Source organism: Octopus sinensis, linkage group LG15 (genome assembly GCF_006345805.1).
Source record: "Octopus sinensis linkage group LG15, ASM634580v1, whole genome shotgun sequence".
In the NCBI taxonomy this organism is placed as follows: Eukaryota; Metazoa; Mollusca; class Cephalopoda; order Octopoda; family Octopodidae; genus Octopus; species Octopus sinensis.
Genome location: NC_043011.1, coordinates 34,938,226 through 35,082,404, shown reverse-complemented (window position 1 = coordinate 35,082,404; position 144,179 = coordinate 34,938,226). Strand labels below are relative to the sequence as shown.

The window sequence follows — 144,179 nt, the reverse complement described above, 5'->3', positions numbered from 1 at the left end:
TGCGGTTGAAGCTTTGGCTGTTATTTCTAGTGGGTGAATGGCCTATTATGGCCGTTCCTTGATTGTTGATGTTGACTTAAAAATGGTCTATGACTATTTAATTTTTTCCCACTAGGCCGCTGGTGGCAAAAAGAATTCTACAAAATTTTTTTTTGCCACCCTATATTGATTAATTATGAATTTTCTGGTTAATTCCGTAATGGAATCGACGGCTTATATTTATGCTGCGATAAATTTGGCGCGAGTGCGACGATTTGAAAATTTTAGGTCAGATATTACCTTGGCAGGGTCTGAAATGCCTCGTGAAAATATCTGTTCCGACTTGGCTATTTCTTGCTGAAGAATCTGAGGGCCTATGGAAGATTGGCTTGATTAATTTAATCAGGTTAGTTTACCATTAAACAGCAGATGAAACGGTGCATCGTACAAGAAATTACAGGGTAAATGTTTTTTAAATTTTCTCCTGTTTACGGAATTAATCTTATTTGCGGTTGAAGCTTTGGCTGTTATTCTAGGGGTGAATGGCCTATTATGGCCGTTCCTTGATTGTTGATGTTGAACTTAAAAATGGTCTATGACTATTTAATTTTTTCCCACTAGGCCGCTGGTGGCAAAAAAATTCTACAAAATTTTTTTTTGCCACCCTATATTGATTAATTATGAATTTTCTGGTTAATTCCGTAATGGAATCGACGGCTTATATTTATTTGCTGCCGAAAATTTGGCGCGAGTGCGCGACGATTTGAAAATTTTAGGTCAGATATTACCTTGGCAGGGTCGGAAATGCCTCGTGAAAATATCTGTTCCGACTTGGCTATTTCTTGCTGAAGAATCTGAGGGCCTATGGAAGATTGGCTTGATTTAATTTAATCAGGTTAGTTTACCATTAAACAGCAGATGAAACGGTGCATCGTACAAGAAATTACAGGTAATGTTTTTTAAATTTTCTCCTTTTACGGAATTAATCTTATTTGCGGTTGAAGCTTTGGCTGTTATTTCTAGTGGGTGAATGGCCTATTATGGCCGTTCCTTGATTGTTGATGTTGAACTTAAAAATGGTCTATGACTATTTAATTTTTTCCCACTAGGCCGCTGGTGGCAAAAAGAATTCTACAAAATTTTTTTTGCCACCCTATATTGATTAATTATGAATTTTCTGGTTAATTCCGTAATGGAATCGACGGCTTATATTTATTTGCTGCCGATAAATTTGGCGCGAGTGCGACGATTTGAAAATTTTAGGTCAGATATTACCTTGGCAGGGTCTGAAATGCCTCGTGAAAATATCTGTTCCGACTTGGCTATTTCTTGCTGAAGAATCTGAGGGCCTATGGAAGATTGGCTTGATTTAATTTAATCAGGTTAGTTTACCATTAAACAGCAGATGAACGGTGCATCGTACAAGAAATTACAGGGTAAATGTTTTTTAAATTTTCTCCTGTTTACGGAATTAATCTTTATTTGCGTTGAAGCTTTGGCTGTTATTTCTAGTGGGTGAATGGCCTATTATGGCCGTTCCTGATTGTTGATGTTGAACTTAAAAATGGTCTATGACTATTTAATTTTTTCCCACTAGGCCGCTGGTGGCAAAAAGAATTCTACAAAATTTTTTTTTGCCACCCTATATTGATTAATTATGAATTTTCTGGTTAATTCCGTAATGGAATCGACGGCTTATATTATTTTGCTGCCGATAAATTTGGCGCGAGTGCGACGATTTGAAAATTTTAGGTCAGATATTACCTTGGCAGGGTCTGAAATGCCTCGTGAAAATATCTGTTCCGACTTGGCTATTTCTTGCTGAAGAATCTGAGGGCCTATGGAAGATTGGCTTGATTTAATTTAATCAGGTTAGTTTACCATTAAACAGCAGATGAAACGGTGCATCGTACAAGAAATTACAGGGTAATGTTTTTTAAATTTTCTCCTGTTTACGGAATTAATCTTTATTTGCGGTTGAAGCTTGGCTGTTATTTCTAGTGGGTGAATGGCCTATTATGGCCGTTCCTTGATTGTTGATATTGAACTTAAAAATGGTCTATGACTATTTAATTTTTTCCCACTAGGCCGCTGGTGGCAAAAAGAATTCTACAAAATTTTTTTTTGCCACCCTATATTGATTAATTAATATATATATATATTATATATATATATATATATATTATATATATATATATATATATATATATATATACATACATATATCTATCTATACATATATAAACGGCAGTCTGTTTGTGTCAAGATGCTGTCTATGCCTGTTGATGAATCTTCATGAAACTTTGCATACATGTTAAAGTAACATACAGTTTGTTACTAGGCTCATTGGAGTTTAATAAAAAATTTATAATTGGACGGATACGGTTAGAGTTGACAATGTAATCTGACAGCACTAAGTCTACGACAAATAAGTGTTTGTCCGTCCATTTAGTGACTCGTGTTGTATACCTCTCTGTATCGCTGCTGCCCGGCGCCATCCGATAATGCAAAGTTGTGTTGGGTTTATCAGATGTAGACACAGAGAGTGAATCAAAACGTGTATTTCACAAGTGAGCATTTTTGGGGATTGGGCTGTTTAAAACAATCGTTAAGTACGACCGTCATTAAAATGGGAAGAGTGCTTGAATGTTGATTAGTTGTTGTGACGTATGGGTAGTATCGACGTTGAATGTTTGTCCACACCATTTATGTCGCAGAGTGCCCGAAACTGTCATAGTGAATGCGTTCTATGTATCTCTGCCCTTTTCATAAGCCTCTACCAGTTAATTGGCGTAACATTGCATGCCTCCTTTCTGCTTACACACTGAATGCATTAGAAGCGCATAAGAAAATACAGATCGGTTGAAGTTACGTCCTTAAAGATGCTTGATCGCCCCTTAAGCCATTGTTGGAGTAATTATCCCTCCTAATTTTTGTAAAAAAGAAACTAAATGCTGCCCTAAGAGGAGTGTAACTTAATAGGTTTCTCTTTGTGAAATGGGCTGACTGTGTACTGTTAGTTTTAGAGTAAAAGCGGATGTAAAGCCCATTACACACGTCTGAGAGGATGATGTCTAAATCAGCTGCTTTGTGAAGCTGTACGTTACCTTTTAACAGTCTAAACAGTTACGAAGTCTCATCCTAATACTTCTTGGTAGACAATATTTTTCGTTCTACCCCGGCGTGAGTAAACGAAGAGACTTTCCTTGCTTCCCATCCGGGAAGAACCGACGTATAGCTGACCGTGTGAGAAGCATGATTCATCTAAATGCAGCCCTGCCACGAATAGTGTCTGTCCCATGTGACTTATTGATTGACATTGCAAAACATAGTCTAAGCGGGAAGTGCAGACGGTGAAAAGCAAAGGGAATATCTGCACCAGATGGAATGAGGGGGATTCTGGGGATGAAAACAGCCGGACAAAATGGTGACTTCAAGAAGGTACTGCATAGCTTTCTTAATAACCAAGCGTGTCCCATTGCAAAGCTTTGGAGAGTCTAAATTCCTCAGCAGCATGACAGGAGCTCCGACTTTAACTTCCAGTGTTTGAGGAGGCAGGCCAGGTGGGTCAAGGGAATTAAGAAACTCCACTGGATAGTTCACTGCCTGGTCGTCGCCGGGTACAGAATCGATTGACTCGTGCTTGTGCAGCCTTCCGGGAAGCGAATGCAGCAGCTTAGTGTTGAGAGCGGTTACTGTGCTGTTTTTTGGAGCCAAAATGCCTCTTTCGGAAATCCAATTCATGTCAAAGTAGTTCCTTTGTAGATTTGGAAAGACATGTGCCTCTAGTTAATCGGAATTACTGACAGTGGTGTAGAGGTGAGTTAGTGACAGTTCTCCGTCTTCATTGAGCGGAACAGTACCGTTTCCGATTGACAATATGTCAGATGCAGAAGCTGATGCCATCTGGTCACCACGAAGCTGAGCTCTCCTGTTTGTTTTCAGAGACAATGTTGTAACATTTTTCCACAGTGGGGAGGACTTTGGGTAGGCCCTGACTACATCTGCCCTGGTTCCCTTGGGTATTACAGGAAGCGTTTGTCGGAAATCGCCAGACAGGAAGAGAGTTATACCACCCATCGTAGCGGGACAGTCTCTGACGTCTTGAAGAGTGGTGTTGAGAGCTTCGAGGGATCGCTTGTGGGTCATTGTGCATTCATCACAAACTATCAGCTGGCAACTCCAGAGAAGCAAGCCCTTTTCAGACGTTTTGGTGATGTTACAGGAAGGCACTGCGGACCTTACCAAATCAAATGGTAGCTTAAAGGTTGATTGCGCTGTCGTGCCACTGAACAGTAAAGTTGCTGCAATGCCAGAGGAAGCCACAGCTACGGCTACGTCTTTAGCAAGGAGAAGCTGAATCACAAACGTTTTTCCGGTCCCTCCAGGCGTATCAAGAAAAAAAATACCCTTTTTTCGTTTCTGCATGTGTAAGCCCACTGTTGCTCAGGCAGACGTTTGGGCTCATTTTACTGGATGTTTTGATTAAGGGCTTCAGTGTTATAGGATGTTTCATGTATTAACTCTGTTGGTATTGAAGGCGTCCCGTGGCGCAATGGTTGCGGCAGCCCGTATGTAGGTAAGGTATTACCTCCCAGAGAAACAGTCTTGTTCTCTATATCAAGGTAAATGAAATCATTTTCAGCAGGCAAGCAGGTATGATGCAGTTGGAAGTCTTCTGATAGGTCGTGTCTGTACTTCAACCACAATGAATGGGCATCGTGAAGTTGGCAAATGTGCAGGAGTACAGAAAACAGAGCTCTGAGACTTTTCGGTGACTGTGAAACAGCAGCCTCCGCAAGCGTAGCATCCCACTGCGCACCGTCTTCTAACACCCCCACGTAGTAAGCAGGCCTCCCTGAACGTACCACATGTATGGCGTATGGCGTTTCACGGTCTTTAATTGGTCGAAGGACTTTGGACCCCTTACCTCGTGAAGCAGCAATCGGAGGTAGAAGCATTCTTGTTGGCCCGGGTGAACCGTATACTTTCTGCCGAGGCAATTATCAAATTTAATCTCAGAGTGACCATCAACGGTTCGGCCTGACTTCCTTCGCTGCCACTTACACTTATTCCATGTGTAGTATGACGGGACTTGAGGATAAAGCAGATCTTGTGCAAACAGGCCTACCTGGCAGAGTTTGAAGAAAGCCGTGAGTGTTGTATCTTTTGGTTGCTCAAACACTGGAGTAGCAGTGGAAGCGGTGAAGTACACATGCTGGCCGTTTTCAAGGTGCACTGCAAGCTGCTGGATTGGCGGATGCCTTTGATGCAATGGAAACCCGAAAATGCGCCAGAAGGCTTTGTTACTAATTATGAATCTGCCTACTTGGTATTGCGTTATTTCATCTCGGACTCCGTCTGGTTGCAGGCCGAACACAGCAGCATCAGGGCCTCTGTTGATGTACTTGCACACATATTTGATGGACTTTACAGAATTGCAGAGCTCGACATTTATGTAAGCATCGAATGCCTTCGACTGGATTGGGCAGTAAGGCACTATCCATCTGTTGTCTACTTCATACGGACCAACATGCGCTGTGAATCCACCGTCCTCTGGTTTCCTTCGTCTGCACAGAGGGTACCAATCGTGCCCGGATTGTGTTTCCTGGAGGAATTGTTTTGGGTATTTCTTGCTGCAAACTGACCCCTTCATGCAAGGCAATCGAAGGTTGAATCCTCGTCTGCAGGGACTTTGGATCATGTTAGCCTTCTGTCTCAAAGAGAGTCCTATCGATAGAGGGGTCAGGGAACTCGGCTGAGATTAAATTATCAATTGCATCGGATGCAATCTGTGTGGACAACCAAATTAGGATATAAGCATGAGGAAAACCCTTTTTCTGCCATTCGACGGTATACATGTCGCATCGCACGGGGTCAAATATTTGACCTTTGGTGATGAAGTTCATGAGTTTGTATAATTTCAAATGGAAGACCCGCGCAATGAGATGATGTCTGTCTTTGGCCTGCTGACCCTATTCCAATCTCCCCCCACCTAGGATTACAGGTGAAAGTGATAAATATGCCAGGACGCCCGTACATATATTCCTTACATATATTCCTCCACTTCCAGCTCCTCTCTCCCTTCCTTTACCTCTCTTTACGCTTACTCTTTCCCTCTCTCTCTTGCATATCTTACCCTTTTTCTCATCTCTCTCCCTCCCTTTCATATCCTCCTCTTTTCTCATTTCTCTTTCCTTTTCATCTCACATCTACCTCTCCTCTCGTCACCTTACCCTCTCTCTCATATACTTCTCATTTGCCCATTCTTCTCACTCCGTCTCTCCCTCTCTCTCCCATCATTCATCCTTTCCTGTCTCTCCTTCACTCTGTCTCTCTTGCTCTTGTAAACCTCTCCCTCCCTCTGTCTCTCTTTCTCTTCCCTTCCTCTCCTTCACGCTGCCTCTCTTTCTCTTCCTCTCTTCTCCTTCACCGTCTCTCTTTCTATTCCCCTCCTCTCCCTCACGTTGTCTCTCTTTCTCTCCCCTTCCTCTACCTCTTTAACACGCCACACTTGCTTTCCTCCTATCACCCTCTCTATTTCTTTCATTGCACCTCTCTCTTTCCTTCATATCTCCCTCTCTTTTTCCCTATTTCCCCCCTCAGTGTTTCTCCGTCTCTACCTCTCTCTATCTCTCATTACCTCTCTAACCTCTACTCCCCCTCTGGGCTTCAAAAACGAAGATGGCACCAAAGTGGGAAAAGAAAGAGTTAAATCTTCTGTTACAAGCATGGACGATTGCTAGTGGCGATCCGCCAAACAACATCATCACTGCTACGCTAAAGAACAATTGCTTTCATAGAACCATTGACCAGATAGAACGGAAGAAAAATGAATTTATCCGGTCTTACATGCTTATAAGACCACACATCAACACCTTGGATAACATAATTGAAAATTATTGTGGCAAGGCTAATAAGGATGAAGAGGACGAAAAAGAAAAAGAACCCGGAAGTCTCTGTAATCCAGAGGTTCCTCAAGAAAATAGATCACCTACCCCGGTGAACGACCGGGCAGAGAAGGATAGGGGAGCCAATGGAGCAGAAACTGGAAGCCCCCCTGTACCAGTGGTCCTACAAAGAAATGAGAAATTAGAAAGAACAGAAGAAAAAAAGAAGGACGGAAAACAAAAATAAAGAAGGAAAGGAAGGAAAAGGCAAAACAACCAAAGCTGAAACCCCAACCCACCACACAAACAGCAGAGAACCCCATGGAGGATCCAACGCCACCCAGTACACTTCAGGAAAGAAGACATCTGGAAGGCACCGAAGAACCTGTAAATTCTACCTGCGGGGCAAATGTTGGCATGGGGAGGACGGCAAAAACTGCCGGTTTGCTCACCCGACACCCCGCCAGAACTTCAGGGGACTCAAAGAGAAAAGCTTTACTGAGGGAAGACAAGAAATGTCTCCCAGGAAAACATTCAGAAAAGAAGTTTGCTCCTCAAATGTTCTGCGCAACGCAGCAGCTGAGCAAGAGTCTTTTTTATGCATGGCGGAAAGAATTGTTCGGCAGCTAACCTGGCTACACCAAGCACAAAAAAGGAACCTTGCCCACCACTATGCAAGACCACCACAGTCAACAGACACGGGATGGCCTCCCCCAACGCCTGCACAGCCGTCACCCCAATACTTTTACTAAACATTGGGGGCCTCTTGCGTCAAAATAAAAAAAAAATGTCTTTCCTGAGAGATCTTACTGCATGCAATCAAGCCCTATGCACAGCACTCGTGGAAACTCACCTCAGACCTGATATAGAGGACGCAGAAGTACACGTACCAAACTATGCCATACTGCGAACAGACGGAAGGGAAAGGAGCCATGATGAAGTTGCTGTATACATCCGGGATGACCTCACACCCTAGGTCATACTGACAAACTCAAATTCGGTATGTGACACTTTAATTGTATACATAAGACAACATAATATAGTCATATGCAATACATATTGCCCACCGGTAGCTCCAAACCACATAGGCAAGTTTGAAGATTGCCTCACAAGAATTAAAGAAATCCTCATGAATCTGAAACACCACATGACCATATTTCTTATGGGTGATTTCAACTTCCCCAACGTCAAATGGCCCGAAGGTCTCATACTCTCAGGAATGAATCATTGCAAGCAAGTACAGGTGGAGTCCCTGCTCAACCTCACCAATGCCTTATTCATGGAGCAAGTTGTACTCAAACCAACTAGGGCGAATAACATTCTGGATCTCTGCTTCACGAACAATATGGACATCATTCATGATGTGAAAGTGACACCGACATTGGTCTCAGATCACAACATAATAGAACTGTCTATGTTTGGGCCGAAAGTAACCAGAGACATACAGCCTAAAGAAAGCACCCGAAATCTCTCCAATCTGAACTTCCACAAAGCAGATTGGAAATCGATCCAAAAAGAGATCCTCAGAGAGGACTGGCCGAAATGTCTCTCACACTAGACATTGACATGAAACTAGAATGTTTCATGTCTTCTGTGCAAGCCGTATGCCAGAAATATGTCCCAGAGCACAAGGCCAAAACAAATAGGAGCAAGATTCCAAGAGACAGGAAGATCCTCATGAGACGACGGACGAAGGTTGCAAATCGACTCAACCAACATCCCAAAAGTAGCGAAACATCCCGCCTAAAAACAACACTGATGGAGATCGAAAAAAGGCTGCAACAATCCTATGTGAGGGAGAAAGCAGATAAAGAAGCCTGGGTTATAAAAAACATTAAATCAAACCCAAAGGCCTTCTTTCATTACGCGAAAGAAACAGTTTCAGTACACTACAAGATAGGACCCCTCCTCCAAAAGGATGGCTCCCTCACAGTCCAACTAAGATCAGTGAGATGCTGAATGACCAGTTCAAAAGTGTCTTTACCACCCCGTTAGAACACAGACAAGTGAACGAACCAGTGGACTTCTTTGCCGCCTCACCTATAACCAGCGAGGCAGTTACAATAGAATACAGTGACATTAGCGAAGAAGATGTCCAACTAGCCATAGATGAAGTGGACACAAACTCAACTGCTGCTCCTAATGGTTTCCCAGCAATCCTCCTCAAAGCGTGTAAGCATGCCCTGGCAAAACCCCTCAAGATTCTCTTCCAGAGCTTTCTTACAAATGGCAAACTGCCAAGCAAGCTGAAGGAGGGAATAATATGCCCAATACATAAAGGGGGAAGTAGAGCAGATGCCAAAAACTATAGGCCTATCTCTCTGACTTCACACATCAGCAAAGTCATGGAACGGATAGTCAGAAAGAAACTAATCGCATTCCTTGAGGAAAATAACTTGCTGAGTGATACCCAGCATGGTTTTCGACCAGGTAGGAGCTGCCTGACCCAGCTCTTACAACATTATGACTGGGTGTTTAGGCAGTTACTCAACAAATCAAATGTGGACGTAATATACCTTGATTTTGCAAAAGCTTTTGACAAGGTGGATCATGGTATGATATGCCACAAACTGCGTGACCTCAGCATAGCTGGAAAACTTGGAGTGTGGTTACATGACTTCCTGAAAGATAGGAGTCAGGCAGTAGTGGTTAATGGAGCCACCTCTATGAACACACAAATAGTGAGCGGTGTTCCACAGGGCACTCTCTTGGGACCAACGCTTTTTATAGTGGCCTTCTCAGATATGCCCTCAAATGCCCGGATAGCCACTCTGGCAAGCTATGCAGACGATACGAAAGTCTCGCAGAAAATACAGAACCCCAGCGATATTGCACACCTACAGCAGGAGTTGGACTCAATCTACAGATGAGCTGAGGATAATAATATGCAGTTTAATGCTGAAAAATCCCAGGCCCTGCGCTACCAGCATCCAAAACTGAATATTAAACTTACAGGGTACACCAGTCCACAGGGAATTTCAATCCCAGAGCCTAAGTCTGTGAGGGACCTGGGTATCGACATGAGTGATGATGCCTCTTTCCTAGTGCACATTACCAGGATGGAGACAAAGTGCAGACGACTGGCTGGATGGATCCTAAGAACATTCAGAACCAGAGATAAGGAAACCATGATGGTCCTCTGGCGGACATTCGTCCTCAGCAGCCTGGATTACTGCTCACAGCTATGGTCACCCACCAGTGTGAAATTAATACCGGACCTTGAAGCAATCCTGAGAAGATTCACAAAGAAGATCGTCTCTTTGCAACAGCTCAGCTACTGGGAAAGGTTGAAACAGCTAAGACTCTACTCCCTGGAGAGAAGACGGGAGAGGTATGCAGTAATAGATATCTGGAAGATCCTGGAAGGAATTGTGCCAAATTTTGGCATTGTAAGCTACACCAATGCTAGAACGGGACGACACTGCATAGTGCCACAGATCCCAGCAATGCCATCACGCTTCAGGACCAGCTACTGCAACAGCCTGGGTTTGAAGGGCCCACAGCTTTTTAATATTCTCCCAAAGAGTCTGAGGAACTTGCACAAAGTAGATGTAGCGGTTTTTAAATCAAAGATGGACATCTTCCTGTCGAGAGTCCCAGAGGTGCAAATGAAGGTAGCTATATCAAACTCCATTCTTCACCAAGTGCCACATATTAGAGGAGGCTCTCAGTAATAACAGTGTAGCACAAAACGGCGGTGCATCAGCATGGCCGCAGCTCTGAGCTGAAACAATATATATATATATTTGGTTTGTGTCTATGTTTTCGTTTCTCATTGAGTTCGACGTCCCTTTGGTGTCCTTCATATATGCGTGTATATGTACATGTAGAGGTAGGTACGTACATATATGTTTATATATATGCATATGTTTTATTTCATTTATTAATACATATATATATATATACATATATTTACATATATATATACATACATACATATATATATATATATATATATATACACATATTTGTGTGTGTGTGTTTGTGTGTGTATACAAATAATAATATAGAGTAAAATTAATTAATAATTAATAATTTTACGTTAAAAAACCTTTTTTAGGTGAATTATACAAAATATTCTATAATTATATACATAATTATTATCAGGGGTTAGCTAAGTGCCTCGCCACCTACTGAATTAGAAATAGACGTTAAAATCTTTTCAACTACCATGAAAATCTCCGAGACAATAACACACTTTTTTTATGTAGGTAAAAAGAAAAATGCTGAATCCACACGACTTCGGTTAATCACAGACGCGTTTCGAATTTAAAGTAAATTATATTTACCTATTATTCTCTTCGGTGTGATACTCCGAGTTATAAGTTTGCGAGTATTAGGATTAAATATTTATGCGATCAAGCGTCATCGCATAACTGATATTCAACCTCACTCCGAAAAATATACAGCCTAAAGTGATACGTATCCTTTATACCCACGTGTGTGTTAAGACCAATCCCGCAGAAGAACTGCAGTTTCGATCATGGAGGAAATTATAATTTTAATACTAATATAGGGTGAAATTAATTAACTGTGATCGCGTCCGTATTTAATCCTAACACTCGCAAACTTATAACTCGGAGTGCCACACAGACGAGAATTATAGGAACATATAATTTACTTTAAATTCGAAACGCGAAATTATAAAGTCGTGTGTGTGGTTTCATCATATTTCTTATTACCTTCATATAAAAGTATGTTATTGTTTCGGAGATTTTCATGGTAGTTGAAAAGACATTAGCGTAATTCAGTACACATATATATATATATATATATATATATATATATATATACATACATATATAAGTAATTTCGATTACGTCCGTCCTCTCTGCCCCGCCCTAAATATGGCGAGCTTTCACAGTTACCATCTACCATATTCACTCATAAATCGTAAGTAATCGCGGAGACTATAGCATCAGACATTCGCTCAAGATGCCGCGCAGCGGGACAAACTCAAATTCACGTAATTGCAAAGCTAGCTTTCTTGACCACACTGCAATGCCTGCCTGATGTTTGCAAAAATCGACAAGCGTTACATCATCTCCAAACTGAAGCAAATGTAAAAAAATATGAAGATCCAAGGGAAATAATGTAAAGAGTTGTTTCCCTTGCTGAACGGCATTATCGTAAGTTCTCTGGAGCTATGCATATTCGATTCGCTACAGTATTTTGACACCGAATAATTACTTCGCCACAACCGCTGATTAACGAACAATATTTCCAATTTAAAAGTATTGATTTTACACAGTATACCCATATAGTAAATTTAGAAAGTATTCCTCCCGTCCCACCACCATTTTCTCGCAAATTATTGTTTTTTTTTAATTTCATTTGCCAAAAACCCACGTTTTCGGATACGGAGATTCCGGAGAATTGCCAAAAATCGGAATTTTGATATTTTTTGCTCTCCCCGCTCCAATTCTTCATTTTTCACTTTTTTCCGTAAACCTAACCCTAAAACCCTAAGTAGAAAAAGTTTTGGAAACTTTTTTCAGACTCATAATCTCCGTACTTTTCCGCATATTTTGAAAAAAACAAAATTTGTGAAAAAAGTTTAAAATGAAGAATTTAGAAGGGGTGCAATTTCAAAATGCCGACGTTTGCCTTTTATTTATTTCTTTCTTTCTTTGCAGATTCGTATTCTCCGTAGCCGAAAACGGGGGTTTGTATAGAAAAAAAAATTGAATTTCAAAAAGGGGTGTTTTCGGGGTAAGGGAAGTCTTGCCGTAAATTTATTCATGCTATGTTGTCTGAGAGTAAGGAAAGGTAAAAATAAGGATTCGTAATTATTTTTAAAAGCTTCAGCGAGACAGAAACATTAATTACTATGTCCTAGAGAGAATGTACTGGGAATTCGCGGTAATTTTGAAGTGAATATAGGCGCAAGCGTGGCTGTGTGGTAAGAAGGTTGCTTCCCAACGACACGGTTCCGTGTTCAGTCCCACTGCGTGGCACCTTGGGTGGGCTGACCAAGAGAATTTGGTAGACGGAAACTGAAAGAAGCCAATCGTATATGTGTATGTGTGTGTACCCACCATCGCTTGAAATCGATGTAGGTGTGTTTGCGTCCCTGTAACGGTTCGGCAAAAGCAACCGATAGAAAAGTACCAGACTTACAAAGAATAAGTGCTGAGGTCGATTTGTTCGACTAAAAGGCGGTGCTCCAGCATGGTCGCAATCAAAATGACTGAAGCAAAGAAAAGAAAAATGTAAAAATAAATTTTAAGCTGTGCATCCCAGCTTCGTGGAAACGCCTTTGGAACGAAGCTCTAAACACGCCAGTCATTTTCTTAGCTTTAAAATAATACATCAACACTGCGTCTGTACGACAGGACCACCCAAGATAAATACCTATTTCTTTATTACCCACAAGGGGTTAAACACAGAGCGGACAAACAAGAACAGACATAGGTATTAAGTCGATTACATCGACCCCAGTGCGTAACTGGTACTTAATTTATCGACCCCGATAGGATGAAAGGCAAAGTCGACCTTGGCGGAATTTGAACTCACAACGTAACGCAGACGAAATACCGCTAAGCATTTCGCCCGGCGTGCTAACGTTTCTGCCAGCTCGAAGATAAATACCGCTGATATTTATACTACAATTTTGTTTACACTGAATTTTGAGTTTTTAAAATCGAAAGTATTTTTATTTCATTATAATAGTTAACAGTTGAAGAACTGCTTGGTCCAATGGTAGAACGTCGGCCGTGTTTTCGGGTAATCTGAGTTCGAGTCCCCAAGCAGCTTTTAACTTTCATGGGCGCAGGAATGGCTGTGTGGTAAGTAGCTTGCTTACCGACCACATGGTTCCGAGTTCAGTCCCACTGCGTGGCACCTTGGGCAAATATCTTCTACTATAGCGTCGGGCCGACCAAAACCTTGTGAGTGGATTTGGTAGATGGAAACTGAAAGAAGCCCGTCGATGTGTATATCTGTGTTTGTCCCCCGCCCAACATCGCTTGTGTGTTTACGTTCCCGTAACCTAGCGGTTCGGCAAAATAGACCGATAGAATAAGTACTAGGCTTACAAAGAATAAGTTCAGGGGTCGATTTGCTCGACTAAAGGCGGTGCTCTAGCATGGCCACAGTCAAATGACTGAAACAAATAAAAGAGTATAATCAGTTCTGCTGCCGAAGTGATGGAAAGAGACCAGATGGTCTTACCCTCTGTCCTTCATTTGAGACGCCATAATCTGCGATTCTTCTGCTCCCTCCCACATCCAGGATGCTGCAGTAAATGGGGGGGGGGGTCACTGCTTCCGTAGCCGAACGGAACAAAACCCCGAAGTACCGGGACCCGGGACCTGACAGTAAACTATCTCTTTCCAACCTGTGGCATTTGACACGTTCGGAGGAATTGGGCCACTAACCGCAAAGTTCTTCTTATCGTTCTCGCCGATGTGTGGTGATGCCCGCGGGGCGGGGGGGGAAACCTGGTTTTCCCAACGCCTTAGCCTCACCATCGCCCGTGCTAATGCTGCTTGCGTGATGACTTGCTTCAGTAGGTTCCGTTGCACTTTGTGGTGTGTGACCAATTGAAGCGTTTAGTGCCGCATTGCTTTGTTGGGTTTTTTCTTCTTTCTTTCTTTATCCTCCACAAATGGTTTCAGTAGTTTTAGCAGGAAAATTTGGAAGAATTAGAAGTTCTCCGATAATTTTCTTTCATTTTATGCAAATAAACGTTTAGGTTAATTTAAGAATTTGCCAGTAAAATCTTATAAAATGACAATGTTCTAAAAGATGTACGTGTTTATGTTATATAAGAAAATAAAATTTTTAAATCATAACATTTTAAAACCCTGCCTGTATTTTGCAGATGTCCAAGATTCAGATGCCAAAACTTGCGTTCGGGAAAAATTCTTAAAATCTTCCAGAATTTCAACTTAAATCATTTAAAAAATTGATACACAGAAAAAATAAAATAAAAAAGTCCTTCCCAAGCCCCAGTCTCAGAAGGCCATTTTCCGGATTATCTGGCATACGTATTCTCCCATGAATGGGTTACCGAGCCTGACGCAACATTTCTCATTTTTGCAAGCCTGGAGCAACATAAAATGAAGTGTTGTGATCGAGAGCATACCACATTGCTCGAGCCAAGAATCGAAACTACACTCTTGCGATCATTCGTCTCTAGTAGACCTTTCCGTCGATTACCGTAAAAAAAATATTTTTTTTACATATGGGCTTGCGGGAACTTTTGAAGTAATATACATACATATACACATACACCGAGTAAAAAATTTCAGTTATCTCTTTCTTTCACACATTACTCTGTCTCTTCACACACACTAACAGAAGCACTTCACTTACACAACATACTGTCTGTCTCCCACACCCCATCAAACACACACACACATGTACATCAATGCTTCACATGCACGGTAACTTCAAAAGAACTTCCCACGTCATACAATAGCTTACTCTTAGTCTCTTTCGCTCTCATTACTTCAAAAGTTCCCGCAAGCCCATATGTAAAAAGAAAAGAATTTTTTTTACGGAAATCGACGGAAAGGTCTACTAGAGACGAAACATTGCCCCACACCATAACCACAAAACACGCCTCTACAGACACACATGGGAGTTACTGAGTATCGTGGTGATTGTTGCCTTGTATAACACTACAAATATAGCAGTTGTGGACGTTATCATTCCTTCGGCGCCAATATGGATTAAATTACAGATTCGAATACAAGGGAACTAACTCTTCAACCGTACTGACAACGAATGTTTTTTTTTTTTTTTTAATTTCATGCTTTAATCTTTTAATGAAATAAAGATATTTACTGGATTTAGTTTCAAACTTATCGACTGCTCTATCGAATAAGGAAACCATTTAGATCTAGAGACTGCATAACTTTTGTAAAGAAACACCTGGCGTACGACCGGCCGCACTTGCAAAATCAGTGAAACGGAACCTCAGGTGTACAACCTTTAAAGATCTTTTGTCATTTGTTGAAAAATACATTTAATTTCATCCTATAATTTATTTTTCTTTCTCTCTCTCTCTCTCTCTCTTTAATGTAGAGAACTCCAGCATAGTTTTGAACGAATGGGGAATGTATAAAAATATAGTTGCCTTGAAAAACCGAAACGAAATATTGTTTACTTTAGGAAGATTAAAAAAGTTAAGATACTCCAGTTTTTAAAAAGTACATATTACAAGAGAAATAAAAGAAAAAGCAATAAACGCATACCCATTATATATATCTTTATATATAAAAGTAAGGTTGTGTCTGTCTCCTACGATTTAGATTCCTAACTACTCCCACATTTTGCGGTGCAGTTTAACCAAAACCGGGTATCTTATAGTCGTGATTCATATCGAGCCCTTCTGGGTATTAGCGCGCGTCTACGATGAGTCTACGATTTAAAAAATAATTTAGCATAATTTTTTTTCCATTTTAATGCATTTTTCGCTATTATATAAGGGAAGTAACTCTCTAAAAGTGTCTACGATGAGTCAACGATTTAAAAAAAAAATTTACCATCATTTTTTTTCCATTTTTAATGCATTTTTTGGCTATAACTCTCTAAAAATGCTTTATAGTTATTTCCCTTACAAACCCGAGCAACGACGGGCGATACTGCTAGTATATATATATATATATGTAATATGAAGTGTGTTATAGAAAGTATGGGCTCTTTACAGAGTGCTCATAGAGCCAATGCGCAAAAATACATAACAGAGGAAATTGAAAATAAAAATCATAGGCAGTCAAACAGATTCCCGAACGCATAGAAGATATTCAATCAATGAGTTTGAATCATATATTTATACACATTAACATAAATTATGCATGTACAGGTGTAAAGATTCTCCAAGAGTATATAATGCAGAATACAGAATATAAAAACATACGATTCAATTACATTGATTGAATATCTTCATTTATACGTTTCACCACCTATGATTTGCGTTTTCAATTTCCTCTACTCTGTATTTTTATAGATATAGATATATCACCGTGATCGACCAGGCTATCTGATGTTGCTACACATCGCTGGACACAATGCGCTTCGCATTGTTTTAGCCTTCAAATGACGCCACCCCACTGGCTAAGCGAGCAGGCCAACAGAAGAAAGAGTGAGAGAAATTTGTGGTGAAAGAGTACAGTAGGGATCGCCACCACCCACTGCCAGAGCCTCATGGAGCTTTAGGTGTTTTCGCTCAATAAACACTCACACCCGGTCTAGGAATTGAAACTGCAATCCTACGACCACGAGTCTGTTGCCCTTACCGCTGGGCCATTGTGCCTCCACATATATAGATATATAACGAGGTATATATAAAAATATATATATACTTAAACATTGTTTACTATAGCAGAAATAAATGTAGGCAGATTATAAAGAGTCTGCAGAAGTTATAGCTTCCTGAATTTATAACTGCTACAGTAAACTAGATTTTGTTTCCATGGTTCAAGTAAACAATATTCCTGTATATACTTCACTCCATTGAAACTACACTGCAATTTCTTCACTTTTATCAGTTTCTATGTTTAGACTCTTTGAATTAAAGATTTCTTTTCTACTCTAGGTGCAAGGAACGAAATTTTGGGGGCGATGGCAGCCAGTCGATTAGATAGACACCAGTATGCAACTGGTACTTAATTTATCGATCATACTGGAGCCTGATGCAGCCATCTGGTTCGCCAGTCCTCAGTCAAATCGTCCAACCCATACTAGCATGGAAAGCGGACGTTAAACGATGATGATGAAAGGCAAAGTTGACTTCAGCAGAATTTGAGCGCCAGAACATAAAGACATTTTGCCCAGCGTGCTAATATTTCTGCCAGTTCGCCACCTTGAATAGAAGATTTATTGAATAATTAAAAGTGCTGCCTAATTCTCATACATTCTACTGGTTTTATTCGTTGGACTACAGCCATGCTGAGACACCTTGAAGGGTTTAGGCACGCTCTTTTGCTCAACCAGTAAGTTATTGTGATGTAAACAAACCAACACCAATTGTCAAGTGGTACAGAGAAAACAAACGAAAAATATATAGACACAGGAGTGGCTGTGTGTTAAGTAACTTGCTTACCAACCACATGGTTCCAGGTTCAGTCCCGCTGCGTGGCACCTTGGGCAAGTGTCTTCTACTATAGCCTCGGGCTGACCAAAGCCCTGAGTGGATCTGGTAGACGAAAACTGAAAGCCCGTCGTATATATATGTGTGTGTGTGTGTGTGTGTATTTGTGTCTGTGTTTGCCCCCCACACATCGCTTGACAACCGATGCTGGTGTTCTTACGTCCCCGTAACTTAGCGGTTCGGCAAAAGAGACTTATAGAATAAGTACTAGGCTTACAAAGAATAAGTCCTGGAGTCGACTTGCTCGACTAAAGGCGGTGCTCCAGCATGGCCGCAGTCAAACGACTGAAACAAGTCAAAGAGTAAAAATAAAAGATAGGTATTAAGGAAGGATACAAAAATATTAGGTTTATAAGCCCTAAAATTCACTATGTTGCCCACAGGATTATCAGATAATGGTTAAGAGCGCAGGCTACTAACCACAAGACTGCGAGTTCAACTCCAGGCAGTGCCTTAAATAAATAATACTAGCATCAGCAAAAAATACCTTAGGAACAAGAACCTAGGGTTAGGTTCAAAATTTCCACCAGGACACCTGATGAAGGCTGGAGAGTAAATCAGCTGAAACATTAAAGATGAGGACACATATCCATCCAATGTAAATTATATATTTCACACAATTTCCATCCATCAAATTCACTAACACGTTCGTTGACTCGGGACAATAGTAGAAGGGACTTGGCCATGGTATCACACAGTGGAACTCAGAAACACATTGTTGCAAAACAAGCTTCCTAACAGCAGGTCACACTGAGCCAACACTAAAACCTGAAGGTTCAAACTCTCTTCGTTTTAGAATTTATTTTAATCTTCATAGAGGTCAAATGATCTTTTTTTTTTTACTTCATGTAGACAGCATTTACATATTTATTTACCAAATGCAACCATCAGTGATAATGTAATCAGGTGTTAATCAGCAGTACTCTTGTTGTACATATAAATTCAAAGAGTAAATAGACAAGCTAAATAGACAAGATTCTTCAAGCATCCCTACCATTTTTTGTCTATGGACCCTTTTGATTCTTATTTTATTCCACTGGATCCCCACAACCATTCAAAGTTCTAAAAAAAACCATTGTTTATATAATTAGTATCAGGGTTTATTAAAAAAAAAAAGATTATTTTGTAAAGCTTATGTGGACCCTGGATAAGAACCACTGTCTACATAATCTCAACATCATCACCTGTCACTTCTTTAACCCTTTAGTGCTCACATTATTCTGCCAAAATTAATACTTCTTTATCCACATTGTTTTGAACTAATCATGCATTATCTTGTAGCTTTGAGATTTTAATGTGGTAGCTGTTAATTTTTAAAACGATATTGTAGGGTTGGTGTGAGAGACCAGATCTGGCCAGCTTGAACATAAAACAGGCAGAATACTTTTGGCCGGATATGGCCGGTTTAAATGCTAAAGGGTTAACCTTTTACCAGCATCTCACACCTACCCTGCAATGTCATTCTAAAAATAAACAATTACATCTTTGAAATCTTGAAGCTACAATACCAGATTAATTTCTTTTTAAATGTGAATAAATAAGAGTTACTTTTTTATATCACCTCAACACAAAAGGAATAAAGCTTATTACTTGCAATAGAACACAAGACATTTTTGGCACTGCTTTATTAGGATCGCCAACTCAGTTAACATCAGATGCCTTAGCATCTCATACTCCTCTCCCTTTATCTGTGAACATATTTCTATGTCCATGAGAATAGTAAACGAGGTTCAATAAATAGGTTGTAACATCCTGCCTCTTTTTATCCATATGTGTATATATTTGCATGTGCATGTAGGCCAGCCTTCAGCACTAAGAAAAGGCCACATGTCCAGTAAGTCTTGCCAAATTGTCAGCACTTAAACGATTCATTCTGCCTGTCACAGAATGCCATCCAGCTAACAATGCAGGAGTCAGCATCTGACTCCTGCATTAGAAGACACACTACAGCTGCAAAAGAACGCTACCAACAGTAATCAAGGAATCATCTTGAACAGGAGTGTCCATGTGGTAAGTAGCTCACTTCCCTGCACATGCATGTTGTCTGTTCACACTACTGATTGAAGTTGTCATGCTGGCTTGCAGACAACGAAATGCAGTAATTATTTGTGTGCAAGCAAGAGGTCCTCACTGGATTCTAAACTCTAGTCTGCCTACAGTAGAGTGTATAGTTTTTCTCACTTGTGAGAATTATTGTTTGGGGGCATATCCCTGCTTCCAAAATTTGCTCATTTTGAGTGAATAGTGTTTTTCTCACTTAATTTTGAGAATAGTTGGGGCATAATTCACTTGCAAAATGTGTTCACTTTTGGTGAATAGTGTTTTAGAATAGATGCAACAACTGTGAAAAGTTGTATTCCAAGTAGTGGCGTTACAGTTTCAAATTGAAGGTCTGGAGTATCAAGTGCCCAGAAGATTTTTGCCGTTTCATTTTTAACTGTTGTTCTCTTTTCTTCTATTATTTATAACTTTCTTCATTGAGCTGTTTATTTATTTTTTTCTTCCTTCCTTTTTGTTGAGATTTTATTTTTGATTTCTTTTTCTTCCTTTATTCTTGGAATTTTATTGTCAACTGCTTTTTGGACTTTTAATTTAAAAGAAAAAAATATGGCAAAGAACATGGACAATAATGTGGTGTGGGAAATAGTACCACCCAAACAACAGTTAATGGACTTCCAAGATGGTGATGTTGAGGACATACTCCAAGTCGCTCAACACCATCACCATATTTGAAAAAAACTATGATTGAAAAAGAGTTGGCAGAGTATCTGCCAACTATTAAATACATCTCTAAGAGGGTCAAGTACGCAACGGTGTGATTGCTATTTGACACCCCCCGAGGAGGCTTGCAAATTTGCGAGCCAGCTCTTGGAGGGCAGAGAAGTTTTGTTCCTTCCCACTTATTGTGAAAGTTGACGAGGGCTTGGGTCTGTGGTTTGCCACCCAGAATAGAACCCGAGTGGATAGAGGATACTATCCGCTCGGGTTTGGGTAGCAGCAGAGCCAAGCTGCTCAATGTGAAAATCTTGCCTGTGGGTGATTGGGAGGGGTCAAAAGCGGTTTTGATCCTATAGACCCAATCATCCAAAAATCTGGTATTTCGAGATTCTTTGAGAATGGTTGGTTCTAGGTATCCAGTGATGCTTGAGGGACGTCTCCACCAAAGTGTCACCTGTGCCTAGAACCAAACCACATTAAAAAGAACTGTCTCCAGGACCAAGGTTATGGTACTGGAGCAGTTAATAAAAATACCACTCCCTGCTCCCTCATCAGAGGGAGAGAAAGAGGCAGTCATGGAGGACTCCACCTCCTCAAAAAAAGTTAAAAAAGAGAAAGGTGGGCAACAATGGTTGCCCACCAAACACTACAAGAGGGAGGGAAGATCTTCCGGACAAAACGGAAGAACTCCACCCTCCCGTGGCTCAAGGTAAAAAAAAAAAAAAAAGGACAGAAAAACGGGACATTGCCAGCAGTTTGTGACACGCTACTGGTATGCTCCAAAGCACTTTCGGTGGGAGTTGTGCCAACAATGGTAGAAACTGTAGGCCTTTCCCATGCTATGAATGAGGAGTTTGTGATCCTCTTTCATAAGGGAGGGTCATTGGAAAGCTTCGATAAGAAGTTTAAAAAGAAAGGCCAGAGGGAAGGGATTCTATCCTGCACTGAGGTCCCTGACTGGCCTTCGCAGGTGACTGCAGAGGTCATATGGGAGACCAATTTGTGCAGGGTGAACTCCTTCCCCAAGGATACTCTTAGATTTATGTTAAAGTGGCCCGACTTGGCACCATCCAAGTGCTTGAATGAGGCAAGGAACCTGGTCGGGCATGAAAGTTTGTAACTGAAAATAAAAGTAAGAGGCTTAGTACCTCATTTTGTTTTTTGAATTGTGAACAATGTAAGAGGTTTGTTGCCTCGTGAATGTAATATAAAAGATCAATGTTCTCGGGTAAGCAGCGATCAGCGGGCATTGCTTGTTGCCCTCATTTATCATCATTTTCATTTGTAATTTCCCTTTTATGGCCAATATAATGAAAAGCTTGCTTCCCAACCACATGGTTCCAAGTTCAGTCCCATCATTTGGCACTTTGAGCAAGTATCTTCTACTATAGCCTTGGCACAACCAAAGCCTTGTGAGTGATTGGGTAGATGGAAACTGGAAGAAGCCCATCATGTTTGTACCCCCCCCAATCGTTTGACAACCAATGTTGGTGTGTTTACATCCTCAGCAAAAGAGACCAGTAGAATAAGTGTAAGGCTTGCAAAGAATAAGTCCCGGGGTCGATTTGTTCGACTAAGGGTGGTGATCCAGCATAGCCGTAGTCAATAAAAGAATAGATGCATAGGAACAATACTAGGACAACACACCTTCTGATCCCCCAATAATCATCTCTTTACAGCCACAACCATTTAAACGTTTTTTCAATGGCCTCTTCACTGTTCTTCATGGAATTTTTTCTTCTCATTCTTGTAACATCCATAGACTTATCTATGCATGCTTGATGCTATACACCAACTTCCTTACTCAATAACAAACCTGTGACAAACCACTTTTCTCCCGAATGCTCTCATCCTCAGAAGAATCATAACATTTTCTTGTCTTGTCAGTGGATTTTTTTTTTGTCCTTTCAATATTCTCTGCTGGGTAAGTTAATTTAAAGATAAATAATCAAACAACTGAATTTAAAAAAAAAAAAAAAAAAAGAGGGACAGAGGAAAAGAAACTGTGAAACCTCTAGAAGGTACCAAAACTTTTAAAGATACTAACACAACAAAAACCGTAAAAGAAACATTTAGAATCTTACAACAATCATTACTACTAACAACAAATGAAAATGATGCATTCTACTGTAGACCCAATGCCAGTAATTCCAAGGGGCAGGGTAAGTTAATTATATTGCTCCGGGTGTTTAAGTTGGTATTCATTTTACCAATCTCGAAAAGGATGGGGAAGTGAAATTCATCGCAATAGATTTTGCATTCAGAATCAAACAAGCAGGAAACGCTAAGGATTTTGTCCGACGTGCCATCTAGGCTGCCAGTTTGTTAAACCCCACTCACCTACCCACTTGATGATATTGCCACTAAATTGCCAAACGACAGTTCATTGCAACCAGTTACAAAAAAAAAAAATTTCGTTTATACAAATGCTTAAGAAAACTCCGCAAAAAGAACCATCAGTTAGGGCCAATCACAAAAATCCTACACATCTAGCATTGCCCAGTCTTGTACACTGAGAGCACTCTTACCAACCCCTCAACCAATAGCAAAGGCACACGGCCAGAAATCTGGGAGGGGTCAATGATTAAAACCAACCCAGTACTTTGACCAGTAAGTTTCTTCATCACTAAGGACTGAAAGGCAAATTTGACTACAGAAGGGATTTGAACTGAAAAAGTAAAAGAATCCCAAAGATATTCTATAAAGGATTTTGTTGCATGCTTTCATGATTCTGCTAATCCAAACAGCCTGACAATGATGATGTTTCCACATCACTCACAGGGAACTAAATGGAACAGAAAATGGGGAGTGGAGTTCGGGAGGTGGGATTAATCAAATTGATCTGAATACTTGACTGCTATTTCCTTTCATTAAACCACTCCACACCAAAAAAATAAATAAATAAAATGAAAAGCAAAGCTCACTGCAGCAGGATTTGAGCTAAGAAAGTAAAAATACATCACTAAATATAAATGCTCTCATTTTTCCAATCCATCACCACAAAGATTGTGGATAATAATATTTTTTTTTAAATAAAAAGGAAAAGGAGGGTGCAAAGTGGATTGCAGAAATGAAATATTCCTAAAACACATGGAATGCATGTAGCTAATAAAATGTGAAACAAAACTAACTACAAACTAGTAAAGACAGCCATGCCACAACTAACAAAAGCTCCAGGCTGCTTTTGACTAATCATATATATATAATATATTATATAGGGTATACAATATATGGTATACATATACTTCTGTGGTTAATATGAAGCCAAAAAATTCAAGATAAACAACTATCAGCAATAGGATTTGTTTTATTTCCAGTTAGCAGTGCTGTAGCTCAATAATGTAACACTTAGTGCTCAGGTTTTGAGATCTGCTTACCTGAAAATGACAAGCACGCAAATCTAAAAAAAAGTTAACTTTACACCCGATTCTCTAAACCCTGTTTGAGCCCCAACAGATAAAAATTTAAGCCCCACCAATTTTTTTTTTTATTTGTTAGTTTCTTTTTTTATTTCCCCTTCCCCCACCCACCAATACATGGAGCATATCAGCACTCTCACTTGGGCTTTCCTAGAAAGCAACCAATTAAAGAACTTACCAGTTTGGAATCACTCATCTCGTGACGAGTAACATCACATACACAGCTTAAAAACCCTATTTCAAATAAAACATTTAAAATAATCTTACACGATATATAGAGATAGATAGATAGATAGATATATATATATATATACATACACATTTTTTTTTCTCCTTCGCAACTCAAGAACTACTCCATAATCATAAGAAACCTTCAAAGATTTAAATAATCTCCATAATATCTGAGAATCAACCAGGTACAAAAATAAGTTAAAAAGTTTGGGCAAAAAAAGTCGCTAAATAATAACCTAAATACAACACCTAAGTTACAATCAACTTATAATTGACCTTTTTTTTTTTTTCCATTAACGGTTATAATTATTTTTTTTCTACTCTAACTTTTCTTTAACAAATTTTACAAAACACCTGAACTACTTCAATTTACAAATGATCGACTGGACTTTTTTTTTTTAAATTTTCCTTTAAAAAACTTAAATTTAAAAATATATAATTATCTCTTTTTTCTGATATCAGCTAAACTCACTTTGCAAAATATATATATATATTTATATAAAAAAAAAAAGACTATCAAATGTTACAAACCACTTCCTCCTTGCCAATGAGAAGGTCACAGCTCTTCATACCAAAAAATAACCCCTGAAAATCTCAAGCAAGCTGAAAATTAAATCAATACATTCAAAGACTACAACTGCTTTCCCCCTCTCCTCACTTTTTTTTTTTTTTTTTTTTTTTTTTTAGTTTAAATCTGTTCAACTTGATTCAATCTTGCATGTTTCTTTTTTTTTTGGTTTAGTAACTTTTATGCTTGGTCTTTCCTGAGAAATATGTAACCCAAATATTTGAAGAAAAATATGAAAAACTAGAAGACTACACCTGAAAGGAAAAAAAATGGAAACATGGAAACAGAAAGAGAGACAGCAAAACACACTCGTAAAACATGCAACACAGAAAGCAATCCAATAGAGCTGGAATTATATATATATATTTTTTTTTTTCCATTTTATATAATTTCATTTTTTTTTTTAAATCATTTTAAAACTGAATTTTTTTTTTTTTTTTGGAAACATTTTTTTTCTCCTTGCTTTCTTTCACACACACAGATAGCAATAAAACTCAATCAGCTAGAATACGAGACTGGTTTTTAATAACAAGACCAACCACCACATACATAAATGCCATTTAAGTGGTTATCACACCACAAGTTTACTTCAAAACATTGCAAAAAAGTGGCAGATGGCCTTTTCAAGGAAAACCACCTCATCATTACCATTATTATCAACAACTTCAATTGTCTTCATATATAACATTTTTTTTTTCTTTTCCTCTCTCTCTCTCCCATTATTTTTTTTTCATCTCGTTTTAATTTTTTCTTATGTTTTTTTTTTAATTTTTTTTTTTTTTAGTGTACTGTCTTTAACATGCCACTGGAGAGGCTTGAGAGGAGGGGGGAAAAAACCGGTGCAGTCTTTCAAGACGAGCCAACAACTCCCTCGAGTCAGTTTTAGTGACAGGCGAGCCGTTTATTAGCATCTACCACACGTACAATCAAGTAGGTAACACATACCTGGTGCTGCTGTCCAATTGAACAGCAGCACGTGTCCAGAGTCCAATGGCGCCGTGTTCTTGATTGTCCACCCAGTGCTTCACAAGTTGAAAATCAGAAACAGCTTGACATTTTTGCTAATATGTTACCTACCTTTTTTTTTTTTTTTTAGTATTTTGCTATTATATATATATATCATTATATAATATATATATATAGATATATAAAAGATTTTTTTTTTTATTTGTTTTACATTTTCTTTTTCCATTTTAAAAATCAAACTTTGAGGATGAGGCAGATAGAAGACAAAAGAAAGAATAAATGAATTGATCAGGTATCTACAATGGGATGGGATGGGAGCGAGGTGGAGAGGAGAAACAGAAATGACAAAAAGAGAGACCTGCATGGAAAAGGGAAGAAGGTGGGGACAGTGCTTCAATAAACCTTTCTCTCGCATTTCATTTTATTTTTACTTTATATACCCTAACTCTCAATTATTACGATTTAAGAGAAAACTTCTTTTTTTTTTTTTTTTTTTCCTTTCAAGAAAAAAAGATTTGTGGTGCATGTTGAAGAATATTAATGAACAGGAAAATAAGGCAAACAGAGATATGGAAGAATGAATGGATGAATTGAAAAGAGAAGAAAAAAAAAAAAAATTCAATTAAAGCAAACCAGCATCTACAGATATTTGTTTAAAAATTTTTCAAGAGTTTAACGTCAACCAATGCATGTGAAAGCCTGCAAAGAGAGAACTTTACATGCTTGTACAAAATTACATGTTCTTTATATTTAAAACTATACTGTTGCCAAAAAAAAAAAAAAACGGCCGGTAAAATGTGAACATACACACAACATGCATGTACATTATATATATATATTATATATATATATTATATATATATATTATATATATATATATAATAACCTAAATACATTATACATATATATATATATATATATAGTACACATGCACACACATTCACTCAAACAAATACGCACTAGACAGTCACACACACAAGCATGTTTGTGTATTCCAATGCATATATGTATATATATATACACTTATGACAATTTGTGATGGACTATGCAAGTGTATGTATGTATGGATGAATGAATGAATAAATGAATGAATGAATGAATGAATGAATGAATGAATGAATGAATGAATGCAAGTGTGTGAAAGAGGTCAATGTAAGGATGCTACCAAAATTTTAAAAAAAATAATAATAATCATCATCTGACTGGCAACTAAAAATACATTTACATCATGGCTTATATGTGTGTGTTTTGTGTTAGCAAACCTATTCTGTCTTAGCAGGAAATGAAATAATGTACACCACTTATTTTCAACACATCTTATTGCAATACCTGAAAAAAATATATTCTTGTCTGTATGTTTATTTAATTTTTTTAAGTTTTTTTTTTTTTTCTCTCTAAATTGTTGTAATTTCCATCATTAATTTCATCCTCCATCAACTTTTGAGTATTTTTTTTTTTCTTTCTCTTTTATAAACTTCTGAAACTGTGTGGATATGCGGAATGGGGGAGAGGGGGTAATATCTTAAGCCTTTTTTTTTTTTTTATTACATTTTCCCTTTCTTTTTTTTTTCCCCTGATGTAAAAATTATAAAATCTGAAAATTTTCTCATAGCCACACCTATGATACCAAATATGTATGAGTGCATGTATGTATTATATATTTGAAAATAAAAGACATCTTAAGTAAAAGAAAATTTCATAAGATGAAATAAAAAGGAGGATCAAGTCTAAAGTCTGATTCACTAACAAGCATTATTCCTCCATATATTAGGAGATATTATATAATTGAGAATAGTCAGATGTTTCTTGTTCATTCTCTTTCATTTTAATCTTCCCTCATCCCAGCATCAACGCACCTGATGACCTTTCTAAAAATACAACTATATCATACACTGATTTTTTCTTTTTTATAAAAAACCCACAACATTAATAAATTAAACTTAAAATAACGAATACTTATAAAGACTATTATCAAGATGCTTACGTTCACCATGCATGAGCAAGCAAGTTTACATGTACGTGTGCATATATGTGCATGTGTACCAACACATACACCAACACATGCGTGCATGAACATACATGCACGCACACACACACACACAAGCATATGTACATATACACACACAGACATAGCTGCATATGTAACTCAAACACCTCACACACATACATGCATGCATGCACACTGAAGAGAATGTTTGAGAGAGAGAGAGAGAGTCAACAGAAAGAGATTGTGAGAGTGTTTGCGTGAGAGAGAGAGAGAGAGAGAGGGTTGAGAGATGAGGAAAAAGTAAACTAAGTGCAATAGTAGTAGTGGTAGAAATTATTCTTGTAGATGATGATGGTGGTGGTGATGATGGTGATGATTATTATTATTATTATTATATATCATTATTATAATTATTATTATTATTCTTCATCATTTTCATCACAAGCTGTTGTCTGTTCTTCACTCTGTAATGGTGATTCCTCACCGGTTGGATACTCAGGTTCCTCTGCCTTTGTCATTTCTGAAACCTCATCCTCCACTGAAGGGAACTCATCTGCCTCGTTCATAGGCTCCTCTGGAGAGCAGTTTTTCATAGGGGTAAATTCCTCTGTTTGAGGAGGGATAAAATTTTCTGTTGAAGAGAATTCCTCCTCTAGGGCAGGAGGAGGAGAGCTTTCAGCGAAGCTAGGAGTTTCATTTTCAGACGGCAAAGCCATGTTATTACTAATATCAATATCATCATCATCATCATCATTGATGTTATTAATATTATCATCATCATTATTGTTGTTGTTGCTGTTGTTGTTGTTGCTATCAACAACATCATCATCATCATTAAAGTAATTGTTGTTGTTATCATCATTGTTATTATCATCATCATCATCATCCCCGTGCTGCAGAGGAAAATTCTCAGGGGTTGGAGCATCAAAATTTTCCACAGGTGCATCAGACTCCATTGGAGTAAAATCCACTGCAGGGGGAGAGCTATCAGTGGGGATGAAACTGTCAACCGGGGCTTCTTCAGGGGGTGAGCCAGACAATGGCGGCTGGTCGTCAGGTGTTTCTTCAGCCGGATGGTATTTTTCTGTGAGAGAAAATTCCTCTGAAGGAACGAAGTCTGCAACGGGAGTGGCTGGAAACTCCTCATTTGCCGTATAATTCTCTGGTTGGCTGCTGTTTACAGCATCTTCTAATTCCTCACAGGTTGGAGTAACATCACCAGGAGCATCAGAAATCTCCATGGCAACCGACTCCTCAGCATTATCAGTGTCTGGCAATGCATTAGCATTTTCAGGAATTGTGTCAAATGCCTTAATAGTTTCTAACGAAGGAGCTTCCATCGAAGGAGTCTCCACAGCCTTATCATCAACATCGCTCCAGCGGGACTTTCTGGGACGATCTTCACGGTTTCTAGGTCTAATTCCTTCTGGACCTTCTCTTCCATTATCACCAAACCTAAATCGATCTCTAACTTCGTAACGTAACCTATTTCTATCGTCATCATGCCGGGTTCGCTCCCTCTCATCGGGACGCCTGAGTCGGTCACGTTCATCCACGTGTCGCAACCGATCCCTCTCGTCGTCTCGTCTTGAGCGATCTCTGTCATCGCCATGACGAGCATGTTCGTCTTCATGTAGAGAGCGATCGTCCTCGTAATGGTGAGGAGGACGCTCACCTTCGTGATCTTCCTCCCCATCAAACCTGGACATTCGTCTCCCTCCTGCATTGCGATCAGGATCTCTATTATCAAGAACATAGCGAGATCGGTCAAAGAACTCATCCCTCTGGTCAAAATCCCTTCGGAACCGCATCCCAGGACCAGTTTCTCTGGGTGCCCATCTATCTCTCCCCATCCACCTATCATTAGCTGGCCGGTCAGGTCTAGGACCAATAGGACCAAATGGACGTATGGCACGTTCAAAACCAGCTCTGTCAAACGTACCATTATTAGTAAATGTGTTGGCAGGAAACCTGCCATCTGCATCTGGACGTGGTGGTCGTAGCATAGTTCCCATAGGACCCTGGAATCTGGGAGGTGGGCCCCCTGGAAATACAGGAGGAAACCGGGGAGTAAATCGTGGTCCTCCAGGCAAGCCCATCCGGCCAGCTGGAAAGCCTGGCGGAGGGCCATCTACACTTATGGCCCGAGGACCAATGGCAATACCAGCAGGCATACCTGGTATACCGATAGCAGTGGCTCGGTTAGGTGGACCTGTTAAAAGAGGTCCGCTTGGTCCACCGAGACGAAGTTCAGTAGGCGGGCCATTGATACCGGGACGTGGTGCCATTCCAGGTGGTAGAGGGGGACGCATCCCTACTCCTGGATTTGGAGGTGGACGCTGGGCAAGCATCTGTTGTAATGTTGCAGATATAGCTGGCATTGTTCCTGTGGGTGTTTGTAACACTTCAGAAGTTGGTTCAATAGTTTGAGTGGTGATACCTTCATGTTTCGTTTCAGACTCTGCATCATCACCGGCTGGTTCTGTGCTTCGCTTCAGCCAATCATCCTGCTGACTAGATTCACTAATGTTTTCTTTGGATTCTTGAGCAGTCAGAGTAGCATTTGTGTCAAGGGGAGGTCTAACATTAGCAATAGCCCTAGCACCCTCCGGAGCAGGTGCTGGAACTTGCAAGCGAAACGTTGGACCTCCAGGAAATGGCTGAGGTGGGAATGGCCTAGGCTGTTGTCGAAGTTGCGCTGCGAAATTAGGTGGGGGTGGTCTAGGAGGAACTGATATGCCGCCTGTAGCAAGAATGGAACTGCTTAAATTATTCTGAAGAGACTGTGGAAGCTGCACTAAACCTGGTGGCGGTAATGAAGGCATGGCAGGATTGTTTGATGCCACTGTAGTCAATACAACAGTTGGAGCCATCTGGAAAGAGAAGAAAGTTTTTAATAACAGTTAAAATATAGGTTTAAAACAAAAAAAAGTGAGGAGAAAGAGAGAGAGCGGGGAACAGAGAGAAAGAGAGGGAGACAGAGAGAGGGAGAGACAGGGAGAAAGAAAGAGAGAGGGAGGGAGAAAGAGAGAGGGGGGAGAGAAAGTATGACAGAGAGAGAGAGAGAGAGTATGAAACAGAGACAGAGAGAGAAAGTATGTGACAGAGAGAGAGAGAGAGAAAGTATGTGACAGAGAGAGAGAGAAAGTATGTGACAGAGAGAGAGAGAAAGTATGTGACAGAGAGAGAGAGAGAGAGAGAAAGTATGTGATAGAGAGAGAGAGAGAGAGAAAGCATGAGAGTTACCGTTGGCAAAGATATAGACACTCCAGCAGCAGTTGGAACCGGAGGCACTGGTCGAGGAGCAAGAACTGCTGAGGCTGTCGATGCTGGTGCCATTCCTAATGGAGGTGGAGGTACACCTGTGGTTGGTGGGCGAGGCATTCCCGGAGCAATTGGCATCATCATCGGAGGCATCATGCCAGTTGGAGGTGGGATTTGCATTAGCATTCCTGAAACAACAAATGTCATACAGGTTTAAAAAGAAACAAGTTATTTACAGCAGATTAGTTAGACGCATAGAATATAATATAATAGAGGAAAATGAACAAATACGTACAGGAATGGGTTAAGTGTGTTGGCATGACATCATTGTTTAATGTCTTGTGATTCTGCGTTAAGCTTTGCAGGGGTTTAGCATTCAGATGGTGGAGGCGCAATGGCCCAGTGGTTAGGGCAGCGGACTCGCGGTCATAGGATCGCGGTTTCGATTCCCAGACCGGGCGTTGTGAGTGTTTATTGAGCGAAAACACCTAAAGCTCCACGAGGCTCCGGCAGGGGATGGTGGTGATCCCTACTGTACTCTTTCACCACAACTTTCTCTCACTCTTACTTCCTGTTTCTGTTGTACCTGTATTTCAAAGGGCCGGCCTTGTCACTCTCTGTGTCACGCTGAATACCCCCGAGAACTACGTTAAGGGTACACGTGTCTGTGGAGTGCTCAGCCACTTACACGTTAATTTCACGAGCAGGCTGTTCCGTTGATTCGGATCAACCGGAACCCTCGTTGTCGTAACCGACGAGTGCTTCCATCCAGCATTCAGATTACTCAGCCAAATGTAATGCTTATTTACATTATTTTGTATTAAGCCCATAGCTTCAATATTTCTATGATGTCTTTTACCCGTTTCAGTCATTTGACTGCGGCCATGCTAGAGCACCACCTTTTAGTCAGACAAATCGACCCCAGGACTCATTCTTTGTAAGGCTAATACCTATTCCATCAGTCTCTTTTGCCGAACTGCTAAGTTATGGGGACGTAAACACACCAACATCGGTTGTCAAGCGATGGTGGGGGGGGGGGACAAACACAGACACAAACATATACGACAGTCACTTTCAGTTTCTGTCTACCGAATCCACTCTCAAGGCTTTGGTCAGCCCAAGGCTATAGTAGAAGACACTTGCCCAAGGTGCCACACAGTGGGACTGAACCTGGAACCATGTGGTTGGTAAGCAAGCTACTTACCACAGCCACTCCTGAGCCTATGATAATTGTTTACTTTTTATAATGACATTGTAAGGTGGATGTAAGAGGCAGAATCTAGATGGTTTGACTATAAAACTGGTAGAATATTTGCGATAAATATGGTTGGTTTAAGGTCTAAAAAGATTAGAATTGTTAAGTATGCCCCACTTGTTTTTCTTCAGTGATGTCCCTACATTCTGGCTTACAGAAGTTGAGATACATTTAGTTTGTGGCAAATTGCACCCCTTTCATTCCTAGTTTACTATACTGAACCGACAGAGCCATTTATATTTTTATGAGTAAATATCAGGAATTGTATAAAAATATTTGTTGAAATATTTTGTGTATTGAAGAAGTGTAATCTATTGCACATAATTTTTAACAAAATGGACTTCCAAGGGTCATACGGACTCCCGAAGGCCATATGGACTCCCGAGGGCCATATGGACTCCCGAGGGCCATATAGACTCCCGAGGGGCATATAGACTCCCGAGGGCCATATCGACTCCCGAGGGCCATATCGACTCCCGAGGGCCATATCGACTCCCGAGGGCCATATGGACTCTGGTAGAGAAACAGTCTTTGATGCACTATGAGGAAAAAAAGGAATGAGATCATCACAACTGGAGTGTCTTTGATCATAGATTTAATCAGTTATGGTCGACTGAAGCTAAACATCAATTTTGAGTAAGTAAATCTTACTTACTTGGCATAGGTTGTCCTTGCAGTTGAGGCTGTTGTGGAGGTATTGCTGTTGGAGGAGGGACTGCTATTGGAGGGTTTGTTATATTCACTTCATTCATCTTAAAATTCTGTTGAGGTTCTTCTATGTTGTTTGTTCCAGTTGGTTCTGTTTTCTCAAGTTGCAAACCAGCTGCAAAGAATGCATAAATTTATTTTAATTCACGAAGACAGAGAAAGACAACCAGAGAGACAAGGAAGGCAAACTACTAAACTATTTCATATAAAAAAAATACAACCTAAATATCCACGCAGTGCCAAAAGAAACCTAAACAGCCATTGCACCCATTTTCCACCACTATACTTCTTTAAAAAAAGAATTTGTGTATCTTCTTCAACTCTATAATGTTTGTATTTACGTGGTCTTAAGGTTTCCCCAACCCATGCCAGCATGGGTTGGACAGTTTGGCAGAAGCTGTACCAGACTTCAATTGACTGTTTTGGCAGGATTTCTACGGCTGGTTGCCATTCCTAATGCCAACTACTTTACAGAGTGTATTGGGCGCTTTTTCTACTTGTTACCAGCATAGGTGCTTTATACATGACACTAGCATGGGTGCTTTCTATGTGGAACCAAAAAAATACCAAGGAAGATGTAAGGTCAGATTTCAAAAGCACAAGATTGCAGTTATTTTGGGTGGAATTGCACTACTAAGGTTTTACAACTAGGTTGTCTGGAGTGCTATGAGACGCTTAAACTATCTTCCTACAACTCTGAAAAGACCAATGGGATCCTAAAAGAAAAAAATTTTAATGTATGTTCACTTCACATCTAGGTTCAGTCTTAAACAAAGGCCTAACATAGCCTGGAAGGATGAAAGACAAATTGACCTCAGCAGAATTTGAACTCGGATCATAAAGACAGATAAAATGCCGTAGAGCATATTGTCCAGCAGTCTAATGATTCTGCCAGCTTACCAGCTTGTAATATTGTATTGCTTCTTATATCAACATATAAACTTCTACACTGTGGTAACATACAATATTCAGAAGCGAAACAGCTATACTGCATAAAATTCAAGTCTCTCCACAAGCAATGAAGTAGTACTATTAACTGAAGTTTTGATCACATGATAACTCATAGGAGCTAAAGAAAGTGTCAGATTTCTTGATCCTGAATACTTCCAGTTAATTCCAAGATCTGCTTAGTATTATGTTCCTGCTTATAGAACTATTTTATTGGTGCCAGCATGGATAATTGACATGAAATGATGAAGATGATGGTTTAATTTAATTGCTTTGGAAATTTCTTACACTGACTAATCATAAAACATTCTGCAATTATTAATAGTAACTGTTGATATGCAATTTTAATTTTTAAAATAATAATAATTCGAAAGATTTTTTTTTCTTTCATTTATTCAACAGTAAATGCTGAAGATAAATTTTCAGGTTTTTCTCTCTCAATCTACTGAGAGAAAATGTTTCAATTTTAGTATAGATCATACAGACAGTGTTTCTGATTTTAAAAGTGAAGTTGAAGAGGAAAAAATTTACAGAACCAAACAAAGCCATCAATACCATGTCATAATGAGTTCCAAGGACCCTACACAAAAATTAGGAAGAGGATACACAAAAAAAATGTAAATATATGTAAATTTTAATATACTTTTTCCCAGCAGTATTCCCAATGATGAAAACAGGCAATGTTGTTCAGAAGCAAGTTACACGTTAAACATATATACCTTGTACCACACAGAATATCGTAACGAGAGAAACACTTACCTTTGAGGTGTTCAGGAATAGTGTCTTCATCTATCATGCCACCTTCCATTAGGTGAGTCAAATCTTGTGGCAATTTTTCCCAAGGAATGTAAGTTACACCCAATTCAGCATCCCACATATCTTTGTATTCTGCATCCTTTACACCTATCCCAGGAGCCCAAGCAACCTAAAAGAAAAGCAGGCAGAAAAGAAAAAGACAAAACAGACGTTATTAGCTATTCCATGAAATAACTGCTACCACTAATGACAGAAGTAACGAAGATAGAGGAGGAAAAAGAAACAAATAAATAAATAAATAAATCTTACTTTTAACTGGTTAGAATGTATTTTCACTCCCTTCAATTTTTCCACAGCTTTAGGAGCATCTTTTCTCCTTGCCATACATACAAAAGCACATCCTCGGGGAGGAATCATCTGGAAAAGAAACAACATTAACCTATTAGCATTCAGATTACTTTGCCACATGTGAGTGGCAATCCGTAACTTACAAAGACAAGTGTACAAGTTGATCTGAACAACGAAACAGCCTGCACATGAAATTAAGGTGCAAGTGGCTGAGAACTCCACAGACACACGTACCCCTAACATATTTCTCAAAGAGATTCAACACAACACAGAATGTAACATGGCTGGCCCTTTCAAATACAGGTACAACTCATTTTTGCCAGCTGAAATAAACTGTCTTATTCAAGGACACAACATGCCACTAGGTATCGAACTTACAACCTTATGATCGTGAGTCGAATACCCTAACTACAAAGCCACGTGACTTCATTCTGCCACCTGAGATGCATTTTTATTCACATGGGGTTAGTTATCTTCAAGAGTTCAATGATGGTAAAGTTTATTTTTTGAATGACACTGTAGGGTAGTTGTGAGAGGCTGGATCTGGCTGGTTAGAACAAAACAAAATATTTCGGCCAGAGATGGTCACTTTAAAAGCTGAAGATTTAAAACTCCAAGCATTCGATAAGCAAAGATTGTTATTAAAAAACAAAACAAAACAAAAAACAATAGGTTATCTTCCTCACAGCTCTTGAATTGAGGTTCAGAGATCCTGCCCTAGACCTACATTTGAGAATAACCAGCCAAATGAAGATGGGCCAACCAAAGTTAGATTTCATTTTTCTATAGATTACAGTGACATCAAGCAGGTCATTTGTGGATCATTAATTGATTAGTCGATACAATGGCCTTAATGAGAACTGTCTAGAGTTAATCATCAAGAGCTAATGAGTAACATATAAACCAATGAAAGATTAATTACTAAACCATTTATCATTCATGTTTGGAGAGTAAAAAGGAAAAAAAGTTAACCCTTTTTGAAACCAACATGTCTGAGGTGGCCCTTGATACTCTTCCTTTATACAAACTTGCCCTTTTATAATGATTTAAATTAAGACCTTCCATCAAAAGTGCAGGTTAATTTTTGATCCAAACACCAGCTTATTAATGAAAAGGTGTATTTATTGAATTCTTTATTTTCAAACTTAATAGAAACAAAAGTAATGAATTTCAACAGAAATGTGGTAACAAAAGGGTTAAATGAAAGAAGTAACAATCTGTTAGCTTAACAATGGTGATATAGTATACCATCAGTCAGCTACAAAGAGGGAAAGATAGAGTTAAGAAAGAAAGCAGCATGTTTTTTTTATTTCTTTACTGCCCAAAAGGGGCTACACACAGAGGGGACAAACAAGGACAGACAAACGGATTAAGTCGATTATATCGACCCCAGTGCGTAACTGGTACTTATTTAATCTACCCTGAAAGATGAAAGGCAAAGTCAACCGTAGCGGAATTTGAACCCAGAACGTAGCAGTAGGCAAAATACCTATTTCTTTACTACCCACAGGGGGCTAAATACAGAGAGGACAAACAAGGACAGACAAACAGATTAAGTCGATTATATTGAGACCAGTGCATAACTGGTACTTATTTAATCTACCCCGAAAGGATGAAAGGCAAAGTCGACCTCAGCTGAATTCGAACTCATAACGTAACAGCAGATGAAATACTGCTAAGCATTTCGCCCAGCGTACTAACGTTTCTGTCAGCTTGCCGCCTTCAAATAGAAAGCAGCATGTTTTTATGTGGAACTGTTCCTGTCCTCACACTAGCTGACAGCAGAACAGATAAAAGCCAAAAGCAACTTCGTGGTGGAAGTGTCAATCTGAATGAAAAATTACGTATGCTCGGGGATTCTCCGCCCATCACCTTTATTGTAGTGCTGAGATCAGATTTTTTCTCAGGCTGTAATTAATAAGCTCACTTTACAATCATATGATCTGGAGTTCAGTCTAACTGCATGGCATTTTGTTTTCTCCAACAACCAATGCCTTGAGTGATGGAAACTGTGCAGAAACCTGTTTTGTGTGTGTGTCTTTGTGCTTGTCTCCCACCATTACTGCTTGATGGTGGTAGTTTGTTTACATCTCTGTATTTTAGCAATTTGACAAAAGACACCAACACACTAGGTACCTGATCTCAAGGACAATGGGGACCCTGCATAGGGCCACTGTCCAATGACTGAAGCAAATGAAGAGCAAATGGCTGTTAAATACCAGGAGGTGATATTTAACATACAACAACCCCCACGGGTCTTCACATATAATAATCCTTTTCTCTACAGGAACAAGGCCTGAAATTTGGGGGAGGGGGATAATCAATTACATCGACCCCCACCCGATACTCAGCTGGTATTTATTTTATCAACCCCAATAGGATGAAAGACAAAGACAACCTCAGCAGAATTTGAACTCAGAATGTGAAGATGGTCAAAATACCACCAAATATTTCACCCAGCATGCTAACAATTCTGCCAGCTCGATGCCTTAATAATAGTAATCCTTTCTGTTATAGGCACAAAGCCTGAAATAATTTGGGGAGGGTGTCGATTAGATCGACCCCAGTATGCAACAGGTACTTAATTTATCGACTATGAAAGGATGAAAGGCAAAGTCGACCTCAGTGGAATTTGAACTCAGAACATAAAGACAGGTGAAATGCCGCTGAGCACTTTGTACAGCATGTTAACAATTCTGTCAGCTCGCCTTATTATTATTATTAATAATAACAATAATGTAGTCTACTTACATTTATGCTTTCCACAGCACCATACTTTTCTATTTCTAATCGCAGTTCATCTTCAGAAGTAACTTTGGCTATATGACCCAGCCATATAGTTCTTGTACACACTACAACAGAAATGCATCAGATTTAAACAAAGTGTTGTCTTCTTTTATTGTAAAAGCAAAGGTAGAAGGAAAATTTAAAAAATAAAGATAGTTTCTGAATAAAATAAAGACAAAATGTAAACAGAATGTTGGTCCATGCCATGCTTACCACTAAGGTGTCTCTCTTTAATGGATGGAAGCCCCTTTCTTCTGCGTTCCCGTTCTTTTTCTCGCTGGCGCTCCCTTTCTCTTTCCCGTGATCTGAAAAACAAAAAATTGCGAGTTATGCTAATAAATTACTGGTACTTTCTTCAATTTTGAAAAAAAATCAATGAGGTATTATACAAAAGCAAAGTATAAATTTTGGTAAGTTTTTACACTAAGTAACAAACACGAACACTTTCCATTTTATTATCATCATTACTGTCAGGCTGAGTCTGCCACAAGGTAACATGCCATGGTTTACCATCAAATTATATTTTATGTATTAGATCTAATAGTCTTCTTTTATCCCCTTCTACCTTATGTAAACATGTCAGACAACATCTCTAAGCATTTCCTCACCTACATTAAGTATCCACACCAGCACAGTTATCTCCCTTGGTTTTTTTTTTTTTTTTTTTGCTTACATATTCCTCAAATTCATACTTCACATCCATCCAATAGATCAAATTTAGCCTTACAGGGTGATATCAAATGTTCCTGAACTAGTTTATGTCTAATAAAAAATAACTTATTTACGTAAGTTTTAATATCATCTCCTTCGAAATGGCCACCTTGTGCAACAATACACCAGCCTCATAAAAGTCACTGCAAGCTCTCACTGAGCACAAAAACCATGTGTTGCCACCTGTCGGCCTGCTACAGAACTAGTCTGGAAACTTTTTGAAATCACTTTATACATGCATATGTTTTTATGTATCCTCTCAAGTTACTGCCTAATTCTCAACACAGCAATCCCCTATGTGTTACAGGAAAGTTGCATTCTTGAAAGCTTTGTCCTAATGATCAAATTTCGTTATACAAAATCTAATTTCCTATTCAGTACCAAGTTATGAATGGCAAATCAGTTCCATGAAACTTTTCTTTTAATATAATTCTGTAACCATAACCAGAGTTTCAATAATGCTGGGAATCTTTCTATCATGAAACAAAGGAGAAAGTCTTTACAAAAAAACTAACTTCACAATCTAAAATAAAATATTTATTATTAATTTCAATAGCAAATATATTGAGACCCCCTTCGGTCATGACTGACCCTGGGATTGCACCTAGAAAGTTACCCTCCCAGGCACAAATCCGGGCAGGGTTGTTTATGGAAGACCAGCAGTCGCACATGTATACCGGCCTCTCCTCTCCACATCACCAGTGGCACCTGTGACATCGCAACTCATTTCTACAGCTGAGTGAACTGGAGCAACATGAAATAATGTGTCCAATAGCAAATAACTATCATAGTATAGAAATTAATTTACTGTATTTGATGACATTAAAGATGCAGAGGTATACTAGATGCAGTCCAATTCAGGAAAAAGCAAGCATCAGGGACAAACTTATTTGAGAGGCCAACTTTGCATATAGGGCTTGGGGAAATTTTTTTGAGACATTTTCTTCTTTTTTTGTAGGTGAGTGCATTCCATCATATGCCATCAAAACCAGTAGCAAGAAGAAAAGAGTGATACAAAAACCACAAATGAAGTGATATAGAAGTCACAGATGTAGAAAATGTACTGTGTTGGCAAGCATACTGGATATAGTCATCAACAGTCCTGAAGTTGGTATGTCAACATGGCTATACAGACCAATAACTGAAACCAATAAAAAGAAAAGATAAAACAACAACAATTACCTTGAACGCTTGCGCCGATCTCTGTCTCTTTCTCTGTCACTTCGATCCCTGTCTCGGTCACGATCTCGAGAACGAGATCGTCTCCGCCTCTCCCGAGATCTTGACCTAGATCTCTTCTTGCGTCGAGGTGATCTAACAAAAGGAAAAGAAACGATATATGTATACTGCTAACTACTAACAACTGACACAATGTTTAAGTCCATATCTTTGACAAATGTCTCTTATCAAGAACATTTCAGAGACTCTTAGCATTAACATCACATACAAACATAGTCTGCCACAATATAGCTGACACGGTTCTGAGCCCAGTAAGCATAACTTTACTTCATTTCCCATTCTTAATGCTCTGATGCTCATTTCATTCTCTCTTTTTGTGAAATATGAACAAAATAAATTTAAGCCACCATATTTTTAAGGAAAGGAAGAAACACTCAAATTTTGTAGTGAAGATAAGACATAGCCGAGTGGTTTCAAAGCTTGCTTCCCAAATGTTTGACATCTTTGGCAAGTGTCTTCTACCTGAGGCACGGGCTGACCAGTGTCGTCATACAAGTGGTATCCATTTCCTATCTTTCATTAAAAGCATTTGGTCATGGGGAGATATTGCCTTGCTTCAAAATAGGTATGGATTGGCAACTGGAAGGGCAGCCAACAGTAGAAAATTTGCCTCAATTGAATTACATCTGACTTATACACGCATGGAAAAGAGAGCTTTAAAATGAAGACGATTAAAAATTGAAGATAGAGGCACTTGAAACAATTTCATGGCCAAAACCATAACAGCACTCAGTCAACTAAGCTAAGATGACTGGGCAGTTAACAAACACCAGCAAATTCTGATTACCGTAAATCCTTGAGTATAGTCCGCCCTTGAGTATAATACGCAGGGGATTTTTAGGAGGCTGTACCTCTAAAAAACCTAAACCTTGTGTATAATATGCACCCTTTCTCTAACTTGAGTCAAGGAGGTCTATATAAAAATGTATACAGTAACATCCTTTATTATTATTGTATATATAACATAATGCAAACGTGTAGCTTTTTTGTGCATTTTGTTTGCAGAAAATAAAGAAATAACAGTAATAACATTTAATAAATGTTGCTTACTGCAAGTTACGGACGATTCTTTTATGAATTCATTGCTTTCAGGCTTAGCTTAAGGTATTTTCACGCCCGACATCACAAAATGTGTCTGAATAAACAGTGCCGGATAGCAAATAGAGACTCGGACATTGCTTAGAAAATAATTTTCATTTTTAACCTCGTATATAGTACACACTAGGTATTTTGGCCTTTAAGTTTTGGGGAAAAAATGCAGATTATACTCGAGGATTTACAGTACTTGGCTTCATCATCATCGTTTAACGTCTGCTTTCCATGCTAGCATGGGTTGGACAATTTGACTGAGGACTGGCAAACCAGATGGCTGCACCAGACTCCAACCTTCATCTGGCAGAGTTTCTACAGCTGGATGCTCTTCCTAAAACGAACCACTCTGAGAGTGTAGTGGGTGCTTTTACATGCCACCGGCACGAGGGCCAGTCAGGCGGTACTAGCAAAGGCCATGCTCAAATGGTGTTTTTTACGTGCCACCTGCACAGGAGCCAGTCCAGTGGCACTGGCAATGACCTCACTCAAATGTTTCTTCACTGGTAACGATCACGCTCGAATGGTGCTTTTAATGTGCCACTGGCACGGAAGCCAGTTAGCTGCTCTGGCAACAATCATGCTCAGATGGTGCTCTTAGCACTCCACTAGCACGGATGCCAGTCATCAAATTTGATTTTGATTTCACTTGCCTCAACAGGTCTTTGCAAGCAGAGTTTAGTGTCCAATGAAGGAAAAGTACGCATAAGTGGGCTGGTTACACCCCTGGCATAGGCCACGAGGTTATGGTCTCACTTGGCTTGCCAGGTCTTCTCAAGCACAGCATATTTCCAAAAGTCTCGGTCACTGGTCATTGCTTCAGTGAGGCCTAATATTCGAAGGCTGTGCTTCACCACTTCATCCCAGGTCTTCCTGGGTCTACCTCTTCCACAGGTTCCCTTAACCGCTAGGGTGTGTTAGGATATTGGATAATTAACCTTCAACAGTTCTCCATAATGAACCAGAAGAATATTTATATATGATTAATTCACCCTGGTCTTTTGGGTTTGACCAAGACAAACAACTAATCAATAACAAAGATGAGTTTTGTCCCCCACCACTTCAAAGTTGAATGGTTGCCGATAGAAAGCTCATCAAACTGTAAACATAATTACTCAAACAAACTCCACCAACTCAAGCTAGCATAGAAAAGAAAAAATATGAATGTAAAATAACTACGACCAAAGAATCTCTACACAGTCACTCAACCCACTAGAACTAACAACCAATTCACCCTTAATTGATAATGTCTGTCTTAAAATACAATAGACAATGTCATTAAAAGCCCCCTAAATGAGATAGGCCAGTCATAGTCGGAACTATTTGTGCAGATGTCTCAAATTAAAGAAACATCCGACCTACACTCATACAACAAAACACATATATCTGAATAAAAGGTAGCATGGTCCCAGGTGGAACAATATTAGATCTGCTGAATCAGGGTAGATCTAGGAGCCAATTAACAAGGCCAACAAAAAAAAAGATAGAGAGAGAGAGAGAGAGAATTAAGGGGATCAAATATGAAGTACACAGAAGAGTTAAGTTGTTGTGACAATCAAATTGAAAGTACTCTGAAAGAAGTACTGACATAGAAAGCAATGTGAAAAAGGAAAGGAAACTATTGGTATACAAACCTGGACCTTGATCGATCCCTGTTGCGAGAGGTTTTATGGATATCAGGCTGATCATCAATAACTATCACCTCGGCATTAGGCACATCGCCATAGTGACGGTCATGTCGGTTGTCCAATTCCATACGCTCTGAGAGATCATTCTGATTTGGTGGTGCTGGATATGGAGGTTCAGAAACATAGTAAGGCATTTGTGGATGCATTGGAGGGGGTTGGTTTTGGATTATTTGCGACGGCGGGGGTGGCTGAGGTGGCATCTGCGGTGCCACAGGGATATGATGTTGAATTTGTGGAGGTGGCTCCTGAAAACATGAAGACAGAAGGAAGTTATACTTTACAGCAAGTCAAAATATAAATAATCATCATCATCATTTAATGTTTGCAGTCCATGCTGGCATGGGTTGGACGGCTTGACCAGGGCAGGTAAGCTATGGGGCTGCACCAGACTCCAGTCTAATTTGACATGGTTTCTTACAGCTGGATCCCCTTTTTAACACCTACCACTCCAAGCGTAATGGGTACTTTTATGTTCCATCGGCATGGGTGTTAGTTGTGTGACACCAGTATTTGACACAACTAAGATTTCACTTGGCTTGATGGATCATCTTAAGTACAGCATATTGCCAAAGGTCTTGGTCATTTGTCATTACCTCTCTGAGGCCCTACACTCGAAAGGTGCTTTTTATATGCCAGCAGCAGGATTTGTTAACTCACATTAGTTAACTCACCTGGCTGGTAAATGATGATGATAAACACATTTATACAATTCACAAGGTAGAGATCTGGTTATATTATCTATTGACTACTTCCTTGCATAAAAGTCAATCTCCAACAATTTGCAAATGTCTCGATCTACAGAAACAATCTACAACCCCTCTAAGCTAACAAAGAAATACATGATGTGTCTGAGTAAAAGACACATGAAGGTCACAGTTGGAAAATCTGATCATATGTCTACAGGAGTAGAATTTACTCATGGCTAAACAACACAAACATTAACAAAAAAAAAAAGGAAAAAGAAAGACACCACAGTCAATGGTGTTATTTTCATTCATCCATAAGCAATTAAAAGAAATCAATGTGACTCACTTGACTTATCTGTTGATTAAACTCTTTCTCCTGCTGCTTCAGAAGTTGCTGCCGTATCTGTTCCTGCATGTTGAGTTCATTCTTTAGTTGTTCCGTCTTCTTGATGGTTTGAGACATTTGGTGGATCTGCTGCATAATTGTTGGATCATTCAAAATATTCTGGACATTCCTGAAAAAGCAATATATAATAAATGCAATTATTCAAAATAATCCAAAAAAAAAAAAAAGGTCAGCAGCTACATTTCCTTAACAAATATTTGGTGTTTAAGGTGTTTACTTTCCAACCACATGCTTTTTGGGGGACCCAGTCCCACTGCACAGCTCCGCTAATCTAGCTCTGGGCAGACCAAAGCTACATAACTGGATTTGGTAGATGGAAACTGAAAGAAGCCTGTCATGGCTATTGGTGTGGCCACACTTGGAATTTGCATCACCAGTATGGAACCCCTATCTTGCTCAGGAAATTGACCTCCTGGAAACTGTTCAGAGATGTGCAACCAAGCAAATACCCTCCATCAGGCATCTACCATACTCAGCACCTTGCTTTCCTGGGCATAGATGCATTGAAGCTCCAATGCCTGGCAACTGACTTAGAAAACCCTCACAAAATTATTAACCATTGTGCGAACAACCAACTTGAGCACCATGTGTCTAACACACGTGGGCACGCCCACAAAGTCAGAAATCAACATAGCTCCCATGACTTTTAGAAACATTTTTTCACACTCAATGTTGCTGAAGCATGGAACAAACTACCTGCACCAGTTGTTAGTTGCCGAGACATTACATCCGTTAAAATTTGGCACAAGGCCAGCAATTTCGTGGGAGGAGATATGTCAATTATATCGACCCCGTTGCACAACTGGTACTTATTTTATCAACGCCACAAGGATGAAAAGCAAAGTCATCTACAGTAGAATTTGAACTCAGAACGTAAAGACGGATGAAATGCCACTAAGTATTTTGCCCAGGGTGCTAATGACTCAGCAAGCTCACCACTTTGCTAATAGTGGCAACTGTCTTCATTTTGCATGTAAGAAAGAGGGCACAGGGAGTTGTGACATTCCTCTATCAAAAAGTGAAAAGAGACCTCTACAGCAGAGAAAGGGAATTACTGAGGTATTACTGATACAAAAATTTCAAAGAGTGAACCAAAAGGAAGGGGAAGAGAAATTCTTTCATAATATCAAGGATTTGGGGGTAACGTTGTGAAATGAAAAGTAGTGGAAATAGATTTTGATTTGAAGAACTAAAGGAGAGTGAGAAGTGAAATAATGAGGTGAGTGAAAATAATGTAAAAAGCAGGAAGGAGTGAGAACATAAGAAGGAAATCAAACACCAACTTTACAAATAAATATACAACAACAGATAATTGCAAGTCAAAAAAGCTAGGTTCTTGGTTTTAGAGGAATTGTTTAACTTCAAACTGCAGAAAGATGAAGATTATCGCACACAACAAAAGCCAAAGATTAACATAAAAGGAGAGAAGTGCTACTACACAAGATAAAACAGAGGCAAGGATTAATGAAAAAAAAAAAAGAAGAAGTGAAAAATGATAAAATAAAACAAGAAAATGTAGCAAAGCTCCAAGATGAAGGATTAAGAATTTCTGAAAAAAGCTAGAAATAAACTACCATTTCTGAAAAGCACTACACTAAAATAAAAGAAAAGAAAGAACTTACCCAGGGATGCCATCAGAGTTATCTTCATGCTTGTCTTCCTCATCATCACTTTCCCCATAATCAAAGTCCAGCAACTTCTGAAGGGAATTTACAACATCAATTTAATAAACTATCAAAATATATATACATCAGTTAAACAAAAATAAAAGATTTCCTGCCATAACACATAGTTCACTAAGAAGCCACACATTTCATACAATTCTCATAGTATTCTATTTAAAAACAGACTTCGTTATGTAGAATCATCATCATCATCATTATTATTATTTAACGTCCATTTTCCATGCTGGCATGGGTTGGACCGTAGCAGAATAAGTCTCTATTTCATTTTCCTCATCACATAATGCCAGTTTCCCATGCTGGCATGGGTTGGATGGTTTGACAAGAGCTGACAAGCCCGAGAACTGTGCCAGACTCTAATATCTGATTTGGCATGGTTCCTATGGCCAGATACCTTTCCTAATGCCAACCATTTTACAGAGTGTACTGGGTGCCTTTTACATGGCATCAACACTAACAAGGTTATCAAGCAACTTGCACAACAAGACCTCTCACATGAGGAGAGAGTAGTGTACAGGGAGGTAGCTTTTGTCAGATGGTGGTAAAAGTACAACAGAGGAATAGAAACAGGTGTCTTGCTGGAGAGGAGATTCAATGGCTGCCACAATTGAAAAAAAAAAACAGACAGAACCTGGTGTATGTGTTTTTATTGAGCAGAATTGGATCCAGAGTGGTATATTTAGTAGCCATAAATGAATTGAATTTCATCAATAATTTTGACAACACCAGCTTCACCAGGATCAGTAAACCCTGCTAGGATTTCACCTCAAACCTGGCACAGACTAAAGAATGTCCAGTTATTTCTAATGCAATACTGTATTGGCTATTTCCACTAACCTCTCCAAGTAAGGTTTTCTTTATTTAGGATTAACACTAATCCATTAGCATTCAGATTACTCTGTCAAGCATAATGCTTATTCATTCACATCATTTTGAATTGTTCATGCATTATCTCGTACCTTCAACATTTTAATGAATTGGGTGTTTATTTTAGAATGACATTGTAGGGGTGGTGTGAGTGGCCAAATCTGGCCAGACTGACCAGTAGAATATTTTGGGCCGTTATGGCCAGCTTAAATAGACACATGCTCATAAACTTTGGATGAGGAGATAATTACATAAAACTCCTGAACTTAACTAGTACTTTTTTTTTTATCAACCAGAGAAAAACCATGATTTGAATTCAGAACATAAAGGGATCTTCGTCTTCACATCACCGAGGGCTCTAGCTCTATCAAAGAGATAAGACATGGGGAAATTTGTCTGAGGAAGAGTAACCACACCAGCTAACCCTCCAGGAATTTTTGCAGCTACCAGTTTCAGAATATGTCTATATATGATCAGCTACAGCATATTCACTCAGCCATGTTTGCAGCAAATAGACCGCCTGAACAATGGAATATATCAATAACCATAAGAAATGGAAAAGAAGGTCCAATCTGGTCAGACAAAAATAAATAACAAAAGTGATGCAAGTACATGACACCTCCAGAAACCTTTCAGAGATAGCTTCCTCTTTGCCCATTTAACTCTTTCAAGGTGGGTGGTACAAATAAAGTACCACTTATTTGCATCAGTTTAGTGAGCGTTGGTACAATTCTTTTCACTGCATGGTCAGCAGCTCTGAAAACGTACCACTTCATCTATGAGCCAATCAGAAGCTACACTTAGATCTGGCAACAATTTCTGCAACACAAACGGAATATTTTTTCAGTTGAATCCATTTTGTGCCAAAGGTCAGTCAACGAAAAAACACGAGTACAAATTTTCGTTATAAATTTTGATCCCTCTGGAGTCTTTTTCTTTTGACCTATCTCACCCCTGAAAGACTTAAAGATGAGACTGGCTACCCAACTAGCATCCTCGTCCCAGTCCCTATCTACCTGTAGGTCTGTACCAAACAATTTTAACCAATCTGTTACTCAGCATCCAACAATACTGGTTGGCAGCATGAATTTTCCAAAGCTACAAATCCACTAACTTCTCAAAGGTTTCTTTCTTTTTTTTTTCTTTTTTGCTGCTCCTGTGATCATCTTGTATACCCTTAGAATGGTGTCAACCACCTCAACTCCTGTAGTCACCAACACTATTACATAAGAGTTCTGCATGTACCAATATGACTTTACCATGTAGTTTGAACAGGTTGTCCCTCAAAACATTCAGTATTCAAAGCAGTAACTCCCGAATAAATATGTCCAGTAATAATGAAGCCGAATGTGCTTGATGCATTGTATATGATTCAAAACTTTTCTATATTAAAACAATTTAGCCTCTAGAAATGGAGAACAATTCCAGCAGCTTTAATGACAGCTACCAAGTAATATGGTTGGCAAACTGAAGGCTTTCAATTAATCCAAACTGATAAGAACTCCACCAAAGCCAGAAATGCTACTCGCTCTCTAGAAAAACATATTGTACAAGCTGGAGGTGGTAACAGACAAGTCTGCTAGGACTGCGAAGGACTGTGCTTTCCTGATCACACAACTAACAATAAAAGACCATTTTCTTAACACCTTAGACAAACTCTTAAGCCCTGCATTCAGCAAAGTTATGAGCTGCTTCCTTCCTCAGTAGTGCTACCACATCCCAGCTCAAAGAATTGAAAATTTTTCCATTCTACTGCCATTGGATGACAAACAAGTCTGGTATGTATTTATAAAGTTTGTCGAAGAGGTCATTCAAACCGCAACTATTTACTGCCAACATATCTCAGTAGTTGTTAGCCTTAAACAGTACTCAGTGTCCTCTGCTCAGAGCCACAGTAGACAGTCGAGGTTGGTACTAAAATCTACTGTCTGTAGTCCACCAGCTACTGCAAACACTTAGGCAATGTCATATTAGAAAGCAACACAAACCTGGGACTTAATTAGCATACACAAACCTCAATCCTTAAAAGTTGAAATTTTAACTATCATGTATTACGTCAACTATCCAGGTCAATTAAATGGTCTTTAGTACCTCATATCTAACTGCAGACACTTAAAGAACATAAGTTTCAGGTTTCACATTTAAGATATAGCTGAAAGCTGTTCTCAATGCTAGCGTAACAGTTGTGATGTTTTCACAAACTGACTTATTTAATTTACTTACTGGCTCCAAACCTATTCTCTTTCTGTTTCAATTGATGGAGTCAATTGTCAACAAGTGGTACTGGAGTTCTCTGAAGAGGGCAACTCAGCAACATCAGTAGCATTCACTGAATAAACCTGTTTATTTAGTAAATGCTATCAATGTTGTTCAATTGCTCTCTTCAGAGAACTCCTTGTTTTTTTATTAACAATTGACCCCATCAATTGAAACCCAACTAATCCACCTATCTAGTTGCCGTAAGCTTTGCTTACAAAGAAAATGTTCAGATTGTTCATGTGCCCTATCTAGACTTGTTTAGACTCCAATTTACAGTCGATATAGCTGACTGCTTGAAAGTTTGGACATCCTACACTATCAACTCACTGACCTAAATATTCTAGATATAATCTGAATGATCTAATGCCATTGGACTATGTCCCCTATTGTTTATTTTGGAAATTCCATTTGTTCCTATCTGAGAGAATTGTTTGAAATTTTTATACATACTTCACTTGTATCTACAAAAACCCAGTGTGCATTTAAAATGCCATTTTAGTCTCCTTCCTCAAGGACTAAAGAGCAGATTATACTCAAGAACACTTCTAGACATCTAAAGGGATCCAGCCACCCTTCCCCATTTAAAGTTTAAAAAAAAAAAAAAACCCACAAGTTCTTGGTTCTCCTATTCACATCCAATTCCACTAACTTACTGTAAAAGTTCAAGAAGTGCATCCATATCCCAAAATCCAAATTTTTCTCAATCAACTCTGCCACCCTGAACTGAATCCAAGTTGATCAATGCATTTAATATACCTCATTTGACAAAGGTGGATTTAAATACACGCCTTCCACAAATCCTGGTCTCATTAATATCTACCATGTTTATGTCCAATAACCTGAGGCTGCTGAGCAGTTGACTACTTTTAAGCTGGCCCAAGGTCACATACATTTATACATCTAAGTACAGCCGTGTCAGTCACAAAAAGAAAAGAGAGGTCTCAAGTTTAAAGGACAAATAATCTAGTGTTAGAAATTGGGTGTGAAAGGTCCAATCACAAAAACTTTTAGCTCACTTTATTTCACGATATTCCCTTTACCATCACTGAGTTTTCTGATACTTTATAGACAAACTCTCCAAAGCTCTCCCCATTCCCATTTTCCCCCCTATGCCATACACTATGCTCCAATTGCAGCAGTGAATGTGATGGTGAATGGGTTTTTGCATGTTTACCTGCTGCTTCTAGTGTTTCTTTTAGTGTTTTTGCAGTGGCCCTTACACTGTTCCTTTTTTTTTTTTTTTTTAATATTTTTGCTGTTAAGAGTGATTGGACTGTGTGGTTGGCTGATAGGCTTTCTGCTGCGACATCAAATCTTACAACTTTCAACTTGGGAGCAATTGCATTCTTTGTTCTTTTTTACTTTCTGAATGCATTAAATTGCAAAGACATAAACCTCCTCATATGACAAAGAATATAGAACAGAAGAAGAGGTAAATTTTTTTACATGTGTATATTTTGCTGGAGGTGAGATAGGCTTCCTTTGGCTGCAGTGGAAGGTTCTGTTTCAGGATAACCTGCTGCCACCAATGTTTTATGCACAATTGATGCTCCTTCTGTTGTTAGTGATTTTGTAGTTGTAAAGGTGGTTTTTGTGTTGTCAGCCGCAGGAAATATCTTTTTCTTGGGGACAGAAAATCCTGATATTTGACGTTACTGTATGAGTAACCTTCCACTTTATTATTACTCATCTGATCTCAAGTCAATGTTCTTATGGTGAACAATGCGAATGCAGTTAGAATCTATTAAGAAGCCCAGCAATTGTGCCAGCACACCAACTTCATAACAATAAATCTTATAACAATAAAATCTACTTCAAGGTTGCAGAATAACCTCCCAGAATATTACACAAGAATCATGAAAAGGAGAATGGTAAAGGACGCAAAATAAGTATTACAGTGATTAAATCAACACAAATGTATTATTGGAATATATTTCATCAACCACGAGAATAATAGGTAAAATGCTCGTTCACATTGCATTTTCTTTATTTTTTTTTTTTTTTTTTTTATTTTACAAAATAATTTAATATTTACAGAATAATAAATATGGGTGTGGCTGTGTGGTTAAAAAGTTTGCTTCTCCACCAGGTTTTAGGGTTCAGTCCCACTGTGTAACACCTTTGGCAAGTGTCTTCTACTACAATGTCAGGCCAAGCTGAGACTTGTGAGTGGGTTTGTTCATTTTAGGCTTCTATAACTCAAACACAAAAGTTATGGCAATTTCACCAGAAGAGAGAACCAACAGAAAAGAGCCTTACATGTCCATGTGGCCTGCTAAATATAGCAGCAAACTCTCTAATCTACCAGCATAAAAAAGAACATATTGGATAATGTCCTAGATATACTAAATTTGCAGAAATGAAGCTGCAGTATGAAAGGGAAGTTCTCTTGATAATTTGAGCTTAAAACAATAAAGATGGCATATATCAAAATATACCATATTTACATGTAAATTACACCTACTTGATTTTAACTTAAAGAAATAAAATAGAGTGTGACACACAAGGGCAAGTTAAAGCTAAAAGGGGAAAATTTTGTACAAAGATTTAACACTAAATTAGGGGTGTGCCTATACATGTTTTATTTATTTTTTTATTTCTAACTCGGTTACATCATGGTACATCAATGGAAACACAAGGGGGAGACAAATCTAAGTTCAACACGAAATTTAATAAGAATAGATACAAACTAAAAAAGGGAAGGGAATTAACTCTTTAATGCTAAGTTGCTGGACACATTCAAAAAGATCTTTCGCTGAAAGGGTCAAACTTGCATGCAATTATTGCAATTACCAATAACATATTCCATACAAAAATATTATGAAGAAACAACTCTTTCTATTGCTTGTAATGATTGTCATTTAGTTTATGTAGATTACCAAAATCTGAGAGATTCTGTGAGTGAGGTAGTTAGGTTTACTGTGGAATGTTTACAAAGAGTTTTGACATTTAAGACATTTGTTCCTGACAGAAATATCATTGCTAGGTAAATTCTTGAAAAAAATTATGTCTCAGCAACCTTCAACACCATTCAGGGAGTTAAAATTTCCTTCAGTATCAGCCACATAACCACAAAATCCCATCTGCTCTTGGACCTGAGTCATTTGTAATACTAACAGTCTTTTAGAAAGAATGATTTTGAAAGCATGAAAGGCATATGTAAGCTTTTTGAAAGTTGTCATGTTGGAAAACACTCTTCTCAGAACATTACACAATTCTTTATTCCTATTTCTCCATGAATATTCCTAAAACTTTTCATTATGCAAAACAACACATAGCTTTACAAATCAGACCATGTTATATTGATGTGAAATCAGAGTTTGTGTGTGGGTTTTGGGGGGTTTTTTTTGTAGTTGTTGTTGAGGGACAGGTCCAGTGTTGTCCTTTGCTGAGTATGGAAGAGACTGAAATCCACCTTGGGGAGATAGGTTTTGTATCATAAGGCAGAGATGGCTATTAAACTAATGGCTTTAGGTTCAGCCCCCATTATGCAGCACTTTGGTTAGTTGTCTTCCACTACAGCCTCAAAGCCAAACATTGCCTTATGAGAGCATTTCATACACAGAAACTGAAAGGAGCCATAAGCACACCTGTGTATGCACAAAGGTATGTTTGTGAATGTTTGAAAAACTACAAGCCTATGGACTGTGATGACACCATTTGTAGCTCAGCTACAACAGAACACATTTGTTGACTGTCAACAAATCATCTGCTAACTCTACAATTTCAAATTCCTTTGGAGGGGGGGGAATCCTTATCTGGAAAACAGGTAAGGATTGGTAACAGGAAGTGCAACTGGTCAGAAAACCCCTGCCTCAATAGTCTTCCAACTAAGCCATGCTAGCATGGCAACAAACATCAAAAGAATCCAGCAACGAAATGTTGAAGACATGCAATTTGTGTTTACTTGCAAATCATTTTTCAGCATTCAACTCACTAGCCATCAACATGAAACGGGGCCCACAAATGCACTGTATTTTCTTAATGATGTTTAATATACAAAGGCACATTCATAATTCAACAGAAAAACAAAGGGATTTCAAAGTCTCATATAGTTATAAATTTTAGAAAAAATGAGAGGTAGGGGATCCTGAAAACATAATTTAATAATTATAAATAAAATGACATTAAAAAGACTAAGGAGAAAATGTGATTGAGGAACTAGGTTCAGAAATGTTTCCAATGTTATAAAATATTTTGGTTTAACACTTTAACATTTAAACAGCCTTAAACATTCTGTTTTAGGTTCAAATCAGCCAAATCCGGACTCTAGCACCAACCCCACAATGTCATTCTAAAAATAAGTAGTTATCTCAGCTAAATCTCAAAGCTACAAGATAATGCATTTTTGTTCAAAACAATGTGAAATAAATAAAGATTAAATTTGACAGAATAATCTGAATACCAAAGGGTGGAAACATTGAAAGGATTCCACTGCAAAAATAATCAGAAATATTTTTTTTTTTTTTTTTTAAATATATTCATATACAAAAAAGAAAATGAGAGAAAGAGGGGAAAAAAAGAGAAAAGAGATGATAAAAAAATACAGAGAGGGAGAGAGAAACAAAAGAATTACAGAATGAAGAAAAGGAAAAGGATCAAAGGAAGAGAGGATCGAAAATTTTTAAATAAAAGCTATCAAAATGGTGGGGGGGTCAGAGGTTGGTGGAGAAAGGAATTTTTTTTAAAAAATAGATGAAAAAATAAAAGGGATAATAGAAAGCAAATGAATATAAATAGTATGAAATTGAAGGGATCAAAAGATTGAAAGAAGGAACTGACAGAAAGAAAGGATCAGTAAAAAAAAATAATGGGAAAAATAGTGGAGTTAAAATGTGACCTTATTGAATCCAGGCTCAGGAGGTTTAGAGTGTAATGTCTTGATTTGATTGTTGAGCAACTGATTTGTCAAAGTCTGGATCTGTGACAAAAGGTTACTATCAATAATTGCTGCTGCCTGCTGCTGTTGGGCCGGCTGCTGCATCAGCTCGGTCTGCTGTAGTAACTGCTGCTGGAGTAGTTGCAGTTGTTGAAGCTGTTGTTGCTGAGCGCTCAGACTTGTTGGCTGCTGATGGAAGAGTTGAAAAAAGATTTGAGGAACAAATAGAATATAGCTCATAGAAAAAAAGAAAAAAAAACACAGCACAGACATGCATACAAACAAAAGTTTGTTCAAACGAAGTTCTTTTGTTTCCAGTTCAGCACATAACTATGTACACACTTCTTTGTTTGATAGACCAGAGGCTTATTATATTCATAAACAAGTGAGAGTTGTCAATGGGAAAAGCAAATCCCCATCTGATCATGCAGGCATGGAAAGGTAGACATTAAAACAATGTTTTCTTCAACTATTTTCTCCCTAACTCTCTCACTAAAAATCCTTGTCTAAACAAAAACATTTTATGGAAGTGTCATTTGTTTAAGTTACAGTCCAAACACCAGCTTAATCCTTTTTATTATAGGCAGAAGGCCTGAAACTTCTGGGGAAGGTGGCTAGTCGATTACTTCAACCCCAGTGCTTAACAGGTATCTATTTCATCAACTCCAAAAGGATGAAGGGCAAAGGTGACTTTGGCAACATTTAAGCTCAAAACATAGACAGACAAAATGCCACTAAGCATTTTGTTCAGCATGCTAACAATTCTGCCAGCTTACCACCTTACTAATGAAAAAAGCTGGTTGTTTTACTAAACCTTTCATTTTTCAACAGAGCACCACCAGTCAGTTGCTATAGTTGGTTAAGTGCCAACTTCAGCAACTAACTAGTGGTAAAAACAGAAATATGCAATTAAACAACAACTCGGTCACAGTTTTGATTCATTCAGAATTAATGTCACTTAAATGGTTGAATCTTGAAAAATAATCTAACCTATCCCATCTCAAAAATTATTATGCATATGCAAAGAGTACCTGGTACTTGTTGAAGGCTGTGTAGTAACCAGCTGCTTAAGCTTTCATTTCCAGTGAAATAACAGAATTAACCAGATTTGATTTCAAATGCTCATTCATTAACAGGTCCCCAATATTTTTTATTCACTGATCAATAATATCTGAAGGTATTTAACCCTTTAGTATTTAAACCGGCCATATCCGGCCAAAATAGTTAATCTGTTTTATGTTCAAACTGACCAGATCCAGGCTCTCGCACCTACCCTACAATGTTATTCTACATTAAGTAATTACACCATCAAGATCTTGAAGATATGAGATAATGCATGATTAATTCAAATCAATGGGAATCAATAAGCATTATGTTTGATAGAATAATCTGAACACTAAAGGGTTAAACATTAGCCTCCATGAATGTAACCCCCTTCCTCTTAATCAGCCAATCTACAGGGATAAAATAGACAAGTGGAGATAATAGGGTCATTCATATTTCACTGTAAGCATCTCACTGCATTTGGGCAGCAGGTAAGAGAGTACTAAACGAGAGAGGGACGCAGTCTCTCAGTCCGCAATACATTGCAGTTCTGAATCGGACACGGTAAACTGAGGCAAATAAGTATGGTGAGCAGACATAATTCCAAGACTTAGATATGAACTCCTAGCCCAACAGCCAATTCACCACTAATACCTTATTCATTCAGCTTTTCAAATCTGTAAATCAGACATGAATGAATTAACTATGCATGAAATCACAATCTCTCTTATATCAACTAAGATTCTATCTGGGTTACATGAACAGATTACATCTGCCTTAATGTATGGCACACATCAACTAAGACGGGCAATCTGCCATGCATCAACTAACACAGACAATCTATAACGTCAACTAAGATTTATATATATATATACTCATCATTTAACATCTGTTTTCCATGCTGGCATGTGTTGGATAGTTTAGTAGGAGTTGGCAAGCCAGAGAGCAGAACTAATTTCTAATTGTCTGTTTTGGCAAGGCTTCTATGGTCGGTTGCTTTACCTAACACCAACCACTTCACAGAGTGTACTGTGTGCTTTTTACGTGACACCAGCACTGGTGCTTTCTATGAGGCATCAGCACCACTCAGGTCACCAAATAGCTTGAAAGACAATAAGCACAGTTCCAAAAAGACAAAAACTGAAAAAATTAAACTTTACCAATTCAAAACTATTGAATAGACAATATCTCAAAACTGCTCTACTTTAGCACTGCTTTGTAGCATTATTCCAGCAGCAGGTTCTACAACTTTCCACACAAAAGATACAAGTATATCAGCCTCAAACATAAGTTATTCTGAAAACTAATACAGCAATAGAGCCTTGTCTCAATTCCTAAGTCAAATTTCAACTACATATTCAAATACTACAACATAGACTCTCTCTCTTTACTCTTTTACATGTTTCAGTCATTTGACTGCGGCCATGCTGGAGCACCGCCTTTAGTCGATCTAATCGACCCCGGGACTTATTCTTTGTAAGCCCAGTACTTATTCTATCAGTCTCTTTTGCCGAACCGCTAAGTGACGGGGACGTAAACACACCAGCATCGGTTGTCAAGCAATGCTAGGGGGACAAACATATATATATATATATATATATATATATATATATATATATATATATATATATATATATATATATATATATATATATACATTTATTGAGTACCTTATTTACTGTGGTTAACCCCGAATCAACCCGGGACCTACATATATATATATACATATATACGACAGTCTTCTTTCAGTTTCCGTCTACCAAATCCACTCACAAGGCATTGGTCGGCCCGAGGCTATAGCAGAAGACACTTGCCCAAGATGCCACGCAGTGGGACTGAACCCGCAGCCATGTGGTTGGTTAGCAAGCTACTTACCACACAGCCACTCCTGCGCCTGGTTGCCTTTTTAACTTTTACTTGTTTCTGTCATTGGAGCATGGCCATGCTGGAGCACCAACCGGAGGGTTTAGTTGAACAAATCAACACTAGCACTTACTTTCAAAGCCTGGTAATTATTCTTTCAGTCTCTTTTGCCAAACTGCTAAGTTAAGGGGGCGGAAAACAAACCAACACCAGTTGTCAAACAGCAGTGGGGGACAAACACAAATACATACATACATGTACACACTGGGCTTCTACATAGTTTCCATCTACTTAATTCACTCACAAAGATTTGGTCAGCCCAAGGCTAAGGTAGAAAACACTTGCCCAAGGTGCCACACAGTGGGATTGGACCCAGAACCATGTGGTTGGGAAGCAAACTTTTATCACACAGCCATGCCTACACCTATTTATGGCCACTTTTGCAAAACCTAAAAGGACAAAACTAAAGTTTATAACTTACTAGCAGAGGCACTTGGCATTGCCAGGAAGGAAATTGTTCCTTATACAGAGTTGGCCAGAAGTCAACCAATAGTAAATCAAAATTCCATAAATACTATCTCTAATTCTGTATTGACTCAAATGGAAAAATGTGTCGCTCAAGAAGGACTTCAGTTTGAACAATTTTCATGATGTTCATATTAAGATGCTTTTTATCAAATTCATTCAGTTGCTAAACATAAATAAATCTTGGAATTAAATGGGTTTGATTTACTGTCAGGTGACTCTTGGCCAACCCTGTATATTGGAAGAAAAAGCAAAATATGTTGTACAGAAATTTGTTATTCTAAATTCCATTTATTCTTCAATTGGGAAATCAATTCGGAATTCATAATACAAAAATAATAAACGACAATACAAAATTTACCACTTTTATGAAGGAAGATAAATTGCTACGTCAATACCAGAAGTTGACAGAGAAATCTTTTTAAACAACTGAATCATATATACTCTTTTACTTGTTTCAGTCATTTGGCTGTGGCTATGTTGGAGCACTGCCTTCAGTCGAGCAAATCGCCCCCAGGACTTATTCTTTGTAAACCTAGTACTTATTCTATCAGTCGCTTTTGCCAAACTGCTTAGTTACAGGGACGTAAACACACCAGCATCGGTTGTCAAGCTATGTTGGGAGGACACACACACACACACATATATATATATATACGACGGGCTTCTTTCAGTTTCTGTCTACCAAATCCACTCACAAGGTTTTGGTCGGCCCGAGGCTATAGTAGAAGACACTTGCCAAGTTGCCATGCAGTGGGACTGAACCTGGAACCATATGGTTTGGAAGCAAGCTACTTACCACACAGCCACTCCTACGCCTATATATAAAGCAGTTTTATTTATTTTTAATACAAAAATTAAACTGAAGACCCTATTATGCAGCCGAGGTCAAATTATTCATGCATCTCAAGTACGGAAGCAATTCGAACAGCCGTTTTTTGCATGAAAAGCAAACACACACACACACACGGAGGTCTATTTTGTATAAGACATATTTAAAGCTCAGCTTTGCGAACTCCCTGCTATCAAAACAACTATTTCTAAAATCAAGAAACACACAAATAAGATAAGATAATAAACATAGAAGAATGCTAACCTTTTGTGTTTGCTGAAGTAATTGCTTCACGGTGTCTAGCATGTCATTCTGCGCTTCCAGAAGAGAGCTTGCTGATGGTAACTCCTTCTCATGCCGAACCTGTCCAGCAGCTTCATGTGAATGGTGTTCTCCAGAAAACTGGTTGGTAGCATTTCCAGACTTTTGACTTACAGCCACAAGGCCATCAACTGCTCGCTGAGCTGAAGAATAAATGCAACAAAAAAATTTTATTTTTTTTTATAATATATATATATATATATATATATATATATATATATATATAAATAGATGTGTGTATTTTTCCCTTGTAAACAATTAACAGGAAAAAAATAAGATAAATAGTTCCAGCTTCAAAATAAGCACATGCGCATGCACACACACACACACACTTCCCCTGTACAGACAAAGGAACGCAATACCCATGTAAGTTCATTCTTTCATTCAAAGGTTTTACCACAAGTTTCTATAGGCTACCTCTGATGTTATATCCTATAATGTTTTTTTGAAATAATATTAATAGCGTTCAGTTAACCACTATACATATCCATCATTTTCTGTTAAGGTGTCTTATTGACAAATTTCATTTCTTCACTTCCCTGAAGAGAAGATTACATTGTTTTACACCATTTTATTCCTTTGGAATAATACCTATGATATCTTCGAAACATATGTCAGAAGTAAAAGAATTTGAATAACACCTGCATTTAACTATATTTATATATATCATCATCATCATCGTTTAACGTCCGCTTTCCATGCTAGCATGGGTTGGACGGTTATATATATATATATATATATATATATATATATATATATATTCTTTTACTTGTTCTAGTCATTTGACTGTGGCAATGCTGAAGCACCACCTTTTAGTTGAAGAAATTGACCCCAGGACCTATTCTTTGTAAGCCTGGTAATTATTCTGTTGGTCTCTTTTGCTGGACTGCTAAGTTACCTGGACATAAACACATTAACATCGGTTATCAAGCAATGGCGGGGAGACAGACACACACACACACACACACACAAATACATAAACATATATGACGGGCTTCTTTTAGTTCCCACCTACCAAATCCACACACAAGGCCTTGGTTGACCCGAGGCTATAGTAGAAGACACGTGCCTAAGGTGCCATGCACAAAACTCTTGGACCTTTCTCATATTCTGAGTTGTAATTTTCCTGTTTGCATCAACATAATTTTATTTATATATATATATATATATACCATCATCATTTAACATCTATCTTCCATGCTGGCATGGGTTAGACAGTTTGATAGGAGCCAGCCAGGTAGAAGACTATACCAGGCTACTGTGATTGTTCTGGCATGGCTTTTATGGCTGGATGAGCTTCCTAACACCAATCTCACACACACACACACACACACACACACACACAAATACATAAACATATATGACGGGCTTCTTTTAGTTCCCACCTACCAAATCCACACACAAGGCCTTGGTTGACCCGAGGCTATAGTAGAAGACACGTGCCTAAGGTGCCATGCACAAAACTCTTGGACCTTTCTCATATTCTGAGTTGTAATTTTCCTGTTTGCATCAACATAATTTTATTTATATATATATATATATATACCATCATCATTTAACATCTATCTTCCATGCTGGCATGGGTTAGACAGTTTGATAGGAGCCAGCCAGGTAGAAGACTATACCAGGCTACTGTGATTGTTCTGGCATGGCTTTTATGGCTGGATGAGCTTCCTAACACCAATCTCACACACACACACACACACACACACACACACATGCATGCAATTGTGTGTTCATAGGTTCCTAAGTGTTCTTTATCACTTCTCATGGAGCAATGAACTTTGGAGGATGCAATAGCATTTAGAAACTTGAGTTAAAACCTTTGAATAAAAGAATGAACTTTCATGGGTATCGGGTTCATTTGTCCCTTGTCTATACAGGGGAAGTGTGTGAATGTGTGTGTGCATGTGCACATGCATATTTTGAAGCTGGAACTTCACAGATTTCAATATTTCCTACCTCCTTGAAATTCAGCAGCTCTGATATTTTATATAGGAGATAGCAAAACACTCCGATCGTTCCCATCTTCTATTAACTTTAAAAAAAAAATTGGTTGGTAATATTTTTGCTACATCTCTAGCTATCTTTGTGAAGAAGCTTCTTTAACCTTTTTATTTTGATATTTCTCTTGAAATACATTGCTTTTGGTTCCATTACTTTTGAACATAAAAAATTTTATCTCTTACTTGCTTCAGCCATTAGACTGTGGCCATGCTGGGGCAATGCCTTGAAGAATCTTTTAGTCAAATGAATCAACCCCAGTACTTATTTTTTTAATCCTGGTACTTATTCTATTGATCACTTTTGTCAAACCACTAAGCTACAGGAATGTAAACACATCAATCGTCAAGTGGTGGGGGGGAACAAACACAAAGACACACATATAAATGTATACATACTGACAGGCTTCTTTCAGTTTCCACCTACCAAATCCACTAACAAGGCTTTGGTCAACCTAAGGTTATAGTAGAAGGCACTTGCCCAAGGTGCTACACAGTGGGACTGAACCTGGAACCATGTGCTTCCTACCACACAGCCACACCTTAACTATTTTTTTTCCCTTTTCAAAAAGTTTTTGAAGTAACTTTTTGTTTGGGACAAAATATTAAGATGAAATTTTGATGGAAGGTTTTAACATGTTATTGTAAAACAAAGATTTTGGACAGTCTCAGTAGGCTGGTATCAAAGGTGTTAAAAATCAGTTGCTCCATTAAATGAGGAAAATGCATAACAATCTATTTTTCCCAAAGCTTTAATAAAGGTCACTATAAAACTGGAGGCTGTAATTGCACAGAGGTGATTCATCATCATTTAGCACATTTTCAATGCTAGCATGGGTTGGACAGTTTGACAGGAGCTGGCGAGACAGAGAGCTGCACCAAACTCCAATTGTATGTTTTGACAAGGTTTCTATAGCTGGATGTCTTTCCTAATGACAACCAATTTACAGAAAGTACTGAAAGATTTTTACATGGCACTTGAACAGGTGATTCTAACATGGCACCAGCACAATTGACAAGTATTTTTCCAAGTATTTATTGAGGTAAGACATGGGATGCAGCAAACAACAAATCTGCTGAAAGATAACATTTTAAGAAAAACTCAGAAGTAAAATGAAATTCCTACCTGAAGCTATTAACTCTGGATTGGTAGGTTCCCCAGCTAGATCCAACAAGGGCTGAATGACCTCAACAGGGAAAACAGCATTTTTCTGCCACAAATTCAATACACGAACAACTTTGCTCTGATAAAGAAAAATGCAAAAAAATATTTAGTTTCCAGTGCACAAAACAGACAAAAAGAACACAGTTCCAATAACAGACAGAGTCAACATCCACTGACAAGGTTGCAAAAGCAACAAAATTTTTGGAAAAGAAAAATTATAAATAATGAGTGGAAATTGAACCAGTGAGTGTGTTAGATATTAAGGTAAGTATGAATTTCCCCAGACAACAAAGCTTTTTTTTAGTTTTTTAATTTGAGAAATTTTTTTTCAATTCGAGGCATAAGAACAGGACCACAGGCCCTATAATTATGAGTTGCACTTTTATTAGAACAGCCAAGCCACAAATGTGGTGGTGTACTTGTTAAATCAAGAACTAATCTCTAAAACAGGCCAAAGAAGACCTCTAACAATGACAAAGTTTAACTAAACCCCAAAGAGCTTGTGTTTTAATCATTATCATTTCAGTCTCTTTTCAAGCTGACATGGGTTGGATGGTTCAACAGGATCCAACAAGCCACAAGGCTATGTCAGGTCCCAATATCAGCTTTCACATCATTTCTATAAGTGGAGCCCTTCCTAACACCAATCACTTTCCAGCATGTACTGGGTGCTTTTTGTTCTTGACACCGGTACTAGTAAGGTTGCCAAGTAACTTACAAGACAAAGCAAAGAAAAAGGAAGGAAGGAAAAAGTCCCCTCCACTGAGTAGGAGTATATCTGAAAGAGGGAGTTGTAGCGTTATGCCTGGTGTTGAGCAGTGACAATATGAGAGACAAGCATAAGCATCTTGATACTTAGGGAGATACATGGCTACCCTACAATACACAACGATGAGAGAAAGTAGCTTGAAGGGAGATAAAGATAGTGATGAAAGCATACTCTCAATGAACAAGAAGTTGAGTATAAGAGAGGCTATGGACAGTGGATCAAGAGGGGCAAGAAAAAGGTAGATAATTTCACAAGTTTGTGGGAGGAGAGTGACATATGGTTAGAGAAAAAGCTTGGGGTGAATGTAATGAAGGATGAAAAAGGGTGGTGGCGTGGTTGATGGTAAATATCCATAGGGAAGGGGAAGAGGGAGAGACAGCTTTCTGAAGGAGTCACCACTTGCATCAAGACATTAACTGTAATGCCTATCTCTAGTATGGGTTATAATATAAAGCATAGCAAACAACCTTTAACATAGATAGACAAATTGATGCCCTAAACCAAGAGGGGCAGACTTTTGTGAGAGTGTGCACCCAAAATGCTGGTAATATTTATCTTTGAGTCAGCCAGGGTACTGCTGAGAAAAGATTAAGCAAACAGTGATTCCAATACGTACTTTTGAAATTTGGCACTTATTCTATTAGTCACTTTTGCTAAACCACTAAGTTACGAGGATATAAACAAACCAACACCAGATATAAAGTGGGGGAGGGGGACAAAAACCAAGGCACACACACAATGGGTTTCTTTCAGTTTCTGTCTACCAAATCCACTCACAAGGTTTTGGTCACTGCAGGGTTATAGTCAGACACCCTTGCCCAAGGTTCCACACAGCAGGACTGAACTTGGAACCATGTGATTGGGAAGCAAACTTCTTACCACACACCCATGCCCGCACTTATCCCTTTTTCCTTTCTTTTTTTTTATGCCAATTAGCGTAAAGTACTTATATTCATGTGAATTCACAATCTGTTACACTTCCATGGAATCAAGCAGCTGACACACTGTAGTTGTCGGGTGGCCACCTCAGTTCAATGGTGTTCCAGTCACTGAGTCAGCTGTTGGAAACAGCATGCAGTTTCAATAAAACCCTGAATTTGTACTACTATTTTATCATTTTAAAGTAATCTGTTACTTTATTAAATATGTTCACCAAATACCTGTTTACTTGTACAATTATTATTATTGTTATGTACAATTATTATTATTGTTGTCATTAGAAGAGCTGTTCTACTGGCTGACATCAATGTGGGAAAAGCTCACATTTTGTACTTTCTATGTATGTCAAACCCTAGTTTTGGACAGATTTTTTTCGAACTTGAAAAAAAAAAAAAAAGAAAACTAGTATGCCATAATGCTGTATGCATTAATTTGCAATAGATAGGTAGTGCACAGATGACTAGACAGACATTCAGCGAGCAGACATTGGATGAATAGAAAGTTTACAGATAGCAAACAGATAGTGCGTAAATGTTGAACACACTGTGTGTAACTGTTGATTAACAGCAAGTGTCATTCACAAGTGAGCTTATATAATAGAACTGAAACCTACTGAAAACTAGAGAAGATCTTAGTAAACAAATTAGACACTGAGAAGATTACAATGGTGCCTCAACAATCCAATTTTTGGTGCTACTTTGGCGTATGATCGACAACTTAGACAGCAATTATTTTAGATTATTTTTTAGCTTACTTTTCAATTTTCAAAAACCCTTAGGATGTTGGCTGAAGATTTTTACAATGAGACCAGCTACAAGATAAAGGTAGTTGCATTTTTACTAAAAAATGGCCTTTTAGATGTAGATGAAGTATGACATCATTGTGGTGGAGAAATGAAGGAAGCTTAAAGAAAAGGGGACAACAGTGAAATTTTGCCAACTTTATGTTGCAAAACTCACAGCTGCCAAACTTGTGTGATCTATGCACTTTATTATATTATTCTTGTTTTCTTATAATTGTTTTCTAAGACATAAATGAAACATGGTTTTACTATTATTAAAATAGTAAGAATTTTGAAAAAATACATTTAAAAGAAATCATAAAGTAACCTAAAGTAATAGCCCTTTAAGTTGTAGATCATACGCCAAAGTAGCACCCAATTTTCTTTGAAAAAAAAAAAAATTACTAGAAAGAAAAGATTAAACCTCAACACACATTGGTTAAATTCATTATATTACTGCTGTTATAATACAAATACTGATAATACTAACCTTTTCATCAGGAGGACATTTGAAGAGATTTTGAAATGTCAGCACTACATTTTTGGTAAATCTTGGTGCAAATACATCTTTCTCAGCACCAAACTGGTGTCGGGACTGCCGCACAATGGAGTCAATCACATATAATCCTGGAACTTTGTATTCGGATTTACACTGCAATATCAGAGAAGAAGGACATTACTTTTGAAATCCAATAACAAAAAATAAAATCTTTTTAAATGCGCCACGCTCTAACCCATCTGATACCAACCCACCGAAGAATATGGCAGTTTCTTTAAACCCTTTTTAACATTTAAACCAGCCACCACATCCGGACCAAATTTTATACTGGTTCAATAATGTTCAAACTGTCCAGATCCAAGTTCCCACAACTGTCATACAATGTCATTCTAAAACTAAATCATATCATTGAAATCTGGAAGCTACAAGATAAAGCATGATTAATTCATAAAGTGAATAAATGAGCTTTATAGTTGGCTGAGTAATTTGAGTGCAAAGAGTTTAAGAATATTTTGAGTTATGTTTAAAGAAAAACTTAATGCAAAAGTTAGTTATTTTACTAAATCCCAACAAATTTCTGATTATTTCCATGATAGCATAGGTCGGATGGTTTAACAGGAGCCAATGAACCCAGTTCCAATATCTACTTTAGTATGGTTTCTACACAAAATGCCCTTCCTAATACCAACCATTTCAATAGTTTAAAAAAAAAAAACACTTTTAAAGTTTCTTTATGCAAAAGTTACCCGACTTTAATTTCTAAACTATCTTCTCTTGCACTAACTAATGTATAATATACATTTAAGTGATTCTTCTATAACTACTTCAAGTACACCAGAGGTTTTATGATTGGCTGATGAGGTCTGAATAATACTAAAACATGTCTGCTATTGACACTTCCATGCAGGAGGCATGAAAATCAGACTAATACTGTTTTCCCACACTGCCTATTTATTTCTGGCCAAAATAATGCATGAAAAATTATAAAGCTCACACTAACTTTCCTAAAAATTCAATTACTTGTAGATTAAACTTTAATAAAACATTAATTTGTAAACAAACAAATAAAAACATTCTGCTTTTATTATGAAAGCATTATCTGTGTACTCAAGCATCCACAGTAGGTGGTCAATAAAGATTTTCCACACAACCTATCATTACGAATTGATATCCACTTTTCCATGCTTGCATGGAATTTATCATCATAAATTTTCTACAACCAAATGTCCTCTCTGTCACCAACCCTCCTCAACTGTTTCCAAACAAGGTAATATTTCCTCAAGGTCACATTTTACACACAAGACTGGAAACAAACAACCTTGTATGACAATGATGCTAATTTACAATTATCATCTGAGGTCTAGATCAGTGCTTCACAACCCTTTTTTCACTTATGGTACACTTATATTCTTTTCAAAATTCAGCAATACACCTGAGCTAAAAAATATAACTAAAAGTGTAGGGAAAAAATTACATTCAGGTTACACTGTGGCACACCTAGCATCATCATCTGGCACACCAGTGTGACACAGCATACAGGTCAACGAGCACTGGTCTAGATAAGGGTGTATAGACACACACAATAGGTTTCTTTCAGTTACCATGTACCAAATCCACTCACAAGGCTTTGGTTGGCCTAAGCCTATAGAAGAAGAAATTTGCCCAAAGTACTGCTCAGCCAGATTGAACCCAAAATTGCATGGTTGGGAAGCTAGCTTTTTAACCAGACAACCACATTTATAAGTAAGTTCACAGATGAAAATAAGCTGAATGAAAAATTGCACCCAAAACAAACCACTGACACCACTATTGAGCTATACTCACTAAGTATTTTGTTAAACAATTCATACTTGAAATCAACCCTCAAAACCCACCCACCAATCCACTGAGACAGTGTCAGTGTGTCTGCAACAGAATGAAAATCAATGTCTGAAACGAAATTAATCAGTAACATATTAAATTCCATCTGAATTCCCTTGTAAACCTTTTTCCCCTTACAAGAGTGGCAAAATTAATACAGGACAAATATCCTAGTCCAACATACGTAGAACTGGTTTGGGAAATACCCCCAACAATGGCCACAGTCAATGACTGAAACCAACAATAAAATAAACATTAAATACAAGCTTTTTATCCCCCCCCCCCCGCATTCAATGTTTTACAAAGGAAATAAGGTTGTTGCTCAATGACACTATGCAATAACCTTTTGTTACATTTGGGTGTCTTTATTTTATGTGTATTCATGATAAACTAGCAAGACCAGTGATAACCCAATGTTTTGTAATTTTATATTTTTGATGCATAGTTCATACATCTTCATAACATTGTTTCATTACACAATACTTTCATTACACAATACTTTTATTACACAAACTAAACATTGCTGTTTCTTGCTTCAAAGAACTATCAAGAGCAAGATGAGGTTGTTTCCCTTAGAAGCATAAGCCTTCCAACACACGTAATGGCAAGCACGCTTTAATAAAATATTGTAATATTTCTGTGAGATCTCTGGTTCGACTTAACTACAAAGACATCTATTGTAAGTTTTCAACCTCAAAACACCTCTATTTCTCCATATTCAGGACCAATACTCTGTAGAAGTGGGGAATCTGCAGCCTTCAAAAAGTACATTTCAGTGCTTGAATATTTTTGTTAGTTAAATTATATTTAAAGCCTTCCTTTTCAACTAACTGCAACTTTTAGAAACACCTTTGTTTCTTTACCCACACTTGTAATCACTATGTGTTTAAAAACACTAATTCAAAGAAATTTTCAGGTGGGAGAGTTATTAGAAAGTCCACAACTTTTAATTAGGTTAGAGTTTTAATGAATAATTACACTTTATTTCATGTTGCTCCAGTCCAATCAGCTGGCAAAAATGAGTAATCCTTCAACAGACTGGTATCCTGTCCAGGGAGGGAAAATATACTCTACAGGATCTGGGAAACCAGTCTTATGAGCCTATGGATCAGGAAAGGCCTTTAACCCTTTATATAATACATCTCACTAAGTATGCCCTTCCAACATACATTTTCAGTCTCATAGCTTGTTTGCTTCTTCTGATAAGCAGTAACTAACCAAATGGAAAATAAAAATTTATACCACTACACAGATTTTAAATGCTGAGAGCTTTATATATTTTACAGAATAAGAACTTTGATTTCCAATTTTGAATTTTAGTTGAGAACTGATTAGCTACTCATTTAAGATTTGATTGATAATTGTGAAGAATAAAGAGAAAAATTAAACAATTTTACCTTTTGAATGAATTTCTCAACACTTTGAACAACATGTTTATAAAACTTGATGGCTTTAATGGCACATTTAGTCAGCTGGGCCATTTTTGCCCTAGACACGGGCGGCTTGGCTTCATAAAGACCAGATAACTGCAATAGAAAATAATGGATACATATTAGATCTTAGCAAGCCAACACACACAAATATAGAAACATCAAGGATTTGAACTTTCTATGACAATATTAACAGAGGTGAGCAATAAAAACATGTAAATAAATCTCATCTTTTGTTTTTCAGTCATTGGATTACAATCATGCTGGGATGCTTCCTTGAGGAGTTATAGACGAACAAATCAACAGTACTTTTTTACCCAAGTACTTATTCTATTAGTTTAATTTGCTGAACCACTAGGTTATGAGGACAAACAAACCAACACTGGTTGTCAAGCAGTGGCATGGGACAAGACAAACAAACAAACAAACACACACACACACACACACACACACACACACACACACACACAGTGGACTTTCAGTTTCCATCTACAAAATCCATTCACAAGGCTTCAGTTGGCCCAAAGTTAAAATAGACACTTGCACAAGGTGTCATGCAGTGGGACCCTAGAACCATGTGGTTGAGAAGCAAATTTCTTACCACACAGCCATGCCCATGTCTAACATATATACATCATCATTTAGCATTTGCTTTCCTTGCTACACACACACACACACACACACACAAATGAGCTTTCCATCTCCCAGATTCACCCAAAAATTTTGGTCAGTCCAGGACTATAATAGAAGACACTGGCCCAAGGTGCTGCACAGTGGAACAGAACCCAAGACCACATGGTTGGGAAGCAAGTCCTTTACCACAAGGCTATCTCTGCACCTAAATATGTTTAGAGTAATTACCCATACTTGCTGGAATCAAAATAATTTTAGTCATTCATTAATATCGTCTTTTCTTCACCATATAGTCTTTTTTTAAAATACTTTTTACAAACTGACTACCGTTTCTCATACAGATGGCCCCCTTTTCTAATAGTGTCACCATCCTCTAAAATATACCAATATTGTTAACTGACATTATTATCTCCTCAAAACTAATACTATGATAAAGATGTATTAGATACGTGAACTTGAATATATCAGGTTATTAACCAGCAGAGTAGGCCTTATCTTAGTGAAAGCTTTGTACAAATCCAATTCCATAACACCAATGAAATCATGTACCTAGCAATAACCACTGCTGAACTACCATCTTATTGTTATCCAGAATCAATTGTATTTTTGTTTTATCTTCAACTTTGCAGGCCCTCCTTAACTGATGAGATTGATGTCATCCATATCCTACACAAATATCTGCATATAAACGTTTGGAAGGAAAAAAAATGTTTGCAGCAAGAGGAACTCTGTTAAAAGTACCCAGGGACCACATGGCAAAAATAAACAAAAAAAAAACTATAGTTTAGCCTCCCTCAGGTCAGCTCTGATGAAGATCTATGATCAAACCTATTCCAACCATGACCAACACATCAATGAGTTCTTCAGCAACAGAAAAGTATCTTATGAAACTACCATTTTTACATCTCAAATTGGCACAGGCATGATGAGGCTAATGAACTTCCCAGCCATGTGGTTTCAGGTTTAATCCCAGGGTGGCACCTTGAGCCAAGTGCCTTCTACTACGGCCTGGGTCTGACCAAAGCCTTGAGTTTCTTTCAGTTTCCACCGACTGAAATTCAGTGTGTGTGTGTGTGTGTGTGTGTACATCCACGCTTGTCCTGACATTGCCTGATAGTTGCAAATGAATGCCATTCATTTCCAATATTCTGCATTATTAAGCTTTGTTTGAAATACAACTCGAGATAGCATGTTTCAATTTAAATACAAACACTTTAGCACTCAGCATTCAGATTACCCTATCAACTGTTATGATACGGCACTTAAAATAGAGGTATCTACAGATAATCATTCAAGCATGAAGAAGAAATATTTGTAGAAAATTATAGAAAGATGAACGTAGTGGGGGGGAGGGGCGATTGGGAAATTTGTTTCATATGAGATATAGAGAGCTGAAAAATGACAAAAGTTTGAGAAAGAAAGCAAAGGAGAGATAGAAAGAGAGACAAGGCGAGAGCTTGGAGGTTCAGTACCACAACCTTCAATCAACCAATGCCTCAAGAGTGGAATTAACAGGTAGAAACTACAAGGAAGCCCTTCATATGTATGGGAGAGAAAGAGAGAGCTGGTGAGCATGTCAATTCAGTACATTATTATGTCAACTGAGCAAGAAACGGTGTCATTGTTTACTTTCTGCAGTGAACTGCTCCATAGTTGGAAACTGCAAGGAAGCCCTTCATATGTGTGAGAGAGAAATAGACAGCAGGTGGGTGTAGATGTCAGTTCAGTATATTACTATACCGATTGAGCAACAAATGGCATTATTGCTTTCTGCAGCAAACAACTGCTCCATAGTTCAATTGACATAGGACCAATGGAATGACAGCTTAGTAGAAACACTACTTAGCAACTGGAAGAGCATCCATCTGAAGAAAAATCTGCCTAAAAACTTTGTCTAATCTACAACATGGAAAAAAAAAGCAGGCATAAAAATAGTAATATTGTACTGTGATACAAAGGGAAAACTATATTGACAGATATTAAAATTATTTTCTAAAAGTGGGATTCCTTTTGCAATTAAGGTTAGTGCTTAGTCAAACACACAATATATCCACTAATAAGAAATAGCTTCACAACCTACGAGTACGTCACCCATTTAACTTTCAGTCTACTCAGCCATGAGAATGAAGAATTTTCATCTTGTATTTATTTTTACAAAAATTCATTAGCTATCCACAGTTATTTATATTATGAGGGAGAGGGGTTTGGAGGGTGGGTTAGAAAAGCAACCATGCTCTGAACTTTGACTTGCAAGAGATGAAACACTTAAGTCACAAAACATTTGCAACTAGAAGTAGTCAAAAACATCTACAAGATCTACCAACATTTAAAACATGCAACTCTGTGACACTCCCTGTGGTGAGTTATCAAGCCTGTACATAACATTAAACTATAGCAAATGGAGCCTCCATTAGTTCCTTTGAAAAATATTCCAGTTGTTTGATCAACTGAACTGAATACTCATAATGTTATAGTTTAGGCGGTTGAGTACCCAACAAACACCTGTACTCTTAAGATAATCCTCAAACAAATCACCAGCACAGTGTAACAAGACTGGTTCTTTAAATTGCAACAAGTACAGCCTGTTTGATGTGCTTCCACTCAATTTCTGCCAACCCACTTTTGCTCACCTGGCTTAGAGGACCAAGATGTGGTGCATTGTTGTAATCAAGAAGACGCACTCACCACAACAGAATTGAGATCCTAAAACCAAGGTACCACATAAAAAGCATTGGTGTAGGTGCTGGTGACAGTGCCACGTAAAAAGCACTGGTGAATGTGCCACATAAAAAGCACAGGTGATGGTGCCATGTAAAAAGCACAGGTGATGGTGCCATGTAAAAAGCACCAGTACATGCAACCCATGCCAGTAAGGAAAATAAACATTACTGTGCAATGAGACTAAACCTCAGACCTTATATGACAGTGAAGTAAACTCCTCAAATATTCAACCAAGTGTGCGCATGCACACACACATAGGTCAACAGATCCCAGTTGAAAATCTAAGTAAGTGTAAAAAAGAAACAAACTAAAGCAGTGCCACAGTTTAACTAACCGATTCTCATGAATGTGTCTGTACTTTTAAAAATAGAATCCACAATTGGCAATAACTCAGGTTTAATTAAATAGTTCTGTGTACTTTTACACAGTATCAGAATCGCGTTCAGACAAACTGCCAATTCTTGACAGAAATTTATATTCAATTGCTCTCATTCTGGAATATGACAGTGACTATAGGCACAGACATGTGGCCAGGAAGCTCGTTTTGGATTCAATCCCACTGGGCAAACACCTTGGGCAAGTGTCCTTCACTATACCCCAGGGCTGAACACCATCATGTGAATGAATTTGGTAGATGGAAACTGTTTTCTCTCTACCACTACTTGATAACTGGTGCTGGTTTGTTTATGTCCCCACAACTAAGTAATTCAGCTAAGAGACCAATAGAATATGTATCAGACTTAAAAACCAGTACTTGGAGTCAATTCATTCCACTAAACCATTCAAAGCAGTGCCCCTGCATGGCTACAGTCCAATAACTGAAACAAGTTGAAGATAAAAGATATATTTTATCAAACCCTGAGAGATAAAAAGTCAGCACCAGCTGGATTTGAACCAGACACTAAAATAAATGGAAACTGGTATTCTATTCTTTATTTTTCTAATGATTTCAGTATTTGGATTGTGGTCATGCTGAGGAACCACGTTCAAGAGCATCATCAATTATAGCATCTCCAGTACTCATGAAAGACAGAAGGCAACATCAGGCATTTACAACATCCGTCAATTTTTCATAAGTTGAACGATGAAAGCTTTGTGGGGGAAACAACTTGTATATGTGAAATTCTATTTCAAATATACAAAAACTTATAGAAACTTTTCTAATGTTGTAACAAGTCTATGCAGGTGAATAAATCATATACAATAACATGAGTGGTACCAGCATTTAAAACCAGATAGAACCACCAAAGATGATCTCGAGACTACCAAGTACTCACAAGATAAGACCGAGCCCCCCTCAGTATTGAAGGATGAGAATAGTATATCACATCCTTCAAGAGTTTCCTCCATATGATCAAAAATAATGAGTTTTGAGCCATTTTACAGAAGAAGTATGGACAAACAAAACCTGGACGCTACACCACTACAATGCACAGAGCTCACACAGCCTATCAGTGACAGCAAAGAACATGACATATTTGGTCTCCCAAATGCTATACATCCAGGATTTAGCCTCTGATGATGCTTTCTGTTCTCATATTTGAGATTTACATGGAAAAATTGTCTATTTCTGCTAGTTTGTGTAATATAAATTAAGGCATCTTTTCAGTACAAATAGAGCTTCATTGTCTAATGTGTCCTTTACCAATTTGCTAATGTATAATGGCTGGGTGGGATTTTAAAGAAATTTGGTTGCTATATATAAAGGTCAAGTTATGGTTTGAATTTTTAAAAAATAAAAAAAAACAGGGTATAAGTCACTTAAGGAGGGGTGAGGTAGAAGTAGAAGGGCCTAGCAATATTCCAGATGTGTGTGTGTGTGCGTGCGTGCGTGCGTGCGTGTGTGTTACATAATATTGAATGCTTTTCACAAGTGGAGTTGCTGTTCCATAACAAAAGTAATTTTATTTATTGTAAATGATAGTAAATTGATTAGGATAGGCATCCAGCCATAGAAACCATGCCAAAGCAGACACTGTGGAACACAGATTCCATCAGATCCTATCCAAACCATCCAACACATATACATGCCAGCATTGAACACGGACATGAAATAATGTTTCAATGGCAATTTTAGACAAATGGATATTGTGGGCCAAATGCACCACCACTATCATCACCATTACTATCAACATTCACTAATTGAAAAATCCGTTATTTTCTGACATGATGGAACCTCAATAAAGTTGCTAAATCAGTCATATCTCCCAATAATATCCTATTGTGAACACTGGTGAAAAAAAAATCTTAAATCAAGCAGATACAATGACGCCCTCCCATCTTAAAACAAAGCTAACATGACAAGAACAGCTCCTTTGACAAATAAATAACAGGATTCAACAGAAATATGAATATTTGTATATGTAACATTCAGATTTGGTATTTTAATGTCAACAGGAAGTGGATAGGTTTACTGATGGAGACAAGAAATGAAGGTAAAGGTTCAAGAGACACTGGAAAAAAAAAAGGACTACAAAACTTATATGAAAGAAAATATATTAGAATTGGTTTACAATTTTACTATTCACTGTAGACTGGAAATTCTGCTGGAAAAAAGGTTATATAGATTTCTCAATCACATAGTTCCAGACTCAGTACCACTGTGTGACACCTTGGGCAAGTGTCTTCCACTACAGCCCTGGGCTGACCAAAGCCTTGTGAGTAGATTTGATTGGTGGGAACTGAAAGAAGCTTATCGTGTGCATGTGTGTTTTGTCACTCACCACCACTTAACATGTGATGGTTTGTTTATGGCCCTGTGACTTAGCAGTTCCGCAAAAGAGAATGATAGAACAAGTAATAGGTTATAAAAAAGAGAAACAAAGTACTTGGGACAATTTGTTCAACTAAAGAGACACACATTTCTATATTTTTAACCCTTCTGATACCAACACCATTGACACCACCCATGACTATGATACCAACTTCCTGTTCAAAGTGATCTACATTAAAACCTACCATTAAAATTTCATGTTGATTTATATTCAAACACCAGCTTAATAATAACAAAATTAATTTCCTAAAATTATTCAGCATTCTTAAAATTAACTAAAAGTCAGAAGCTGACAGAAATAGGATAACAAAAGGGTTAACCAAGGCAACCTATGTACAACTGATAAGCTGTATATTACATGTGTTTGAGACAGGAAGCAAGAGAGCTCTAACATTTAGCCAATCTAGGAAATATAGATCTACTCTCCACTATATATAGCTCACAATCTGAATCAATGGTCCAATCACATATTCTCTTTGACATTCATTTTGGCAACTTTAAAGAAAACTTAAACCACAAAGATTTCTCCCAGAAAACGCCATCAGCCTGTTACCAATACATTAATTACATTATTTATTAATACGCAGACATAATCATATATACACGTAGCATTTGCAAGCTACAACATTATTTAACAAAAGTCAATTCAAACACTATAACATATAGAAAGTGACACTATATTACGTTATAGTGTGTGTGCGTGTGTGTGTGTGTGTATATATATATATATATATATATACAACCTTGATTACAAGTTTATCTCAAACTAAACTGCAAAATATCATACATAAAAAGAAACCCACATGCATTATTTGTGCTCAAGCTAGAAATCATTTACTATAGTTGGCAGCAAGCAAATTTATTTTCCCCGGTGTTTTAAACATCATATTCTTGCAAGTTTCCTAAACAGAATTTGTAAATATGAAATAACAGTGACACCTCAGCAACACACCAGCACTGTTTATAGTGTTGCCAGGGGAATTTCTTTTACTACGCTTAACATAACAAGGCAAAAGAATATAAACATATTCAGCACTCCTATTATTTTATTGCCTACTTACTTCCACATCTACTTCAGACAAATACAACCAGGGTTGTAGATCTGTTAGAAATAGCAAAGCCTCCATCAAAACACATTTAATAATTCGTTTTTGCATTTGATTTACAAGATATTTAATGCAAACTTGTGTGTTGAAGCGAATTTTGCTACATCTCATGAGAGTCATTATGCCAATGATACAAACACACTGGTTTCACTTCTTTTGTTGTTATTGTTCAACTAGTTAACCATTTCGCCAATTAATTAAACAATTGTTTGATTAATTGTTTGGTCAATCAATCAATCAGCTAGATTAGTCAGAGTATTTTTTGACACCATTCGCAACCACATCAATGGCATGCCTTCTCTATTTCAGATCTGTGAATGGTGACGAAAGGACTGAGTAATCTGATTGAGTGATTGACTGATCAAATGATTATCAAACAATGGATTACTTTATTGGTTAAATGATCAACTAGTTTAATTGTAAAAGGAAAATAGGACCAGTGAGTTTACTAATGGCATATTGACCCTCTCGAGATACATCACAAAATAATGTATTTTGCGACGTATCTCAGATTACATTATGTCTAAAAATAAAACAGATGGTAATAAGTGCAATCTGTGATCATAGATTTGCCCAGTCAGCAGAGACAGAAGGCTAAAAAGAAAAAAGTCAGCACAATGAGGAAACTTCAAGCAAGCAGTAGGTCAATCAATCTACTAGAAATAACATACTGGCTGCCGTCATGAGTAAAATATAGATATGAGAAATAGCCAGGCTACTAAAAAACAGTAGAAGAGCAATTTACTAAAATAATCAAGCTACTTAACAGTCACACTTATACTATGAGAGAGAGAGAGAGAGAAAGAGATCATTAGCAAACTATCAGCAACACAGATGAAACCACAATAAATTTTAAAAAAAAAAAAGAAAGAGATTGCTCTAATTCATTGTGTTAAAGCACAATGAATTGGAAACATAATGGTTCCTGATAAGATCAATGACGTTAAGCAGTGAGAAATCAAGACTGACCAGTGATGGTTATTGACCATTTGGCATGATACCAATTTGGGTGATTGGCAACACACACACACACACACACACACATACACACACTACAACAAACTAACCTACTTTAAAATGGATGATCAAAAAACAATCAAGGAATCTGTATCAACACAGCTTTAGGCTTCTTCCATATTACTTTCAATTAAACCTCAACCAATACAGAAAAATGTTTTATTCTTTTAGCTTTTACTTGCTCGAGTCATTGGGCTGCGGCCATGTTGGGGCACTGCCCTGGAGTGCTTTAGTTGAGCGAATCAACCCCAGTGCTTATTTTATCTGAAGCCTGATACTTGTTCTATCAGTCGATTTAGCTGAATTGCTAAGTTACAGGGACATAAACAAACTAACACTGGTTGTCAAGCAGTGGTAGGGAAGAAACAAAGACACACACACACACATACGCACACAAGGAGCTTCTTTCAGTTTCTGCCTACCAAATCCACTCTCATAGCCTGGAGCTATAGTAGAAGACGCATACCCAAAGTGCTATGCCTGGGCATTGAACCTGGAACTATGTGGTTAAGAAGCAAACATTACTACATGGCCACAGGATAATATATTTTAGATATTTCGTAAAACAATAACTTAGTAGTTCACGGCATTTACAATGGTGACAAGGATGTATGTATGTATGTATGACTGTTGAAAGAAATACCACAAGGTATTTTTGTTCAAGAGCTCTAGTTAATGCTTCCTTGATGTAAGCACACAATATCACACACACACACAACCACACCTGTATATATATGCACATGGTGACCTGCCACTTGTAGACAGGTGTGGCCATCACTGACAAAATATCTCAACCTAGATATTAAAGACAATGGCTGCCAGCAATGCCTGAGCTGAAATTTAACGCTTTAGTATTCAAACTACTCTATCAAATGTAATGTTAATTTAATCACACTGTTTTCAATTAACTATACATTATCTCGTAGCTTTGAGATTTCAATGAGGTGACTATAAAATTAGAATGACAAAGGATAGGTGGGAGAAGCAAGATCTGGCCAGTTTGAACATAGAATAGGTTGACTATTTGGGCTGGTCATAGCCGGCTTAAATACTGAAGGGTTAAAGCCAAGACAGCCGGTACAAAACTACTAAGACTCTCAGCTACCATCATAAATAGTCCAGAAAGAAGAGTAAGATCCCTGGCTTTCCAATGAGGCAAATAATTCAGAATTTCCTTCTAGAGAAATGTCCAAACAAAGACTAAGGTTCTCTTAGCTTCCAGCTGTTCACTCTGACTTCATCCATCCTTTGACAGATTTTGCTTTTTATCCTGCAGGGTATCCAATGAAAACCACTCTCCAAGACAAGCAAGTTTGCTACAGTTGCCAGTTTAATTGCTCCAGCCTGACCATGCAACAAGTTGCATTGAGTTACATGTTAGCAGAAGCAAATATCTACACATGAGGTTCTGCAGTTTGTCAAATTTTACGTACAAGATGTTGGGTCACCTCAACATTATGGAAGGAGACACTTGCCCCCAAAGTGCTGCACTGTGGGACCTCATTCCTAACCACATAATTTGTAAGTTAGCTTCTAAAACCACACAACCAGCATACATTCAGAATAAAAATTTCACTGCAATTTAGAAGATCAAACTGTTGGTAATTGCTTCTATTTAAGTGTTCATCTCTTAGAGATGGCAGAGAAGTGGAAGGGTTAGGGTTCAGAACTAGTTAGAGTCAAGAATCTAATTGAATTCCTCCATAAAGAAAAACACAGCTTCCTATAAATTATCAAACAGATAATCTATGAAAACTGGAAGATCCTTCAACATACATAGAAATTCAAAGATAAGTCAATTCCAATATGGATACTGTATTTTGGATGTATACAAAACATCTTGCATGCACGCGCACACATCATCTGATTTTTAATAATCAATCATATACAACAGTTTAAAAGATCAATAAGATCTTTCCTGGGCGCAAGATGTTTTATACAAAATAGAAAATCTAGCAGATTGAACAGAGAAACTAATAACTTATTTTATCATCTATCCCAAGAGAGATGAAGAAAAAGACCAGCCAAAGCAAGCTTACAAGTTAAAGGAATGGCGCCACAAGATGCTTATTAAGTATGTAGTTGATTGCTCTCTATCATGGTTGTTAACTATTGTCCTAATTAAGTCAGCATTGTTTTAACGTCTACTTTTCCATGCTTGCATGGGTCAGTGTTTTCTACATACGACCAGGTCCCCAACCGCCACCATCTCCTGAGACATCAACTCCTGACTATTTCCAAGCCAATCAAACAACAAATAATCTGGACATGTTTATGAAGAGAACTGGAAACAAACATCATATGAATGAGCATTTTCTTTACAAAGATAACGCAACATGTCAAGAAGCCCAGGAACGCTTTCACCGCCATCGCCAAGGAGTATTTACAACCAGTAAACACACACACAAAGATGAAGGAAACATGAACACATCCAAACACACATATATACAAGGGGGTGCTGGAAAGTTTCTGACTTTGGGTGAAAGTACAGGAGGGTCAATTATGATTTTATTCAACATATTCCTCTCTCAGATTCACACACTTATTGCAGTGATCCTTAAGTTTTTCTAAACCCTGGAAAAGGACTCGGAAGGTTAGGCCTCCAACCAAGCTTTTCACAATACCCTTCAAGCCAGAAACTTTTCAACATCCCCCTCATACGCATGCACACGTGCGTGCATGTATATATATTTTGTTGGTTTCTTTCAATTTCTGTCTATTAAATCTATTCACAAAGCTTTGACTGGCCCAGGGACATAACAGAAGAAACTTATCCCAGGTACCTCACAGTGGAACTGAAACTCAAATCAAAAAGTAGGGAAGCAAACTAACCACACAGCCACAATAAAGTCAGTAACTTGAATTAACTGGAAAACGTTTCAATGCAACGTTTTAGGATCCAACACAACCCTTAATTCTACAGGCAAATTAGCAATAGGCTTGTAACTTTAGCATTTAAACCAACCATATCCAGTTCAAACATTCTAAGTTTTACATTCAAACTGGCCATATCTAGTCTTTCACACCTATCCTGCAATGTCATTTTAAAAATATCATCAAAACCTGAAAGCAAAAAGATAATGAATGATTAATTCAAAAAAACTTGAATAAAAAAAGCATTATATTTAACATAGTAATCTGAATGCTAAAGGGTTAAATGCTTTTAAACTATTCAGTAAAACAGAACATATGTTAGAAACTGCCATATTTAACCCTTCAGTATTCAGATTACTGTCAGATGTAATGTTTATTTATTCACGTTGTTTTGAATTAATCAAGCATTATCTCACAGCTTCAAGACTTGGATAATATGACTGTTTATTTTTAGTGACATTGCAGGGTAGGCGTGAGACCAGATCAGACCAGATTGAACATAAAAACAAGTTGAATATTTAGGCTGGGTAGTATCGCTGGTTTAAATACTTAAGGGTTAAGCTACAAGAAACCTACCAGCCAATGAAACCGCTAAGCAGTCAACAGACAAGAAATAGCAGCTAAATGTCTCAAATCACATGCTACCATCTTTAAAAAGCGGGGATACAATGGACAGAATAACTTCATTTTTGATATCAAAATGGTTAAAAAAATGTCACTGATCAAAGACTTACTCATCAGAACTGACCTTGGTAAAACATCAGTTGTTAAGCAATGTTGGGAGGACAAACACAGACACACAAACACACACATATATATATACATATATACGACGGGCTTCTTTCAGTTTCCATCTACCAAATCCACTCACAAGGCTTTGGTCAGCCCGAGGCTATAGTAGAAGACACTTTGCCCAAGGTGCCATGCAGTGGGACTGAACCCAGAACCATGGTTGGTAAGCAAGCTACTTACCACACAGCCACTCCTGCACCTATTGGTAACAAAAGAGTTAAAAACCTTACCAAAAAATTTTCCCAAGCCTAATATATGCAGTCTGGTACCTTGGAAGCAAAGACAGTCTGAAGGGGACTTATATCCCTCAAGTTATCGATAGGTGGTTGACTACTTTATGCAAGTAGAAGGAGGGGAAAAATCTCATCTCAAGTCTAACAAAATACACGAAAATTCACCATAAACCAAATGGGTTAAGTCTCCTTCAGAACATTTTACAGCTGGCACTGTCACAATAGAGTAATGTTGAAATAACATTAAATAACTGTCGGTTGAAAAGGTAATTAATGAAAAGACATTCCTAATCTAACGGTGGTGGTGGTGGTGGTGAGGAGACATCCAGAACAACTCGACATTAAAATGGCAGCTGAAGTTTAATAAATAAAGACGAGACTGCAGAATAACATGTCTTCATTAGTTCCTTCTCTCACATATATTCCAATGTAACCTCACCACCCAACTTTCAAATTATATTAAGTACAGATTTCTTTCATGTACTTCAATATTATTTTCTAATATCAAATTCCACTATTAGATTACTTGGTGTGCTAGAAAGAGCCCAATCTCCTTAAAAAAAGGAGTAAAAGATGAAAGGTACCTTGGGAAAAAAATGTAGGTCATGTTATAAGAGAAAAAAGGTTGATTGAGGATTAACCTTTTTTACCATATTTCAACTGAAATGCAATACCTTTGTTACAATGTATTTTAAAAACAATGAAGAATTTAGTAAAATAACAATCCTTAATAAGCTGGAATTTGGAACAAATTTACATGATAGAAAATTTTAATTTGGATCATTTTAAAACAGTTTGCATCATAAAACCAAAGGTGGACTCTGCCTTTATTACTGCTACTACCGTCACCAATGCTTCTCAAAGTTTGTGTTCTTGTATCACCTTCACTCGAGCCCACAAGACCCATTCTGTCTTCCTATTTGTTACTCATATCATATTCCACCCTCCAAATCCTGCAATCACTATAATTCCCTATTCCTTCTTTAGAAATTATCCTTTTGTCCAAATTTTTTCCTGCAGCCATCAATTGGCAGCTGTTCAAAGATTCATTAACTTCATCAATGACACTGATATTGGAGGGTCTGTTTAGGCTGTGGATGCACCCTCTTCCTCCAAACAAAACACCAAAGAAGAAATTCTAAGACTTATTTGAGATTGAAAAAGAAACTCATTGATAAAACGTATTTCAAAATTTCCCTCCTTCACCATACTCTATGCATGCCTACGTGTGTGTGTGTGTGTAATGTAGGGGGTCTAGTGTGTGGTGTGCAGGAGGTATGTGATACACGTCATGTCACCATCTCTCAAGTTTTATCAACTTTATGATCTAAAATGTTTCAATTTCAAGCCTGCTTTACGGAATTTTTCAATCACCAAATATTGGTTGAGATGTGTTTAATGTATCACTTAAACATTAACAAACTGAGCCAATAATTTATCCACATTGTAGGCATTAATTATCAAATACATCGACTGAAAGTGTGATACGTAGTGTATTAGACAGATATTAATAACCTGTCCTACCTATGCTAAATTAATTATCAGTGGAACAGGTGAAATGATTGTAGACACTGAAAAATTCAATTACACTCACATCATCGTGTAACTGGCCAAGTGCCTATGCTACAAACGGTGATGTAAATTGAACAGTGATTATTATGTCTGGTGTAATTGGCTGAGCAGTTGCTAAAATCAGCAGGTACTTGATTAGAGTCCCATCAGTAGGTTTGCTGGACCTTTTCAGTTCCAAACTAACAATGAGCTCCTTTCATATGGGCTCATAAGAGATGCCCTGCATCTTTGATACAAAACTCCTCATTATATCAAATTAAAAAACCTCTGAAATTCTATGCAAGAAACATTTAGTTAAATTATGTTCAAAATACCACTAAATGGAAGTAATTCTGCTAAACTCTTCTAAAAAATTTCTGAGATTATTTTCAAAAGCGTTAGTACAGGTATGGCTATGTGATTAAGAAGCTTGCTTCCTGACCATGTATGTTTTCTACTAAGCCTCAGGCCAACCAAAGCCTTGTGGGTGGATTTGGTAGACGGAAATTGAAAGAAGCCTATCGTGTGTATACATGTATGTGTTTGTATCCCCACCATCGCTTGACAACCAATGTTGGTGTGTTTACGTCCCCGTCACTTAGAAGTTCAGCAAAAAGAGACCAATAGAATAAGTACTAGGCTTACAAAGAATAAGTCCTGGGGTTGATTTATTTGACTAAAGGTGGTGCTCCAGCATGGCTGCAGTCAAATGACAAACAAGTAAAAGAGTATATATATACATACACTCACTTCTTTATGTGAGTGCAACCTTGTCTAGGCATATGGTTGTAAACAAACACCATTATAATACAAGTGAGGAAAGATATTTCAAATTTTATGTGAAAAATGTCTAGCTATGAGGAAATATTACCTTGCTTGAAAAAAAAAAATCGAATGTTGGTGACAGGAAGGGCAACAAAGAGTAGAAAATCACCCTCAACAAATTTTATCTGATCCATGCAAGCACGGAAAAGTGGATGTTAAATGACAATGACCATCAACCATGTATTTCATTAAAAATGAACCCAAAAGAATCGCCTTAAATATTTTAGTTTTAATTTATTATAAATTACACACACACACACACACACATACACAAGACCATCTGCATTAAGGTGGAAACCTTAATATCAATTCATAGCATTGCTGATAGAAACCTTAACTTGGAACAGTAGCACAGCTAAACTACTTCAAGCGCTACCAATTTGTGTCGGCATTCAATAAATTCTTCTAACTACATCCTTTTTTTTTTTTTTTTTTTTTTAAATCAATTTTTCTAATGGTGTATTTTGCAATAAATTGTCTAGTCCAAGTTTTTAAATCTACTCCAATATAATTAAGAGCTCTGCTTGTCAAAGTGTCAATGTCCTAATTATCTTGTTCAAAATGAATTAATCGTGTACAGAAATGACACTTAGTACACCATCAGGTCATCCACATTTCCACATGTCTCTCTCTCTCTCCTATACAGACAATGAGCTGGATTTGTGTTCCAATATAACGTCTTGCCACTTGTCATGGTCCTCTGCCCAACAACACAAAATCAAACCTCACCAATTCTTCCCACACCATCTTCAGTATTGCTCTTGCACCGTTCAACACTTCCATCATTCTTCATACACTTCAAATATCTGTATCTGTGCAGTCTTCTCTCTTGCACACTGCAACCATTAATTCTCAAGCCAGTTTTTCTCTCAGCACACCAGTGTTCTGTCGTTACATATCAAGTAGGGCAAAGCCTGCCTCATTTCTTTCTGCCTTTCCATATCATAAACACTTTAGTGTCTATTTTTCCAAGCTGGCATAGGTTGGACAGAGTATACTGAGGTAGATACTCATCCTGCCAGTAACACTCACCTGTTTCCAAGCAAGGTAATATTTCCCCATGGCCACATATGTCCTCAAAGAGTACTGAAAATAAATGACACTGCTCAATGCGACAGTGACACTCATTTACAATTATCATGTAATGTCAAGACAAGGGGAAACAAATATACACATACATACATCAGGCTTCTTTAGGTTTCCATTTACTAAATCCACTCACAATAATCTGGTCAACCTGGGGTTATACAAGAGGACACTTACCCAAAGCGCTACACAGTGAGACTGAACCCAAAAGCATGTGGGTTGTACTTATCTATACAGCCATGCTTGTACTACATTTATCAACCATTGTCAACCAAGTCTGACAACCACGCAGTATTGCAACTCATACGCAAGCAGCACCCCAACCTGCCCTTCGCAAGCAGCACCCCCAACCTGCCCTTCACTGAGAGAGAGAGGGGGGGAGAGAGAAAGAGATAGCAAGAAGCCCCTGTTTACCAACAGAGTTCATAGTTCCCTAAACTTTTACCACCCTGTCTTTATTCTAGCTGCTATATGTTTACAACAGCCGCCACCAATACTGGTTAGGTCAGCCCAACATTCACTGCCACTGCTGTAACAAAGTATTTAACAATAGTTTAAAATAAAAACACTAATATGAAAAACTGATTATATATTTTCAAAAGCTGATTTAAACAATAATTCATTACAAAAAAATTATATAATATTGTAAACTAAGGGGATCATAAAGGAATGTTTGAAGATTTGTTTTTGTTGTCTTTAATATTTTGTTTTACAAACATTTTGGATATTATCGCTATGCAAATCTATAAAATTCTGCTATAAATTCCATTTTAGGAAAATGGTTTTCAATAGCAAACTCACATCCTTTCGTTGCTGTTAAGTTAGATTAGCAACAACCATCATTACGATTTCTATATGGGGTATGTGTGTAGATATATTATAGATTCGTAGTTATCTAATGCATCAGAATTTTCATTTTGGTTTTATTAAATAAGATTTAGAGAAAAGCACAAACTTTATTACTTTTCTCTTTGGATTTACTGCTTTCGCTCTACACAGAAAACAGGATTACTTGTGATGCTAATACTAATGGGTCTGTATATTCAGTCAAGCATAATAATTTCAATTATTGATTTCTTTCATAGCACAACAAAGAGAAGGAATATTTAGTTGAACCAATCCCACATTAGTAACCTCCTATACAGGTAGTGCAGCCAATAAATGCCAAAGCGTAAAGGAATTTCACTTAGTTCAAACTGAATACATGAAAAGGACTTAACCAAAACCAATGGTTGTACAGTGAGCAAAAGACAAAGCCTCTATGTTCTCGCTAAGTCTGTTAGAAATAAGAGCCTAAGTTCCACAAAAATCAAACATTTCTTAAAAACAAGACGTCTTAGAGATATTATGTCTTAACTTTTTTGTTGTATTTCCATTGAAATACAATGTTTTGTTTTTTTTCAGTTAATTTTGAAAACCATGAATTTAGAAAAACCATAATTATTTGAAACATTATTAACATGAAGTTTATATCATAGAATCTGGAGCAATCACAAGCAATCTGTTACAAAAAAGATTAAACAAGAATGGGACGATTGCAGCTTTAACGCCTTTGCTCATGGCTTTATTAAATCGTAGTTAACCGGAGTTAATAATGACAAGATTTTGGCAGTTAAAGGTTTCATAAAAATTCTTTTAGAAGAGAATATTATTCCATCCAAGCAACTGCTTTTGTTTTTTAAAGAAATTATGGAATAGGAGTGAAAGCTGCATAGTGTTTTTATTAAATAAGTCCACAGCTCAGTTTTGATTTCAAAGTTATTCAACCTACATTGTTAATAATGCCCTCAAGTAAAAAAAAAAAAAAATACAATATCCATATAGTAGCATTAAAATCTCAAATATTCATGCCTACACAAATTCCACTAAGACAGACATGTAATCCTGAAAATGGAGAAGTCTCTCTCTCTCTCTCTCTCAGCTGTCATGTACAAATATCACAGAATTTTAGAACTGAATAACTGCAAAACATGAGTAATGAAGAAATAAACTTTGTAAAATTGACAGACATGGATATGATGCCATATATACAAAAACAAACAAGAAAAAAAAAAAAGAGAAACAAAATGTACAAGTTTAGAAAACTGATAATCAAAGATATCATATGCTGATCTCTAAGGAGAATTTTATGAGAAAGAAAAACAAAAAAAAAATGCAACAGAAATGCAAGCTGAAAACAAAATGCAGCTAGAGGAATTGTAAATTCTAGGAAAAGCTTTTGAGTTGGTTTTAGAGCATTGCAGTAAGCAAAAGAATAGTAGGCCAAATCTGCCATTTGGTTTAATGCCATTTTATGCAGAGACCATTGATGCAAGCTTTTGGACTAAATGGCATGGGAATAATTCCATAGTCTGATGCACTGCTTTTTACTACTGCAGCAACTCAGGAGTTGTGGTTTTCTCCTTCCCTTTCTCTCTACCAGGCAGCTAAGAGGCCCTGCAAAAAGAGTGAGCCCAACCTTTTTTCCTCAGACTAAGCCATAGCCTAGGGCACTAGGCCAACCAATGCCTTAAGAGTGAATGTGGTAGTCAAAAACTCTCTCTCTCTCTCTGAGTGTGGGTGGGGGGGCAGTCTGTCATCTGCCATTGTTTGACAACCTCCATAACTAGGTGATTCATAAAAAAGATTGTCAAAGTACCAAACTTTAAAAAAAATAGTGCTGGGCTTGATTTGATCGACTAAAACCCTTCAAGGTGGTGCCCCAACAAGGGCTACATACTTGGCCACCACTTTGTTTCAGCCGCTGGACTGAAACAAAAAAGAAAAGAGCAAACTAACCCTTTAGCACTCAGATTATTGTTAAATGTAATGCTTATTTATTTAGTTTTGAATTTACCATACATTTTCTCACAACTTTGAGATTTTAATGATGTGATTATTTTTAGATTGACATTGTAGAGTAAATGTGAGAGGCCTGATCTGTCCAGTTTGAACATAACATAAAAGTAGAATATTTGGGGCCCAATATGGCAGTTTAAATGCTAAAGGTTTAAAAGGAAAAAAATACTATTGAGGCAGGATAATTCTATGAAGAATAAACTTTTAGCTGTTTACAAGGCTGGACTAATTGTGCTAAGCTGAAAAGCTACCTTCATTTTTCAGGTAAAGCTAAATAAGCCATATCCACTAATAGTGGAAACACATGGGTCAGTGGTCATACTGAATAGAACAGTTGAGTTGCGAGAGACAAACAAACATAACCGAAATTTGTGAATGGAAGTTAGACACTGTATAAATAAACAGCTTTCCAATTTAAAGCACACTTAGAATTAGTTTTAATTAAATTACTCTCCACACCAGAATAAAATCTACATTTTCAACAGATTCGGTTGGCTGCAGACTTGTGTCAATTAGTTCGTCCTTTACAAATGTTAGGGAAAATAAAAAAAAAGATTACAGACCGATCAATAAAACAAGTAATTCTAGTTAAAAATATATTAAGAAAAAACAAAAAACAGAAAACCATACCAGGGTCATCTCAAACATCAGCTTTTGGACCAAATGGTCTGCCCAATCATATAACTAATTGAATTATGAATCATTGTAATAATTCAATCTCCATAATGTTTATATGGGGCTTAATTGCTTTCAGTGACAAAAAAGCATCAAGAGAGACAAAGGTGAAGAAAATGTCAATGGCTAACACACACACACACAGAGGAATGGTTAACATACAGGAATTACGTAAAGTTCATCTATAAACATTTCATCTTTTTGAATAAAACAACCACAATTAGATAATTTTGCTTACGAACCACATGGTTCCGGGTTCAGTCCCACTGCATTGTGAGTGGATTTGGTAGACGGAAACTGAAAGAAGCCCGTCGTATATATGTATATATATATATATATGTATGTGCGTGTATATGTTTGTGTGTCTGTGTTTGTCCCCCCAACATCGCTTGACAACCGATGATGGTGTGTTTACATCCCCGTAACTTAGCGGTTCAGCAAAAGAGACCGATAGAATAAGTACTAGGCTTACAAAGAATAAGTCCTGGGGTCGATTTGCTTGATTAAAGGTGGTGCTCCAGCATGGCCACAGTCAAATGACTGAAACAAGTAAGAGAGTAAAAGAGTAGTATTAAGAAACAAAACTTGGAGTCACTGAATGCATACATGCAAAAGGACCAGATAAACGATGTGAAACTAAATTATAGAGCCATGACTGCAGGACAAGGCCTCAAACAGAGTCTGTAGTTGTAATGTTAATGTATGTCTGGTTAAAATTCATTCTTTAGCACTTCATTAGGGCTTATTTCATATCAAGTCTGGAAAGAGAAGTTGGTCACAGCAAGATGAAAACTTGGCCTGGCTCTCCATCAGTTACCATGACAAGTTTTCTAGATGATATGATCAACTGACCAGTCAGGTCATGAAGTTAACATGCAAGTGGCTGAGCACTCCATAGACATGCATACCCCTTAACATGGTTCTCAAAGAGAATCAGTGTAACAAGGCTTTTCAATATTTTACCACAGTACAATAGAGCTGGTAAAACTTTAACAAAGCCTAAATTTTTAGTTTCATATCAGACAAGTGCATAAGACTTGACTAAAACTGGATTCAAGTCCCAGTCAGTTAAGTACAGCAACTGCCACACTGAACTGACAATACTAAATATATATATATATAATATATATATATATATATATATTAGACTTAAAATATTTATAAGTCAATTGTCTTACAAATAATAATAATGTAATATAAATGTATCTATAATTGATGGTCTTTGTTTTATACTTCATCAGTATGGAGATAAAACTGAAGACAAAAACAGTAAATTTTGTCTTCATAGTGAAAGTAATGCATGTGTAGACCCTTAGAAAGCTTAACAGATTGTTATATTAAAAAAGTCTTGTTTGGCAATAACAAATTTCTGCTGTGGATACAGCATAAAAATCTCAAATCAGAAACCTTAACCCTTTAGTGTTTAAACCGGCCAAAGCCGGCCCAATATATTCTACATGTTTTATATTCAAACTGGCGATATCTAGCCTCTCACTCCTAACCTACATTGACATTCTAAAAATAAACAACCACATCATTGAAACCTCAAAGCTATAAGATAATGCATGATTAATTCAAAACAATTTGAGTGAAAAAGTATTACATTTAACAGAGTAATCTGAACACTAAAGGGTTAAGAGTAAGATATCAAGAACTGCAAAGTATGCAAAGTAGCAAACCAAAGAGGTTTGGCTGAAAAATCACTTCTATAAATAAGTAGATGTAACAAAGTTAAGAGCTTGTCTATTTACAAACTAATGAGGGAGCATCTATGTGGTTGTTCAACTTGTCAGAAAATAGAAAGAGCAGCCAAATTTTTCAAATTGCATTACTTAAAAATAAAAACAAAAAAAAAAAGACCCTTTTGATCGTAGCCCCACTCAATACTAAAAATCAGCAAGCAACAGCATCATCATCATCGTTTAACGTCCGTTTTCCGTGCTAGCACGGGTTGGACGGTTCAACCGGGATCTGGGAAGCCAGGGGCTGCACCAGGCTCCAGTCTGATCTGGCAGTGTTTCTACAGCTGGATGCCCTTCCTAACGCCAACCTCCATATGACACGTGCATGCACAGAAAGGGAAAATGAATGTTAAATTATATCTGTCTACACTTTTCATTTGTATATACATAGATTTGCCAACAGAAACAAGTGTTGGGAAAATTCATCATACAGTAAAAGATGACAGAAATCAATAGAGACTAGAAACTAAACCAGGGTTATTAAGAGGTACAAGATCAAGTTGTGAGGCTCTGATTTCAAATAGCTGGTTATTGACCATGTTAAAGAGCATGGAAGTTACACTGCTGAGAGGAGGGTTTTGAACTGCAGTAAAATGAGCGAGGGACAAGCAGAAACAAAAAGAAACAAAATGCCAGAACAAACTACTTTGAATTATTTACCCCGAATGGAAAACTACAGAAAGATTTATCTACCCAGGTATTTATTTATACACAAACAGCCGCAAGGATGACTGTAGGGTCAAGAAGTACTCTTTGCAACCATGTGGCTTTGGGTTCAGTCCTATTGTGCAGCACCTAGGGAAATTATTTTTTTATGATGGAATCAAGCCAACCAATGTCTTCAGAGTGAATTTAGCGGATGGAAACTGCAGAAACCCATCATGTCTGAGGGAGCGTGCGAGAGTGAGAGTGAATAAGAGTGCAAGCGAATGAGTGAGGGAGTGCGAGTGAATGAGTGAGAGCAAATGAGTGCGAGCGAGAGACTGAGTGAGTGGAAGTGGGCGAGAGACTGCGAGTGAGTGTGAGTGGGCGAGAGACTGCGAGTGAGTGTGAGTGGGCGAGAGACTGCGAGTGAGTGTGAGTTGGCGAGAGACTGCGAGTGAGTGTGAGTGGGCGAGAGACTGCGAGTGAGTGTGAGTGGGCGAGAGACTGCGAGTGAGTGTGAGTGCATATGTATGCGAGTGCGTATTCAAGTATGAGACAGAGAGAGAGAGAAAGCATGCACGCATTTGACCACCACCACCCCCATAACAGTTCGGCAAAAGACTTACAAAACAGAAAATTACTGGAATCGATTTGTTTGACTAAAAACCCTTCGGGTCAGTGCCCCAGTTATGGCTACAGTTCAAAGACAAACAAATAAAAGATAAAACAGAAATGGATTTGCTTTTTTACTCACAAGGTCATTAGTACAAAAGCTAACAGATTAGCTAAGAACTGTATCAATAACTGTAATAAGCTACCCATGGAAACATGTAATTGTAACATTACTGAAGTGTTCCCATTTTCTGCTGAGGAACAGTGGGAGGGCTGGAAATGAGCATTATCAATGAATTAGCATTAAGCATTATTACATCAGTAAAGCAGTTACCATGACTGACTCATGAAAGCAATGTGTGGAGGAGATCAGAAATCCAATTTGAATAAAACTCATTGAAATCAATCCCCATGCATTGCAACAGTCTGGAATGAATACATACATACATACATATATGTATATATATATACACACATACATACATACACAGAGACACACAGGCATAAGCACACACACATGCAGACACACACATACATACATACATACATACACACACACAGACATACAGATGTACATCCACAGAGACGTACACAGATATACATACACACATATAGATAAAAGTAAAAGAATGTGTGTGTGTATGTATTTCCTCCCTTGGACACAAAGACCGGTTGAGGCAAGCGAAGTCGATATAGAACCTCATCCGACGACAGACACCCATCCCAACCCCCCATGCTTGCGAAGACATGTTGGGGCAAGCGAAATCGAAACCGAAATCGAAACCGAATTGAACCAGCCAGGATCCCTGGCCTGGTGGTACGTAAAAAGCACTATCCAACTCGGGGCCGTGGCACGTAAAATACTCCAATCCAACCGTACGACAGGCACCCATGCCAACCCCCTTTGCTTGTGAAGACATGTTGGGGCAAGCGAAATCGAAATCGAATTGAACCAGCCAGGATCCCTGGTCTGGTGGTACGTAAAAAGCACTATCCGACTCGTGGCCGTGGCACGTAAAATACTCCAATGCGACCGTACGACAGGCACCCTTGCCAACCCCCTTTGCTTGTGAAGACATGTTGGGGCAATCGAAATCGAATTGAACCAGCCAGGATCCCTGGTCTGGTGGTACGTAAAAAGCACTATCCGACTCGTGGCCGATGCCAGCACCGCCTCGACTGGCTTCCGTGCCGGTGGCACATAAAATACACCAATCTGACCGTGGACGTTGCCAGCCCCGCCTGGCACCTGTGCAGGTGGCACGTAAAAAGCACCCACTACACTCACGGAGTGGTTGGCGTTAGGAAGGGCATCCAGCTGTAGAAACATTGCCAAATTAGACTGGAGCCTGGTGCAGCCTTCTGGCTTCCCAGAACCCCGGTCGAACCGTCCAACCCATGCTAGCATGGAGAACGGACGTTAAACGACGATGATATATATATATATATATAGACATAACACATGCACAAGCACACACATATATACCCCTAGATACACATATGCCACATGTGAAAAATAACATCAGTATTCTCATTATGCACACACAAATTATACACACAAGGATTTGCTCAGCCAAGAACTACAGCCAAAGACAGTAGTTTGAGGTGCCACGCAGTGGGACAGAACATACAACCATGTGGCTGGAAACCAAACTTCAACAGTCACACCTGTGTCTCATACAACACATGCACACACACACACACACATCTACACACACTCCTATGCCACATGTGCAAAATGAACGTCCGTATTCTCATTCACCTGGCAATATAAATTGCTGCATGTATGGTTAGCCTGTGAGCAGCAGCAATTTAATAGCTGCAGGTTAATTTGTTCCGAGCCACAGATCACAGGAACTCCTTACTATGATAACAACTATGGTTCCAGGATTTTGCTAGATTATGTCGGCAGTAATTGGAATTATTTCAGCAAAACTGTGCTTCCTTCTTTTTCCTTTTCTTTTTTCAAAGTTGCAAACGTCATCATCAACGTTTAATGTCTGTTTTCCATACTGGCATGGGTTGGACGGTTTAACTGGGGACTGGCAAGCCAGGAGACTGCACCAGGCTCCAGTCTGATCTGGCAATGTTTCTACAGCTAGATGCCCTCCCTAACGCCAACCACTCTGAGAGTGTAGTGGGTGGTCTTTATGTGTCACCGGCATAGGAGCCAGTCAGGCGGCACTGGCATCGGCCACTTTCATATGGTGCTTTTTATGTGCCACCGGCACAGGAGCTGGTCGGGGCAAGGGGCTGACATCAACCACATTCGGACAGTGCTTTTTACGTTCCACCAGCACAGGATCCAGTCGGGGTAGAAGGACTGGCATCAACCACGTTCGGATGGTGCTTTTTATGTGCCACCAGCATGGGGAGCCAGTCAGGCGGTTCTGGTAGTGACCCACGCATAAATGGTGCTTATTGCATACCACCAGCACTGGTATCACATTTGATTGTGATTTGATTTTGATTTGCTTGACCCAATAGGTATTCACAGCATATATATATATATATATATATATATATATATATATATATATATATATATAAGCAAAACCATGTATGACTTGGGTTCAGGCCAAAGACTGAAACCAAAACATTATAACCGAAGTGTAAATTAAACACTGCAATTTATAGACAAATAAATATGGAATATTATTTTCTACTCCAGGCACAAAGCCTAAAATTTGGGGGCAGGGGGCCAGTCAATTGGATTGACCCCCAATACGCAACTGGTACTTAATTTATCGATCCCGAAAGGATGAAAGGCAAAGTCAACCTCGGCGGAATTTGAACTCAGAACATAAAGACAGACGAAATACCGCTAAGCATTTCACCTGGCATAATATTCTTTTCTACTCTAGGCACCTTATAAATATGGAACATTAAAGCCTTGCTACATTTCAAAAATATACCCCAACTCGAGATTGTATCAATCAACGTCAAACTAAATATAGTACATAATTATTCCTTCCTACTTTAGGCACAAGGCCTGAAATTTTAGGGGAGGGGGCTAGTTGATTCCATTGACCCCCGGCACTTGATTGGTATTTATTTTATTGACCCTAAAAGGATAAAAGGCAAAGTCAACCTCAGCTGAATTTGAACTCAGAACATAAAGACAGTCGAAATGCCACTAAGCATTTCGCCTGGTCTGCTATCGATTCTGGTATCTTACTACCTTAAATACAGTCCATAATTAGTGATGGGCAGAAAATAAAATTGAAAACAATGAAACAGTTCTTTGTTTTCATCTACACAAAAATTTGTATTATAAATAAATGCTGTCTACAGACATATAGTATATGTCCTAGAAATAACTAGCAAAAGCACCGGATTGAGTGGTTTAAAGCATTTTACCACTCTCTGAAGATTTAAAATTGTGTATTCAAATTTATTAAGATTGTGACTAAAAAAAACAAATGTTTTCAAAAAGTAAAAAGTTGTCTCACTCAACAAACTGAGTAGCGAGAATTGAAACTTCTTCAAGTAGACCATCACTTCCAAAAGTTGATTTCTTCATCACTGTGAAGTAATCTGCTTAGTACCCACAATATATTTCAACTCCACAAATAACCCTTAGTGTTCAAGCCAGCCATATCTGGCCCTAGTATTTAACCTGTTTTATGTTAAAACTGGCCAGATCTGGCCTCTCCTCTGAACCCTAAAAATATCATTCTAAAACTAAATCATCAAAATCTCTAAATTACAAGATAATGCACAATTAATTCAAAACAATACAACTAAACAAAATTTGATAAAATAATTTGAATACCAAAAGGTTAAAGAAAGTAGGACTAAGAACAGAGCTACAGGTGAATGTGTGCAATAATTAACCAACTTTAACCCTGTCGATACCAACCTGCCTGAAACCGCCTCTGGCTCTGAGTACAAATGTCTTGTTTTCAATAAGTTTTGAATTAAAACCTTCCACCAAACCTTAGTCACAATTTATGTTTCTAACACCAGCTGAATGATAACTAAAATCAGTGATTCCATATATTATATATAAATCATTTTTGATGTTCCAGTTTTCCAGTAGATGCATAGGTCAAAGAGAACAAAAAAAAAAAATATATATATATATATATATATATTTCTTTACTACCCACAAGGGGCTAAACACAGAGGGGACAAACAAGGACAGACAAAGGGATTAAGTCGACTACATCGACCCCAGTGCGTAACTGGTACTTAATTTATCGACCCCGAAAGGATGAAAGACAAAGTCGACCTCGGCGGAATTTGAACTCGGAACGTAACGACAGACGAAATACGGCTACGAATTTCGCCCGGCGTGCTAACGTTTCTACCAGCTCGCCGCCCTATATATATATATATATATATATATACCCTCCTCTGTTAGGAGGCACAAGAACATTCACATACACAACAGGAACTTACACCTACCAAATTCAATCACAAGGCTTCAATTAGGTCAAGGCTACAGCAGAAGACATTTGCCATGGTGTACTAAATCAGAGCTGAAAGGGGCTGGACAACAACAACTGTGTTTCCAACCAATATGGAATCCTTTTAACAGCGAATCTTAAATTTTCCCCCGTGGTTTACCACCCCACTACACCATTGCAAAAATATATCCTATACAATCACAAGATGTCCATAGCCTCTATCGTTAACACAGTGTTAGGGCTTTATATATATTCATGCACCTACACACAAAAGCAATTTATTTACCTTATCAGATTTAATCAGCAATATTTTGCTCTTAAATGTTACATGATATCATAGCATTTAGGAACAAATAATCAATCAGCATTGACTCCAGGTTAGGCCTGATTGAACAAGAATATGATCAAAGGGATTCCAACCACAATTTCATTATTTTCAGCTTATAGTACATCTATAACTGCCTTATCAAAAATACCTTTTTTGTATTTTGTTTAAAGAGGGAGCCTTAATAGATCTCTTGGCCTGTTAAATTTCCCTTCAAATCATACCTTATACACTTTGAAAATCAAAACCTATTAGATAAAGTATCCCAAGAGATAGGCATGAAAATGAAATTGTCATGAGTGGAATTCAGGGCCAAACAACTACTACTACTACAATAACCAAAGTGGTAGGTGAGCAGAAAACATTACAGCTTCAGACAAAATATAGTATTTAGCTAGAGCTCAGAGTTCCAATCCAACAGAGGTCAACTTAGTAGTTCATTTTTTCAGGGTTAATAAAATAAGCAGCTAGTCGTTGCTGGCAGAATCATTCATGCACTGGACAAAAATGCTTAAACATTCCTTCTGGGGCTTTACTTTCTGAGTTCAAATCTCAACGAGGTCACCTTGTCCTTTCATCTTTCTGGGGGTCAATAGAATAAAGTACTGGTTAAATATTACTGTCAGTGTAATCAACTAACTCTCTGCCTCTGGAATTGCTGGCCCAGTGGCAAAATTTGAAACCATTGTTAATTATTATCATCATCATCATCATCATCAATATTGTTAGAATGCTGATGCTTAACACAATAGTAAGGCTAGCTGTCATGGTTTTACAGTAAGTAAAATGCAAAGCCTTGAAGTTTCAAGTTCGAAATTTGCTAAATTCTTTTACATCAATACTTCAAAAGTTATAGATACATATGTGTCGTATACCTCGGCAATCACCAACATCATACTCGTGTACATTCAATTTTTTTCCTTCTTAGGAAGAGTCAGACATAGCTATGTGGTTAAGAAGCTAACTTGGCAACCATGTAGTTCCAGGTTTAGTCTTCTACTATAGGCAAGTGTCTTCTACTATAGACTCAGGCCCTTGTTAGTGAATATGGTAGACCACCCATGGGGGTCCATACAAGATTAGTTGTTTAAAAAAATGTGCAATAGATTGATTATACCTCTGCTATACAAAAAATATTGACATTTTTTTTTTTATACAATTCCTATTATTTAATTATAAAAGTATAATAGGGTTCTTAAATATCAAATAGCCATCAGGGTCCACCGAGTAAAATGGGAACCAACGGGGTTCAAAGACAAAAAATAGTAGAGAATCAGTGGTAGACGGGAGATTTGTCAAAAAATCCGTGATGTGTGTATACTTAGAGAAAGAGAGAGAGAAAGAGATGCGTATATGTCCGACAATCCCGTAGCTTGACAACTGATGTTGGTTTGTTTACGTCCCCGTAACCGAGCAATAGAAAGAGACCGATAGACACTGATAAAATAAACTGTAAAAATATGTACTAGGGTCGATTTGTTCGATTAACAAAAAAAAACCTTCAACGTGGTGCCCCAGCATGGCCGCATTCCAATGACTGAAATAACGAAAAGATAAGATACAAAGCTTTTGTGCTAAATAAGCTGTAATTAGCAGTAATCGTTCGTTACAACAAGTATCATTATAACTACCACTGCTGTTACTGTCACTTGTTTCTTACAGACACAACGCCTCAAGATACACAGGTAGTAATTAGGGAGTCTGTGACATTCATGCTTTTCCACATAAGCAAATATAATGTGCTAAGTTCACTAGTGCGTGTGTGTGTGGGCGGAGATTTACAAAGAAAAACTGGCAATTAAAACGAAAATAAATTGCTAAGTAGATAAACAGGATATGAGAGAGAGAGCTGACAAGGAGACCTAAATCTGCTTAACAGATTGCATGGTGGGTCATTAAAACTAAAAAAATATAAGCGAAGCGGCCAAAGCAAATACTTCCGGTTTTCTTTCTAAAAAACCACGTGGTTCGTCAATGGACTACACTCTGAAATGTAGTCGTCCTCATCTCTTTAAGATAGTTGGGTGTGATTTGAGGGAAATGTCGTTGCTACTTCTAGCAGGTCTAAGCAGCAACGGAGCCCCTATTCGAACGACCTGCCAGATGTAGGAGAAACTGCTTAGCAATAGATAATATAATTTAAGAAGGTAAGAAAATATATTTGCAATGGCGATGTGAACGACACACACTTCCATAATAGAGACAAGCTACTTCAAGTCTGAATACGGTGTGAATGGAGGAAGAGGTAAACATTATAACGATTATTACTATTATTACTACTACTACTACTACTACAACTGAATCGATCCACATATCTAACGACCTATTTCTTTCATCGGCGTGTAGAAAGTAAAAGCTAAAGTCGTAAAACAACAAAATGCGACATAAAATAAACCAGGCCTTTTTTCTTTTTCCTTGGACCTATTTTCTGCACTCTCTAATTATGCTATAACACAGCTTATAGTATCTAAGCCGCATGATGGAATTTCTACGCAGTTGTACTGTCACTTGCAGATGTACACTTGTTTAACCACAGGTCAAAACTAATCATACGTTTAAAAGCAGTTTTAAGCCATAGCAAGTCTTTTTTTTTTCGGCCTGTATATAACTAGTAACTGTTTCGAAGATCTCAGTTCATTCAACTATTTTATAAGTTCATCTCCACAGATTTTTCTATAGAATTCGGAGCCAGCACAGTGCTAGCTCTAAATTTTAGAGAAAATCTGTGGAGATAAACTTTGAAATGAAAACATCGCTCTGCTAACATTAAAGTAAGGCACACTACTGACTTTTAAACCTTTAATTTACTTGGTAGTACATTATGGTTGCAAAACGAAATACCTATTTCTTTATTACCCACAAGGGGCTAAACACAGAGGGGACAAACAAGGACAGACATAGGTATTAAGTCGATTACATCGACCCCAGTGCGTAACTGGTACTTAATTTATCGACCCCGAAAGGATGAAAGGCAAAGTCGACCTCGGCGGAATTTGAACTCAGAACGTAACGACAGGCGAAATACCGCTAAGCCTTTCGCCCAAGGTGCTAACGTCTCTGCCAACTCGCCGCCTGCAAAACGAAATACCGAGTCCATGCTAACAATATCAACAAACTGTATGACACGTGAGACTGTCATATGCAGAGCCGCTCCCCAGGGAGCGCTTCCTATCGACCATAAACAGCCAACACCTGATAGCAACTTAATCACCTGTATTTGTGCTTAAGTTTTACTTCACTGGTATTTCCATTCAAAAAATTCTGCTTCATAAATGCATCGGGGGGGGAGTCTCCACGACTTGACCCAAATTCGTCCTGGATTGCATAAGCTGGCGGACATGAACAGCAATAATGAAAATAAATTCTTTTATTGGTTTCAGCCATTTGACTGCGGCCATGCTGGAGCACTGCCTTTAGTCGACCCCAGGGCATTTTTTGTAAGCCTAGTACTTATTCTATCGGCCTCTTGCCGAACCGCTAAGTTGTCAAGCGATGGAGAGAGGAGACAAACACACATACAAACATATGATGAGCTTATTTCAGTTTCCGTCTACCAAATCCACTCACAAGGCTTTGGTCGGCTGGAGACTATAGTAGAAGGTGCCACGCAGTGGGACTGAACCCGAAACAATGTGGTTGAGAAGCACGCTTCTTACCACACAAGTCACGCCTGGACCTAGTAGCGAAAGAGAAATAGCTGAGGAGGAGTATAAAAAGGTTTAAAGGATTTCTATATCCGAAACAGTAATTGTTGGTTGTGTGATTAAGAAGCTCGCTTGGCAACCATGTGATTTCGGGTTCGGTCCCACTACGCAACACCTATTTTAGCCATGGGTCGCCCAATGCCTGGAGAGTAAACTTCGTAGATGGAAACTGAATGGAAACCCTATATATATATATATATATATAAATGTGACCTCGTGTTTACCGTTGGCGATTTTTTTTCCTCTGTCTTCCCTTCTATGTTTCCGACGAAGAGCTCCGCTCGAAACGTTAAACGTCCAATAATACTATATTTGTTCCACGTCCTCGCGTTGTTGTGTTTTTTGTGCTTTCTTGTTTGGATTAACTATATATATATATATATATACAAACAAACACACCTGTGCTGTTTCTCCCACGGATATAATCTAAATGACACTGAAAACAGAAACCTGCTTCCCGATCGACTGGCAAGACATTATTCGATTCCATCACAGTCTACTAACGTGCTGTCTGCTTATCTATTAAAGTCATCTGATGAGCATACATGCAATGTATCCCGGTAAATTCAATATCCGTCTCACTGTATCCACACCACGGACTGTGCCGGATCAATGAACCCATCCTTCCTTCCCTCGTCAGAACACGAATTCACTGAAAGTTTGGGCAAACTGCGGTCCGCGAAACTTTCTGAATGATACGCCAAACGGAAAATTGCGCTGAAGGCAATGTTTCGTCTCTAGTAGACCTTTCCGTCGATTTCCGTAAAAAAATTTTTTTTTTTTTTTTACATATGGGCTTGCGGGAACTTTTGAAGTAATGAGAGCGAAAGAGACTAAGAGAAAGCGATTGTATGACGAGGGAAGTTCTTTTGAAGTTACCGTCCAGGGGAAGCATTGATGTACATGTGTGTGTGTGTGTGTTTGATGGGGTGTGGGAGACAGTATGTTGTGTAAGTGAAGTGCTTCTGTTAGTGTGTGTGAAGAGACAGAGAGAGTAATGTGTGAAAGAAAGAGATAACTGAAATTTTTTACTCGGTGTATGTGTATATGTATGTATATTACTTCAAAAGTTACCGCAAGCCCATATGTAAAAAAAAAAAAAAATTTTTACGGAAATCGACGGAAAGGTCTACTAGAGACGAAAGATCGCCCCAAGCTAATAACAATTCTTATAAAAAATGAACATTCGATAAGTATCTGAAAGGGGTTAAGGAAAATCGAAGATGAAACCTCAAAGTTTGTGAGTGGTGCCATTCGCTCGATTTCAGTGTTTGGATTGCAGCCATACGGAATACTTTCTTCCAGAGGATTAATCAATCATATCGACCCCCAATATATCTAGCTCAAGTGCTTACATAGTAGATCTAGTTGCCTAGTGATATTAGGATGTCGAGCTTACAATAATAAGGTCGCACACATTCGATCCGTGGGACCGAGTGGTGCGTTATCTCCTGTGGTGCAAGGTACCACGATGAGCCAAGACTTATTCAACTGGAAAAAAATAATGGTAAAAGTACCAGGTGTGCCAGGTGATGGTGTAACTGACACATTACATGACGAAAAAAAATCGCGCTGACAAAGGGGGGGGCTCGGAAAATTCCCACGATCAACCGTACTCGATCCGGGCCCGGGATCACATATGCGATATTCAACTACGTTAAGCAGTTTGGAAAGCTGGTAAGGTGTCTACGCCTGTCCGCGATTATAAAGACACCTAAAGTGATTAACGAAAGTAAGGCACATGTAATCAGGCTCACACACACTTGCTTGCAACGTTTTTTTTTTTTAATTTAATTTTAATCGTTTACGGTAGTAAGCTTAATGGCTAAATTTTCCTTACTTGGAAGGGAGATAACTCGACATCTAAATAAAAAAAAGTATTTTGTCCCACCCACCGATTTGCACATGCACTATAAAGTACACTTGACACGAGACGGTTAAATACAGCAGTTTATAATTAGAAAGAGTCAGACAAACACGAGTGTACTTATAAAGTTACATATTACACGTGTGTGTCGAGTGGAACAAGAAAAAAAACTGCTGACTTGCTTAACATGAGGTTAAATTTTCTACGACCACCGCATCATCGATTAACTAAAATTTCAAATAACACCGACAAAGTTTCGTGTGCCTTATTTGCATTACGTAAGAATTCAGTTAGGTTTAATAATAAAAAACGGATCTCCGTCGGCTTCGACGATGAACATTCCATTCGTTCCTAACGGAATAGCTAATCGTCAAATAAACATCATATTAGTGGCTGTGTATTCCACAGACACATTTACTGCTAATGCACTTCCTAAATTCTCAGGTTGAATCACCGGTGATACCATGTGACAAAGGTTGGGCCTTTAGACTACACAAATACGATAATGCATCCATCCGAAGGGCCTCCACACAGCTCCTGTCAACCCGATTTCGCCCACAAGCCCGTTCTGCTCAACCCGGGAGACATGACTGCGAAGCGAATATTATAAACCATTTGGTCATGCCTGCACTCAATATACAACTGACACGCCATAACTACATATAAACAAAATAGAAATTTAAGCCCGACAGTGAGCTCTCATCCTAACTGCAGGAACTGCAATTTCTTGAAACAGCCAAACACTTGAACCTAAGTAGTTTGCAAAACAACCATCACAGTGCATGCACCTCGAGGCGAGATTACACTAAGGTGTACTGAATAAGAGTATAAGACGGGGGTGTTCATAGCTGGAATACCGTTTTGGCGAAGTTATGCCACCGTTTTTCATCAGAGTCAAATCACAGTTGATTTGTAGGATAAACAACATTCACCACCAAAACAAGTCGCGTGCAGACAAGCTGACAAGCTAGCTTCTAAGTGGTCTGTCGATCCGCTAGAAATAGCAACAAAATCCCCATCAATTAAGACAATAGAGTGATTATTGTGGCGTATGGGGGAATAAAAGGTAATTCTTGGTAGAATACATAACTAGATAACACTCAACAAACACTATCTTTCTTCGCCATGTCTGCCGGATAATGCAGTCCTAGAACGCTTTAATTCATATAGATCTCTTTTTAATCGACAATGATCCGGACTCAAATATTAACTACTCGGCAAATATTTCTAGACCTCACAATTATTACAAATAAACGCGAGAGCATATACGTACGTATGTACGTACGTACTCAGATTCAAAGGAAACATACGCTATGCTTCATTGGATAAAGTAGATTCTGCAAGAAAACCCACATGGAGGGGAATAATTCCCTAATCCGCTCGCACAGCGAGAAACCTCCCTAACGTAACACTTTTTTCAGGTGAGATCAGCTATGTTGATCACATGTTTTACTAATTTCATCAACCTTTAAAAAAAAAAAAAAAAAGAATCGAAGCGAAAAATGATTTCCAAAAAATAATCTTGCAAGCATGAAAACCAGAGGTTTATATTTTCCAGAGGTTTATATTTTCCAGTTAAATGGCGGTTGTTGCAAAATAGTGTTCAACTCCCGGTCAATTTATATTGAGTAGACCAGACCTATTGATGGTGTTCAAAGGCGTTCTAGACTCTTTACACGACTGCATTAAATATGCTAACGTTATTAACCGAACTACATACACATCAAACGTGTCTTCTTTCCTATTAAGACAGTAATGGAGGGAAATTTGGCTGCTCTTTCTTACAGGTTGTCGAGTGATAACATATTGGAAAGTATAACGTTCATCTTTATCCATAAAAAGGAAGAAAAAAAATCCTATTCAGTTTTTGCCTTTTTTTTTAATGTAGAAATAAATCGTAGCTGATTAGGTTCGGTGAACTTGTTTATAGCAGTTTTATGTTTTGTTGCTAAGTGGACGGTTTACAGCCTAGAAACCAGTAATACAAAACGAACACATATATACTACACACACAGAGTTTGAACGGTAAATAACAAGCATAAAAATTTAAATAACAACAGATATGAAGTAACATTTAGGATTGTTGTAGGGTCGTGTTAATTAGCCCCTAAAGCAAAGCCTATGATTGTGAGCGTTTTTACAGGCACAAATATATGTAGGATTATCTTATGCAATGTGTGTGATTTCAACGAGATTTGACTGCTATTTATAGCAATAGTTGTTGGTTAAACCCAGGTCAAACCCAATTAAACAGAAATACAATTATACCGGCTTTTATTATTTTTTTTTTTTTCGCGGGCAAAATGCATTTAGCATTAAATTATCTAATGTGTCCTTCCTTTAACAAGAGCATAGAAGTTTAATTTGAAGGCGACTTGGCTGCTATTCCTAGCTGAAAGAGATCAAGTAGTTTGCAATAGTAGAGAGAGAGAGAGGGGGGAGTTAAGATTTGAGAAAGAGAGGAGAATTAAAATAAAGCTTAAAAGTATTCGGCAAGAGACTAATAAAGCCGGTTACAATCCTATCACCCCACTTCCTCTCAAACTAGGACTTTGGTCCCTAATTGAGGGTCCAAAATATATTACAAGTACAGTCACACATACACACGTGCTTGGGCAAGCTCCGCAGAATAGATAACTTATCAGCAAACAGACATCGTGACCTGGTTTCGATTCCACATTGAAAACATCAGTTTTATGCCTGTCCCTGTGAAATACACCTTCGACAAAAATGACGTCAATAACAAAAGCATACAAAAAGCAAAAAAATCTTCCTATTTTCATTATTTAATAAATAGGAGAGAATTCACAAAAAAATATATATCTGAGAGACCTTGCACCTTGTGGAAACATTGAGTATAAAGGCAGCACTAATGATTCACCCGACTTGAAAAGCATGTGTGCATATGTGAGTGTGTGTAGTGAAGAGCAAAATTTATCATAAATACACACACAACACACTTATAAACTATATTGCATGTATGTATTGTGTGAACATTTAATTATTTTTTTACGGTGTGGTAGTACACTACAGATATCTATACAGTATATTGTGTGTATATAAATACAAACTTGTTTATATATATATATATATAACAAGTTTGTATTTATATACACACAATATACTGTATAGATATCTGTAGTGTACTACCACACCGTAAAAAAAATATATAGTGTAATATAATTTATACATGTGTGTATATATATATATATATATATATTACACATACACATGTATAAATTATATTACACTATATATACACACCTATACAAATCACTTTCTCTCTCTCTAAATATATATATATATGAGAGAGAAAGGCGTAATAAAAAAATTTTACAATTTAAAGATTTTGTTTTCTTAGTAAAAGAAAAAACAAAACTGAATTTTTTTTTCCACGATTTGGATCTTGGGGGCTTCAAGAAGATCTCGCCAAGCCAGAAATCATTTTCCCCTCAAAGGCGTGAGACCTTAAAACGTCACTTTCCGACAGTCGTAAAACATGCAAGATGTCGTAAACACGCAAAATTAAAGGAATAAATTCGTTGGAGAGTAGGCTTTCCACTTTTTGGTGGTTTTACTAATAAACACACCGCAGAAACAGCATTTTCCCCATTTATATATTATATATATATATATATATATATATATATATATATATACACACACACAAACTGCTACTATCATAATCACCATCAGCATTATTAAAGATTAGAGAATAAGACAGAGGAATAGAACGCCAGGTTGAAGATATCTCTTTCTTTTATCATTTGCTTATTTCAGTCACTAGCATCAGCTTGAAGGGCTTTAGTCGAGCAAATCGACCCCAAAATTTATTCTGCCACTTTTGCTGAACTGCTAGGTTATAGGAACGTTGACCAACTAACACCGGTTGTCGAGTGGTTGGGTGAGGACACACACACACGACGGGCTCCTTTCAGTTTCCGTCCACCACGCTCACGAAGCTTTCGTCGACTTGGTGCCATAAGTAGTAGAAGACGCTTCTCCCCAAGGTGCCACACAATGGGACTGAACCTACCCGGAACCATGTGGTCTGGAAACAAACTTCTTACCACACAGCCACGCCTGTCCTAATTCCCCTACCCTGACCCCCCCCCCCACTAACACCACCACCTCCATCCTAAGTTTCAAAGTTCAAACGCTTGCCAGAGATCGAATTTGCATTTCACCCTTCCGAGGTCGACGAAATTATAAAAGTAGCAAGTTACTCAATGTGATCGATTCGTTCTCGACCATATCGCCTTTCTCTTCTTTCCTTTTGAAATTAGATGCTTGAAAGAAAAAAAAAAAGAAAGAGGAGGAAGTTTGATGAAATAGCATTAATCAATAACGAATACCATATTTCTAAACTATTTATCAATCACTTAGTGGTCGATATTTCCAGTCAGATCGTCACAAACTTCGATTTAATGTAGCGGGAAGAGTAATCAACAAAATTACTGAAATTATTATTAAAAGGTGACGAACTGGCAGAACCGTTAGCGCGTCGGACAAAATGCCCGGCGACATATCATCGAGCTTCACGTTTCGAGTTCAAATTCCTTCGAGCTCGACTTTGCCTTTCGTCATTTCAGGGTCGATAAATTAAGAACCAGTTGAGCCCTAGGGTCGATGTAATCGACTTAATCCCCCTCCGTCGAAATCGCTGGCCTTGTGCAAAAATCTGTAACCATTATTATTAAGGACGGCAGAATCGTCAGAGCGTTGGGGGGAAAAATGCGAGATATTTCTTCCGGCACTTTTGCCTTTCATCCTTTCGGGATCGATAAAAAATTTTTTTTTTAAATACCGATCAAGTACTATAATAGAAGGCGGTGTAACCGACTGCCTGCCTCCTCCCAAAAACTACTGGTTTTGTTTCTTAATTAGAAACCCAATAGATTATTACAATCGTTAGAGCGTCGAACAGGAAGGCATCACGATATTTGTTATGGCTCTTTCCAAGTTCAAATCCCACCGCAGCCAACTTTGTGATTTATAATCAATCATCACCGGTGTCAATAAAATAAAGTAGTCGATACTAATCACATCCTCCTATTTTCAGGCCTTTTGCATCTGTGCCACAAACGGTTTACATGGAAGACGTGATTCATTCTATAATAGGAAGTAAAGAAAGTGAAAGAATACGGGGAAATGAAATGGCCTACGACCTGGAATCGAAACCGGGTCACGGAGGTTTTGTGACACTATGGCGCCGCTAAATAGCAACGGTGGATTTTATACAGATGCGATATACACGCACGACTGCTAATAGATAAATAATAAACGATGATGATGATAATGATGGCACGTTACATGAGCTATGGCAAAAATATTTTTACATACAAACGTACATTATGTGAGGAAAGCACACACACACATATGTATATACACACACACAAACACACACATTACATTTATGCACACATGTATATATATATATATATATATATATATATATATATACACACACACACACACACGTTATGCACACGATTCAATGTAGTTTCACTTATATTCTAACAACCATACCGGTTGCTACACCTTTGATATCATACACGCCGTATTAAGGGGACTCACATTTTAAACTACAGGGGATTTTCTGTTGTGACACAATAAACATCGTTACTATTTCTAACAATAGTCGATAGCGTATACATACACTTTACACACATACATCTATTATATATATATAGGTGTATATATATATATATATATATATAATATATATATATATTATATATATATATATATATATATGTATATATATATATATAATATATATATATATATATAATTCATTATTACCTCATTTCAAATGAGACAGACTCCCTTACTATAAACTATATAGGAATTCAAATACATAAAAACAGCACAATGTTGTGACCAACAATAATAATAATATTATATTATTATATATAGATATAGATATATATAGATATATATAAAAAACACGCCTTACCTCATTGTTGAACGCCCTCACGGCTTCCATAATGAAGAGAAAAAAACGAGGGGGGTTTGTTTATCCTAATTATTTCGTCAGAGTTAGAATTCCTTTTGTCGATGTATCTTATTTTTCTCCTTCAAACGCTTATATATCGATGTTGTTGTTTTTTGGGTTTTTTTTTTCTGGTTCGTTACTTTTATAATTTGAGAAATCGAATTAGGTTTCCGCAGAAATCGGTGCAAAGCACACGATAGGCCCCATCATCATGAGGGAATAAATAGCGTGTTTTGCAATATGGCGAAAAGAAAGCCAACCCATAATACTAAAATGTAGAGAAAGGGGGAGGAGAGGGGGAGAGAGAGAGAAAATGAGAAACAATGTGAAATGAGTAAAGTTATAAAGAGAGTGACTGACCGAGAAAAAACAGAAAGAGTTACATAAAAGACAGAGCGAGAATTAGCGAAGCGATATACAGAGTAACTAAAAGAAAAATGAGGGAGTGAGTTCAAAGAGGAAAAGTGTGAGACTTAAGTTAGATTTGTATAGAGTAAGTAAGTAAAAGACTGAAAATATACAGAGAGTGAGTAATATTAGAGAGATAAGAGGTAAATAGAGGGTAACTAAAGTACTAAAGAGAAAGCGAGAGAGACATGAGAATATGCCGCCACTTTGTAAAATGCTTTCTGATTAGTTGAGTTCTGATAAGAACAACCAATCGCAGAAAGTGATATTTATAAATTTCTCAGATGAGTGTGAGTTAGGAGAGTAGAGAGTAAGAGCGAGAATACGCGAGAGAAGGAAATATATTCCATGTAGGTGATTGACCCCTTCATATCGCCAGGGTGGATGGCGATATTTATATTTTCCGATAATTAAATGTGCTTGCTTGTTTATAATTTATTTTTTTAAAAAAGTACTTCGATCAGCCGGTTGAGATGTAAAAATTATATTTTCTTATTTTTTTTATTCATACGAAAATAACACACACACGTAATTATTTTTACTGTTTACCTATATATATATATATATACATACACTTAGGAAAAATACATGTAGTTCTTGAAATATGTACTTTTACGTTGCCTCTGTTAATCATCGTTCTGTAGAGTAAACACACGGGAGTGTGTGCGTGTATGTACGAGTATATAGATTTTTTCCTACTTAGCGTTTTATATTATATATTATATATACACTTTAGATGAGTTGTAGTGCACCTGAGCACTGTACACAATTATTATTATTATTATTATATACTGAGCATTAAGTACATATATATGTGTGTGGAGAGACAGAGAGATCAACTTTGCTATTCATCTTCTCGGTGTCGATAAATAAAGCAGCTGCTTCTAATATTACTATCTAACATACTGCGATGTGAACTTCTCCAACTCTTCAAACAATGTTGTCAAGGCTGTAACTTTCTGCAACAGTTCGAGTGTGTCCAAGTAATCACCATTTACGAACAATGGTGTTACTGGCAGCACTGGAAATTAACGAGGAATTCCTCTCCTCTCAATTACAGGAAATATTGTTCAAGCGATTGTAAAAATGTCCAAGCGAATTCTCCCTAAAAGTCTGAGTGGATTTTATGTCTAGGTACACACGCGACACTACTTCCACCCTGCGATACATCTAGACGGTTATCGAACCGTCAGTCCCACTTTTTCTTGTATTCATCGACCTTACGGAGGTTTTCTACTGTGAAGGGTTAAGAGGACTTCTGAACCTTTCTCAAAAATATGAGTGTCCTGACAGATTAGTGGAGATACTCAGACATTTCTACTATCTGTCTTAGGAGCAACTACTCGGCCTCTTTCCTAGCCATCCATGGAGAAAAGCACTCGCTCCAACACTAGTTGCGTTTTTAGGGGTTCCATGATTGAAAACATGGTGAGTTCCTAGATGAAGTATATAGCCGCAACAGATTGGATGGAGTCTATCTAGACCAGTGGGTCTACATGGATCCCCCTGAGAGTCCATATAAGGTTTTGGGGGTTCCACACCACAAAATAGTAAATTGGGGATCCACAAAAGAATTTTAAGAGCCCCTGAAAAAAGATTTTGCTTTAGATGTATGTATTGGTATGAATTGCAAGAAATAGCTAAGTTTCTTTCTCCTAGTTATATTGTTCAATGTGTGAAAAACAAAATAGCCATTTTGAAAGAAGTTTCTATAAAACTAGTTTTTAAACATCAAATGGTCATGGGGGTGCACTTGAATAAAATAGTAATTAAAGGGGTCGATTAATAAAATATGGTTGAGAACCCCTGATCTAAACTAAGATTCACAGGGACCTATTGTGATATGTGGATTCGCTAACTTCTCTTTGCTGATGACTCAGCTCTAGTGAGTCATTCCTTGGAAGATATTCAGAAAACAAAGTACCGTTTTGAATATGCAGCGATGGCCTTCAGACTATCAATATATTTAGCAACATTTAAAGTAGAGAAGTTCTCATATGAGTAGTAACGTTTCTGATGGCATCTACCTGGGTACGGTGGTGAAACGTACGTAGGAACTAGTACTACTACTACAACAATATATGCACACACACACACAGAGGATGCGAAGGGTATTTGAGGACAATTATCTTCAAACCAATTAAAGTTTATTGTATTTTTTTAAGATTCCCCATGATAGATAAAATGCTAACACAAGAAATGAAAGGATATGCAGTCATTTTCGTCTTGTGCGCGGAACACAGCAATTTGGAAATTGCCAGTTTTCTAAATGTTGCAAGATCTTTTGTACACCAAGTTCGAATGGAATTAGAAGCATCTGGCAGGAAGATTTCAACTCTCTCAAAACGGAGAGAAAAAAATCAGAACAAAGAAAAACTTTCTAAAAAGTTGAGACACTGCAATTCATCCATCAAGTTCAAAACATTATCGTTAATGATCTCAGAAAATCAATGTGGATCATCACCAAAGAAGTTCAGGTGTAGGAGTGGACTATCATAAATATGATGCACAAGACATTCAATACAACTTGTGCATACCAAAGAAAGGTTAATTCTTATCTAATCGTTTGATCTGCCCCATGTGATTACTCAACAAGGTTAAAACGTTTTATGAACATGACATGGTTTAGCTCTTCTCTGATGAGAAAACCTTCGATTAAGACCAAAAGTCTAACAAGAAAATATCAGATGGTTATTCGCAGATTCTGAGGTCCCCAGAGTGATGCACACTAAGTTTCCAGCATTTGTGATGGTTTTTGGAGTAGTGAGTAACAAAGGTCACATGATACCACCTCACATTTCCCCCACGAGGTTTTGGAATTAATACTGCTGAATATGTTGAGGTGCCAGGGACAGTTAAGCTGTGGATGGATTAAATATACATAGTGGATGACCATACGTGTTTCTACCTTCTCACAATGCCTACATTATACAGGTATGAATGCCAAGCAATCTTATGCGATCAAGTAGCACCAAACTTGTAGCCTCAAAATTTGCATCATTTAAATCTCATGAACTTCTACACTTTGAGCGTTCTTGAGACAGAGGCCAATGGACATCTTCACAATGCCATAGCTTCACTGGAGGTCACTATTGTCCAGGTGACTGCTGAAATGAATAAGGACTATTCAGTACAGGCATGTCTGGTTCTGGTTTCGCATAGAAGCAGTCATTGAAGCTGAGGATGGATTCGTAGGATAATCCTATAAGAAAACATATCGAGAACATGCACTCATTTTTTTTTTAATGCATTTAGATTTTATCAGATTGGAATTGTTTAACAAATTACTGAATATGTCTTTAAATACTTCTCACTCCCTGTGTGTGTGGGTGTGTATGCACACATACATAAAAACATACATACATACACAGAAAGACCAACGAAAATTTTTGATTTGTCACTTTTCTGTTTTTCTAATTAGATAGGTTTTCTCTTCCTGAATATAACAGTCTTGATGACAAGCAGTATAGCTTCTTAACCACTCATGTAGTGTCAGCGCATAGTCATGGTTGATTTAAATTACACAGCAATATTATTGAAGATTTTCTTTTTAATTAGTGAAAGTTTGTGTTGAGGTAGACCTGAAAGTTATAAAGAATTAAAAACCTCTGTAGAATAGATTACTATTTCTTGCTAATCTATAGCAGTATCTATTGATTTGTTGGTACGACTATTTCATGGAGGCGCCTACAACAACTGTCAATTGATCCTCACATTTTTGTATGAACGTGCCTCTTTTGCACAAACCACTTGTATGTCAGTTAAGTTAATAATGCTGCAAGCTATGAAACACCTTTGATCTTTGGTGGCTCATGTACAGCACCCCCTATTTCCACTCGATATTATCAATAACATTCAATATAATGAGTCCTTTTTTCTTTAATTCTTTCTTTATACATGTACATTATTTAATCCTTAAGCTTAATGTCAGTAGCCATCCCCTAGTTTAAGAAAAAATACAAAAATCCTTGTATAGAACTGTGCGCTTCACAGTTCCAGCAACACAGTGTTTAGCTGTTGTGCGCATACTCACATGTCCAATATAGGAAGCTGCATGCTAGGGAGAGAGAGCACTGTGGTTCATGCAGTGCTGAATCTGGTGTGCTGGAGAAAGGTAGTGGTTCTTTTTGACTCCGCATGAGTTGTCCTTAAAAACGTGTTTATATTCTTGAATGTAATAAAGTATAGAATTAGATTATTATCCTGCTTCCAGCTAGTGTTGCTACCAGCATTTGAAATATAGGGCAGATTTTCCTCCCTTATTTTGTGATTTAGGGGGTATTTTTGAAAAACAAGGGGGAATTCACGACAGTATTCAGTGAACAAATTAAACACACTACCTGGCAGTAGCTAAAACATGAATCAATCAAGTTTATGTATAAATTTTCTTTTTATATGTTTGTTTCTTTTTACACAATATTAAAACAACAGTTAAAAATTTTCTGAAGCAGCACCCCCACTAATTTTATCTACAAGCTGCCACTACTTTTGATATAATATTTGTCTGTTGTCTGAACCACTGCGAATGGACAAACTATAATTATTGTGCCGTAGTTGTCAGAAGAAAGCCTTTGCTCTCCATGTTATAACAAAATTTGGGGCCCAATGACCAGACAGCTAATTTCCAAAATGATGGACTTTCATGTTTGTAGACATTCTTAAGATTTTAACTTTGATCCAAAATGATGTTGATTTAGAGGAAAGGTGGATATCACCAGCTTTTATTCATTTGGATATCACTGGCAAGGTCTAATGTAAGTCTCTTGACAACATCACGGCTAAAACTTCTATTTTGAGACCTGTTGTCACATAAGTCTTTTCATACCCTACTCAAAACACCCCAGAGCTCTCTTGATTTCCATAGTACATTCATCTCTGACAAAAATTTGGAATCTCTTAAGAACCTTCCTGGTTCTCAAATTCTTAGTAATGTCACAGACAGTTACACCATTTGTAACTTTGAAGACGGATGGGTACTCTTCACAGACAAGATGTCCATCCAGAATTGATGCTCGAAATATTTCTGGAAGTTCTTCAGTGCCATCCACATGGTCCATAACCTAGTAATTCATCGCATCCCACAGCCTCCAGAAGAAACAGAGCCAGACAAGATTTCAATCCCTGAAGACATTACCGAAGTCACTGAGTAGTCGAAAAGTGGGAAGTGTTCAAAAGTTGATGCAATCTCCCCAGAAATTTGGAAGAACGAAGGTCTATTGTCATAAACCAAACTTCATGAATTATTTATCTACTGCTGGAAGCAAGGCAAACAACTGCTAAACCTCAGTGGTGTAGCATTCATCACTCTATACAAAAACAAGGGGAATAAATTCGATTAGTCCTTATACTGTGGAATAAGTTAACCTTTCTTCACAGGAAAAAGTCCTTACCATGAATACTTCCCGAAGTCTAGCAGCCATCATCAGAACAACACTTCCAAAAGAGTAATTGTGGACTAAGAAACAACAGAGCGACGAGCTGGCAGAAACGTTAGCACACCGGGCAAAATGCTTAGCGGTATTTCGTCTGTCTTTATGTTCTGAGGTCGACCTTGCCTTTCATCCTCTCAGGGTCGATTAAATAAGTACCAGTTACGCACTGGGATTGATGTAATTGACTTAATCCGTTTGTCTGTCCTTGTTTGTCCCCTCTATGTTTAGCCCCTTGTGGGCAATAAAGAAATAAGAAACAACAGGAGTACTATTGACAGGACACTTATTCCCATGCTGCTACAAGTGGACTGTAGGGAAAAGAACAAGAGATTATACGTGACATTTATTGATATTAACAAAGCATTCAACACTATAATTAATGATGAAATGACCAATATTCCCCCTTCTTGATTCCTAAAATGGTAATTCAGCTACATGAGGGTCAGTGTGGTCAAATCAGTTGCAGCAATGAACCTTCCAAACCCCTCTCAGTAAAGAATGATGTAAGGCAGAGCTACGTCCCCACACTGATTCTTTTCTTCATCTTCAGTATGTTGCTCATAAGGGTCACAGGAGACTTTGATAAGTGCTATTCGGCCTAAGGCATTTACATTTCCAAACCAAGACATTTAAGCAACAGATCGGGAAGCTACAATTCGCCAACATTGCTGCTCACACAGAATTGACCCTGCAGCATATGACATCTTGTTTTGCAGAGACTGCTGAGGTCTTTGGACAGGAAGTCACTTTGAAGATAAAAGTTCTCCAACAGCCCATATCACAACAAAATTACAATCCAAACTATGGGTTAAATAAGGATGTAAACACATTCTTTCTGTGCCACTAATGAGTGGAATAAAGAGGGGAGAGTTTCTTGATTGACCATTTCGCATTTTGTTTACTGCTCTTCACAGAACACATACTCACAGTGAGATTTTGATATGTTTAGATATATTTCAGCTCTCAGTTCTTTTGATTTACAATGTATATATACGAGGGGAAGTCAAAAATTATTTACGCTTTCGCCTGTGGTCACATGATCAAAGTTTGAGCCTGATTGCACCATTTTACTTTCTGGCTTTACTGTGTAAGCATGGCCACTCCACTAGCAATGTTCACCAAAGAAGAACAAAGAGCAATGATTCGATTTACTCTGGAAAAGGATGTGTACGATCAACAGTGCAAGATACCGTACTTTGCTGGCCAACAAACTGAAGCCAGCAATTCACACCAAACGCCGAAGCCTATTGTTGAAGAAAGTTTTGTTGTTGCATGACAATGCATGCCCACCCATCGCTAACAAAGTGACAAGACTTTTTTAAGTTAAAACAGTTCCCAGTGTTTGTAAATATGTGGTTGAGTTGGTGTGCTGGTAGAACTGTCAATGCACACACCCAAGTCTGTGTGTCTAGTTACCTAAAGAATCTCAGATGGAGAACCTTTGCAATGTCTTACAAATCTTCACTATACCTCTAACAGATTGGGTTTGGAGAATCGTGCAAGTTTCTTTTTCTCTTTCTTTGAAAATCCTAATATTTCTAGGTTTTTGTGTAAATTTGTTGGTAACTAATCTAATGCACCTGTGGTGCATATGACTAAAGGTAAAAACGAGAATTTATAGTCAGAATACAAGAGCTGTAAGTTCAACATTAATTCACTTTTGATTGTACATTCACATTTGCTGGTCAGCTGACTTCTTATAAAAGTGTCTGACTTTTGTTCCCTGTCCCACAGAATAATATCAGATCTGTTATGTTTGCACCAAATTTTTGTTTCTATTGATGGGTCCCACCAGTATTTCTTGTTTTTATAGGTGTGAATACATATATATTAGTCCCTTGTTCTTTTACTTGTTTCAGTCATTAGACTGCAGCCATGTTGGGCACTGCTGAGAAGGATTTAGTCAAATAAATGAACCCCAGATCTTACTTTCCTATTTACTTTCCTGGTACTTATTCTGTCAGTTTCTTTTGGTCTATCATTAAGTCATAGGGACCTAAACAAACCAACACCAGTCGTCAAGAGGTGGTAGGGGACAACACACACACACACACACACACACACAGATATGTGTATATATGTTTGTGTATCTATCTTATATATTAAAAGGCAAGTTGTCTGTCTGTGTGTTGTGTGAACCAGTTCTACTACAATTTTCAGCTGAATTTCACCAAACTAGATATGTGTGCTCTCTTTGACTTAGGATGCATTTTCTTATAATTTTTTTCCTTGAAACTCTGTGCCCCCCAACATTGTCTAGGATTCATCTAGGATTTGAACCCACCACGTCTATGCAACAATATGCATTTGATCTTATATATTAAAAGACAAGTTGTCTGTTTGTCTGTCTATCTGTCTGTCTGTGTGTTGTGTGAACCACTTCTACTCCTACAATTTTCAACTGAATTTCACCAAATTTGACATGTGTGCCCCAACATAAATAGACTACATAATTAGACAACATAAATAGACAACATAAATTCACCTAGGATTTAGCTTGAGCCAGCGAAAAAACATGATACACACCCAGCTGGAAAAAATCAATACTTTACTTTGTCAGCTGTAGTGAGCTCTTATCAACTGCTTGCACAGTACTGCCAGCAGTACCCATTTGCGAGTTACAATTTGCCTTTGTTTTCATGTGTTTTCATATAATTATTCCAACTTAAACTAGCAATTTCAAAACTCTTACCCAAAATTTAAAATCCTTAATTCGGTCTGTTTTTGTCAACTACATTTTACTATTTTTTGGGTGCTACACATTCACCGCTTTTTCCTTAAGACTTTTTCTATTGCATAAACTGATAATTTTCCACCATGCCTTGACGCAAAAGATCCATTATAGATCAACAAACAAATGCTGCAAAGGAAAGTATGTATGTGTACAAATGAATCTGCTGAGGATGCCATCAGGAGTAACTCTCTTAATGCACTTAGAATGGCTTCAGTGTGGAGAAGGGAAAGTGAAGAGCAGTGTTGTGATCGGTTAGCACATATTGCTGCACAACGAGCAACATTCAGCACGCTGAGCAAGAAATGCTTCCTCTACTGCTGCTGCACAAGATTGAGAGACTGCAGCACAATGTGCAGATTGACTTACAAGAGATGCTGCAGAGACTGCAGCACAACGCACAGTTCAACTTATAAGAGATGCTTCCTCAACTGCTGCTGTGCATGCTACGGAGACTACAGGGAAAGACAACAGCAACTGGAGGCTACCACTCAGCGAAGGGCTGCACAACGTTCCTACTCAAGGCCTTGTTCCTCGCAATGGTCAATGACAGCATTCAACTATGATCCTACAATTGACTACAGTAATCACCGTGACGTTCAAATAGGCTGCATATCCACAATCTGCCAATTTTGCAGAGCTAAAAAGTGGCCTGGAAAAACTCCCAGCATGTGCTGCTCTAATGGTAAGATCACAGTACTGCTTCTACAAGATCCTCCACCCCTTTTGACTGATCTTTTGACAGGGGCATCTCCTTATTCTCATGACTTTCTCAAGCAGATATGTACCTATGACTGTGCACTCCAAATGACTTCCTTCAGTGCCAACATCATACGAGATGGGCATTTTATGCTTTCCTTTAAAGTGTAGGGGCAGATTTACCATAGAATTGGTTCCCTGCAGCCACATGACACTGCCTCATCTCAGTTTCTTCAGCTCTATTTGGTGGGAGATTATGCTGACCAGGCATACTTAACAAACAGTCCAGGGCAACGCCGGGTACACCTGCTAGCATATATAAAACTGAGAATGTGTGTGTGTGTCTGTCTGTGTGTATATGTGTATCACTGAAACTTGAGAACTACCCAACCGATTTCATTCAGATTTTCCACATGCCTTATTTAGGCTCCATGGCCAAAAAAAAAAAATGTTCAACTTCTTGACTAATGCAAGCTCAGAGAAATCTCTTACACTGTTTCAGTATGACATGTCAAATGTGAAACAATAACATCTCTATTGTAATGTGATGTAATAGTTTCACTATTATATGGTTTCACTTTTAATGCTTTCATTTTTATTAGTTTCACTATGTATATATAGATATATATATGTATATATGTGTGTGTGTATCATCATCATCATCATCATCATCATTTAGCGTCCATATATATATATATATCATCATCATCATCATTTAGCATCCATATATATATATATAGCGTCTATATATATATAGATAGATAGATAGATATATAGGTAGATAGATAGATAGATAGATAGATAGATAGATAGATAGATAGATAGATAGATAGATAGATAGATAGATATATTTATGTGTGTGTATTTGTGTCTGTGTTTGTTGCACCCACCCCCACCCCCTACTATTACTTGACAACCGATGTTGATGTGTTTACGTCTCTGCAACTTAGCGGTTCGGCAGAAGATATTGATAGAATAAGCATCAGGCTTACAAAGAATAGATCCAGGGATCAATTTCTTCAACTAAAATGCAGTGCTTCAGCATGGCCACACTCAAATGACTGAAACAAGAAAAAGTGTAATAAATAAATAAATATATATATGTGTGTGTGTGTTTGTGGCTGTTTGGTAAGCCTTGTATATATATATATATGTATATATATATATATATATATATATTATATATATATATATATTATATATATATATATATATATATATATATATATATATATATATATATATATAAAGATGAGAATGTGTGTGTTTCTGTCTGTCTGTGTATCTATGTGAATCCCTAAAACTTGAGAACTACACAATCATTTTCATTCAAATTTTACAGATACCTTACTTAGGGTCCATGTAGTGTCATAGGCCAAAAATTTTTTAACTTCTTGCCTAGTGCGGACCCACCAGTATCACGTATCAAAACTGAAACAATAACATCACTGTATTGTAATGTCAGATACTTTCACTTTAATAGTTTCACTTTAATACTGAAACTATTAAAATGAAACTATTATTTCACATGTATACAGGCATACATATCTACATACATGCATACATACATACATACATACATACATACATACATACTTAAATACATACATGCATGCATACATACATATCTACATACATACATACATACATACATACATACATTCATACATACATACATACATGCATGCATGCATACATACATATATATATATTATGTACATATATATATATATACATATATATATATATTGCCAGATCTGACTGGCCTGGTGCAGCCTTCGGGCTCCCCAGACCCCAGTTGAACCGTCCAACCCATGCTAGCATGGAAAACGGATGCTAAAAAATGATGATGATGATGATGATGATGATGATGATATATATATATATATGTATGTATACATCTGCATAAATGTATATATATACATGTATATATATACAGATGTATATATATATGAACAATTAAGGAACGGCCATAATAGGCCATTCACCCACTATATGTATACATATATGTGTATAAATGTATTTCTATAGATATAGATGTATATGTATACATATATATGTGCAGATGTATATATATATATATATATATATATATATATATATATATGTATAAGTACATGTAATATGTACACATATATACATGCATACATATATACACCCATATACACACATACACACACACACACACACACACACACACACATATACATAGGTGCAGGTGTGGCTGTGTGGTAACAAACTTGGTTCCAAAACACATGGTCCTGGGTTCAGTCACACTGTGTGGTGACTTGGCATGTGTCTTCTGCTATAGCCTCAGACCAACCAAAGCCTTGTCAGTAGATTTTGTAGACAGAAACTGAAAGAAATCAATCGTATATATATGTATGTATATATGTAAGTCTATGTGTGTCTTTGTCTCTGTGTTTCTCCCTCATCACTGCTTCACAACTGCTGTTTGTTTACTTACATCCCCATAACTTACTGGTTTCACAAAAACAAACAGATAGAATAAGTACCAGGCTTATCAAAATACAAAAAAAGCACTAGGCAGTGTCTCATATTTTTATTTGCCCACTCAGTTGTATCTATCAATTTATCTTTGTGTGTGTGTGTAAGTATGTATGTATATAATATATATATATGGAAATTGCAGCTGTGATACCAGTGCCGGTGGCACATAAGGGAACAATCTGAACGTGGCTGTTGCCAGCGCCGCCCCGACGGGCCTCCGTGCCGGTGGCACGTAAAAAGCACCCACTACACTCACGGAGTGGTTGGTGTTAGGAAGGGCATCCAGTCGTAGAAGCATTGCCAGATAAGACTGGGCCTGGTGCAGCCTTCTGGCTTCCCAGACCCCAGTTGAACCATCCAACCCATGCAAGCATATGATGATGATGATGATATAATACACACACATACACATATACATGTATGTATATGTGCATATTCATATCTATTATATCAAAGTCAATGTCTTTATGTGTGTTCGTGCGTTACTTATACATTCGAAAACTGCTGCCCGATCCTAATGAAATTTGGAACACAAAATCCAAGCCTAGGGTGAAGGGTAATGCTGTGTGTTTCATACAATTTCATGAACCAAAATTACTGAATGGATCCTTATGATATTTGGAGCTTAGATTCAATGCATAAGGGCAGGTGTAATGCAATATGTTTGGTTTCAATTTCAGATGGCTTAAAGTGGGCTGAACCTCCATGGAAATTCATAAAGTTTTGATGTTGATGAAATTTCAACCATGAGTAATTGACACACCTCAAGCAGTATTCTAAAATTTCCACTTCTCATGAGGATTCTAAGACACCCTAATGGGGGCCTTAACTCCCAAATTTTAGTAATTTCTTTTAGGATCCAAAACTAGATCAAAAGTACTGAATGGATCTTTATGAAATTTGGAAATTATATTCTATGCATAAGGGCCATAACCTCCATGACAATTCATATATTTTTGCTGTTGATGAAATTTTAACCATAGATATTAGACACAAATGAAGTAATATTTATAAAATTTCATCTTCTTACCAGTTAGAAAGACCCCTTCACGGGGACTTAACACCCACAATTTAGTCATTTTATCTAAGCAAAGATGAATACAGTTGTACTCTTGGACGCTGTAAGATCACCTGAGCATAAAAGATGAGCATTATTTGTAATTCAATGGTACAACAGTGTAAGAGTTTGCTTTGAGATATACTTAGACTGTGATTTCTGCAATGTGGTGCATAAATTGTCAAGTAAATGAGAGGCATCTTTGCCTCCACTGATTCAGTTGCAAAGTGTTGGGTAAAGTTATTTAGTTGCAGACCTCCTTTCAGTCTTTTTATCATCACTGGGTCACAGATAGTCCCCAGATGAGTGACTGGTTATTCAAAGACATTTATAGATTGTAAATTTATTCTGACCAGTTACGTATCAGTATAGTGGTCATTTGCTAACTCCATAGGTGACACTTTCATTTCTCCTTTGCCCTCATGTCACACAGTTGTTAATGTTTATTTCAGTTGGGTCATGCCCTTCCAATTGCTATAGATCCATAATGCATCTTACAGCTGTGCCTGTCACCTGTATGGTGAGGAATCCTACATTAGGAGTGGTAATGACTAGGGTACAGTAGCTGACTGCTTATTGTGATCATTCGTCTTTTGGTTTCCTGTAGCTTTGCTCTCTTTTACAAACCCAATGAACATACATATATTTCCTATTTCAAAGAAATTCAAACAATATATATAAAACCCAAGTTAAAAAGATTCTCAACAATTCAACTTGTCTGGTTGACATTAAGACACCCACCCCCAATAGGGGCCTTAACTCCCACATTTTAGAGCTCCATGACCTCCAATTTTCAGGTTCTATAAGAAATATAGAATATAGCACAGGAGTGGCTGTGTGATAAGTAGTTTGTTTACCAACCACATGTTTCTGGGTTCAGTCCCACTGTGTGGCACCTAAGGAAAGTGTCTCCTACTATCATGCCAACACACTGGTACCTATATATGCAATATATTATATAAAAGCTATAAGACGGCGAACTGGCAGAAACGTTAGCACACCGGGTGAAATGCTTAGCAGTATTTCGTCTGTCTTTACATTCTGAGTTCAAATTCCGCCAAAGTCAACTTTGCCTTTCATCCTTTCGGGATCGATAAATTAAGTACCAGTTGTGTACTGAGGTCAATCTAATCGACTGCCCCCCCTCTCCCAAAATTTTGGGCCTTGTGCCTAGAGTTGAAAAGATCATATGGAAGCTATATATATTATTTAGTATTTTATACACATGTGAAGGCGCATGGCTCAGTGGTTAGAGCATCGATCTTATGATCATGAGGTTGTGAGTTTGAACCCAGACCAGGCTGCATGTTGTGTTCTTGAGCAAGACACTTTATTTCACATTGCTCCAGTTCACTCAGCTGAAGAAATGAGTTGTGACGTCACTGATGCCAAGCTATATTGGCCTTTCTCTTTCCCTTGGATAACATTAGTGGCATGGAGAGAGGAGGCTGGTATACATGGGCATCTGCTGGTCTTCCATAAACAACCTTGCCTGGACTTGTGTCTTGGAGGGTAACTTTCTAGGTGCAATCCCATGGTCATTCGTGACCAAAGGGGTCTCTGTAATACACATGTATAAGGCGGTGAGCTGGTAGAATTGTTAGAACGCCGGGTGAAATGTTTAGTGGTATTTCGTCTGCCGCTATGATCTGAGTTCAAATTCTGCCAAGGTCGACTTTGCCTTTCATCCTTTCGGGGTCAATAAATTACGTACCAGTTGAGTACTTGGGTCAATGTAATAGACTATCCCCCACCCTCCAAAATTTCAGGCCTCGTGCCTATAGTAGAATGGATCTTATGCAAATATATTGTATATAGATTATTACTGTGTGTCAACTCTGTGTATTCACACATAGAAGTTAGCTATTTTATTGTTGATATTAGAGAGAGAGAGAGACGTTTATACAACTTCACATTATTGCCACATTACTTGTACTTTTTTGGGGGGGGGTTCATTTTGTTTTTACAAATCACACATGTTAAATACCAGCCTTGGCTTTAATTTTGACTAATTAATGATTGTCATTCATGCGTGTCTGCCCATCTTGCCAGTTGTTTGCCGCCTGTCATAAAAAGCCACTCTCTTTCAAGTTCACCGAGAAATTCCACTTTGCTTAATTAGCTACATCACTTGACATCTTGAACATCCACATACATTTCAATTCACGCTAATTATGACAACCATGTTACCACATAATTGCATACATATTAATTAGTATAACGTTCTCTCTTCACACACAGTGAAGTTGCATGGTCTAGAGGTTAGGATATCACACTGATAATCACAAGATTGTAGTTTCAATTCCCAGCCCTGGCAATGCATTGTGTTCTGGAGCAAAACACTTTATTTCAAGTTGCTCCAGTTCACTCAGTTATGGAAGTGCATGTCTTAGTGGTTTGGGAATTGAACTCATGATCGTAAGATTGTGGTTTCAATTCCTGGACTGGGTGAAGCATTGTCTATTGTGTCTGGGGAGAGTCATTTTTGTTTTGTGCCTTATAATTTAACACACTCACCAGTAAAATTTCCATTTATTTTATATTTTTATTTTCCTAAAATTTTCGTTGTGTCTTGCAACCTTTTCAATAGTCTTGACTCTGTCCGTTATTTACACTGCGTTTCCTTTTGTTTGTTTGTGCGCATGTGTGTGGGTCAGTGTGTGTGTGTCTGTGCCTATGCATGCATGCATGTATGTGTGTATGTATGTATGTATGTATGTGTGCATGTATACATGTATGTGTATGCACATGTATATATGTATGTATGTGTGTGCATCTGTCTGTATGTATTCTGCATATTCATGTGCTTGCATGTCTGTGTTTGTGTATTTTTTATGTATATGTGTGTGTGAGCATATGTTTGTATATGTATGCACCTCTGTCTCCTTGTGTGCACATGTCTGTGTGTGTTTTGCAACTATGTACCATGTTTGTATGTATGGATGTGCATCTCTATATGTGTGGATACGTGTTTCCATATGTGTCCTTGTGTGGGGTAAAGTGTGTGTGAAGCATTGCGTTTTTGAGAAAAACACTTCATTTCACATTACTCTAGTTCACTCAGTTGTAGAAGAGTGTGGCATAGTGGTTAGGATGTTGGACTCATGATAAGAAGATTGTGGTTTCAATTCCTGGACCAGGTGATGCATTGTTTCTTGAGCAAAACACTTAATTTCATGTTGTTCCAGTTCACTCAGCTGGGAAAAATGAGTAACGCTGCGATGGATCAGCACACCATTCAGGAGGAGAATATATAAGCCATAGCAACAGGGAAACTGGCCCTTATGACTTTGCATGACTCAAGACAGAAACTTCCCCTTTGACCCTTTTGTTACCGTATTTATTTTGAGATACTTTGGCACGTAAAAAGCACCATCCGAATCATGGCCGAAGCCAGTGCCGCCTCGACTGGCTTCCTGTGCAGGTGGCACGTAAAATGCACCAATCCAACCGTGGCCGATGCCAGCCTCGCCTGGCACCAGTGCAGGTGGCACGTAAAAAGCACCCACTACACTCACGGAGTGGTTGGCGTTAGGAAGGGCATCCAACTGTAGAAACATTGCCAGATAAGACCGGAGCCTGGTGCAGCCTTCTGGCTTCCCAGATCCCCGGTCGAACCGTCCAACCCATGCTAGCATGGAGAACGGACGTTAAACGATGATGATGATGATGATGATGATACTTTGAGTTTCTTTTAATTACTTTGAAATACAACAAAGAATTTAGTAAAATAACTTAGTTATCATTAAGCTAGTGTTAGAAACATAAATTGTAACTAAGGTTTGGTGGAAGATTTTAATTCAAAACTTATGTAAACAAGACATTTGTAGTACAGAGCCAGAGGTGGTTTCAGCCAGGTTGGTATCGAAAGGGTTAACTTTAATTCACTCAGATGCAAACAACTAACCCTGTAATGGACTGGCACCTTGTTGAGGGGAATGTTGTGATATTAGTCATTTATACACTGTGGGAAGTGGGTAGGCAGTCTTGTGAATTCTAGGGTGCAACATAATTTTTTTTTTTTAAATAGGTGACACATAAAAGGAACTCATGCTGGTGACACATACAGTACAATTCTGTAGAGTGGTTGGCATTAGAAAGGGCATCCAGCTGTAGAAACGAAACCAAAACAGTATGGAACCTGGTGCAACTCTCCTGCTTACCAGCCACAATCAAACTACCACATTGGAAAAAGGGACATTGAATGGTGTTGATGATGATGATGATGATGATGAAGTTCTAAGCTAATATATTTCTTGTTCTGTTCATGAGGATCACTAGGAGCAATAATAATTCCCTGTTTCCATAGAGATCAACAGATGAGGGAGGCATATCTTAAAACCTCTTGGGATGAAACTGTGGGGCTAATATGCATATGTGAAGGTGCATGGTCTCATAGTTAGGGTGCTCTGCTCCATGTTTGCAAGATCATAGTTTAAGTTCCTAAACCAGGTGGTACATTGTGTTCTTGAGTAAAACACTTTATTTCTCACTACCCCAGTCCACCCAACTGTAAATGAGTAACACTGTGATGGACTGGCGTCCCATGCAGGGGATAACGTTGCCATCTCAGTCACTTACACATCATGGTAACCAGGGAAGCCACCTTAGGAGTCTCAGGACTCAGGACAGTGAACCTTGTTTTACTCCATGCACAGTCTAAGATAGTAAAGTAAACATTCACACAGAAATCATTTATCCTTTGTTTGTTTCACTGTGGCCATACTGGGGCATCATCTTGAAGAATTTTAGCTGAATGAACCATCAACCCCAGGACTCATATTTCTGAAGCCTGGTATTTATTCTGTTGGTTTCTTTTGCCAGACCACTAAGTCACAGAGACATAGGCATAGGAATGGCTGTGTGGTAAGTAGCTTGCTTACGAATCACATGGTTCAGTCCCACTGTGTGGTACCTTGGGCAAGTGTCTTCTACTATAGCCTCAGGCTGACCAAAGCCTTGTGAGTGGATTTGGTAGACAGAAACTGAAAGAAGCTCATCGTATATATGTATATATATATATGTATGTGTATGTGTGTGTATATGTTTGTCCCCCCAACATCGCTTGACAACCGATGCTCGTGTGTTTGCGTCCCCATAACTTAGTGGTTCGGCAAAAGACACTGATAGAATAAGTACTAGGCTTACAAAGAATAAGTCCTGGAAGTCGATTTGCTCGACTAAAGGTGGTGCTCCAGCATGGCCACAGTCAAATGACTGAAACAAGTAAAAGAGTATAAGCATACCAACAATGATCAACTGGTGGTAGGAGACAAAACAGACATAAAAACACACATGAATGCACATGCACACATACACACACACAAACACACACATGCACACACACACACATCCGTTTAGTTTAGTTTGGGCAGAAACCTTGCAATGCACTCTTAAAAAGCCCCAGTGCTTCTGGCTGTTGGCTACCATCTGTTAATTTCATCTCCCAGGATAACCCAATGGTATGGCAACATACGTTGAACTAATTTCAAACAATAATAACATACAGATGGAAATTCATGGGCTTTATCAATGCACCACAACATTTGTAGAAACATATGTTGTGATGCATCATATATATTGTGTGTGTGTATATGTGTGTGTGTATATACATACATATATATATATATATTATATATATATATATATATATATATATATATATATATATATATGCATATACATATATTATATATATATATATATAATATATATATATATATACATACATATACAAACATATATATATATATATATATATATATATAAATACATATACAAACACACACACACAGAGTACTATCTATATTAGAAGACACAACATATGAAAAGGCTCAACACTACAGTCAGCAGAAAATAATGAGAGACCTAAAATCCATGTTAAACCTATACAGGGAAGGGCTCTCTGTCAAAGAATAGCACTATATGACCAATTTCAAAAGTAAAACCGGTCATTTCTACGGTAGTTCCAAGATACACAATAGTGAGAAAATATGTAACACATGTAGGAAAGCCAAAGACATGATAATCAAAGTCCCTACTCCTAATGACCTCAAATTGAGACCTTTAATAATAGGACCCACATGCGAAGCCCACCGCCTCAGTAACTTTTTAGATACCCTCTTAAAACCATTCTTCAAGCATGTCAAAAGCTACATAAGGGTCGACCTGGATATGCTCAATCACCTTCCTGAAACAATAAACAAAAACACCCAACTAGTATCCTTCGATGTAGTCAACCTCTATTCCAATATCCCCCACAACCTAGAAATAGAGGCAATTCAATTCTGGCTAGAGAGTTACACCAATGAACTCCCACATCGCATCAAAAAAGAATTTGTGATAGAAGGGCTAAAATTTATCTTGGAGAATATCTACTTCATCTTCAAAGACAACTTCTATTGACAAAAATCAGGGACTGCGATGGGTACGAAAATGGCCCCTCTTATGCTAACCTGGTCATGGGATATCTAGAAATTAATCTTTATCATAAGGTACTAGAAAAATAGGGCAACCCATTCTCCCTCTACATAGAAAATAACTGGAAGAGATACTTGGATGACTGTTTCATTCTTTGGCATGTAAATATTCAATTTACGATGGAATATAGCCATCAAAAATGTCCTTTCCTTGGAACTTTCCAAGATGTTTTCGACCAATTTTCCAGGAAGTAGGAAAATTCATTGGAACTTTCCGTGAAGTTTTCGACCACTTTTCCGGATGTTGGGAAATCCTCGGAACATTCCATGAAACGCCCGGAACTTTCCAGGAAGTTTTCGACCAATTTTCCAGGAAGTTAGCTGTAGGAAGTAAGAATTATCAATTCATTCATAATTAATTATTAACTTTCAACTCTATTTTCTTTTCTTCTATTAATTGCATGCTGATTATATATATATGTACGTATGTGTGTGTGTGGACCACTGAAGTCTACAAGTATTTTTCATTCTCTCTCTGTTTATTTTTTCTTATTCCTTTCTGTTGAAGAGCATAGGTTCGAAACATAAACTTCTTCATTTTCCTGAGTGTCAAACTAATACATTTGCTTGATGTTAATGCACTTGCCTTTGTCTTTTGCTTTTCTATAAATTTCAACTATACACACACGCACACACATGACAGGCTTCGTTCACTTTCCATCTATCAAATCTACTCACAAGGATTTTGTTGGGCTGAGGCTATAATAGAAAACACTTGCCCTAGGTGCCATGCAGCAGGACTGAACCCAGAACCACATAGTTGTGAAGCAAACTAATCACCACACGACCATGGATGCCTTGGTCGGCCCAAGGCTTTAGTAGAAGACACTTACCCAAAGTGCCATACCGTGGGACTGAACTTGGAACTATAAGGTTCTTCTGACCACACAGCTACGGCTGTGCCTGCTGAATATGACTCAGAATATATGAAATAAATGAAGAGTTTTATATTCATTTATTTAAAACTGGGCACAACAATCACGTTAGCTGATAAGATATTCTCAAATATCCTCAAATACATTTGCGAATACGTACGCATGTGCGGGACACATTGTATATTCTTTTCTACTCTTGGCACAAGGCCCGAAATTTTTGGGGTCGGGGCCAGTCGATTAGATCAACCCAGTACGCAACTGATGCTTAAATTTATCGATCCTGAGAGGAGGAAAGGCAAAGTCGACCTCGGCAGAATTTGAACTCAGAAATACCGCTCAGCATTTCGCCCGGCATGCTAATGTTTCTGCTAGCTTGCCGCCTTGGGGGAACACACTGAATATTATAATCTCAGATGTACTAAGTCTGAATTCAAAAAGTAAGAAACGACAGCCGGAACACTTTTGATCAAATAACTCCACAAGATCGGAGCCAACTTGTGGCAAAAAAATATCTCAAGTTCGTACAAAGAGCAAACGTACACACATACGGGCGTACGAACATATATACATGCACACATACACATGCATATATATACATATACACATACATGCATACGTATTCATGCACACATACATTCATACATACACGTGCGCACGTGTGTGTGTGTGTGGGGGGGGTATGTGTGTGTGTTTCAATCTCGACTGAAAAAGAACAAAAAACAGACATGTCAAAAATCACAAGGCATAAGATAGAATCTCTTTGAGTTCGTGACTATCCTTAAATGTGTTCATATGACGTAGCGTGCCTTTATGCTCTGATTTCAAATCCGGTTGAAGACGGTACTGTATGTACAGGTATGCGCTGGTCTATCCAACAGGCTATTCATCCCACTTCCCCAACGCAAAGTTCTTGTCCTAGTTAGCAGAATAAAAATATTTAAATAGATAAGTTTGATAACGTTTTGCTCTAACTAGAATTATATGAGAAGTCTAGCTTTTGTTCTGCGTTGGAAAGAATGTGACCCTCTCTCAAGTAAGATTTTTGGAGAGAAAACTGATAACTCAATAAAACTGAAGAATTGCGGAAATAATATATCGTACAGATGACAAAGGAACGATCATTAGAAGATCTAAATTAGAACTTTCATTTTCATTATAGTCCTCTTCTTTCTCTAATACTTTTAGCTATCGAATAACTGACTGGCTTTTAGGTTTGTGTTTGCATGTCAAAATATAAAAAGTATGACGTATAAAATACAGGGTGGTCCAACAGTAGATTTACTATTATTCAGTTATCTCTTTCGCTTGCATATATTAACAGTTTAGATTTTAATTATAAAAAAGATATGAAACCTTTATTCTAGTTAATTTTGTCAAGCTTCCTTTTCAGTTTGTAAGATAGAAATTTAAATATAACGAAATGTTTTAGAAGAAGCTTAAAGTGCCTACGTGATAACTGTAAACCTACTTTTGGACCACCCTTGTATAATTATAAATCTTAATTTTTCTGTACGCTTATATTTGTTACCATCTACTGCGTATACGATTCTAACACACATACACACAAGACATAATTTCACTGAATCATCCTTTTGCCTTATCACCGTTTCTGTCTAGTTTTCTTTAAAATCTGCGCCTATTGTTATTAGGGATCTAACAAATAAGCGGAATACAAATCTTATATATTACTTTATTCTCCGTAGTACTTCTTTTTTTTTTTGTTTTTTGTTTATAATATAAGAGCTAAATGCAGTATTAAGAAGATTAATGATTTCAATAGATTCGTTTAATCTCCAGTATAGTCTACATCTATTAGCGAACACAATTTTGACTGCATGAGTATTTCCCCTTGAGCAAACAATGAGGCCTGCAAATTTCTATGTTCGGATTAACTGTCTTCATGTGTGTGTATTGTATGTACTTTGTCTTCTGATTATAACTCCTGGTACTACTGGCGAACAGTGGTCCCGGTGCGCGCACTCGAGTAGTCGCGCACCCGCGCTAGCTAGCCGTGACTAGTCGATCCTACAACGACTACGTAGCAAAGTAAATAAAACACAAAATAATTTTTTTACACAAAGTAAATAATTTTTGTTAAACAAAGTAAATAAAACTCAAAAACACAAAGTAAATAATTTTTTAAACAAAGTAAACAACACACAAAAACACAAAGTAAGGATCGACTAGTCACGACTAGCTAGCGCGGATTGGCGTGTACTCGAGTGCGCGCACCGGGACCACTGTTCGCTAGTAGTACCTAACTCCTTCTTACATCTACATAGCAATGTGTCTTTATCGAGATGTATATATGAGTGTGTCTTTGTGTTTGTTCCTCCACTAGCTGACAACAGGTGTTGGTTTGTTTATGTCCACGGGATCTTGTTAAAATCTTTCTACCCACTTGAAAATTTTTTAAAAGTGTAATTTTTCATGCCGTTGACAAAAAATCGCTTTAATTCTTTTTCTAGAAATCGTTAATTAAACAATTACAAGTATCTAGAAATTAGGTAGTTTTAGCCAGTCGAAGCCTCGATTGCCGAATATATTAGAAGTCGTGATTGTCTGTCCCCATGGGAACAGAACACAAAATCTTTACGTCAGGCCTGGCCAACACGAATTACTTTGCAGGCCACTTTAATCATAGAAAGTTTTTTGAGGGCCGCTTGTGTAACAGAGTTGAATGCGTTTCGCTTTCTCATGCTATTATTACAATAACGAATGATGATCGTTCATTCAACATGAAATATTATCGTTGTAAAAACAGTGGTATCTTTCTTTTTTTACTTTTCATTACAATTTTTGGCAATCTTTCGTCTCTAGTAGACCTTTCCGTCGATTTCCGTAAAAAATTTTTTTTTTTTTACATATGGGCTTGCGGTAACTTTTGAAGTAATATACATACGTATACACATACACCGAGTAAAAAATTTCAGTTATCTCTCTCTTTCACACATTACTCTCTCTGTCTCTTCACACACACTAACAGAAGCACTTCACTTACACAACATACTGTCTGTTTCCCACACCCCATCAAACACACACACACACACATGTACATCAATGCTTCCCCTGGACGGTAACTTCAAAAGAACTTCCCTCGTCATACAATCGCTTTCTCTTAGTCTCTTTCGCTCTCATTACTTCAAAAGTTCCCGCAAGCCCATATGTAAAAAAAAAAAAAAAAAAATTTTTTTTACGGAAATCGACGGAAAGGTCTACTAGAGACGAAAGATTGCCCAATTTTTAATTTTTGATAAAATCTTAAAAATGTTTGTTTAAATAAACCCATTTCAATAAAGTATTAAGCGAGCTGCAAGATAAAAGCCTGCGTGCCAGCCCTGCTTTACGTCGTCTTTCGACCTTCTAGGAGTAACAACCAAATCTTCCTTAAATTAACCATTAAAAAAAAAAATAGATAACACATTGTGTCATATCTAAATTAAAGTATATCTCCGCAGACATTAATCGTTAATTCAGGACCCCTTAAACCAGGGGTCTCCAAAGTGGGATCAACCGTTAACAAAAAAAAAAAAAAAACCCAGCCTGCTGGGTGCTAACAACTGTGTAGAAAACAAATATGACAAAAAAAATTTGCGCAGACGAACCTGGAGGGGTGGGAGAGAACTTTCGGAAAATTCACAAGATCCGATTTTTCCGTCATAACTTTCGGGAAAATGGATATATATTGATTTTTTTTACGGAATCCCACGTTTTTGGTTATGCAGGAACTGATTCTGAAAAAAAAAAAAAAAAAGAAAATTCAAAATTTCAATCCCCCACTTAATTTTTCACTTTTTTCCGGAATTTCTTTTTTTTTTTTTTACGAAATACGTAGAAAAATACGATTACAATTCTGAAAAAATTTAGTAAAATTTCAATTTTTTAACAAATATATATATTAAACAGCCGAAATTTGCAATGATGAATCGGTTTCTGACTGAAGAATGAAGGCTTTGAATGACCCGTCTGTTTTTTATGTTCGTCCCTTCGTGTATTTCACGTTATTTATATTTATATATGTAAAGTTTTATTATATATATATATATATATATATATATACACCCACAACTCCCTCCCCTCCCAATTCTACGGCCTTGGTCTTCAAGCAGGCTATCGACATTCTAGAAATAACAGCTAAATCTCACAGTCGAAATTTTGAAAACGGGATTTTTGAAAAATTCTTTTCAGAATCGGATCCTTCATAACCAAAAACGAAGGATTCCGTAAAAAAAATCAATATATAAGTTATGACGGAAAAATCGGATCTTGTGAATTTTCCGAAACTCCTCACCGCACTCCCCGCCCCCCGATTCGTTTGCGCAATTTTTTTTTTTTGTCACATTCGTTTTCTACACAGTTCTTAACACCCAGCAGGCTGTCTTTTTTTGTTTTTGTTAACGGGTGAAGATCTTTATATTAACCTGAAAGTGATCCATATCGACCCCCTGGGACTATTTAAGAGGTCGCTAAATGCATATCTACTTAATTATTATTATTATTTATTTATTTTCTTGTACACGCCTGGGGATCGATGAGGGGGTCAAGGATTCCATGAAGGGGTCGATGGTCTAAAAAGTTTGGGGACCCCTGCTTTAAACACTTAGTGTACCCCCACACATCGATAGTAAATGTACTTCCTCTTTTCTTGTGATAAAAGTGTGAACAAAGTTTAAAAGTAAAAGTTGGCGAGGGTGGTTATTTATTTTTCCTAAAATTTTACTGGTGAATGTGTTAAATAATAAGGCACTAAAAGAGAATGACTCTCTCCAGACACAACATAATATAATTTTATTAAATTTGATGGTGAAAGCAAGAACACAATTGATTAAAAAAATGTAAATCAGGTAGAAAATGGTAAATAAAGAAAATTATTTACTAAATAAACAGGTAGAAAAGTCGTTCACTTTTGAATATATACATTGTGCTAAAAGATACTGGTGCCCTCTAAAAATTTTTGAGATAATCCAAAGCATAGCATCACAGTGGGTTATCGTAAGGACGAGGTGCCAGAACAGCCAAACACCCTCATAAGTGTTACCTGATATTCTGGGGTAACTGGATGCTAACAAAGCAAAAGAATTCCTTGTTGACTTTTCAGGTCCTCTGTACGTCTCAGCAGGCACAGATTGAAAAATGTAATTTATAGATAGATTATGGTGTTTTAATGTTTAGCTATGAATGCAGTAACCCTCACCTTCACCACAGCATGGTATTAAGTCTGTGTGGTGGAACAGAAGACTTGTTAGCAATTCTTTCAACCATAGACACAAGGCCTGACATTTTGTGGTGTGAGGGAGCTTAGTGAATTATACTGAATGCAGCACTCAACTGGTACTTGTTTTATAGGCTCCAAAAGAGAGAAAGGCAAAGTCGACTTAGGTGGAATTTGAATCAGAATGCAAAGCTGAAGGAAATGCCACAAATTATTTTGTCTGCTGAGCTAACAATCCAACCAGCTTTCCACCTAAGATTTGCTAATGGTAGCATCTCACTCCAAGAGCAAAGGCTGAATCCATTGCTTATCTTCCCATTGTTCCTGAACAATCCCACTAGTTCCAATATTGAAAGGATATTAACTCTGTTTAGGCGTCAGTTCATGATTAGGTTTATTGCATGGTAACCAAAATGGAAAATTCAGTCAACACAACTATCTATCTACCTACCTACCTACCTATCTATCTTTCTATCTGTCTGTCTACCTGTCTACATACCAGTTTGTCTGTCTGTCTGTTTGTCTATCTGTCTGTTTGTCTATCTATCTATCTGTATCTCTCTCTCTCTCTCTCTATATATATATATATATATATATATATATATTGAATTATAATGTTTATATATGTTATTAAGGTTCTCGTTTTGGTTAAATAAATAAATAAGTCAACATTTTTATATCCAAAAGCTGATGAACCAACTAAATTGTTTCTCCATTTTATTATTTGTATTATATATATATATATATATTTATCATTCAACTACAGTACTAGTTGAATAATATTCTTAAGGCCACAATTTACTCACATGCTGTATCTTTCAGAGCTTGTCACTAATTCAGTTCTTAACCAGATTGAAAACTGTTAGCAATTTTGAAGAGGACTGCTCCCTCGCTACAGTTTGGCATGAAAAAAATTGGGATTTGATCCAGCAGAAAAAAAGTTGACATCAAAATTTGTAGCAATGTTATAAGAGAGTTTAGATAGAAAAATAATCAAGTTTAGATATAAATAACTTTTTTATTTTAAAAGCAAAATATATTTATCTTAGCTTCAATGATAGAAGAAAGCATATGCAACAAAAATTTGTATCAAGAAAGTTGTGAGGTAAAATATCATAAAAAATAAAATAGGGCAAAAAATTGGATTTAAGTATAATTAACTTTTTTTTATTTTAAAAACAAACTATATTTTAACTAAGCTTAAACAATAGAACTCAATTCAAAGAATTTCATGGTATCAATTTCATGCAATGAAGTTTTAAAAGAAAAAAGTTATGAGTGTTTGTTTCACAAATTTGAGGGTGATAATATAGTTCTATACTTTTTTATGAATATATATATATATATATATAATATATATATATATATATATATACTAGCAGTATTGCCCGGCGTTGCTTGGGTTTGTAAGGGAAATAACTATATAAGCATTTTTAGAGAGTTATAGCAAAAAAATGAATTCAAAATGGAAAAAAAATGATGGTAAATTTTTTTTTAAATCGTTGAATCATCGTAGACATTTTTAGAGAATTACTTCCCTTATATAATAGCGAAAAAATGCATTAAAATGGAAAAAAATGATGGTAATTTTTTTTTTAAATCGTAGACTCATCGTAGACGCGAGCTAATACCCAGAAGGGCTCGATATGAATCACAACTATAAGATAGTTTGGTTAAACTGCACCGCAAAATGTGGGAGTAGTTAGGAATCTAAATCGTAGGAGACAGACACACAACTTCACTTTTATATATAAAGATATATATATATCACCGTGACCAACCAGGCTATCATATGTTGCTACACATCGCTGGTCACAATGTGTTTCACATTGTTTTAGCCTTCAAATGACGCCACCCCGCTGGTTAATCGAGCAGGCCAACAGAAGTAAAAGTGAGAGAAAGTTGTGGCGAAAGAGTACAGCAGGGATCACCACCACACCCTGCCGGAGATCGTGGAGCTGTAGGTGTTTCCGTTCAATAAACACTCACAACGCCCGGTCTGGGAATCGAAACCGCGATCCTATGACTGCTAGTCCACTGCCCTAACCACTGGGCTATATATATATATAGGCGTACGAATGGCTGTGTGGTAAGTAGCTTGCTTACCAACCACATGGTTCCGGGTTCAGTCCCACTGCGTGGCACCTTGGGCAAGTGTCTTCTACTATAGCCTCGGGCCGACCAAAGCCTTGTGAGTGGATTTGGTAGACGGAAACTGAAAAGAAGCCCATTGTATATATGTATGTATATATGTGTGTGTGAGTTTGTGTCTGTGTTTGTCCCCCCAACATCGCTTGACAACCGATGCTGGTGTGTTTACGTCCCGGTAACTTAGCAGTTTGGCAAAAGAGAATGATAGTATAAGTACTAGGCTTACAAAGTATAAGTCCTGGGGTCGATTTGCTCGACTAAAGGTGGTGTTCCAGTATGGCCGCAGTCAAGTGACTGAAACGAGTAAAAGAGTATAGTATCATAAGGGCACTGTTAATATATGACACTGGCGTCATTGAGGTAAGGAAAAAGTTATCAACGACACCGCTAATTAACATATTGTTAATTAGCATATTGTTAATTAGCAATTAGCATGATAAGACAAAATAAACTAGCAAAAAAATTACTGGATAATTCCAGAACCTAGATTTCTGGCTCTGCATAACCCTTTCCACTATAGGCACAAGTCCTGAAATTTGGGGGAGGAGAATAGTTGATTACGTCGACCCCAGTACTCAACTGGAACTTAATTTATCGACTCTGAAAGGATGGAAAGCAAAGTTGACCTTGGCGGAATTTACCTGGGAAAAACATGGATTACATGGAAAAATGCAAGCAAGAGAAATAATATTCTTAAGATTATAAACCTGGAAAAGTTTAGGACATCTTATTATATCTGGTAAAGTACAGAACAAGAAAATTTTTACTTAAAGTATTGCACCTCTTATATTCTCCTTTTTTTTTTTCTCTTTTACCTGTTTCAGTCATTTGGCTGCAGCCATGCTGGAGCACCGCCTTTAATCGAGCAACTCGACCCTGGGACTCATTCTTTGTAAGCCTAATACTTATTCTATCGGTCTCTTTTGCCGAACCGCTAAGTGACGGGGACATAAACACACCAGCATTGGTTGTCAAGCGATGTTGGATGGGACAAACACAGACACACAAACATACACGCACACATATATATATATATATATACATATATACGACGGGCTTCTTTCAGTTTCCGTCTACCAAATCCACTCACAAGGCTTTGGTCAGCCCGAGGCTATAGTAGAAGACACTTGCCCAAGTTGCTACGCAGTGGGACTGAACCCGGAACCATGTGGTTGGTAAACAAGCTACTTACCACACAGCCATTCCTGTGCCTAAAGATAAAATTTGAATATTAAAAATTATTTGATTTTAATTTACAAAGTAATATAATTAAAAAAGATACCATGTTAAAATATTGGCACACTAGAATACTTAAAAAATGGGAACCAGGAGTACCAATATAGCTAAAGTTTTATGCAAAGTAGAATAGTATATATGGTAGGCAAATTCATTATGTAAAAAATAGGCATTGGGTCAAGACTAAAAATGTGAATACTTGGCAATAACTCAAGCAAATTTTACTGTGAATTTGTTGCTTTAGGTAGATTTTACTGTAATATATAACTGATTTTTGTATTATTCTACTTATTGTACTAACTAATTATATACTACTATTATTTTTTATAACCTATTTTCAAATTTTTAATTATTAATTAATAATTAAAAAAATTGATTGCTTTTTTGAAGTGCAAAAATATTTTGAGTTATTTTTAATTTTTAATAGAAGTAACAAGTAATAACAAATAGAAGTAATAACTTGTAATAAAATTTTTAGTTTTAATAAAAGCTGATATTTTCTAAATCTAAATATTTTATTTGAAATTTTATCCTTAGCAGCAATATTTTAAGTAAAGATATTCTTGTTCTGTACGTTATCAGATGTAATAAGTTGTCTTGAACTTTTCCAAGTGTAAAAACTTGTCCTGTAATTTTCCGGGTTTATAATCTCAAGAATATTATTTCTCTTGCTTGCATTTTCCTTGTAATGTATGTATGTGTATGTGTGTCTTGAATGCTAAGGCTCATAGGGCTGGCTACTCAGTTTCTGTGGTGTATAAATGACTGAGATCCCAACATTCACCCTGAACAAGACACCAGTCCATTGCAGAGTTACTTTTTTACAGCCGAGTTACTTTTTTACAGATATATTTTTATCAGTGAGAACACTTACATCTATTAGTCTACAAGTATTTTCTTCTTTGTCTTTAATGACTATATCTGGTCGATTAGCCAGGATCGTTCTGTCAGTACTGACTGGAAAATCCCAGAGGATAGTGACATTTTTACCATCAACGACTAGCTCAGGTTGATGCCCCCTACCAGTAAGCAAGAGTGTTGATTTTGTAGTGTTTACACATTTTCCAATGTAAATATTGTCTTACTGTATCATGGCAATTTTTGTATTCATTTGGTGTCAGCACAGGACATCCTCAGACAAGATTCTGTATTGTTGTGTCAAATTTATTGCAGAACCTGCATTTAGGGACAAAACTATTTTGAAGAACATTAACCCAGTAATTTTTGGTAAGCAAGCTTTGGTCTTGTTCCGCTAATATGAAACTTTCAGTTTCTGTTTTCAGTCCTGAACTTCTTAGCTACTGATTTTTGTATTATTCTACTTATTGTACTAACTAATTATATACTACTACTTGGGCTACATCGGCATTTCAGCTTCAAAATATACACTGCCTATGCTGAAGCTTCTGGCTCCACCACCCCTCAATTTGTTTCTGCCCATTATTTTTTGCAGTCTGCTTGATCCGTTTTGATTGTCTTTTGACAGTGGTTTCAGATTATTCATCTAATTCAGGGTTAATGCTGAGCTCCCTTGCGAATTTGCAAGCTTCCTTGACAATAGAATGTGATGTTTTGGTGTTTGCACACAAGCCACAGCATCCAATCCTCTGTACTAGAAAAGAACTTGTTCATTGTTATTGTGGAGGCCCAAAAGCACAGTTCTACCTGCATCATACCTCTTTCCCCATTATTCCTAGTTAGGTACAGACGATCAACATCTGCTTTTGGGTGGTGCATATTCTTAGATGTTAGTAGTTTTCTTGTCTTCCTGACCAGTTAATGATGTTAAAACTATATTGGACTTCTGGAAGTGCCAGGGTGTTAATGGCTTCAATGCAATTTTTGGAGTTGAGTTCAGTTTTTTGGAGTTGAGTATTACTCCCCTGTAATACTCCTTTCTTATTTTTTCCTTCATAGTGGCATGTTGTATACCTTCTCCTTCATTTATCCTCCTCCTCCATCATCATCATCATCATCATCATCATCATCATCATCATCACATCATCATCATCATCATCATCATCATCAATCATCATCATCAATCATCATCATCATCATCATCATCATCATCATCATCACCACCACCATCATCATTATCATCATCATCAAGATAGTGAGCAGGTAAGATTGTTAGTATGCCAGGCAAAATGCTTATTGGCATTTCATCTGTCTTCATATTCTGAGTTCAAATTCTACTTGAGGTTGACTTTGCCTATCATTGTTTCGGGGCCCGATAAAATAAGTACCAGTTGAACACTGGGATCGATGTAATTGACTCATCTCCCCTAAAATTGCTGCCTTGTGGCAAAATTTGAAGCCATTACCATCGTCATCATTGTCGTCATCGGTGTCGTCATCATCATCATCATCATCATTATCATTATTATTATTATGGATATATACTTTCAATCTCATTCATCTTTCCACATTTCAGTTTCCTTTGAAATTCGTTCAGTGCATTGATATAAAAATAAATTAGCAAAAATAATTTGAGATTGCAGTTTTATTTGTTGGAACAAAGAACAAATATTGAAACACACATATGAAGCTATTGATTGTATATTTAGTGGTCGTTTGCAAAATGATTTACCATTAATATGGTTAGTTCACATTACTCTGTAAAGAGCATAAGGCTGGCTTCCTGGTTTCTCTGGCTGGCCTTGCGGTTTCTCTGGCTGGCCTTGCGGTTTCTCTGGTTGGCTTTGTGGTTTCTCTCCCTAGACAGAACACAGGTCCTTTGCTGGATTACTGATTATTACCAACATGAAATGAAGTGTTTTGCTCATGAACACAAGACATTGTCTGGCCTAGGAATCGAAACCACAATCTTGCAATCATGAATCAAACACCCTAACCACTATGCCATGCACCTCCACTTATGTTCTGAGTCCCATTCATATGCAACACAGAATTGAGAGAAGCATGGTTAGGTGGACTTTCTGCCTCATGTTGCTGAAAGGAGAGCAAAACTGAATTCTGATGCCAAGATTGGATTTTCCATGAATTTGAAGTTGTATGGAATTGTAGCACAGATGGTTAAGTGATAGTTGCACTTTCATCCATCCGTATACAACACAGTTGGGTAACCTCCCTTGGCAGCTAAGTGTTTATAGGCTATCCCTATAGGTGGTGTCTTTTCAGCCATTAGCATTAGTTGCACGTCAAAAAGGGAATCAGTTGGTGATTGACAAGCAGCATCATCAGACGTGTGTGTGACTCTCTCAGGATTTATGCTACACGTGTGCCTTCAACACGTTATCTATTAGAACGATTAGCCCATCTCAAATGGATGATTATTTTTAAGGGCCATTTCCTCAAGTTCCCTTTTTTAAAAATTTTACCTGAAGAAAACCCTATTGTTAATTACTAGGAGAACGATATGGCATGTTTGGAAACACATCTGTTATTACATTTCTTGTAACCCTTGTAAAATCTCTCTAGGATGTTTGAGTCATGTTCTGTACCGGAATAAACTCGTATATTTATTGGAGCCCTTTGAGTGACTTGTTTCTTTTCTTGTAAGAAAATACGAAGGGAATTCAACGTGAAGTGCTGAGAAGGGGACGCGGAATGTCAAGAGAGAAAACTAAGTATCCAGCATGACCACTTGTTACAGAATGAATGTAAAATGGTAAATCAAAGTCTTTCAGTAACCCATTGGGTACCCATTGCAATCTTCACAGACCAAGCAAAACGATCTCCTATTGATGCTGTTGTTGATTTTAATCTGCACCTTTTTTGCCTTTTGCTTGTTTCAGTTATTAGACTGTGGCCTTGCTGGAGCACCAGTTTGAAGGATTTGGTCGAACAAATTGATCCCAGCACATATTTTAAGTTTGGTACTTATCTTATCAGTCTCTATTGCTGAAGCACTAAGCTACTGGAATGTAAATAAACCAACACTGCTTGTCAAGTGGTGGTAAGGGACAAACACTAGCGCAAAGACACACACACACATACACATGTGCACCAACACACACACACATATACGATGGGCTACCACATGGTTTCTGTCTACCTAATTCACCCACACAGCATTGGTCAGCCTGGGGCTATAACAAGCTGATGATGATGATGATAATATCTACCTACTCATTGATGAACCATTTATAGCCATTCATTGTTAGCCATCTACAAAACTAATTTTGCTCCAGTCACGGTTGAAGTCGAAGTTTTAGTAGTGAACCAGCCCGAGCATTTATTGTATATGCCAATTACATTACATCATTAGATGCAGTCTAATCTGTATTCTATATAAATCTATCTGAATTAAGTACCCAGATGATATGAAGATTAAATAGAAAACTTAAATAGAAAAGTTTTAACACTGTTTAACTACACAACATTAATGGCTTCTTTTTTAAAACACACTCACATACTGTCACTACACTTTTGGTACTCTGTGTGGTTTGTGACAGAACTGTGTGCTATTGCCTATACACAAATAAATCAGTTGAGTAGAAGAGACCTATTTTACCTAAATGGCTGACATTAAGATTTATGGGCTATTATTGCAAAGCCACCTTGTCCTGGAAGCTGTAATAGCAAAGTGACAAATACTTTTTCCAATAGATAATCCATGTTTGCTCTCTCTCTCTCTCTCTCTCTGCATATGGGTATGTATCTTTCTCTCTCTCACATTCTTTCCCTATGTATCTCCCTCTTTGTTTGTACTTGTGTGTGTCTCTCTCTATCTTGTTCTCTTTCTGTCTCTATTTCTCATTTGCTCTCTCTCTCTTTGCTTCTGTCTCTCTCTATCTCTTTTTCTGTCTGTGTATGTCTCTATCTCTTTCTCTGTCTGTGTCTGTCTCTCTCTTACTCTCTTTCTCTCCATCTCCATCACTGTATGCCTCCTTCTTTGTCTGCGTCTCTCTCTCTCTCTCTTTCTGTCTCTCTATTCATCATTCGCTTTCTCTCTCTGTCTCTCTCTCTCTTTCTGTCTCTCTATTCATCATTCACTTTCTCTCTCTCTCTCTCTCTCTCTCTCTCTCTCTCTCCACTCCCTCTCCTTGCTCTCTTTCATTTATTTATTTATATATTTGTCTATACATCACGCCAAGCTAAGTGCTCTGGGAAAATGGTTTACAATAAATCTCCGGCAGGCAGACTTTTCCATGTGATTTGTAGTAACTGACCAAATGAGAGAAGTCTTAGGAATGGCAGAGAGTGATGTTGGAAGATCTCATTCAGTTTAATTCTTGGCACAATACCATTTACTTCATAATGTTCACCTTCTGCAACAATTTTACCTTTAATCGTATGTTCATGCAAATAGGTTACTGGAATTCTTGTTCCATTACAAAGTTCATTTTCCTTATTTAAATTTTGCAATATCCTTATTCTCTTCTTATAGAAAAAAAATGGTATCTATTCTTCTTTGTGAGGGAACCTGGCCTAGTGGTTAGGTATTGCACTCATAATTGCAAGATCATGGTTTCAATCCCTGGACAAGGTGGTGCATTGTGTTCTTGTGTTCACATCGCTTTGTAATCACTTCAACATCTGACATGTGGCTCACTGTACACCTGTGCAGGTAATGTCGATTTGATCAGTATAACAAAATCATTTGTGCAGGTTGTTGAGCAAGAAATAGATTTTACTTAGCTTGATTATACTTAGCATCTTCTCAAGTACAGCAAACCTCCACAACTCTCAGTTCCTTGTCATTACATCAGAAAGATAAGGTGGCGGTCTGGCAGAATTGTTAGCATGCCACTATGTCACTATGTTCTGAGTTCAAATTCCGTTGAGGTCAACTTTGCTTTCCGTCCCTTCAGAGTCGATAAATTAAGTTCCAGTTGAGTACTGGGGTCGACGTAATCAACCATTCTCCTCCCCCAAATTTCAGGCCTTGTGCCTATAGTGGAAAGGGTTATGCAGAGCCAGAAATCTAGGATCTGGAATTATCCAGTAATTTTTTTGCTAGTCTATTTTGTCTTTTTGTCTTCTCTCCTGGTGCTGTATGAAGTTTTAATGTGGTTTTAGAGTCAAGTTTTGGCTGCTATTTCAAGCATGGTGGTATCTCTTAGATACCCTAATATATATATATATAATAGGCGCAGGAGTGGCTGTGTGGTAAGTAGCTTGCTTACCAACCACATGGTTCTGGGTTCAGTCACACTGCGTGTCTTCTATTATAGCCTCAATCCAACCAAAGCCTTGTGAGTGGATTTGGTAGATGGAAACTGAAAGAAGCCCGTCGTATATATGTATATATATGTGTGTGTGTGTGTGTGTTTGTGTATCTGTGTTTGTCCCCCCAACATCGCTTGACAACCGATGCTGGTGTGTTTACATCCCTGTAACTTAGCGGTTTGGCAAAAGAGACTGATAGAATAATTACTAGGCTTACAAAGAATAAGTCCTGGGGTTGATTTCCTTGACTAAAGGTACTGCTCCAGCATGGCCACAGTCAAATGACTGAAACAAGTTAAAGAGTAAAAGAGTATAAACTGTAAAAGGGATATATAGATCCAGACATATATACATAAAATAAAGCTAATAAAACTTATTTTGATTCTCTGATGAGGGCGGGGTTTTCTTTGTAATGATGTAATGCTTTCATTGATTGGTGATAATGAATTGACACTTTTGTTACTCATTTATATTTTACTCATCTACCCTGGAATCTGCACTTCAGAAGTATTTGGAAAGTATCTTTATATAAAGCACATGTCTGAACAAACAAGAGCGGATTTTATTCACTAAGTTGGAGTGTGCCATCTGCATACACTACATGAATATCAGGTGGAAAATATTGTACGTAGAGTTTGAAACTCACCTAATATTGTCTGATTGTCTGAGTGTGCAAATAAGTTTGTCCTAACAAGGTACCTCAATTTAAGTACCTAATTCAACTAGATCTAAATTACATTTATATATACATACATATATATATATATATACATATTCCTTTTCCTATGTTTCTGACGAAGAGCTCCGCTCGAAATGTAAAACCCTCCTTCTTCCCTTCCTTCCTGAGTGTCCAATAATACTATATTTGTTCCATGTTGTGTTTTCTCTTTGTGTATTCATGTTTGGATTAACTTTATATATATATATATATATATATATATATATATATATATATATATATATATATATAATATATATATATAAATATATATATATATATCGAACTGAACCAGCCAGGATCCCTGGTCTGGTGGTACGTAAAAAGCACTATCTGACTCGTGGCCAATGCCAGTGCCACCTCCACTGGCTTCCGTGCCGGTGGCACGTAAAATACACCAATCCAACCGTACGACAGGCACCCATGCCAACCCCCTTTGCTTGCGAAGACATGTTGGGGCAAGTGAAATCGAAATCGAATTGAACCAGCCAGGATCCCTGGTCTGGTGGTACGTAAAAAGCACTATCCGACTCGTGGCCGATGCCAGTGCCGCCTCGACTGGCTTCCGTGCCGGTGGCACATAAAATACACCAATCTGACCGTGGCCGTTGCCAGCCTCGCCTGGCACCTTTGCAGGTGGGATGTAAAAAGCACCCACTACACTCACGGAGTGGTTGGTGTTAGGAAGGGCATCCAGCTGTAGAAACATTGCCAGATAAGACTGGAGCCTGCTGCAGCCTTCTGGCTTCCCAGATCCCCGGTCGAACCGTCCAACCCATGCTAGCATGGAGAACGGACGTTAAATGATGATGATATAAATATATAAATATATATCATGCCAGTATGGAAAATGTATTTTAAATGATGATGATAATAAAGATATACTGTGTGATATATATATATATGTGTGTGTGTGTGTGTGTGTGTGTTTGTATGTCTGTGTTTGTCCCCCCAACATCGTTTGACAACCGATGCTGGTGTGTTTACATCCCTGTAACTTAGCGGTTCGGCAAAAGAGACCGATAGAATAAGTACTAGGCACAGTACCAGCACAGTTCCAGGTTCAGTCTTGCTGCAAGGTACCTTAGGCAAGGGCCTTCTACTATAAGCCTCAAGCTGAGCAAAGCCTTGTGAGTAAATTTGGTAGATAGAAACTAAAAGACGCCCATTGTGTAAACGCATGCACACACACACATATGAATGTATATGTATAAGTATGTGTGTATATATGTGTGTTTGTCTTTGTGTAAGTGTTTGTCCCATACCAGCACTTGACAACCAGTGTTGGTTTGTTTACATCCCTGTAACTTAGTTGTTTGACAAAAGAGACCAGCAGGATAAGTACCAAGCTTTAATAAAATGAAAAGAGGGTCCTGTTTGTTCAAATAAACCTTTCGAGGCAGTGCCCCAGCATGGACACAGACCAATGAGGGAAACAAGAAAAAGATAAACAATGAAAGATAAAAACATTGACTGGCTTGACTGGCTTCTGTGCCAGTGGCACGTAAAAAGCAGCATCTGAATGTGGTCCGATGCCAGGGCCGCCTTGACTGGCTTCTGTGCCGGTGGCAGGTTAAAAGCACCAACCGATCGTGGCCGCTGCCAGACTCTCCTAGAACCTGTGCCGGTGGCACGTAAAAAGCACCCACTACACTCACGGAATGGTTGGCGTTAGAAAGGGCATCCAGCTGTAGAAACACTGTCAGATCAGACTGGAGCCTGGTGCAGCCTCCTGGCTTTCCAGACCCTGGTTGAACCGTCCAACCCGTGCTAGCACAGAAAACGGACGTTAAACGATGATGATGATGATGATGATGATGATATATATATATATATATATATATATATATATATATATATATATATACAATATATTATTGTTATTATGCAAGTCCAAATCGTTGCTTTTTCAGAAAACGAAAAAATAGCTTCGTCATTCCATAGCAAAATTGTTGTACTATACTTTGACAATTTTTGATATCTTGGCATTGGAAGCAGCTGGAGATACTATAGTTTGACCAAAAGAACCAGCTATTGCAAGCAAAAATAAATATTGAAAAAAAAAAAAAACACATTTGGCCAAATTTGGACATACGACAGTTTAACATAATAGCAACGTGTGTATGTGTGTGTGTACTACCTGACTGGCTCCCATGCTGGTAGCATGTAAAAAGCACCATTTGAGTATAGTCGATGCCTGTACTGCCTGACTGGCCCTTGTGCTGGTGGCACGTAAAAAGCACTACTACACTCTTGGAGTGGTTGGCATTAGGAAAGGCATCTAGCTGTAAAAACATTGCCAGATCAGACTGGAGCCTGGTACACCCTCTGGCTTGCCAGTCCTCAGTCAAACCATCCAACCCATGCCAGCATGGAAAGCAGACGTTAAACGATGATGATGATGATGATGATAAGGTATAATACCACAAAGTATGGACTCTACATAGTTACCAGTAAATTAAAATATTTAGTACAGCAACATTAATTCTTTATCATGTATTTATCAATAACCATCTTTATATTTATGAATATGCGTTAATTATAGAACAATTAAACAAATCAGAAAAATTGCATAAGACAATTATATGAAGCAATACTTATTTAATGCCAGGTTATCTCCTGATTCGGTAAATATTCTAATTTG

General features: G+C 37.7%; 2 protein-coding genes across 4 annotated transcripts; both read right to left on the bottom strand.

Annotated features, from left to right (window-relative positions):
• Positions 1–3,768: 3,768 nt before the first annotated feature.
• On the bottom strand, positions 3,769–4,407 carry LOC115219672. The gene has a single exon (XM_029789849.1). The coding sequence runs from the start codon at positions 4,405–4,407 to the stop codon at positions 3,769–3,771; it is 639 nt and encodes a 212-aa protein (XP_029645709.1).
• Positions 4,408–27,233: 22,826 nt separating this feature from the next.
• On the bottom strand, positions 27,234–106,315 carry LOC115219845 (SR-related and CTD-associated factor 4). 3 transcript variants are annotated; one of them, XM_029790130.2, is made up of 17 exons: positions 105,853–106,315; positions 67,430–67,558; positions 64,164–64,325; positions 61,146–61,263; positions 57,960–58,159; positions 53,393–53,620; positions 45,367–45,443; positions 43,685–43,853; positions 42,599–42,897; positions 39,819–39,950; positions 38,139–38,230; positions 37,890–37,990; positions 35,100–35,207; positions 34,794–34,959; positions 33,034–33,201; positions 31,106–31,311; positions 27,234–30,732 (listed from the first exon to the last, which is right to left on the bottom strand). In XM_029790130.2, the coding sequence occupies exons 1-17, from the start codon at positions 105,880–105,882 to the stop codon at positions 28,279–28,281; spliced, it is 4,839 nt and encodes a 1,612-aa protein (XP_029645990.1). In that variant the 5' UTR covers positions 105,883–106,315; the 3' UTR covers positions 27,234–28,278. The 3 variants fall into 3 exon arrangements, with proteins under 3 accessions (XP_029645990.1, XP_029645992.1, XP_029645991.1); XM_029790132.2 differs by having other exon boundaries at positions 45,367–45,440; XM_029790131.2 differs by having other exon boundaries at positions 53,393–53,617.
• Between the last annotated feature and the right edge of the window lie 37,864 nt (positions 106,316–144,179).

What these genes read in the sequence shown, in the direction of transcription:
- LOC115219845 (XM_029790130.2), bottom strand. Translation starts at nt 105,882, where the DNA reads ATGGAAGCCGTGAGGGCGTTCAACAATGAG. An exon ending in AATGTCCTCCTGATGAAAAG is followed by an intron (nt 61,264 to 64,163) that starts GTTAGTATTATC and finishes TTTCTTTATCAG; the next exon opens with AGCAAAGTTGTTCGTGTATT. An exon ending in TACATTCTAACCAGTTAAAA is followed by an intron (nt 34,960 to 35,099) that starts GTAAGATTTATT and finishes CTTTTCTTTTAG; the next exon opens with GTTGCTTGGGCTCCTGGGAT.
- LOC115219672 (XM_029789849.1), bottom strand. Translation starts at nt 4,407, where the DNA reads ATGCAGAAACGAAAAAAGGGTATTTTTTTTCTTGATACGCCTGGAGGG.